This window comes from Anguilla rostrata, chromosome 4, assembly GCF_018555375.3.
Source record: "Anguilla rostrata isolate EN2019 chromosome 4, ASM1855537v3, whole genome shotgun sequence".
Classification (NCBI taxonomy): domain Eukaryota; kingdom Metazoa; phylum Chordata; class Actinopteri; order Anguilliformes; family Anguillidae; genus Anguilla; species Anguilla rostrata.
Genome location: NC_057936.1, coordinates 48,614,197 through 48,758,375, shown reverse-complemented (window position 1 = coordinate 48,758,375; position 144,179 = coordinate 48,614,197). Strand labels below are relative to the sequence as shown.

Genomic DNA, 144,179 nt, shown 5'->3' with positions numbered 1-144,179 from the left:
AAGAATGGTGTCAGCCATGCCCAGAAAGCCCAGTTTTGTGTGTTTTAATAAGATGCCATGGACAAAGTGACACAGCTGTTTGCTACCATATCTGAGCTATTTAAATGCCGGCACCCGTTATGATCATAGACTCAAAACAATCAAAGTGAGTGGTTTGCCTCTTATCAGGCATAGCAGAAGCTAACCTGTGCGGTCTCTCTTTGCTTTGCCTGTCTTCAAACTGTTCCTGCCATCAAACATGAATGCCGTCAAACGCAATGTCAGGTCGACACGGCGTCTCCATCAGGTCAAAGAGGAATGACAGAAATATGAGTTCCAGTTCGGCAAACCGCCTTCGTCCAGTGGAGGGGGGCTGGTGGGGTGGGCCAAGAGGGGACTGTGGGGATGGTGCGGAGGAGGCACGAGCAGTACTTTTAGAAAAGGGCGGTGTTCCACCCCACATCAGGACAGGATCTCTGCAATAACGCTGTCATCATCTATTTTACTGCTGATGACTTTAAATAGTTTTCCCCCTCATCTCGTGTGTGCATGTGTGCAGGCTCGCTGGGTGGGTGGGAGAGAGAAAAGCGTGCTTTTGAAGGAGAAGCCATAAAGTCTGGAGTTGCGGCCAGATTTCCTCTACAAGGTGAGGCGCAGTGTAGACTCATACGAGGGCGGGGGACACCCCCCCCTACACCCCCCAGCCTGGGGAGCCCACGGCTGGGTGGGAGCCAGGGAACCAGACGCCAGGCGTTGGGGCTCTCAGCGTAGGGAGAGGTCACTGGGCTTGCTTATACAATGGCATTATCTCAGTTCCAGCCACGGCTACTGCAACGCTGAGCACTTCCTGTCCTTGGCTTAGCAGCACAAACTGTCCGCCTTCCAAGTGAGTTCTGACACACTTGCGAGCAGTTGGTCGCCAGACTAGCTATATAAAAGTCTGCGGAGCTGCTTTCTTGGGAATTGCACAATGCAACCCCCGACTCCTTTGTGTTGAGTTCTGGGGCTGCTGTGTTAGTTTTAATTAGTCACGGGGAAGCCGTATATGTGTTAGCACTTCATTCAAATCCCGAGAGGCCCAGTACAGTTGAATGCCTGAACTTGGTTAAAAGCGTGGAAGGGCAAAGGTTTATCGTTAAAGGCTTTGAATTGGGAGACGATAGATACGTTTTTTGGGAGGTTGTCAGTTCCTCCATTTTTTTAAAATTGTCGGATTATGTCATTGTACCACATTTTTGAAATGTGTTTTACAAATAAAGGTTGCTAAATGAAAAGGTTATATCCAATATTTACAGACGTTTCTAGGTGTCCCTAGTTTCAAAACTTAACTTATAAGTAACAGCAGTGACTTTTTCCTTTAATCCAAGAGCTATAAACCTAGGTTTACAATGGTGAATGACAATTTCTTAAGTTGCTTTGTTTGTCAAGATTTTTTATTGTGTCGATTGATGACTCTTTCTCACCTGTCAGAGGATGAGGAAAGTGAATGTTTAAACAGGTGGTTGGATATAAAAGCACAGACACCACATCCACACTTCAGTCACCTGTGCTGTAATTTCACACTTTAACTTGTAAAAAAAAAAAAAAAATCAGCCACCTGAGATATATTGTCACTTTCTAATTGAAAGAATAGAATTAATTAACAGACCAACCTGAAACATTATCTGTAAGACTGAAGAAATTTCCTGAAGGTGCATTTAAACCTTATGCTTTATCTAATGGATTTTTCTTCTTGATATCATATATATACTATATATATATGTGTGTGTGTTCAAAGAGAAAAATCCTTTGCAAGTAGGTTTAAAGGCCACTTTATTAGGTATACCTACTCATTTAACACAAACAGGCAGTTCCACAGCAGTAAATTATGAGGCTGTAATTCAATATATGATACATGCAGACATGGTGAAGAGGTTTAGTTGCTGTTCAACTAAACATTAGAATGGGTAAAAAAAAAGTATGATTGTTGGGTCCAGACATGGTGGTTTCAGTATCTCAGAAGCAGCTGCCCTCCTGGGATTTCCATGCACTACCGTCTCTAGTGTTTACAGAAAATGGCGTGATAAACAACAACAACAACAACAAAACATTCAATGAGCAGCAGTTCTGTGGGCAAAATCATCTTGTTAATTTGAGATGTCAGAGGAGAATGGGCAGACAGAAAGGCCACAAAGAATAGCTTTTTACAACAGTGGTGTGCACATTGTATTGAACCTTAAAACGGACAGACTACAGCAGCAGAAGACCAAGCTGGGTTCTACTACTGTCAGCTAAAAAACAAGAAGATGAGGCTGGATGAATGAAGACTGGAAAAATGTTGCCAGGTCGGATGAATGTCAATGTCTGCCGTGAAATGCAGATGCTGGGGTTAGAATTTGGCATAAACAGCTTCAATCCATGGATCCATCGTGCCTTGTCTCAGTGGTTCACCCTGCTGGGGGTGGTTTAAAAGCGTGGGGAATATTTTCTTTGCAAACATTACGTCCCTTAATACCAATTGACCATCATTGGAATGCCATAGCATAGCTAAGCATTGCCGCTAACCATGTGCATCCCTTTATGGCCGCAGTCTACTCTTTTTCAAATGGGTACAACCAGCAAGATAATATGCTTTGTCACAAAGCATGCATCATCTCATGCTGGTTTCACGAAAATGACAATGATTTTACTTTACTCCATTGGGCTGTACTGACCCCAGATAACAATCTAACAGAGCATCTTTTGGATGAGATGGAGGTTTGCAGCCTGAATGCATTACTGAAAAAACTGCAGGAACTGGGTGATGCTATTGAGTCAGCTTGTACCAAATTCCCTAAGGAATATTTCCTGCAGCTTGTTGAACCCATCCCAGGAATTCTAGAAAGGTGTGCTTAATAAAATGGCTAATGAGTATACGTGTGCGTGCGTGCGTGCGTGCGTGCGTGTGTGTGCGTGCGTGTGTGTGTGTACGTGCGTGTGTGCGTGTGTGTGTGCGTGTGTGTATGTATGCATGCATGTTTGCGGGGTCGACACTTTGTATCATGGCTTTAGATTGTGGTGTTTTCTGCTGTTGCTAGGCAGAGGAGATTATGGGAACAGAACTGATACAGCTACAGGCCCAAAGATTCAGTTAAACCACTTCTCTCCTCACTGCTTCTTTTTTCTTTAGCCCAACCCCGAATAGAATTGATAAAGGAGGATTATATACTTGAAGCATTTAATCATCCCCATGTTTGCGGTATTCTCACCGGTCAGTCACCAGTATCGCAGAATTTGTTTTTTATTTTGTTTTGTTTTGGGTTTTTTTTGGGGGGGGGGGATGTTGCAAAGTTCTGTGGATTTCTGTAAACAAGATTATGAACTGATGTTATCAATTGTTCAATGTGATACAATCTAGTCACCTTTATCCCATCATTTTGAAAATTGAAATATAGAATAATACCATACACTATGGTTTGTGATTCTAATTTCAAACGTATTCCCCACAACAATATGTGAAGTGAAAGGTTGTGTTTCTGTGGGGGTGTGGTTGCGCATTGTCCGTTGTTTCTGTCATGTTGGCTAGTGGGAGTCTGTGACCTCAGTCAGAGGAGTCTGACCTCAGTGTCATTCTGAAAGCTCCAGAGTGGGACCGAGAACATGAATCACAGCACACCACTGAAAGCTCTTCTCGTTTCTCACCCCAACCATGTCTCATCAACAGATGCGGTTCGGATTGTTTTAGGTTCTGCACTTTGCCTTTTCATCAAATAATCTTTCTCATGGCTGTTTGTATGGTACCTCTGCTGGCGGCTGTATGTATGCCCAGCCTATGCCCACTGAGGTTTGCCACTGGTCCTCCTGAATGGGATCTTAGTGTATAAATACGTTTGCGGCTTCTGTGTTGGATGTTGAATGCAACTGAAAGGAAAATGCCTCAGTCCTGCCTTGCAGAGGAAGTTAAACCTGATTTTACTTCAGGCCACCTGTGCAGACTCAGTCCTTCACATAGTATAGTCAAATGTTGAAAAGTAAAAAAATGTTGTTAATAAATCACTGGCATCACTGAAACAGTGTGGAGGTACAGCCTCTTTTCCATGAGATTATACCGTAAAGCTACAGCGCCTTAAACAAAGCCTTTACGGGCTGAGTGTTTTAGTAGGGACTCCATTTCGAGGTGTGTGTGTGTGTGGGGGGGGGGGGGGGGGGGGGGGGGGGGGCAGAGAACGGGCTGGGACTTCCCTGGACGGGGGCCAGTGAGAAAGCGCAAGCTGTGTGTGAGCAGGGGCAGTTAGCGGGCCGCACAGGGGCAGATGAGGGAAGCGCCACAGCGTCCTGTGAGCAGACACGGTCCCAGGAGCAGGTCTGGGAACGCTCCTCCTGCCAGGAGTACACACTCCAGCCCTGAGGAAGGGGTGCATGAGGATGTGCACCTCACACAAAGAAAACACGCTCTTCTCATTGTTCCAAGGGCAGGAATGCGCTCAGGCTAGTTGCTATTTTGTCCATTTTGTCCGCAGTTGCTAGCTGCCTTCACATACCCTGAGAGTCAAATGTCATAAAACCCACATGCTGACAGGTGGGAAGTATATTTTCTTGTGATTTGACTATTACATCCCGCTGTTTGATTAAACTGATGTCAGCAACTGAGACAAATGCTAAATATCCCTTTAGTCATGCTACCGCAAGGATTTTTGGAGACTTAGGCCGAAAGGTTGTAGTTGACCCTTGGATTTGTGAACTGCAAGAGGTCAACCAACAATAACACAGAAACACAAAGGAAAATAATCAAAATGTTTCACTTTCCTGACTGCATTCACGGTGTGGTTAGTTTAGATGCATATCTTTTTCTTATGACTATGAAATGACAACTTACTAATATGAATTTTAATGGCAAACGGTTTATGTTTCCCAACATTGGAAAAGAAAAGCTATGTATTCCTTGAGGTATCCAATAGTAGAATAAGCGAATGCTTGCAACATACATATTTTTAAGAATGGCATGGATTTTCAAATGATTCAAGAGCACCTTCACTTTTCACTTGCATCTAAAATACTTTTACACGTTGTTAGATTATCAGTAAGGGAATATGACATTTCTGTTCTATTTTAGATTACATTGAATGCTTCTGCTTTTTAACAATTACTCATAAACCAAAACATTCCAACACTCAATATCTTGACAGTGTTTATTTAACCCCGTCTTTAAAGTTTCACGGTCATTTATTTCTTTCTTTCTTTATTTATTTGCTTGCTTGCTTATTTGCTTACTTACTTACTTATTTACTTGCTTACTTAATTGTTTATGTATGTAATGATTCTAAAATGGACGTTCTAATCCTGTACTGTTGACCCAAAATAAACTTTTAGGTAAGTATGATCCACCAAGTCTGTTATTCGTTTTCACTGGAAATACAGGTGAAAAGAGTAGCATTTAAATTCAGAGGTCGCCTCATACTATTCAAAGGCATTTTGGAAAATTGCTGTTTTAATTAGTAAAGATGACGACTCCTTTAATACTGATTCCCGGGATAATGCCGAAAAAGGTCTCAGAAGCCAAACAGTGATGTAGAATTAAAGTAATGAGGGACTTTTTCATGAAGTATTTTTGTAATTAATGATCATTCTCTCATCAGTTTTCTTTTGAACAAGGCCAGCGGGAGACACCTTCCCTCATAAATCCGCTTCTATAAATAGTGCAAATCTGACCGAACGCAAAAATCTTCACAGTGAGCATATTTCACCCTTAGAAAGGAAGCCCACTGCTTCCTTATTAAAATGAACAGGGAGGTCAGGTACTGGGCAAAATCTTCCTTTTAATCTCTTCACTTTTACTGCCCTGACCTTAATACTGTTCTTAAATGACGATTGCTTTGTTTTCCTTCAAGCTAATTGTGTGACATGTTTATCATTTTTATGACTTTATCCGTGAAGACAGAGTCATGTTTGACTTCCTGTGACCCTGCAGTTGTTTTAAGACTTATCACATTATTGGGGTCAGTGCAGGGCTGTTGTCTCAAATTTGTATTGTTTTCAAAGATGCATTAAACTTTCTCCAACTGATAACATAGGGGCACCAGGCTTTGAGAGGATTTAACTTTAGCCGTGGGCATGCTTTTTTCCTTTTTTTAAGTGACTTTTTTTTGCATTATTATTCATTATTTTTTCCTTTTGATGGCAACGGAAGCCTTTTATCAGTTGTTTAGCCTTCATAAACCAACACTCAGATTTTAATCAACAGTGGAAATCCAACATTGACTATCTTTAATTTTGTCAAGTGACACAATCGGGTTGACTGTCAGTGGGAAAAGTGCAATAAATTGTGTTAAAACGCCAGTATTGTTCTTTTGTAGCAGCACAGAACACAGAAACAGTACCCTCTACAACTTGACCTATGTTTGACCCTGTTCTCAGGAATGGTTTCCATGCATCTACCTTGTCATATACTTGGCGGATGAATATTAGCATGGGAAATAGGAGAGAGAGAGAGAGAGAGAGAGAGAGAGGCCACTTCCAAGACTTGTTTATTCTTGCCTCAACCTTGCCAGCAAACAAATTCTAGAAAAAAACTCTTTTGGTCCTTGTCACAGTGACCCATAATTTAAAGCATGTGGAAAGTAAAAACTCAGGCAACGAAAATCAATATTCAGATCAATGTCATAATACAGGAACAGACATCACTTTAATGAACAATGTCTGAGTTATAACCACAGAGCATTAAATGTTCTGTAATATTCTTAAATAAAGTATGTACTGAACTGCATCCACAAATGAGTTGGAACAGTTAGCTAATGTTTCAGTTTTCTTAAGATTGGTAGCATTAGTAGTCGTATGCTTTTCTCATGAAATGTTTCACATGGAGATGTCAATCGTTCATGTTCAAGTTAAATGGTAAGCCGGCACACTTGTCTGTGCCCGTACATGGGTAGAGATGGATAATGAGCCTTTTGTGTGAGAGACAGTCTGGGTGGTGATTGATTTCCCGGGTGGTCAAAGAATCTGTGCTCTTTCATGTGTGGCCTTTGGCTCGGTGAGGTGCCGAAGTTGCACGGCAGAACAAAAAGCAGATACGCTGGGCGTGAACAGCACGCTACGCCGGTGGCAGCAGCCCCCGATCAATGTCGCATGACCGCTGGGCATTTCGGCCTCTTTCAGAGCAGTGGCCCAGCATCTTCAGATCAATATGGTGGGGCGTGGGGATGAAAATGAAAACTTATCTACCATAGATAAGAAATGCTTAACATTACTATGACAAACAATTATATCTTTGAGCACCAAAGGGCATTCGAAAAAAAGAAGATGGATAAAGTCAGAGTTTTAGTTATAATTTTCTGACTATAAACTATTTGGTTTTTGGTTCACTCTTTTAGTTTAATTCAATTCAACACAATTAAAGGAGGAAGCACATTGCTTCAAGGCTGAACAGTGGGCCACATCTTCACAGTGCTTTCAAATGCAATACAACAGGGGTGCTTTGAAATGGGAATATTCTTTTTTTAAGCATTCACGCCAGAAAATTCTGAAAGATATGCAATTGCAATCATGGTTCTCCCTTGATGCTGTTGCTAAAAGTTATGGACAATGTGGACTGCGATTGGTTCAAATAGTGACAGTATTTCATTTGTTTATTGAAGCATTTTATGTTTTTGGTTGTACTCCTTTGCAAAGAAAAAAAACATGCGTCAGTTCCATGTTTCATAAAGCATTACCTTTTCTCAGTTAAAATACAGACATAAATTACTTCCGCGTGAACAAAACAACTTCCCCTTTAATGGCTTCTTGCAATTATGCAGTACATTTACAGCACACTGCTCATTTCCTATCCCAGGTTCTAACAGTTCTACAGAGCAAATTATGGCCCAAATTAACTCACAGCACAATATACCTTAAGGCCCTCTGTACATCATGAATGTTACATGAATATGAATCTCTGCGCTTTCTTTTTGAAATCTATCAACCAAGTGTCTTTATTTTAATAATTTGTGCCTTATCTGTGTATTCTTGACACTGGATAAAGCAACCTGCCTTAAACTATTTATTTTATAAAATATTTACAGGTAGGCTTGCATATCTTATTAGTCTCACATAATATGTTGGGATTTCTTACTTTCGTGAATTTTAATTTCAAACCTTTCAAAAAGGGCTCCATAGAGGAGACAGGTTTCTCCTGTTTGTTAATCTGCTGTTGCTTGTTTCTCACAGCTGTAGTTTATTAGAGGAAATATGTGGTGTGTGTATGCTTCCTCCCCCTGCAGTTCCTTGTATTATACTGCCTTATAGAAACTGATATCACCTCTTACAGGAATGGCCTGCTCTGCATGGGATATTAAGTAAATGCTGGACCACACTCCTACGGTTTTATGAACTACAATGTGAGGAAATGCTGGCATACTGCTTTACGTATCATAATCGTAATAATTGTATCTGAACAAGTTTGCCACTTAAGTCAAACTTTCCTCCAGATGTTCAAGTGTGCACTTTCATTACGTATAGCACTGGGTGAAAATATATTGTATACTCAGTGACTTTGATCAAAGCTGTTGCAGTCTGGTACTGCGGTGATACAAACTCCAAAAGTGAACTCCAATGTCAAAAGCAGTTGTGTAATAAACTTCTTGCTATTCTTCAATGTACGATTGGGGCCTGCGGTTGCTTAACTAGCCCGGAGTGACTTATTCCACTTATACAACGGTTAGCGACAATGACTATATATTAGTTACTTTTAGCCTTATTGATTTTATTTTTATTGACTTAATCAGCTGTAATGGAAATATGCTTCTGGGGCCATTTAAATATTCTTCTGGGGCCATTTGGGCATATTATTTTATCATTGTTGAGTAAAACCTGTTGATAGTTCTATTACCACCGTTGTTATGCAAAACTCTTGTTGACAGTTCTATTTGCACTCTTGTTAAGCAAAAATCTGTGGTTGCTAATTCTATAAAAACAATTATTCTATCAGGAAAAAATAGTTCCTTCTTGTTTTTATACCATATAATTAGTACCATTCTTTTGTCATTACATTATTGAAGAAAATTGTATGAAACCCTAACTGAATCTAATTTATCTACCTAGCTCTTTCTTGATTTATTAAATGGTGTGGTCCCAGAGTGTAGACATACCATCTTTCTAGGCCCTTTGAAACTGGATTACAATGCAAGCTAACTTCATGCTAGGTTCGCCGTTGCTCGTTACCAAGCCAATATTAAAATGCAGTTGGCTTTTAGATGAAAATGCTCTCACTGCATGCTTGTTATCCTGACTAGATAGCTAACTATTGAATTATATTCAAAACAGCAGTTAAACTATAAACACAATTGTTTACCAAGCTATCGTTCATATTAAAATTCAGTTGGGGTTTAGGTCAAAGTGGTCTCTCAAATTATTGGCTAACATAGTATTGCAGTAATATGCAAGGCAATTAAGTTAACATACTCTCCGGAATAAATATTTGTATAAAATTTATTTGCGGTCTCTCTCTGACGTCGTTGGCGTAACACTAACTCTTTTCAGACTGTCAGTGTTCTCGGCATACATTGCCGCCCCGGAATCTGATTCAGTTTCACACCTCTTGTAACATTGTTAACACTAGGCCAGTTTTCATGTCACCATTGTTAATCTGACTGAATATACTGTATAGCTAGAATAAATTCATAATGATTAGATTTACTAGGCAACACAAGCATGTATGACAACATATTTATTGATTTTCTTGAAGTGACAATTGTTAAATTTACAGCTGCTGCACTTCTAGCTTAAAGCAGTCCATTATCCATAGCAGCGGTCATTATACAGAAATATATGACCACTGAATGCCTGAAGTGTCCAATCAGAAACAAGAATTCAACAAAGCTGTGTAATAATCACAGACCATATAAAAATAATAAACGGCTTTGTTGAATGCTCGATTCTGATTGGTCACTTCACGTCGGGAGTCCTTCACTGGCAGTCAGAATTCCCCTATAGCTGGCCACCTTGACGGGGATTATCCCTTACATATATATATATATATATATATATACTATATATATGCATCCACTCTATTATAGGAACACCTTTTTTCTCTATGTGTATATATTCCAGAAATATTGTGAAAAAATAATGGCTGTGCATGGCATGGCTTCCTTCTCATATGTCATCACTGTGATATGTTAAACTGTTCAACTACAGCTTTATGTTTTTTTTTTTTTTTTTTACACACATTTATCAATCAGGGCCTGACAGGTAAACATGGGTCATAACTGTAGTGACCCCGGTCAGCAAAAGGGCTTCCTATTGCCTGCATAGCCAACATAATTATGAGGCAGAGACAGAAAAACATAGCCCCAGTCTTCAATATGCGGACAAAATTGCTGGTGAAAAATGTAACTTTTTTCTCTGCTGTGAGCCAAATGGCTTCATGAAATGCTGCTCATCAGGACCAAATCTGGACCTTGAACTTTGTTGTTATTGTTGACTTTGTTTGGCGAGTTCCATATTCTGGCTTTCCCCCATCCAAAACATTTCTTATCGCTTGATGCTACGGAGTGTGGAGTGTTATCAGATGGCCTTGTGCCCTTATAATAACATAGCCACTATCAGCCAGCGGCAGACCACAATCTGGCATTGCTGCCATGCAGCAACAATAAATATAACATGCAAGCAACAATCTCGAACCCAAGATGTCCCCAATCTTGGATGTCCATTATGAAACAGGGCACAGGACATGGCCATGTAATAAATCAGCCATCCAACCAGTGACAGAAATGTTACATTTACAAAGGATAGCATTGTAAGAGCTCTACCAAATGACATATAAATACATAGTCCCGTATTAAGTGAAGACTCTACGCCTAAGCATTGGTCCAATTGTATTTGCCTTCCAAAATGAATGAGCAACAGACTTCAGGCTGAGGATGCCATGTGTTATGCCATATTCCATTTCAATTAGAAGAACTGAATGGATAGTTTTTGAATATTTTTCAAAGCATTTACAGAAATGTCAATGTATAGTTTGTCATTATGGATTATGGAAACTGGATTATTCAGAAGACTATTTTGTCCTTAAGACACCTTTAATGGGACCTGAGAATGAGATTCACTCATACTGTAATATCATCATTGATGTAATAAATTATGTTAATAAAAGTAAACAGAACACAGCAACTATGTGATAAACACCTGACATTGGTGGGGTTTGTATGTGATTACTCATATTCAAGTAAAAACATTTTTTTATTTTTCACAATATACCGGCAAAATACCTTATAAGGAAGCATTCCAATGAGTAAAAACTCGCAGATGTGAAAGCAGGAAGGACGTTTCCTCAAGCAGGTATAACTGTCTCTACGCACGATTAAAAACATGTAGTACCGGTACTTTCCCTCTGAAAAGAGGGAGGAAGTGGGGTGGGGGATGTATTTCTTGTCAGTTACAGTGAACTGCAAGCATAGTAAAGCATAGATTTACCCTAATTTTATGTGCAGAAGAAAACAACTTCATTGAGCAAGTGCTGATGATGCCTTTGAGAGCTCTGAGTTTCCTTCTTTAAAATAGGTGCAAAAAAAGTGAAAAAAGTATATTTCCTGACTTTTGAAAATGTATTGTTCCCCCCGGGTTGAGAAATAAGAACCATATTGTTTTTGATAAATAAGTCCATTAACTCATGCAGGTGACAGTTGCGTTTGAATATAGGTGCCTGTGTCCGAGCCAAACACTTCCATTTAAGGAGTTGGTGGCGAATTGGGAGTCGAGCTGAGACGCAGTCACGTTTTCTGCTGTGATAAGAGCAGGAGCAGGAAGCCATGAGAGGTCAGGAAGGAAGAGCTATCAGGCCTGAGAGGGGGCAGTGCAGCTGGAGGTGGAGGGAAGAGGCAAGAGAGGAAGGGGTGGCCAGGGGGGAACTGTGTTCTCGCTCACTTCTGCTTGCATCCCTTATTTTGCTTTGATTTGATTTTGTGATATTTCACATCAGCGGCCTGCCCTGGTTCTGATGGGAGACAGGTCGAGACGTTGTTTTATCCTCCAGGTAGACGTGCTTCCACATCCTGGCACTTCTCCCAAAAGTTAACAGGAGGAAGGAGGAGGAAGTGGCCCAATGTCTAAATAAGGTCTGAGAGGCCTACTTGTTTGTGATGGCAGTGGTCCAACTGACACCTGTTTCCCACAGTTAAACACAATCCTACATTATTATTCCTTTCTTTAAATCAGGCAGCTCACATTACCCACATATCTTCAATGAACTCATAGCACAGTGTCAATCAGTGTATATAGTTGACAGTGATTTGGTTGTTATTCCACAGAGTTACAGAACACAGATTAAATAAAATTGAAATGCATATGATGAACCATTAAATTGAAAGCTTCTAAATCATTTTATTGCACAGATTACTTTTAAAGTCCCCCCAACCCCCCCAGCAACCCCCTCCCCCCACCACCACCACAATGGGGATAGGCCTTCTTTTGGGAAGGTGTGAATGTGTTATGAGTACTACAATGTGTCTCATTGTATTTCCTGAATTCTCTCTATTTAATCAGTCTGTCTAATCTAAAAGGATTTCTCTATTTTGAGAATTTAATCTGGGGTTTGTGTTAATCTCTGAAATTCAGCAGTGTTGTGTGGAGGAGGGGAGACACAAGCATGGAAGCCACTCATCTCCAGCCTGTTCTTTCAATTATAAACTAAATAAATAAATAAACACAACAAATGAATAAAGCTCACATAATGCCTTTCTGGAAATGAATTTTTCACTGCTCAGGGAAAATGATGCAGTCAGATGTAGGTCAGATAGAAAGGTTTAGTTTATTTTATATCTTTGTTTCTGTTAACAGAATCATCATCATATTTGCTGTGTGTTTACAAGCATGAATTTGTGGTACAGCATTATGTTGTACCCCTGGATGTAAGTCTGGTGGCTACAATCCTTCTTTGATTTTGATGTATGAATTCAGAGTAAACAAACTAACATGTATGTTGTTGTACATCATTTTTTCATAAAAACATGACCTTTTTAGCTTCACTATTTGATATTCACCATTCTGTGTGTTTCCTCGGCACTACAAGTTAGTGAACTACACAATTTACACTTTTTAAAATACTGTTTGGCAAACAATTGCATCACTGATCTTTATTTGACTTTAAGCGGTCAGTTTTTTGCCCAATTTGTCATTCTGTTTCTTCTGTAAATCATCTTTGTGGTTATTTCTCTGTACCAAGTGCCCTACAAATAAAATGGAATTGAACTGAATTGCATTTAATTTAATTGAATCATTAAATCATGAATGCTCGTCCAATTCCATGCTATTGTGAACCTTCCTACAACATTGTTCTCCTCCTGTGATGAACCAAGCACAGGTTAAATTTCTCCTTGTGAAAGAAATTGCTGAACAACCTTACATTAGATTGTTTGTAGTCATGAAATTCAGCTCCAATCTCCAATATGGATGAATGCACGCTGCACTGAATTCATGAGGTTATGATGTCAGTGGAAAAAATTCCATCACACTTTGTGACCTCAGCAAATGCACAATGGAGGAAGGGAGGCATACAAATGCACTTCTCCATTAAAACTCCATGAGAGGATTATGTAGAGCAATGATGGCTGACCTGAATTGGCTGGTATTCATCCAGTCCAACATATGTCCTTAAAAAAGCAGTATTCTTTTCTATGGTGAAACTTTATTTATTTATTTATTTATTTTTGATTAATTGACAGTAATTGCTGCGCATAAAAAAACATTTCTGGGGAAAAAACCTGTATATTTAATTTTGAGCATAACACTAGTTTGAAACCAGATTGGCTTACAAGTCTTGGAGCTATACAGCTGTCATGCTCACAGTTTTCTGGGATTAATATGGTTTCACTTTGGGCATATGTCAACTATATGGAGCCTAACTGATTGTTTCATGTCATAGAAGTTTGTATACTGTAAAAAATAGCCTAATTCCTTTTCAAATGATTCTTTTTCTTGTTGTGACAAGGCAGAGCATAGTCTTTTTGGGGAGCATATGTTAAAAAAAGGCACCTGTGGTAAGCATATGCTTCATGTTGGTGTCTATCTGTGCACTTGCCAGTGTATGGGCTTTCTGGCTGCCTCGTTGTCTTCTTATAATACACATTTTTAGTGAAGGCTTCCCTTCTGTACTGCGTCAATATTGGTGGATTTGTAAATTTCCTCAAAACCTTATGATTATGCTCTGAAATTGTGAGCCACATATCTGGCATCAACTTTTCCCCCTAACTCTTCATCTGAAACTCATCTAACAAACAAATCAGTAATCTGTCAATAAGACTGAATTTAATGCTGCTGCCAGGACAGGAACAAGGACTTGACATGCATTTGAACTCTAGTGCCCAAATATCTGAGAGTATCAAGAGCACCCCCAACTGTTAGCTCTTAGCGACTGCAGGATTTCTCATGAGCGGTGCGCTAGGCCCAGCAATCAGCCCAGATTACACTAACACAAATTTAGCGGCCATCAGTGTTACTGTGGCTTTTTCAGTCAGTCAGTGCTGTATTCTCACCGATTTAGATCTGCATTGTGGGATTTGATACCAGTGGCTTTATTTCTTTATTTTGCTTTTCATGAAAATGAATCAATCAAGCATTACGGGGCGACATAGCTCAGGAGGTAAGACCGATTGTCTGGCAGTCGGAGGGTTGCCGGTTCAAACCCTGCCCTGGGCGTGTCAAAGTGTCCTTGAGCAAGACACCTAACCCCTAACCCCTAATCCCTAACTGCTCTGGCGAATGAGAGGCATCAATTGTAAAGCGCTTTGGATAAAAGCGCTATATAAATGCAGTCCATTTACCATCCATTTACCATTTTGAGTTTAATTATTCCTCGGCAGAAATGGCCATCTCTGTGTTTCTTTGGTGACTAGTATGTTGTATGAGGCCAGATGGCAGCACGGGTTTGCTTATTTTATTTCTTTTCATTTTATTTTATTTTCCGAAAAGGTTTTGGATTTTGTTTTGTCCAAGTAATTCCATGGTTTAGTCTTCCTTGAGAGGTTATGAGAGTTTTAAACCACCATGGTTTTGCTGTTACCCATTTACATTTAAATATTGTTCAGATACTGCTTTTGTTTTGTTTATGAATATCCTTATAATGTAAACTTTGTAAACTGAGTAAAAAATATGGATAATATCATCATTGTACATTTTTAATACTATAAAATGTAACTATAGAAATATGTTGTCTTCCTCAGCAAGTGGAAAGAAATTAAGTTATGTATAAGTTTAGAAACATGTAGAGTCTCTGCATTTGAATATGAACTGAGGATTCAGCTGAGCAAAATAAAAAAATTAACGTTCTCTTTTGATGAATCCAATGATTAAATAATAACATTTATTTCTATCAATTTGTAATTCCCATCCTGCATGCTAATTACAGTATAAACTAGAAACATTCTTCAAGGCATTGGACCATTAAACAACTAACACTAATAATTGATAATTTAAGATAATGTGATTCCCATAGAGATTTAATATTTTGCCTTATCCATTGAGTTTCCAGGGATTTTTTAATACACAGTGTATATACAAGAAGCATGAGAATATAATGAATTTATGAAAATGTTGCAATTGGTGTATTTAACTAACAAACACAAACTTTAATAAATTAAACAGAACAAAAAGAAAAGGAACAGTTCTTCTGAACTGATGCTGCAGAGCTACAGACATAAGCTTGCATATGCAATTCATTACAATTTGGCCTTACGTTGCCTGAAGTGAAGACAAGTGGATTGGGAGCAAAGCGGTAGTCATCCAAAGGATTTATGTCAGGTGGGTTTGTAGAGGGCAGGACCCCAATCCTCAGCTAAGCTGTGTGCTGCTATCAGGTGTAAGGAGCCCTCCCTGGTAGACACTAAGCAATAAATAAATATGAGCCCATTGTATTCCAGCAGAGAGACTTACAGTCCTTGCTGTCACGTGCTATGTAAACTTAAACATACAATGAGGGGCGGGCCGTTATGTCATTCCTGATCCCCCGTGGACCTCACCTCAAGATTTTTTTTTTTCCATGGGAAAGGGGGTAAGACGGAAAGGAGAGGTCGAGAATAAACCAAGACATTGCTGATGTTCCTGATTTTTTATTTTTGCAGAGCCAGTGTAAGACTTGCTTGTGTTTATTTTATCTGATTTACACACGTCTTTCTGTCACATCCTGAGTGGTCAAAAAAGGTCACAAAGTTTTATGTGAGATGTTGCTTTTACTACTTTGTTTTATTTCATAGCATGTATCGGCAATGTCAAAGCTCATTTTGAAGGTTGCCATAGGAAACCTTTGGTGTGCGGGAAATAGAATGCTTTGTTATACAAGAGAGACTGACAAGAGGAGAAATGCAATACTGTTCAAGTTATAGTCAGAAACACACATTGAACAAATCAGCTAATTGCATGAGATTGGGCAAACCTGAGTCGGTGCACGTTTTGGAATGTTTTCTGACAGGAAGACAGAAAAAAAAAAAAGCGCAGATGAAATTGAAAGTCCCTCTGAGTGGACGCCACCTCAGGGCGGACACTTTCCTCACAACCTTTTATCCACAGGAAGAAGGTGGACAGAAAGCCGTGGAATCAGAAAAATTCCTCGCCTTATAGAATGGGCCCGAGACCTTGAGTGGAGCCCACTGAGTGATCCCCAGGGTGCAGCGTGCTATTCAGACTCACCCTGCCCAGAAGCCGCTGCCCCAGCATGCCAACCCCGGGCACGGCGGGCAAGTAATTACTGATGACATACAAGGAGTATTTTTCCAGATTGGCTTTCCTGTCTTTCTGCAAAAAATAATAAACCGCAGCTGCGACCTGACAAACACTACAGGAAAAATAACAGAGGTTGCTGGCCGCTGATAGAATGTGGAGTTTATAAACAGTGGACAAATAAAAGTTGAAAGGCGTGCTGTTCCTCCAGGCTCGTTTCAGATCATGGGAAGTGGGGGCCACGTCCTGTGAGCTGGGGGACATCTACAAGGAATCAGCGGCCTCCGAGAAACTCCCCCGGCAGGATTCGGGAGGCTGCGGAAAGCCTCGCGCTGTCCCTGCAGATTTCTGTTAAATCGGACGACGCGCTGTGAGAAGCCGATGTGTGCTGCAATGTTCCGCAGTTGATAATAGTTGATGTTTGGCTGGTCATGAGCTGGGCCTGACACGGTGCACACTGAGATGTAGAGCAAGCCCTTAAATCCCAATTAAGGCAACAGCTCATTTTAGAGCAAAATCCACCAAAGTGCCGTTTTCCTCCACCAGTGTACTTTGAATGTATGAACTCTTTGTTCGGTGAGACGGCTGATGAGGAGAATTGTCATACAATGCTTCCCTCATAAGGACACTAAACTGCAGCTGATAACGGACTGCCAAGCACACAGATCTGACAGCAGGGAGGCTGAAATGGTATCAGTAGGGCTTACTTAGCTAAGTCTAGTCCCGCAGGTGTGAAAGTCCTCAGCTAAAGACAAACTAACAAGTGTCTACCGGTGAGCTGGAATGTGAGGGGACGGTGAGTCCGACGTCTCCCAGTGAGGACTTGTTTGTGGCTACTGGAAATCACATTGTATGGAAATGCAGATATCCACCTGCATTGTTCCTGTCCCAGGCTGTGACACTCTCCTGCACCTTTAGGAACACTGTTTCACGTGACTATACCTGTCAATGCAAGCATGAGATCAAAGGTTTTGATTAACATGTGAGGGGAACACTGTACTGCTACTTTGGAACCTTTATGGTTGTGAATGAAATAAAACTGACAATACACGCACACACACACACACACACTCAGAGGGTGACTGCTGCATTCTCCAGAATGATAAATATATGATTTGACTGCTTTTCCTCTGCTGACTAGGGTAGAAAAAAAAAATGAAAACAAAACTACCTGGAAATAATCCAGACAAGACAAGTCAAACAAGACCGTTTAAAAAAGAAAAAAATTGACACAAGGCACAGTTCCCAGTTCATTCACAGAGCTTTTCATAACTGCAGAGGTTCGGTCTCGAGATTGCATCATAGATGCTTTTTTCATGGAGCAGGGAAATCCTTCTGTTAAAATCATTAAGTCAGTGTCCAAGATATAATCTCCACAAGTTGGGTGGTCAACACCGAGTCACTGCGCGTCCTGCTACAGACAGGATGAGGACTGACGTTATTTCCAAAGGACATTGCGTGGGGTTAAGGGGAAAAAAACGAGAACAACACTGCATGGATGGTGATCCCTTAACCTAATATGTGCAATGCACATTACTTGGCATGTGGTTGTTAATGGCTCTCTGCTGCAATATGATTAGTGAATCATTGTGTTTACAAGCCATTCATTTTAAGTGCATCAGCTCTGCCTGGCTAGAGCAACAGTCAAGTATGCTCACAATTTACAATCTTAAAAGTTACTTTAATGGATAATAGTTCAGCATAGCAAAATGTGCTATGGTTTTCAGCCGTCAGCTACAGTTTGTGGTTCAAGTAGAGATAAAATGTTTGAATAAATTAATAAATTGAACCAAATGATATTTTGGCTCTTTTTTGAGTTGTAAACATCTTGGATTACACTCCAAATATCTATAGGAGCTCTGAAGGACTGTAGCCTGTATGAACAGACAGGTAAGGGTTTAAAATTGTGTTGAGCTTTCTTTTTTTTAACTAACATTCACAGTGTTGCTCTTTCTTGTTCCTTTGGTAAGTCCATATAATGTCATTGCATAATATTGCACATATCAAAAATAATGATAATGATCTAACAGTGCAAATTATGTAAATAATATATGCACAGACCAATGCAAGACCAATAAAACGAATACAAATATGTGTAATTTTTCCTTTTCAAAATGTATTAACAATGCTTGTGTCTCCCTTCCAAAATGTATTATTATTTTATTATTTATTTATTATTAAAGATGTGAGCTTATTTCAGTGCTTTTTCCCCCCATAAACCTAGTCAAACTGTGACTAGATGTATGCAATCAACCATGTGTGAGATTTGGAGCTCTTTTGGCTGATGAAGTATTGTATTGGCACAGCAGGCTGTGGCACCACACCCAGCCCTCTTCCATTCTATTCCGAGTCAGTGCCAGCCCCGATTCATCAGGTACCTGATCTGAGACCAGTGTGTGAGACCACAGACTGTACAAAAAATGGACCACGTCACTGTGACATCACCCATTGACTCTCTATGAGCTTAGTGAAAAGCATTGTGATGCCCGGGAAGTGCAATTTGTGAGCACCACCGTGTTGTACAAATTTTGTATGAGGTCCGGTTGTCCACTACATGCATGAGATACACTAACACAGCAGTGACACTTACAGTCGCTGATTTGTCCACAAAATTATAACAATCTTGTCCAAGTAACAATAACTTAATAAAGTGGCTTATGGGAGACATTAGACAAAGAAAAAACACCTACTGACTACATTTTCTTGTGGGAAAAAATTATTGACTCTATTTTGACCATATTGTTACCATTGACATATATTGAAATGAGTGACAGAAATACCTATACAGGAGCCAACTGCACTGGTGCTAGTGACCAGGAATTGAGCTTTAAAAGAGCAGCCTGGTTTTGGCCACTAGTGTGAGGCACCTAGGACGCAGCCTGAGCGCAGAACTACAACTCCCAGTGAGGGCTGCACTGAGGCCTGCCTTGGGCTAGTTTCCGTCCCACAGGGTATTGACAACAGCTCTACAGTCTTCAAACCTGCGAGACTCATTGATAAGACACAATGAGGCTTCCACCTCCCTGGACTGGGATCCCAAGTGATGAGGTCATGATAATCTGATCTGGTCAATTAGACCTTGATTTGAGACATCTAAGCTGAACCACTAATTAAATGCTGAAGTCTGATTTTATCAGACACAGACATTGAGTGATTCTGGAACGATGTCAGTGATTAGCAGCTTCCATTTTGCAAACCGATTGCTGGCTTCGATGTTCCTTCTCTTTCACACTTGTGCTTTGGGTTTGCTTTTTTGCTTGTGTATATCGTTTTATACTCTTCAGAGACATGACATGGATCATGATTGGTCATCACATGGGTTGAACTGAGCAACATTTGACTTTTATATTTCAAGAATAATTTTTAAAAATGAAATTCCTTCATGGAAATTATTTGTACGGAGATCACAGGATGCATAACTCATGCTGAACAGTTTAAATTATAAATCCGATGCTTGCAAGACAGCTTTATAAAACACAAGTAATTATTCTAAGTATCCAATTTGTTATTGTGAGCACATTTTGTAATATGCTCACTTGCAAATAAACTTGTATTTTATGAACATCATAACCACGTTTGCTGCTAGTGAAAATTATTTGGAAAATATTGAGGTCTGGAATTCCACAGAGGCTTTCTCTGTATTCTTTTACTTTGTAAGATTCAATAATAAAACAATTATATTATTTTAAACTTTTAATAAATAAGCTATATGTATTGATTTGCTGTATCCTGTAATTCTTAACATAGGACATTGTGTTTCATAGTGTTTGGTTAATTAAATAAATATAAACATAAACAGCTTCTACAGAAACAGAAACAGTCTAAAATAGAATGCCCACAATATTAACAAATAAGCCAATAATTATTATCATACATCACTCTCACATTCTCTCTCTCTTTCCCACTCACTCACTCTCTCCCCTAGAATGTATTAACATGCACTCATTAGCATATAAGACATCGCTTGAGCCAACTGCCACTGTGGCATGTCTCAACGTGTCTACAAGAAAGTGACAGAAAAAAATAACACCAGTACGTAATTTTGCCATGTTTCTTCCCTCGGAGGGAAACCAAGAATAATAAAACATTTGATTGAATGAGCTATCAAAAATGAATCAAATCTACTTCATTTAACTTTAGCGAGTAACTGCTTTAATTCTGAAATGAGTAGACCTTGCCCTTTTTGAGTTTCCTGTTGTCCTCTGAAAGGAAAGATGCACACAGGTGAATCAGACGTGGCTGAACATAACTGGGAGACAAAGGTTGCGTGTCACCTAATAAAAGGCACAGCCTACTTCATAGAAACAGGAAATAATCCATGGTCTAGATGCTTAAATTGAATGAAAAGTCTATGAATAGATGAAAAAATTTGAGGAATGTAAAACGTAAGCAATCAGTGACCGGTTTTTATATTTAAGCAAACTCCAGATATTGACAGATCAATATGTCACATACCATAATTAATTGATCAAAATGATAAGAGATTAAATCTCTAACCAGGAATCTGTGGCGTATTTTGCAAAGCCAATCATCAAATACCAACTATTACGCATCAGATAAAAATGTGACCCTTTTGCCATGTAATGATGAATGGAATTTCTAGAAATTCCAAGAATGTGTCAAATATTGGCTGGGCATTTGGGAATTTATTTGGGAATACTAGTTTGTAATCGCATGTTCCCACGCTGCAAACAGTTTTGGAGTTTGATGTTTTTCACGCTGTTTTTCAGAGTCAGCCATGTCTTCTTTGCACTTCCTCGCCAGCCATTGCATGTCTTTACAGTCAGGCCTCTGGCACAGATGCACAATGATCGCAGTGGAGCCCAACTGGTGAATGATGAAGAGGAGTTGCTCTTAGACGATGAGCTGGGCATAGCCCATGCTGACCCAAGCCCTTCCTCCTGGGGCAATGCTACAGTTAAGTTTATGCTACTGTGCAGGGTTACTGGACGCAGACAGAATATGCCTCACACAGCCTGGGAAAAGGCATCCGTAGGAAAGATTCTAGAAGAGTGTGTGTCTCAATCCCAGGGGGTTTGTGTCTTGGTTGAATTGTGCCATGGTAATGGATTGTTTGTTAATGAAGTTAACATTTCAGTATACACAGAATGTATCACCAATTTGTAAAGTGAATTTTAGAAAATAAATAAACTTAAGTTACCATATGAGTATAAACAAGTTTGTGAAAAACTATATGTATTGAATTCTGAATATGCCAGTGCTGACTATGGGCAGTAACCCTGCAGGGTGGCTCAAACTTGGCTGCAGAAGCATGTAATAATTACAACAGGAGGAAACACTCACTGAAGTCATTGTGGCTCTTCCTTCACAATCAGGTACTTTCCCCCTTGTTTGCTCAATAGTGCTGTTTGATGTCTAGTGCTGTTTGTGTTGATCATTTTAGCATCATTTAACTGCCATCAGTGACCTTGCAAGCCTGTAGCTGTCAGGAAATTCTTTCAATAGAATAATGTGAAAATGTTGCTAGGAGACCATCTACTGTGGATAACATTGCAGAATACATTACAGCAAAGAGGCAAGAACGAAGAGAAAAAATAAATAGAATGAGAGGCTGTTTACATGTATCCAATCAACTAAAGACTATTGGAGAAATAAGACATTCCTACAATAAAAGAATTATGAAAATCAAGACAGATAGCAAAAACTGAATACTGTATACACTTCTGTGAATGGAGAGGTCACCAACTCATCCTCTACTGAGTGAGTTCCCAGCAAACATCCATATTCCTTTCCAGGCAAGGGCTGATCACCAAGACTCTGCTCTTGGCTCGCATCCAGCCTTCATCCCCACCATTAATGAGTGCTGGCATTCTTCATTTGATGTTTCATTACACGACTTCAAATTAACGCTCCGCCTTTTAAAAATAAACACGGTGATTTAAGGAGCGATTAGCCATTCTGAATTGTGAGGGCTGCCGACTGTTAAATACGTGTTTAATTTACCTAATTTGAGCATTCATCGGTTTTTTGTGGAGCAATGGCCCTGGCTGTGTGGGCTTGATGAAATGCGACTACCGAGATGGCAAGCTCCAGAGCCAGTAATGCAGGAACATAAGGCTTCATTAAAGGAGGGACAGTTTACTGCCAGAAGAAGGCAAGCAATGTAGATGTTTCGATATTTGGCATATTTTTAGAATGTTTTGTGAGATGTTTTAAAATGAAACAGGAAGCATGGGAACTTCATGCTCAGTGCCCACCCTATTTCCCTCTCACTCAGCCAAGAGAGACAGACGGCACTGGGATTAAACAATATCTCTAAAGACACTTCTGCCAATAGGTGGGTAATTATTTCAACAACCTTTTCAAGGAGAGCATAACTGTTGAAAGCACTGATAAACATTGGAAATCATTTTAAAACTATGTTGAGTGATTCTGAACATCCCTTAATTCTTGGCACTGTCATTCATGATTAATTTGCAACCTGACAGTGGAAAAAAAACTAACCTATGTATTTCTTAAAAATATAATTTATGAATTATTATTGCCTAAATGAAGATCAGAAATAGGTGTGCACGAAAATGATAGTTTATGTTCAGTAGTAAAAACAACTTTCTTCTGAATGAATTCAGTTTTATTTAGATCATCCCCAGAATGGAAAACATTATTAAAGAAAAACAACAACAAAATATAAATAAAGTCATCTTGGTAATTTTGTTTTGTTTCTGCAGTAACATATCCAAATAGTACTATATACGCTTAGAAAATGTTGTATAAATTAAATAAATACAAAGTGATATGTTTTTAAAAAATGAGACACTGAATGTTAAAACATAATTATAACTGTTAAAACCACTGTAGGGCACTTTGTTGAGAAGCAATAGAGTCCACTGCCTCAGGCCTACATGCAGCTGGTCCGAGATACTGTTCAAATTCGCTGCGGTCCAAGTCGCTGAGCAGGTCCACTTTAAACTGTTCCAAGTAGAAATCGAGACAAGATACATTTGTGCAGAGCTGACAGCTGCAGATCTTCCAGTCGCACTGCTCACCGCGTGGAGGAACGTAGGCACTTCTGGCCTGAGGGTACTGCTGGCCAGACATCTGGGGACTCTGCAAGTGGTACATTTGTGAGTCCCAAAAATAGGCTGGCATGCTTTGAACCGCATGCTGCTGGTACTGACTCTGAATCAGGTAACTCAGATTGTAGTCCCCCATGCCAAAATCTTGAGTAGCGGTGCTGGGGCAGTGCGGGGCCTCTGCTGGCAGGGCTTTGGGAACCTTCTTCAGCTGCTTCCTCCTCCGGGGCCTGTACTTGTAGTTGGGGTGGTCGATGGTGTGCTGCACTCTCAGCCTCTCTGCCTCCTGCATGTACGGCCGCTTCTCTGCCAGGGACATGGCCTTCCAGGTCTTACCTGCGGAATCACCAAGAGGACAGATACAGTATTTACAATGCTGTTGCAGATTGTGCAAGACCACATAAGGCAGAACATACACAAATGCCAGATTAGGCCAATGCGTAAATATTTTTGTGACACATAATACAACTTAATTGTAAAAGGAAGTCTTCTATTAGCCTACTACAGGCATACCCTTAGATTACAGTCCAGTAGCATCTTAAATATAGAGCCAACCAACAATATATATATATATATTTTTTAAATCATCACTATTTTCATAATTATTTATTTTATTTACTTGGATACTGTATTGAAAAGGTGGGAGGAGCGTTTATCAGGATACTTACCGAGAATTTTGCTCAAATCTGTGTTTTCTAAATCTGGGTTGAGCTGTGCCAAGCGCCTGCGTTCCTCTTTGGTCCAAATGATGAATGCATTCAAAGGCCTACGCACTCGTGGCTCAGGATCTGGTTTCGAGTCTGGGCTCGAGCAGCTGGATTCAGAGTCCATTGAGATAGGGCTGGACGGACCAGTGCAGGGTGACTTTGCGCCTGTCATAACCGCAGAACTGGATGGCGCACTTTGCCCTTCCTCACTAACAAACAACGTTTTATCGGCATTAATTTCAAAGCTTGGAAGGACCCGATCAAAGTACATGGTTCCGTGACGCAGACGACGTTTATTTCCTTCGAGATCAGTTGTACTTGGCAACCGAAGAACACTGATTTTATGCGCTACAGCGACCAATAGGAAACAAGTAGGAGTGGATTAAAGGTGTGAAAATTAAAAGTGTTTCCCCACTGGTGTGATAATTTTAATACCTCTGCTATTATCTCACATAATAATAATAATAATTTTAAAGAAAACACTCATTTAGTTATAATGTTCTTAAAATTTAGAAATCGTGTTTCCTCTTTGCTTTTAGTCTTTGAACGACAATAGCATTAAATTATGAAATCATGTAGCCAATTTGTCAAATCTGTCGCCTATCACTGGTGTACACTGAAGCGGTACAACGGATACAAAATGCGCTGTAAATGGTCAGTTATTTAATTCGTTCATACTTACGTAGGCCTATTGTCGTTGTCTCCAATACATACTGTATATACAGGCCTATAAACTCGCTCCATCTTATCACTTTCCCATTCCAAAATAATAAAATTTAAAAAATCAATAAACAAGAAGGTTCTGGCGTCTCCAGACATCAAAGATTCTCGCGGAACAGGTTATTCATTATTACAATCTCGGGCTCACACATCGGGTGATCTTTTACTCAATCAGATACCCTGCATCCTAAAAGTACATTTTACAGGAGGTCTCACAAACATGATCAAGGGACAAGTGACTGCGGAGGACGCGCAAATATTTGCTTAATAAAAAATAGGTATCTGGCCTAACCTTTAGATAAGGTTCCGTGATGAACTTACTTTTAAGAGGTGAAAGGGTGTGTTTGAAAACATTTTGCAGAGCCGCTCTAAAATAAAATGTCCACGATACTAAGGAGTATGGCAATCGTTTTTATCACCTCTTTTCTCTCTCTCTCTCTCTCTCTCTCTCTCTCTCTCATTTTTAACAAAACAAGCCTTTACATAGTCATGTTTCCAGTGCAGCGTAAGGTTTTTTGGAGTGATAAGATTCAAGCAGGAAGCTCGGAAAGGTCAGGAAGGAAATACTATTGGACTTAAGAGGTACCAGAGAGAATAAACTGAGCTGTACAACTTTGACAAGTGTGTATTGCCATAAACATGTTTTCGTTTAGCAATCGTATTTATAAATAAACCATATTTGCTCACTTGTATGGGTCTATCTAGGCATGCGAAGATAACCACTACGAGACAACACTTTCTTTTTTATTTAAACATATTGTTAATGGGGGCGCAGGCCCAATTATTTTCACCACATGAAAAGAATCAGATGAAAAAAAACCACTTCGAATTTCCTAAATTTCCCTGTGGGCTTAGTCTTGCAAGTTATAATATAGTCTAAAATAACTAAAATGCAACGATGTTATCGGATAATGTTAAACGTGTTTACATAATTAACTACTTTCAACTCGATTGCTGCATAATTCAATTGCATTAGACCTCTTTCTTAACATCTAAAATTTTGCATTAGAATTTGGCCAACACATGGACATAGCCTATTGAAATTAGGTTTCACTAAGGTAAAAAATATTTATTGAACTATTATTATCTCTGCGCAGACAAGGCCAATGACATGATATCGACCCATTCGATTTCTACTCCATTAACAAATAGGTTAGCCTGTCAGTTCACCCCGCATTTTTGTTTTACGAAAGAACAAACCCCGATGTTAAGATATAGCCTAGTCAAATCGTTAGTGCTGTGATTGCATTAGCCTATAATCTGATAGGCTATTTTTTTCCCCAGTGAACGAAGATGTGTAAACCGGTCCTATCAGAATCCACAACTTAGTGAAGCTGGTGCATATTGGCCTGCACCTGCTCTGTGCTTTGCCAGACGACTGCTGTCAGGCATGTCCCCTGACCGTCATTATTCAGAAAAAGCATTCTGTGGACCTTGTTGACACCTTCATCAAACAGAGAGATCCACTCTTACTTTAATTTAATAGCTCGGTGTATGTATCATTCATCAAAGCGGACATTCCGTCTTAATGTCTACGAAACGAAATTGGTGACTTTAAACATAAAAAAACACGTCCCTATCAATTTGATTTTATGTATATGTTTAGAATGAATCGATACTATTTAAATGTGTTTATTTTGGTCAGCTTGTGATGCAGGAGTGAGATACTCGATCTGAAATATCTTATGGCATCAAACATCGCATAAAAAAATGACTAAAGGTTTCTTTGATGGTCAATTTGGCCAATTAACTAAACACAACTAGGTCAATTTAGTTCCGTAAACCGATAGTCTGAATAACGCGTGCCTCTTCAGGCCAATTGTTTTAGATGTGTTTTGAGAATACACATAAAATCATTTGTGTGTGAATAGGCCCACGTTTTAAATTCTCAAAAGAAATGTAAAATCTTCATAGGCCTAGCAGCCTTCAATCAAATGTAAATGTGATCTTAAAAAAATCAAAGGCGGCGAGCTTCTGAGTACTACATACAGCGTGCATTTTGGTTTATTTCAATATAAATACGTTAGATAAACACTTTAAAATAATATTTTTAAATAACACACTCAAAATGTAAATACATAACTAGACGTTATAACGTTTCGTTTATTTATGAATATACTTATAGCCAAAGCAATAGGTATAATCCAATATATACACATCTAAAAATGTTAGATTTCTACAGATAATGAAAAAAATTAAAATAGTTGTATAATGGGAAGGTGTTGGGACATGAAGTCAACAATAATTTGAGAAATTGAAAGATACAAACAATAACGCAAGCATAAATTAAAGATAAGTATAAAGAAAATAAAGTAGGCTACGTTGAAAAATATTGCTCTGGATGTTCACGACTTGTCAGAATTAAGGGTGGAATCCACATCCTTCCATTAAACAACACACAGCGCTAGCAGTCATGTTAAAGGCGTTAATGGGGTTAATCAATTAGCTTGAACGACCCAGCATGAATACAATAATGTTAGTTTCGGTTGGCATGTTAATGCAAAGAGGTTTTGGATACCCGATTAAAACTATGCAGAGCATTCGTAAACTTTTGTTGAAGGTCAGTATACAAAAAAAGGGAAAATTCGTTATGTATTTATATATATATATATATAATTTGCTTGCACAGCCTACTTGAAACTCGATAACGAAAATGTGCAAGTAGTCTACATGTTCGCCGATAGAGAATTCTGTAGTCTGAGCATCATTTAATATGTACCTATAAAATATCTGAAGAATTGATAATATTTGAACGACTATAACATTTATTCGATTACTTTATGTATTTTCTTATTTACAAACACTCAAAAGGCACATTTACTCGCCTCGCTCAATGGAGCCGGCGCAGTAGCCGTTCCAAGGCGCGAGTGCATATCGATGAAAGAGTCGAAGTCCAAACAAGGATTATGCACCTTTTTGAATGGCCACTATGTCTTCTAAATAGGGATTGTTCTCAGAACCATTCAGCTCACAATGTACCATTGTACTGGACAGAACATATATTGGACGATCTTCTCCCTCTGCACTTTCATTGCTCATCAGTCTGCTTCAACTGCTGTCACAGAAGAGCTTCTCAGAGCAGAGACTTACTTTTGTTAGCCTCAAGAAGGATACCATACAGGGATGGTCACACTGGATTATTTCTTTCTGGATTGATTTTTTGGAAGTACCCTTCTGTTTATCATTTGAAAAAATACTGGCAACCATTCCCTGGATTACTAGTGGAGCTGTGCCTGAAGACCAGTCACCTGTTTTTTGTTTAGGCCGAGGTTTAAAACGTCTCTACAAGGAATCAGCTGGGAGGATTTCCCTCGAAAAACTGTCATTTACACTTCTGTATATCCAGCCAACAACCATAATTTCTTCTGGTGAATTTTCCTGTCTGACATAAACACATCCAAAACAGGCGTTCAAAATGAAGAGATGCAACTCATTACAACTCTTTTTCTTCTGCTTTGATGCTGTAATGTGGGATTGGAACAGTGAAAAGATAAGGGGTGATTGATCAAGATGATCAAATGTAAGAAGCCTTTATATTCAAACTTCCAACATTCCTTTTTTATATTTAAAGAGTGAGTGGCTTGTTTTAACACAGTGGTTCGTCAATTTAAGTACCACCTGCAATCTAAAGTGCTGTATTGTTCTCCTTAAATGTAACAACCGGAGGATGTGTCCTCCTCAAGGTATTTCAGAGGGAATTGTGTGTGCTCAGCGTAAGGTTGGGGTCTGGGTTCTCAATCGGTATTGTATTGCCACAGCAGGTTCTGGTACCCTTAAATCTCCATTCTATTCGCTTGGCTCTCCCCACCTTGCTTAATCAGGTGACTGACCAAATTATGGACTCAGCTCAAGCCTCACCCCTGGCCCACAGGACCCTGTGAATGGGACTACACTTCCCTGTACCTACTCTGCATGTGGGCTCCCCAGGTTTAGGTGGCAGCTAAGCAGATTACAAGCCCCCAGCCTGGTGTGGCTCTTGTTAATGTGAACTCATTAGTGGGACACAATGAGGTCCCCTCCTCCTTGCGCAGATAACGCACAGGCTTAACTCAAACACATTCTGAATGCACTCACCACGGGCAGAAAGAGTACGGAGGACTATTTGTGATGCTCATTTTCTTTCTCATTTAAACCAATTACATTTTATTGTACAATTCAATTGTGAGAGATTTCAAAGTGAATGAATGAATGAATGAAAGAATAAAGCCTGAACCTCAGCTCTTTGATGATATTTTTGAACCTCTAAAATTCATTAATTAGCCTTACTTTTCAGTTTACTCTTTGTATCAAGCACATGAATTGCTCAAAAAATGAAGTGTGTTAAACCTTTGATTTCAAAGGGAAGGCATAAATACTTTAGTAAGCAATTGCATTCTTTGCAAATGAAGGATTGTATTCTGGTCCACTTTTGTGATAAGGCTACACTCTGTTGCACTTTTGAGGTTTTTTGGCTCTCTGTGTTTGGAAGGTTGGGTCTCAGGGCCTGATGAAGTATTGTATTGGCACAGCAGGCTGTGGCACCACACCCAGCCCTCTTCCATTCTATTCCGAGTCAGTGCCAGCCCTGATTCATCAGGTATCTGATCTGAGACCAGTGTGTGAGACACCCAGGACCCAGGATCCCAGAACTACAGCTCCCAGTGAGAGCTGGACTGAGCCAAGCTTCTGGCTCCAGCCTCTTCCAGACAAAAGTCTGCTCTGCTGTAATTAACTAATGATTAACTGGAATCAGTCTGTAGCTTTCAAACCCGTGAGACACAATGATATCTTCCTACATCTGTCTAAGATGAGCCTCAATAATCTGATCTGGTCTAGTTCAATGCTGACAAGTGAATATTAAATTAGTTAGTGTGAACTGATTAGACACAGACATAACAGTTTAGAAATCAGTCAATGATAAAATATTCTTTACAACTTGATATCCTTTAAATGTGACAGAGTCAATCAGACTCAAACTTTACAACAATATATATATATATATATTTAGGCATTTCAGTATGTTTCTGTTTTCATGCTGGCTAATTAACCCCAAGTGAGGGGTTTCATTTATCCATAAGAAATATTAATTCTTTGTTCTCAGTGATTCTCCTGAAAACATTTAAATGGTGGTCCTTTCTCATCTTTGTGCCAATAGTTCAAGACCTTATCCAGATACAAAAGCGTTTCTGCTTCTTTGAAGATAAGGACACCCACCCTCCCATAAACAATAATTGTGTAGTTTCTTTCCTGTGGCTTGATTTATTTAAAGCATTATGCTGAAAGGTTTCAAACTAGTTATCCTGCCAAGTCCTGCCATGTATATATCTACTACTAGTTTTCAGTTTATTATTGTCTACTTGAAATGTAGGAAAATAGGAACACACTCAACCTTAAGAGGTAGCTTCCCAAACTAAAAGTCCCCACAGATAGACAATCATATATGGTAAAAAAAAAAAAAAAGTATTTCTCATGCAGTCAAACAGTATGTACATTAAACTAACCATTTTTTAAATTCAAAATGAATGGCAATCTATTATTAATGTAATAACCAAGTATCTATTCTTTCAACATTATGAGTTGTTCAAATATGAAAATGTTGAACTGGTATTTTATGAAATCATACAATAATGAATTTAGTGTTTGTGTGTGTGTGTGTGTGTGTGTGTGAGAGAGAGAGAGAGAGAGAGAGAGACACACATGATTTGAAACTTTAAAATAATGTATTTATTGTAAAAAGACAAAGGGAACTACAGTTCAATTAAAATGCAAAAAAATAAATAAATAAAAATAATTAGCTATTTTGGCCAAATTACTAAATCCAAGAGAATCTATAGTTGATTAGGTATGGTTCCATAAGTAATGTATGCCAACAATAAGCAACATTGTATTGTCATTGGCTTACTAGTTAAGTTAAAAAAAATAAAGTTTTCCGTTTAGTGGCATTGTGCTTGCTAGCATGTGCAAGGTTTTTTTTTTTTTTTTTTTTTTTTTTTAAATCACTGCATCACATCACATTCAGGAAGAGTGTGGCAGTGGGAACTACGTGTAAAACTCAGTTTACACAATGCTCATAGCCAAGCACACTCACAAACATATGCTTCCTTTGATAAAGGCCTTTATACCAGCTGAAATTCTATGGTCACGTCTCTTGAGACAATATCAGCATTAAATACCACTCTATTTATAGACAGCATGCTAAGTTTAAGTGTACTTGACAAAACAAATATGAAAGTGGATGATGAAAAAATTAAATCGGGACTTAATTCATGGCAGAACTTTAACAGAAAATTGTAGCATGGACAAGACCTCAGTATTGTACATACATTGTCATGAAAAAGTATTAGCCCCTTTTGCGATTTCCTCAATAATTGCATTTGTCACTATGAATGGTTTCAGACCTTTAATCAGAAGGTAATATTACACAAAGGGAACCCGAGTAAACACAAAACACATTTTAAATGATTTATTTTATTTAATTAAAAAGTTATCAAACACCCATATCACCCATGTGAAAAATTGATTGTCTCCTTAAACTTAACTGGTTGCACCACCTTTAGCACCATTAGCTTCCGCAAAAACTTTATAATAATTTGATCAGTCTTTCAATTTGCTGTGGAGAAATTTCAACCCACTCTTCTTTGTAGAACTGTTTTAACGCAGACAAACTGGTAGGTTTTCAAGCATGAAGTGCTCGTTTCAGGTCCTCATCATCTCAATTGGCTCTGGTCAGGACTTTGACTAGGCCACTCCAAAACTTAAATTTTGTTTATTTTTAGCCATTCACAATGGGACTTCTTTTGTGTTATGGATCATGGTCTTCGTGCATAACCCAATTACGCTTCAGAGCACAGACAGATGCCTGGAAATTCTCCTTAAGAATTTTCTGGTACAGAGCAGAATTCATGGTTCAGAAATGTAGAGTTGTCCATCTCTCGAGGCAGCAAAGCCAATCCAAAAAGTTCCCCTTTTGACTCATCTGTTCATGGACCATTATCCCATAATGCTTGGGATCATCCAGTTTTTTTTTTTTTTTTTGCAAATATGAAAAGGCATTGATGTTTATCTTGGTTAGCGGAGGTTTCCACCTTGCTACTCTCCCATGAATCCCATTTTTTCCCAGTCTCTTTCTTATTGTGGAATCATTAACACTTACCTTACCTGAGGCCAAAGAGGCCAGTAGTTCTTTGGATGTCATTCTGTGATATTTTGTGACTTCCTGGATCAGTTCTTGCTGCGCCCATGGAGAAATTTTGGCAGGCTGGCTACTCCAGGGAAGATTTGCCACTATTCAAAGTGTTTTCCATTTGGAGATAATGGCCCTCACTGTGGTCTGGTGGAGTCCCAGAGGCTTAGACATGGCCTTGTAACCCATTCCAGACTAATATATTTCAATTGTTTTTCCCCATCAGTTCTGGAACTTCTTGCGATCATGGCATAGTGTGCTTGTAGAAACTGTGAAACCTCTTCACTCCGATGGTAAGTTTCAATACGAGTGAAGTTTAGATTCAAAACAGCTGGCCGCAATCAAGCCTGGCTGTGTTCAATCAGGTGAATCTCATTATCAATTAAATTTAGGTAATTGTTGGACTAACTGAAACTATTACTTTTTCACATGGGTGTTTGATAACTTTTTTCATTAATAAATTGAATAATTTTTTTAAATGTGTTTTGTGTTTACTCAGTTTTCCTATGTCTAATACTATATTTTGTCTAACAACCTGAAACCAGTGTGACATATGCGATAATAGAGGAAATCAGGAAGGGGGCAAACACTTTTTCACAGCACTATAATAAAGTAAAAGAGGTTTAATGTGATCAGTGTAATTTAAATATTTCTTGCACTAATTCGATACGTTACATGGTTGGCACAATGAGCCAGTGTGGATCTAAACAAGTTTTCACACACTTTACAGTTAAACAGAAAGAACTGATCAATTGAACCAGGTAGGTAAGGTCTAGTTTTAAAACACAGAACCAACATTTAGCACATTATAAATCACGGGGGACTTACATTGACATGCATTAGTAACTGTTTAATGTTTAATTTAGGATGAATAAACCATCCATGATTCCTCAGTTGAAGACAAAACATTCATAATGGCCTGGTCACTAATGGTAAGTGCTAATTGGACTGGGCACAAATATGCTATATTCAGTGTTAAATGTTTGGAATGTAGGCCTGGAGCAGTGATGTCCAATATGCAGTCAGTGACCATTTTTTCCCCCCTGAAGACAACACGATCCATGCCTTTGAGAGGGGCCAGGAAGAGATTTCCACACTCGAGTACCATCCCTGCATTCTTTTTTAAATACATATTAAAAATTTTGCTCCATGGAAAGCACCTGGAATTGTATCTGAGCTCAACAGCATCGAGGGGCATGCCATTGAGCGCGTGTCTACGCGATTGTGTTCTGGGGGGCTCTGCGATAGCTAAGAGCCCTAACCAGGATACAGCTGCCTATGACTAATTTCATATTCCCCCTTTCAGCCAAGGAACTCCATTTAACATGTAATACACATCACTGGGCATCTGTTTCCTGTTTTGATTCATAGAGTTATCTTATTTTCCTTGTTTCCCTTTCACCTGGATAGCTCAACGTTCCTTCTATCAAACGGTCCACTTCTCGCTTTAAGTGACTAGCCTGGGCTCCCTTGCTAATTTGCTGAAGTACTTTCATCTGCAACTGAGGGGTAAAATGTGGCAAAGAGAAACCATCATATTAAAATCATTAATGAAGCTCATGTTGCTCCAGTTCCTTAATCAGCACGGTACTTCAGAGTGTACTATTTAGCTCCTTTTGCCACTTCCTGTGACTAACATCTGTCTGTAAGTGTGCAGCAAATGAAGCGGCAAAAAACACGTCCCAACATATGGAGTATTTTACTGCAACATTTCTTTTTTTACATTTGCCTTACAAAAAAAATTGCAATCATAATCAGGACAATATTTTATGCATTACGTGACTTTTTTCAGTTCATTTATTTTCAAGAATTATAATATCTGAGCAGTTTTTCATCTGTTGGTTTTAAAATCTTTTTCTCCGCCATGTTGACCACCCAGCCAGGAGCAAGGCCAAAGAAAATCTGCCGTGGGTCCTTCCTCATCGCCAACATTTGGTACATCTCGTCTTTGGAAATGTCTGGTAAAACATAACCATACTTCTGGGCTAGTTCTTGCCTGGCTTGCTGCACCTGGTCTGGGTCTGCCAGGTAACCTCGGTTTTTAGCATCAGTGTAGAACAGAATCATGTCTTCCCCGGGAAGCATTCGCTTTGGGATGGGCTGACCCCTCTGGAAGAATGGGACAGGCTTGCAGAGGATCCCTGCAGTGGTGTTGGTGGAGGGGGATATAACACACCATGTAACTCATTACTACTAGACACCTCACCTTAACAGTGCTTAACTTACAACTTAACCTGTGACAATTTCTAATATTTTAAAAAATGCATACTCTTAAAGTGCACACAGGCACATGCGAAAATTTTCATTATGCAAGTATAAAAACCAAATAAGAGACTCACCGAGAGTTATTGGATCATAGAAACTAGTTGTAATGACACCACCGTTTCTCTCTACGGCAGCTATTACACCCTCAGAGGCCATCTGAACCTCAATGTTGACCTTTGCAGAAAAGATATCAGCGCCCTGAAACAAAAGATCAGTTGAGAAATGTTGGTGTATATGTTTACAAAGCCAAAATATTTGCCCCAATACCAGACAATCAATTTCCAGCACAAGACAACATTACAGCCAGTCCCACAGAATTAAAAACCTGTCTGAAAATCTATGAAATACTGCCATCTACTGGACAAAATAACTCCATTACAAATCCATTTGTTAAAAGCTACATTCTGAAAGACAAGGAGGCATTAATTGGCCACTGCTCTTCTTACCTCTTCCACTAGTTGTACTCCATAGTCTCTCTTCAGAGGCTGCACCGTCACCCCTCTGCCATTCACCAACTGGGTAAGATCAATTGGCTGAGTGGGGTCCACTCTGCCAAGATCTATTAAATACTGAAGTCTTTTGAGACTTAAAGGCTGATACTGCAACCGCCGACTTGGGGGAACAAAGCAAAAAGCATGGAAAAAGGTCAGTTAATTTTCTGCAGAATCTTTGAATCGTTTCCCCCCTGTTTGAGCCTTGCCCCCACACAGACTTACCTGTGACCTTCATTATATCCATATTTTGGAATCACCAAGTAAAAAGGGGTCTGTCCTCCCTCAAACCCCAACCGAGGACGATTACCTCGCTGCCTCTCTCCTTTATGACCTCGTCCACTTTTACATCCTCCATGGAGACCTCTACCTCGCCTCCTCTCCTAAAAGAAATGTCATATGCATCAACATTATTAATCGCCTGCACAGTGAACACAAAGGATGGCCTACGTTCACAGAACTTGACACAAAGTTAAATACAGAGAGGAGACAGACTTCAATAGAGGTGGCAGTTACCTACAGTAAACGGCAGATTTTTATTCAAAATGCGTAGCTAATTTAATGTAAAACGAATTTAGAGTTACAGTAGGCCATCATTGACTTAGCAGGGGAGGTAAGACATGCAATCTATCAATCAAAAGAGCGTTATAACATATCGTAAATCCAGGTTCTATATCGCTTGGACATAAGTGATCCACATTGCGCTAGCCTGTTACCATATAACTGGCTGCAGGCACAGCTCAACATGATGCGCAGCAAACGATTTCAAGTCTTCATAGGTAATTAGCGACCATGGTTGTTCTACCCTGTTGGTATTAGCAAAAATGTTGGTAGCTGTCTCTAGCTAGCTAGCTAACAACAGGTACACAATTTCCGCACGTTGGCTAACGGCTGTCAAGCTAAATCCCCTTGTTAAACAAGCATAGCAAGACGACTGTTACACTTACAGCTTTCTTGGATCCAGGGTTTGGTCTGAGGTTTGCTAGTGTTATCTTTGGCAAGGTTTTTAAAATGTCCAATGCTTTCCCCCCAGGAATCTTCGAGACAGGCATAGTTAAATTGGTAGCAAGCTGTCTTTACTACTCGAGAAACCAAGGACATCAATTTAGTTAGTTTACGACAATCACATGGTACACATTTCTTTACGGCTAAAATGGAGATCCTCCTAATGAACTGTGGATCATCCATCCAAAAAGACCTTTCCTGCTTAGGATATAGAGTTCCGGTTGAGTTTGAAACACTCCAGGATAATAGTTTTTGAATAACAGATATTTCATTAGCCTGACAATGGAGTTCCGGTTAGTGAATGTCTGATAATCAGGGAACACGTCTTACCGCATGTGTTGTGTTGTGTAGCGTCAAAAATTAAAAGTGCTTATTTCAATATAAGTAATGCGTTGGCTAAAAACTTTCTGTTACCAGTTGCCAATTTACTGTGACAATAATTACTACAGCGCCATGTGGGAAAGCTCGTGGTTTTTTTCTGTTGCTAACGTAATTTTAAGAAAATGTCAAGCAACTTAGCAAGCACTCCAGCTATTTAATACTGTGCAGACAACAGTGCATTATGTAGACCTACTGTAGCTTAAACGTCACTACGAAGCACTGCTCATCTGTGGGCTTCCGTTTCAGATCAGGCTTGTGCTAACTTTAACATAATAACGTTAAAAAAATGACAATACTGGTAAGTGTGTCTGCTCTCTTCTGCTGCACTGCCGCAGGGTCCCACGTGATTGCACTGCCGCGGTGTGACTGATGTCATTCAACACCAAATCATAAAATGTAGGTTAACAGTTACAGGACTCCCATTGGGGCATTGACATTACGAATGTGTGCAATGATGCCCTCCAGGTATCATTCAAGGTCTAATACGGGCTGCTTACCTAATTAAGGATGACAGGTAGCCTCCCAACTAGCTACAACTAGACAACTACAGCGCCCGAGAATGTTAGTTTGACAGGCACATGTACCAATTAAACTCCGGCATTTCTGCGGAGGGAAAGCTGAAAGCCAATTGAAATAATGTGGGGTGGGATTTCCTAAACGGTGCCTGCGAAATTCCCGCTATCCATTTAGCCAGTTTACTCATTTTCTTGTAACTTGTTAGTGCTTTAAGAGTGGGCTGTGCATATATCAGCTTACTAACGATACCAAGAAATTCTGGCCATAACCTTGACGCAGCTAGAAGCAGTAGTAGTAGCTGTCTATATGCATTATTTTAATGTTGTAATCAATATAACATTATTAACATTGCTTTCCGATATATAGCCAGAACATAAGTCTGAAAGTGACCGTTCTGAAAGAATCGGTGGTTAGCTAACTAGATAGCTAATATTTCCAATTCTCTTGTTGGATGTCAGCTGCCTATCCGTTGTATGTGCGGTAATAATATGTCAGCGCCGCTTCCTGCCATTGTACCAGCCGCACGGAAAGCAACTGCAGCGGTAAGTTGAATGTGATGAGCCCGATTGTGGAGGTTAGCTCTGCAGTAGCTAGCTAGCCATCTGTAGCTTACACCATGTCGCGATGAAGACACGGCACAATGCAAGCTTTACTCATTGTTTCCTTGTGTTCAAATCATTTCTAGATTATATGAATCGTTTGGCTGGCCCGCTTTGCAAATCCGTCGAATAATAATGTTGACGCTACCGTATTTTACCAAACACGTGACGATTATGTCAGGGATGGATAATGTTAGCGAATAAGCTAAAGACAGTAGCTTGCTACAACTTACAAGATCAGCTAGTATTCATCGAGCTGCAGCATTCATACAGCAGTTGCGTGTTATTAGCCAACGTTATTGCAGACATACTACGGGAAGCGCTTTCGGATACCACGATATATTACAAAAGAAAAGATACATTTTGGTGTAACATTGTAGCCAGTGTACTGAAATAATATTGTAGCTAGCCAATATACTAAATGAAGCTTGGTTTTTCTGGATTTCTGTATTAAGTTACGTTACAGTATCAATGATGTTGTCGACAGCGGATAACCAGATGTGATAACCATTGTTGACACTGACTGTATCGGCTTCGTAATGTTCAGTTTGTTAGCAACTTATAATTTATATTCAGATAATCGTAGATTTCCGCGTTTATCACAGCATGATAACCTCAGTCTGACAAGACGGATTGAAATAAACCTTTACTGACTTGTTTTTCAACCGTTGGACAGGTAATATTTCTTCATGGACTGGGAGATACTGGGTAGGTACTGTATAGTGCTAGCATCACTGGCTTTTATCCCTTTTCTATTTGCATTTATTTTTATTTAAATGTACATACGCGCAAACACATACACACAACACGCAGAGAACAATAAAATAACTACCATATAACAATTTAAAAAATATATATCGCGTATGGATTTTTAAGTTAGCCAAAATTATTCTGAATATAAGCAATAAACACCTTCAATTAAATGCATAATGTAGCCATATAAGACGCTTTTTAAGTTATGTTTTATTTGAACTTTTCCCACCTAGACACAGCTGGGCAGAGGCCCTGGCTGGGATCAGAACCCCTCATGTCAAGTACATCTGTCCTCATGCGTAAGTATACCTGACCTCACCACACTTATTTTGTTCCTTTTTGAGTAGAAACCCCGACTTCTTAAGTCTGAATAATTTTCATTTGCACTACCACTCATGTAAATCTGGTGAATACACTTACGTTCCCATACATGGAAGCCCCTCTGGATAAGAGTGTCTGCTAAATAAATCTTATTTAATGGTTTTTGTACATGACTGACCATTGGACATGCAGAATAGTTGATTTTAATTTAACCAATTGCCGTAGTATACAAGCAGTTTACTTGGTGTCCTGATTCTTGTTTGTGAACATTTATCCAATTTATCCTTCTAGGCCAATTATGCCGGTTACCCTCAACATGAACATGGCAATGCCATCTTGGTAAGGCGATAAACATCATTTCAGCTCCTATTGGAATGTTTGCATTATCTTACTTTCCTCTTATAAAATGTATTTTTGTAGTGTTACATGCAAAATACATTTTAATATTGCATACTATGCTTTTAAGATTATGTTGTAAATAAATTGAGGAATATTGATTTTGTTGGACCATTGCTAATGCAAAAAAATATTATTGATCTCCCCCATCCTGACCAAGTCAAGAAAGGAGAAATATTACCTAATGACAGTGACTTTAAAAAAATACAATACATAAATAAATGAATCTCCAGTAACATGAACTTCCCATTGGCGATTGCGTTGACTTATGCATATTGATCTCAGCTCAAGAAATATGTAAGCGATATGGAGCCAGCTCATATCCCCACAGTCTTATGTTTTAGAGGACGAAAAACAAGGTTGAAATGGAAAGGAGAGTTGCTTAAAAAATCCAAATAGCCACATGCCTCCTTGCATAAGTAAATGTCTCATTTCCCCTATTTTATGTTCAAGGTTTGATATAATTGGCCTAAGTCCAGATGCAGAAGAAGATGAATCTGGTATAAAACAGGCTGCTGAAAACAGTGAGTTTACGCGACAGCTGAGAAATACCTACTGCAGTTAACTAAATGTAAACTGTACCGCACACAGCGTTTCAGTATTTCAGTTACGCATGCACAGATATTGTACTGAGTAAAAATCCTTATTTAAAAGTGCATTTCATTTTTATTTATCATCATATTGGCATGTAATGTTTGATATAATTTCATATAAACTTGTTTCTTTTCTCAGTCCAAGCACTGATAGACCAAGAAGTAAAGAATGGAATACCTTCTCACAGAATTGTTCTGGGTGGATTTTCACAGGTATCAGGGCTTGTTTACTGAATGTGACATGCAAGCTCATGCATTGCCTTCCAGGAAGAAAGGACTGAAAATAGTCCTGATGTCAGCTAGATGTCGTGACTTACAGTCTTGCATAAAACAAGTGCTTTGATCACAAATGTATTGCAACCTTAGGGTTTTATTTATTATTATTATTATATGTTTTTTGCAAAGAACCTATATTTTGGTTTTACTTATTTGTGTATATTTGTAAATATATACACACACACACACACACACACACACACACACACATACTCACACACACAAATTTGATGGTCACATTCTGAAGCTTCACTTGAGGGAATTGAGAAGTAATAAGCATATCTGAAACACAAAGGAACAGAATTTTGTTATGTCTGGTGTGAGTCAGTTTGTCTGTTAGAGCTTAGATGTAATAGACTGATTATTTCTAGTGAGTAGACAGCAAGACCAGGTTAAAACCTAGCATATGGCTGGACCTAACACCCGTGATCCGGCCGACCAGTGGTGTGACTTCATAACTCGGTCGACCAATGGTGTAACTTCATCACTCACTCAGTCAGTCACAGGCATTCACGCTTGTAGGGCTGGCCCCGCTGTTGCTGTCCCTCCAAAAATAACCAGGAGTCCTTCTGCTGAGAATGAAGCACATTTTTTCATAACATTAATAGGCTTGTTTGCAAGCTGACAGACAATGGGTCATTGACACATTGAGAAGAGATGCCGACAAAACAGATACTGAAAATATTTTTTTCTCTCTCTCTCTTCCAAACACTTTTATTTTTTCATTGATTATGTATCAGCCCGATTGGAATTAAAGGTGTGATTGGCTGTTGATACGACAGCCAATCAGAAGCACAGCCATGCAGCTTCCATGTGATGGTTAGATGCTTCACATGAGCATATGGAAGCTACTTGGCCTAGTTGCTGATTGGCTGTCATATCAATACCAAATAGAGAGGAGCAGTGATGTTTTTTTCTGGAACCATTTCACATGGCCTCTGAAGTGAGGAAAAACGAGAAAAAGAAAGCCAATAAGCTGCCTGGCAGCCAGCAATTAATATTATTGTCCTTAAAATCTAATTACGTTGTCACAGTTTATTGCTCAGCCCTAGTATTTATGGCGTGGCTAATTTGTTTTCAGTTGCTGTCCCTCTAATTAATTGATAAAACCAAGAAGAGTGAATGGTTTAACTGACAAAATTATTTTCTACTATTCATAATTGCATGGTTGCAGGGAGGGGCGTTGTCTCTGTACACTGCCCTAACAACTCAGCAGAAGCTGGCAGGTGTGGTGGCACTCAGCTGCTGGCTTCCACTCCGGAGTTCATTCCCTCAGGTACAACACCTGCCAATCACAATCCCCTAAATTTGCATGCATGACTAATGAGTTGTAACTTTCCTGAAGCAGTATGAAATCAGAGCAGTTTCTTTAGTCATATTTTTGGTGAAAGGGGTTGTGAGTATTCTTGCCATTTGTACAGCAGCCTGAATATGCACCCTGATTTTTGTCAACGTGTTTTGCGTGGAGCCTTTCGATAGCAGTTGAGATCAATATGTCAAGCAGGAAGTTTACCTTTTTAATGATGGTTTCATTTATCTCCATTGGCTTTCAAAATGTTCTGCTTAAAGAGAAATATGTTTAATTTAAACTATTGTTATAGATTTACTAAACGCTATCTACTTTTGTGATTTTTCCCACTTGCAGGCTGCCGCCAACAGCTCTAATAAAGACATACAGATCCTGCAATGCCATGGAGAAGCTGACCCCCTGGTACCCTTGGTGTTTGGCTGCCTAACTGTGGAAAAGTTGAAAAGCATTGTAAATCCAGCAAATGTCAACTTCAAGACCTATCCCAGAATGCCACACAGTTCCTGCCCTCAGGTCAGTATGGAAGATTGGAGCACCCTCAAAACAGTAAAAAGTGATGACTCAAATTCTTGGCATAAGAGGTTTCACACATTGCTGACTTAAAATTTTTTTTTAATATTACCTTTGTGGCAGAGTTAATTTATTTCTCCCTGGAAATTGAGGGATAAATCTCACTCCATTTGTTGAAAAAAAAGGTTGTCAGCTGCTGATCCCAACTAAGCAGCATGCAGTCACAGAAAACAAAGTTGAAGTATTCTGTTTTGTTTTTGCAGCTAGTCTTGTTTCTACATATAATTATTGTGCTGTAATCTTTCCCACAGGAAATGATGGATATCAAACAATTTATTGAAAAGCAGCTACCTCCAATCAATTAACTTCACAACAGTGGCCTTTTGACCCTTCACCAGCACCAGCTCTAACTGAACCAGATCCTTCAGAAGCTCTTAGATTCTCTAGATTGCCAATTGCATTGGTCAACACCTGCTGTATTATATGTACTATATTTTGCCTGTCATACAGACACAAAATACAGAACTGGGGCTTAGGAAAGGCTGCAAGAGGAGATACCATTCCATGGTCTTTTAAGCTACGGGAGAGCTGCAAGGAATCTTCAGTATTTCAATGGCTAGTGTTGTGTTGCAACTGTTGTGGATGTAACTATTAGTTATTTAAAAAGCCATTTCTTCCAGGTAATAAATGCATTTGATTATCTAATACTTTTTAAAATATTATGCTTAATTTATGTGGATTTACAGTAAACTACCAAAATGAATTGTCTGGAGATCGTAATGTTATTGTAAATGGTTGATGAATAATGCAAATTAAACAGATTGCAGCATATTGTCAATTTGTTCATGTACATTTAGTAAAGAGTTTATGAATGTTATTGCATGTGGGTGATTACAGGTCACATGTGTCTTGACACAACAACGAACCACACAAGTGTGATGTTTTTTTGTGTACCTGAATCAGTCGGCCTGCCTTTGTTGATCTCCAGGTCGTGTGTGAAGGGTGATATTTGTCATGATGCACTGGTACAATTAAGCTGTCTAACGTAAACAAGCAAGACTGTGCATGAGGAAAAGGCATAAGAAAAGCATGCAATCCCCATTGCGTTTACCAAAGTTGCTATTGTGTTCATTTACTTATAAGTAAACGATCGAGTTAAATGAATTATCGCGATAAAACATTGAATAGACAATACAATCATGAATACAGACGATGCCGTGCGCATCTGACAGCGTAAACAATACAATTAAAAAGGCTATTTAAAACACTTAGCAATTAAAACAATAATATAGGTTACAGTATGAATTATATGGGGCATGCATCATGAAATATGCGTACAAAATTACATTTGTTCACAAAACGACATACGAATTCATTATTTTACGATTACCACGACAAGCAATTCGCGCCGGCCAAGCGGAGACTGGACATCGATTATATTTCCCTCCCACTGATCGCGCTGATGTACTTACAGGACGGAATGATGGCGTCAAACTTTGAGGCAATAAGTGACCATATTTTGGCGTATAAAACACCACAAACTTGTTGCACGCTTTGGTAGTTCGTTCGCTAATCGGAAATGTTTTTTTTGTTTTGCATATTATTTACGTATTATATAATATTTTGTGTTATTAATTTGAGCAAAATCAAATGGGTGGTGTATATTTCAAAGAAAGCAATAGTGCGCATGTGCAGACGGCCTCACAGTAACTTCACAGTTCTTGAGAAACTAGGACGCTCGTACCTGATTGTGGTAAGGTGGATCGGGTATTCCCTCCTCTTGGTGATTAGTCTGGTCTGCTTTGTTTGTGGTTGCGCTTGCTCAGCCAGCCGATGTGTTGTGCGTTTATACAGAGGTGGTTTTAAAACAAACTGATATTTATATTTTATAATTAGAGTGAAATATTGGTTAAAAAATTGAAATGGGCAAGAAAGAGGAAGAAGAAATTATTCGGATCGCGAAGAAAATGGATAAAATGGCGCAGAAAAAAAATGGGGTGAGATGTAGTTTGACATGGCTAAGCAAGCTGTGTTTGCATGATTTGGGCTCCGCTTTTGGGTCCCATTCATCGAATGAGATGCCTTTCCACCATATGGAGGAGACATAACAGGACATGACAGTTGTTATCTAGTTAACTTCTCAGAATTCCCACTGCTGTATTTGTTTCCGAGCGTGACTGAAAGCCGTTTGTAGTAACGCTTGTTGGCTACACCACAACGGCACTCACTACAGGGCACCTATGTGATGCTCGTGTGTTGTTGGGCACTGTTGCTAACCTTCGCTAGCTAGCTAGCCATCTAGCAAAGAAAGTAAACATAGCTCCCTTGTTTGACAAGGCACGTTTGTGATGTTGTGTGAATCGTTGATTCCTTTATACATTTTTAACGTAAGGTTGTAGCTTTGCATTGTTTATCATTGGTCTGTTGACCAGTTAGTAATACTTGGTTAAAATCAATAGAATGAGGGCCTGGCCGATCCCCGTGTTTTTTAGCGCAGATGAAGCCGACATCACTAGACGTGTGACGTTGTAGCTAACTTGCTAGGCTGCCTACTTTGGCGACGTGCACTTTCTGTGATCTGGGGCATTACTTTGCTAACGTGGCGATGGCATTAGAATGGGCTTTTGAGTAAACGAAAGCGTTGGACGTTCCTAGGTTGCGAATGACTTACAAAGTAAGAGTTCACAACGTAGCAACTAGTTTTTGCTCTCTGCATTAGTATTATTATGGACGACAATAATAATAATTCGAATATCTCATCGTACAGTGTTATAGTGTTGTATTGGTTAACTGGCCATGTAGTGAACACATGCCCTCATATTGTTGTAGGTAACCTTATGTTGACAATCTTTCTTAACTCCTGTCACTGTGTTTGTAGTCGGGCGCACTGGACCTGTTGAAAGAGCTGAAGAACATTCCCATGACGCTGGAATTGCTACAGGTCAGCAGTCCTCTACCTTTTCACCTGCCTTTCAGTGTTATTGAGAAAAGGCATTCAAATTGATATGTATATATATATATATATATATATATGTATGTGTGTGTGTGTGTGTGTGTGTGTGTGTGTGTATGCATACACACATATATATATATAATTCATATTTGTTTTCAGTCTACCAGAATTGGGATGTCAGTGAATGCCATTCGCAAGCAGAGTACGGACGAGGAGGTGACATCCCTAGCAAAGTCTCTCATAAAATCGTGGAAAAAGCTCCTGGGTAAGCAAAATTAGTACTCAGAATCAGCTGTTTATCTTTACCGACCAGACTGAGATACAAACTGATGTTCCAAAAACACTAAGGAGATTTGGCTAATGGATTTAAAAAAAATAAAAACTTTTTTTTTAGATTTGCTGCCAACACAGTAGATTGAAAGAGAAAAGAATAAGACTACTATTTTATTTGACTTGCTGTCTCTAGCCTGACAGAACTTCCCCCACTACGTCACTGAACTGGACTTAATTGACATAATTATATTTTCAATAAGAATAAAGTGTAATTTAGTTGAAGGGCTTTTCTTTTTTTTATTATATTTCATTTGTTTATTACAGGGTTCTACACTAACATTGTTTCCAAGGAGCACATGTGCTTCTAAGTAGAAAAATTTCTGTATTACATGATTTTCTAAATATAGCGATCGTATTTTATCGCACTTGATTCAGCTTTTATGTTCCGTCTTACTGCATTTCTTTTTTCATACAGAAGTTGTCTTTGCGTTGAAGAATCCCCTTTGAGCTAAAGTATACTATTGGTACAGAACACATCCCCTGCAAATGGTGAGGTAGTGAGTCTCCTGGAAAAATAAGAGGTCTTCCTCTTTGTGATTTCTGAGCTGACCAGTGCTCTTTCTTCTTTATGATGTTCCAAACTGTTGATATTGGTTAGCCTAAGGTTTGGCTTACGTCTCTGACTGTTATTTTCTTATTTCTTAGCCTCATAATGGCTTCCTTGACTTTGATTGGCACAACTCTGGTCCTCATGTTGACAAGTGCCAATAACCAACTCCAAAGGCAATCAGACGGCTAAAATCAAAAGGGTAGATGTTAAATCCTCTCTTATACCTGCACTAAGGAAACAAATGAACACACCTGACTAATCAAAAAGCATGTACCGCCATTTGTCCCAAACATTTTGATGTCCTGGGACATCAAAACATATAAATAGTCCTGTAATTTCTACATGATAAAATCAAAATGTATTTAAAAAATACCCTTAAATAAAAGCCGAGAATGTACATTTTAACCACACGTGAATTGTTTATGATTCAAAAATTATGAAGTACAAAGCCAAATCAAGAAAAAAATGTTTTTGTCCCAAACACGGAGCTCATTGTGTGTATGTGTGTATGTTTGTGTGTGTGTGTGTGTGTGTGTGTGTGGTAATGAGTCTCAAGGGCTTAGTCAGGGGCATATGAATTAAATGCATATGGTCTAGTCTGTTGTACATCATTGCACTGACAATGCTTCTTGGCCTCAGCTCAAATTTTTTAGCTGGTAGGTAGCTATTGACCCATCATTCCAGCAGAGGGCACCTTTGTCATGATATGCTGGAGGATAACTACTACACTCAATGTGACACTGGGTCTTTGTAAATGTGTCAGACTTTAAATAACCTCTTGCTGCTATAGTTGCATGTGGGTTATTGTATATATTTGTGCATACATGGTTAAGTATATGTAATTTAAGTCAAAAGAGATGTCAGTGTTTTGTAAATATATCATTGTTGTTTTTGATATTGTTTCTGGTCATATGCTAATGTTTCTGGTGTGTTGTTCTTTCTCTGTTTCACTACGGTGACAGATGAGCCTGGAGGTGGAGACAAAGCCTTAGAGGAGAAGAAAAAAGAACCCACAACTCCAACCGTCTCCTCTTCACAAAACAGCCCTGAGCCACGCGAGGAGAGGTGGGCCAATCAGCACTAACCATTATTACTACTGTTGGATCCCACTCAGTCCCACCTCACTTCCTGGATTGGACAGACTCGCTGTTGAGGCTCATTACGTGAACTGTGTCTTTGCACTGAAAATTCATTCACAACGGTGAGCCTTAAAAGGCACAAAGAAAGCTGGGTTTTCCCTGTTGTAATGTTTGAAATAGAACCTCCAGCTGTCATATAATTTGCAATTCTAATTGTGGCATGAAAGTGCCTTTTTAGTTTTCAACAAACAGTACATTTTTTAAAATTAACTTGAGAAACCCCATATAAAAAAGTGTCTTGCTTGTGTATGTAGATATATGTGGAACAGTCAATGGTAAGGTCAATTACACTTAGAAGGCTGTTGTGAATAAATGTCAGTGAAGTCCAACCAGACACCCTCCCATGGTTTTTGGGTTCTTAAAAAGCTAGCCGAGGTGCTTTGCTATCCCAGAGATTTGACTCTAATCCTTTGCCCCTTAGCAGCTCCAGTAGCAACTCAAGCAGCAAGAGTGAAAGCAGTGACATCACGGCCAACACGCTGATCACCACCTTCCCACGAGCGCCCAACACATCAGACTCTGTCAGGAACAAATGCAGGGAGATGCTCTCCAGTGCCTTGCAAGCAGGGAGTAAGTTGTTGGAGGCAAGCGTATCTGAAATATTTACTGTAGCCGGTGTTTCATTTTGATGATTTTGTTCTTATTTATGGTGAGTGCAGTTTATAAATGTTTTTGTCTGTCTTCCTTTCAGATGACTACATTGCTATTGGTGCTGACTGTGATGAACTTGGGGCTCAAATTGAGGAATATATCCTTTTAGATTTTAAGTCATGTTTGAAAGAGGAATTGCACAGCAATAACTGATGTAACTGAAATGCCATGTCAGGTGAAATCTATTCGTAAATGCAGAACCTAGCAATACAGGTACACACTGTATTCCACTCTTGGTGAGGTTATCACAGATCATATGAAGAAGCCCAACACTGGATATGTAAGTATAACATGTGGAAAGCTCCCATGCTTTCCTTCAAGCAGTGTATTCTTGTCTGATCCTTGATCAGTTTGATTGGTATATTTGTTTTATGCTATGGTGGTGAGGTGAAGTGATTCATTGATGTTAGAGGTTTTTAACTAGAGGTAGTGTAGCATTTGGGTCTTGTGTAGGTGATGAGTTCTTTTTGTTTGCACTACTACATGCTTTAAGAGTTTTAACTATATTTCTGTAGTTACTGGTTGATTATTAACCTATTGAATGCACTTACACTTATCCAGAATGTTTTAAAATACAAAGTATTTGTTAAGTAGATGTACTGTGTTGTAATTGTCAAGTTTGTGTTAAGATGCCACATTGTTGTGCTGTCCACTTGGCCCGAAAATACTCCCTTAACCAGTCAGCACGCGTCTTCCAGGAGTTCAAAAACACTGACATGAAGTACAAAAACAGAGTCCGCAGCCGGATTGCCAACTTGAAAGACCTAAAGAACCCCAGCCTCAGGAGGAACGTGCTGTGTGGCAACGTGCCCCCTGACAGAATGGCCAGGATGACGGCAGAGGTCAGAGTTCATTCGGTTCATCAGAAGGATGGATGCTGTCGCAGCCCTGTCACCTAATCCCTTTCCCTTCTCTTTTCCTCCGCACAGGAAATGGCCAGCGACGAGCTCAAGGAGATGCGCAAAAACCTGACCAAAGAGGCCATTCGCGAGCACCAGATGGCCCGAACAGGGGGCACAGAGACTGACCTGTTCACATGTGGGAAATGCAAAAAGAAGAACTGTACATACACCCAGGTATGGGAGAATATAACGAAGAAGGAGAAACAGCAAAAACTTCTAGCAGGAGAAGAGTTCTCAAATCACCATTTATTGCAGAAAGCAGAAATGTGTGTAGTAAATAGGAAAATAAATTAAGAATTTCTTTTTTAAAGTGGTCATAAATGACAAATGAGAACACTTTTTACTTATCTTTGCAATTATTTTAGTGAATTAATTTTTTCCTTGTGTCACAAGCAGTTCATATATGTATGCTGTTGTAATTTTGCTAAGGGTTAGAATGAACCAGGATTTCTGATCACTTTCCACAGGTTCAGACTCGAAGCGCTGATGAACCAATGACCACATTTGTCCTCTGTAATGAATGCGGAAACCGATGGAAGGTAGGCCTCTAACCTGCATGACTTTGGGTATCGTTGTTATGAACTTTGGTCCGTTCAGTTAAGCTGAACAGAAACAACAAGCTGATGTAAATCTGCTGTTCAGTGTTTGCATTCTTGATCTGTCCTTCCATAATATGTAAAAAGACCGCATTGTATAAAATGGTTGTTTGCATACTTAGGTGTTGAACATTATTGCTGGTTCTTTGTTTTCATAGTTTTGCTAGTTGGAGGAAGAATCATTGATGCAGAATGCAGCAAGGAAGACTGCTGGACCAGGATTTCATTTTGTACCTGTATTTGAAAAGGAAACTGTTTGGACCTTCACATGTAGTGAAACCTGCCACACAGATAGCCACAAATGAAAACACCACTGTTTTTATTGGATCCATATTACTCGATGAATAAATTCCTGTATTTTAACTATTCATTAGGTACAGCTGTCAAACTACGATTGATGTTAATGTGTTTTATTTTCTTTTGTCATTTTTTTATATGTAGTTTGACATTAAACTTTGATCAGTAAGTACTGTTTTGCTCTGATTAATCCTTTTAAATATTATCTTCAGTTTTTTTAGATTTGGTTAACTCGCAGTTAAAAGTTCCAAATGGAGGCACATCATGTTCTTTTCTAAAAATCCTTCCTGTTTATAGCGTACTTTTGTGGTCTGCAGAAGTTGGAAGTCCTTGTCTAATGTGTGACATTCTCAGTAGTAAATTGTTTATCTCATTAGCAGGAATTGCTCATAGCACTACATGTCACAGCATTCTGTGTTGCTTACAGATAGGGCAGCTTTAGTGAGAACTGAGAGCTCATCTTCAGTCAGTGTTTTTCTAGTTGTTGATGGGCACACCATAAGCATCTCTTCTCCAAGTATGTCACCAGGGTGTCACCAAAATAGATGGGGAAAATGCTTCCTTCAGTTCTCCAAAGTCTCATTGTAGCTGACATAACCAAATTAGCTTGTGTGATTTAATCACAGAAATAAAATGTTAATTACAGCACATGAATTGTAGTCATTCAATAACCATCACTTTATTGGGTAAAATTCTGGAGGCCAATGTTTTTACCATTTAATCAGATATGCTCTTGCTTTTGAATTCTAGGAATGGGAAATGGATTTGAATGCTAATGAGTGCAGCATTTTATATCTAGGGCAGTGTATATGGAGGGCACTGAAGCATTGTAAAATGAAGAAAATGCAGGCATGGGTATTATTCCACATTAGGTGTTTTGAGTGTAAACTTTAAAACAGTGAGCTGGGTCCACTTCTGATGGTGCTCTGCACTTTTTGGTGACTTGAACCATTTGCTTCATGTTCCATTTGTGGTACCAATATGATTTTCTGGCATTGTATGAGAGGAAATCGGTTATTTTTTTAATGGCAGAGGCTTTATGCACAGTAGCAAAAAGCTAATGGTGCGATGTTCCGTCCAGCTATAAACCACAGGGCAGCCAGTCTAAATGAGATGGTCAGAGGGTTGTGAATTTTAATCTTATGCATTATTAATGTAGCCTTGAAGCTAACAATGGAATGGTGAATGCAGCATCTCTCCTTTGTAATGTTTCCAGGTGCAACCACTTCAGTGTTGAATAAGAGGCCCTTCCCATTACCTTTGGTCACAAACATTGCAGACAGGCACCAATTGGCACTAAGTTCTGCTCTTACTTATCTCAGATTTCTCCCATGAAACAGTATCGATTTGTTATACAGTATCTTGACATTTATGTCCAGAATTCAAGGTAAAATATGATTCTGCCTGGCTTTTTACATTGTCTTCTGTCCTTCATCACTTATTTTATTTAGATCCTAAGATTCTAAAGTTAATCATTCAAAACAAATTAAACTTGCTTACATGAAAATACACACAAGCAAAGCCACCATTTCCTACTTTGTATAGAGGAACCCAGATGGAAAACAAATGTGTTCTGTTTCTGCACTACACTTGGCCACATATGTACAGAGATGAATGCCATGCACAGGTGTTAACCTAAAGGCTCAGCAGTCCTCAAGAGTTCAACTGTCTTTCTGTATGATGTGTGGCTCTGTAATGCCAGGGTCTATTTCTAATCCCACTGATCTCAATTAATTTCAATTTGATAAACATGGGACAAAAGAACGTTCGATAAAATTGTGCTTTATTATATTTTAAAAGAATTGGAATGCCCCCATTTTGTCAATTCAGTGGTAAAATCTAAACATAAACACATACAAGTCATCAAAAATGTCTCTCTTTGTAAACTCTGGTTTTAAAAGAAAATTACAATAACAGAAGCAAAAAAACATTTATAGGCAGTATAACTCCCAAACCACAGGTTTAGGTTACTAGGTTATTTGAGGTTGATCCACTTGATTTTTTCCATCTGCTCAAATTGCACATATCAAGTACATATAGACAAGTGACAGCACCACCCTTTTTACTTCCAAAATTGGCAAAAAAAATAGTTATTTTTCATGTGGCAAAAGGTTCAAAAGTTAGGATAGAACTTGGTCAACATAGATGTCACATACTGAATGTCAAGGCACTTCCCCAATTGTAGCTCTTGTCTTTGAGAACATGGCATGAACTGCAGGCAACAACAAAAACTATTGCAAAAGCTTTAAATAAAGCTTTATGGAAACAGAGCAGGGTCTTTGATGTCACTAGCAGGAAGTGATCTGAGATTATGTCTATTTTACATGAAGAAATGTATGGCCTATTCTTTATTTTAATTTTTATGAAATGTCTATATTCTTAGAAATGATCATGACTCACCTTCATAAGGAATCCTCATTTTTGTTTAACTGCATTAAAGTTTTTCCAGTGCCATAAAAACATAAATATGGACCTGAAAGTACAGAGGTCACAGTGATTTATAACTGAACCCTTATTATTTGACTAACACATATTTCTCAACTAAGCAAGCAGTATATTACAAAAATGTGAACAGAGCTAATGGAAAAAAAAAAGTAATTTTGTTCATTTAAAATACAGAATAAATAATGTGTAATTTTACAAAGTCTTGCTATTTTAATACATGTAATTGTATGCATATATAGTACAATTTACAAATAATCCTATTCCATTTGAGGCACACAATTACAAATAGTAAAACCACAATATGTACACCTAGAATTACTGTTAAGAACAAAAAAGGGAGCACAAACTCCAAAAGACAGTCTTCAATCCATTATGACAGTGAGGTTAAATGTTTACAGTAGTCTTATGTTACCATACCATAATGAACTCCCTTTTTAAAATATTAGAAAAAAATGTATGGTTGCCAGGTAATTTTGGTGGGTACCTTCAGCCTATGAAACATGCTGAAGAGGGTGCAAACATTAGAAAGTAAAATGAGTAAAACCCTTAATGATGACTTAAAACACATCTTTCCCTCTTAGTAGAAGAGATATGTCACCTTGGCAAGCTTTGATTCTCATACGCAGTTCACAGAAACAGGCAGGCAGGTATATGCCAAAAATTCCCTTTTCTATATTTTATAAGACAAAAACTATATATATATTTATATATATTTAAGTTGAGGAAATAACTTACCAGAAATATACTATGACTTCAACTTTCACAAATATAGTCCATAACATGCTTTTCCTTAAAGACAATAATATAAAATGGTAATAGGACAAAAAATAATAATTATAAAAAATAGAAATAAAATGTCAAAACGCATTTCATATCCTTTGGACTGTCTTGCTTTGTTGATGTGGTAGCGAGCTCACGGCACTGAGCCCTAAGCTGATTTGAGATGATAAAGTCCAGAGTAAAGGAAGCCAGGCTCAGGCCCATTGTAGATCACTACAGCTGTAAAATCCCTGCAAGGCGCACAAAAGCCCTCTTCCAATAGTCTACTCTAAATAATTTACAAACAAAAATAAAATAGTAACGACAATGAAAAATGACAGAGCCTATGATTCCACAGACTGCTCCGATAAGAGCTGAAGCAGACTCGTGTAGGCTGAAGAGTTCATGTAGCGAGGATATGAGTCTCTTTGCATTAGCGTGTAGATCTGGAGCTGTGCATCATCAAAGGTATGGGAGGTTGGCTCCAGCATGTTTCTGTTGATCACTTCTCGAACCCGGGAGTCCAAACTCACCTGGACAGAAAATAAAAGACAGAATTACACACATGGAGAAGAGAAATAGGTCACACTACTGCAGTGGTAGTACTACTGTAGGTTAACAATGCTCCATAAAATTGAATTGACCCATTGGGCCCTCATTAGACTCAACGCAAATGTTCACTGCCAGTAGACACAATATTTTATGACGCAATTAAAATCAAACACGTATATTAATATAAAAACACTATATAAATTTCTTCATATGAAAAAAGTTTAACTTTTGTCTCTCAACAAGGTCGAGGTCTTAAATCCAAAAACTTGCAAAGTGGTGATTAATATCTTTTTCTGTTCAGTCTCTTGCAACTGCAAAATAATTTTACCTGACAATGGGGGAAATTACGCAGTGTAAAATGTAAGTACACATACCTCTTTAGGTGAAAGGATTGACACGTAGTCTTCATATATTAGTCGCACTTTTTCCTCTACAACACTTTTGTTTGTCTCCTTTTTGAGGTCTTCGCAGGCTAACCAAAACAGCATGTTTTCTTCGCTGAACTCTGTCCGTAGAAACTCCCGGAAGGCGTTCCTCCCAGCTGGGCTGTTCATAAGTTTGTCAAAAGATTGTCCCCAGGCACGAACCTCTTCCACAGTGGGCTTCAGGCTTCAGGAGGCAAGAACAAAAAAGGTAATGTTTGGAAACAGCAGGGACCCATTCCCAAAACTTTTTGAAAGTTAGATACTGTGTTAGATTTTGAGGCACTCTAAGACTCTTTTGACTCTGAGAGAATGAAGAAAATTGAAAGCAAATGACATCTCTGTGTAATAGAAAAAGTAAATAATTTACTAATCATATGCATATGCCTGTAGACAACCAATGACAAGGGAAGGATTGAGCACTTCCTGTCATTCAAGCCTCTACCCTACACACTTGGTGCAATGCAGTTTGGTCAACTGCCCTTGAAGCCCCCTCTCATCATTTGCACGAGCTCTGGCATGAATGGCCTATTGCTTTGATTACAGCGAGGATCAGAGGCTGCTGTGACTGACCTTTCCTCACAGTTTGTGGTCCCCTCTATCTTGGCGTCGCAGGAGGTCCGCCGGGCACTCTCAGCCCCCTCGTCATTCCTAACAGTGAGACTGTAAGGTTAAAAAAAAAGATGATCATCCGATCCAAGAAGAGACAGAGCAGGACAGGGATATCCAGCAAAGAATAGCTCCTTTCAAGCCCTCAGAGTATCTGATACCTCCAGAGCTTGCAGTCAGAATCTGACTGAGCGTGATGATTTTTTTCTCATCCATCAGAAGAGTGCTCTAGCACATGTGCACCGCGTTTGTGCAGCAAAAATACATGCATCACTCCCACACAGCAGCACACCGCATACATATTTCATTAGAGAACAGGGAAAACCTGTAAAGCTCCTGCTGGTATGTCCCCAAAATAGGAAAATACACGCTTACACACTTCGGTTAGCTAGCTCTTTTATGTCAAACTGAAAATTTTCATCCTCTGTTGCATCAAAATTGCAGTCTATCTGTACACAGAATGTTAAGGCATAGTACAGCTTAGTGCCAGCTTTATCAACATGTCACCAGTGTATTTCATCCAAGCTTTCACAAACAACTCTTTTAAGAAAAGAGAATCTAGGGTATATTTATGTAAACCCCATTGGAGGAGCTGGACGTAAGCACTAGCATCCTCCAGTCCTCTAGGGTCTGCTGTGCCATAATTAAGCACCACAGTGTTCCGCCAGGTATAGAAGTCACTTGGCTGTAATGTAATTAAAACCCGGTGAGACTTCAAACCTATCTGTAGTCATGTTTTTAGCCGTGAAATATTTGCAGGATTCAACTGAGTAAAAAACAAGATTCTATACCTAATTGGAACTGCGCTACCAAATTGTACCTGATCTACTGTGTTTATTTCTGCCAGCTAGACCAAGACATTTAGCTCCAGAATCTTCCATTGAAAGCAGTTGTCATCACTGACCAAAGGCTAATGTTCCAAACACTAATGGACTCTAAGGAAGATATTCTGTACGGAGGAAAATGCAAGTAGCAATGTTCAGAGAAGCACTGAAAAAACTAGAACAAGAAATGTCAGACCACATCCTAATGATCCCATGAAAGGTTTTGGTAACAACTGTACATGTTGACATGGACGCTTTGAGTAGCACTTTGAGCTGCTTAGTCCCACACTGCAGTATCAGCTATTTTGAGCGTCTTGCTGGCATTGATATTACAATGCTTCTGTGTAAAAGAAGCCTGGACCAGCATAGCCTAACAATCACTATTTCACAATTTCAATAAAAAATGTAAATAATATGAAATAATAGAGTAAAATTCAGTATTGCGAATTTACAAGGTCACAATACCCCTACAAATATATACAAATACCCTGAATTTCACCCCAGCCTCATTTTCAATACATAAATCCAGTAAGGCATACAAGCACATCATTGCATAAAGTAGATGATAGGTGTCCCAGTAGAGCCGACTCTGGGATGTTCTGCTTGAGCTTCGCCAAACATTTGATTACAGACCCGTCAGAGGTTTTTTTTTTTACCCATCACAGGGTTTTCTGTGCGGGCCTGGGGCAAGGTGTGGACTCACAGTAATGACTGTCTGCAGAACCCCCGCCCCCTCCCCATTTACATACATACCAGGAGCAGCTGCAGCAGCAGCACCAGCAGAAGCAGCAGGCGTTGGAGCCCCTGTTCCCCGCGCCGTGCGGCGCCTGGACGGCGCTCGCCGTTTCCTGCTGCACCGACATCTGTCGCTTGCGCATCTCCATCCGCTCTGATCCCATGAGCTGCGGGAGGGAACACGCCAATGGCCTGAGCGCGAGAGACACTCTCATATATATACAGCGCATAAGTCACATGCATCAACTGCGCTGCGCGCACACCGCTTGAGATCAACACACGTGCTTTTTACAGGGGATACAGTCTGCGCCAGTGTCTCACAAACAAGTGTAAGCGTCGCTATTTGTTATAACAGTGTTATTCCCCTATCACTGTAAAAAAAGTGGAGTACAAATAAAGATTCATTTTTTAATGATAAGGCAAAAGAAAAAGGCCATCTGGGTCACAGATACATAAGACAAAGAAGCATGTAAAAGAAAAGTAGTAATAAAATTTTTAGTGACCATGTACATGGCAGTTTTGGTGCATTATTTAACAACCATTAATTAAATCTGAATGAGCCGGACAGGAATTTCATTTTGAGCATGTGTAAGCCTGTGGGGAAACGGGCATAATCGAATAAACTGACATACTACTTAATAAACCACTTGATAAACGTTTATATAGATAATCATAACTGATAATAGTAGTACTAGTACTGTTATTTGCTCTTTTCATTGTGAATACATATTTCTTATCTCATTTGTAAAAAAAGAACAGGTGCCTAGTTTACAACACAAATTAGGTTAATTGTTTCTGTATTCGAACACCGCTGGAAGCAGAGAAGCTCACCAACTCACAAACACCAGCAGGTGCCATGATAATCAGGGACACACAATCCCATCGAGCCATCTACCTGATCTGTAAACTGTAATTCCTCAAATATAATTTATAATTTCTGAACCACAATTATAATACTATAAATTATTTTTGAACCTATAGGCAAGTGGCTCCTTCCCCATTTTTAATTATTTTTTTCAATACATATGGTCAAAAGAGGGAAAAGCAGTACATAGCATATTAATGATGGAAATTTAATTTGAATGGATTGATTATATGCTCAATGAGGTGCAAATGGTTTGCTGTTTTTATGTGAAGAAAAAAAAAACATTTATTACACACGTGTTCTGCTCCAAACAGCTTCCACTGGTGATTCAGAACAGATGCAGCCATTTTAAGTTATCAATGCCTTCCTTCTGGCACATGATACCTACAGTAAATGTACTGGTGCTTTTATGTCTGGCAACTGCGTTATGAATCATACATACTATACTACCCACTCATGTTATAAATGAACATGATTCAGTGCACTCATTTGCTTAAAGTCTTATATCTCATTTCATTTTTTAATGTTGGTATATGGCACATTCTCACTTCGATTAAGCTGCTACTAGAATACAAAAAGTTGCAGTACTAAAGATTTCCTCTAAATTGATCCTACAAGCCAAGTTCTCCATTTTAACCTTCATGATAACAATATCAAACTTATTTTTACCTTCATGGGCTTTTCAGCCAACCCCATAATGTCACTGCGTGTTCTGCTAGGACCCTTGAATTGCATCAAACCCTCACACCAAATGAGTTTATATGATTGACACACCTGCAAAGAGTCAACTTCTCTGCACTCACTCAGCTTGTTGAGCAAGCATTCTTTGAACTTTGTTTTTACTTTGTCTGAACTGGATTTATTGTAACTTGCTGCTCCTCATTACTCACTTAAAAGTCTAAGTCTATGTTCATGTCTAACCCCATCATTAATAGCCATTGTTACACAGATGTACTTTATTCTTCATGATCATGTTTGAAACCTTCTTCTTGACCCTTAAAGCTTTGCCTAGTCAAACCTCTTCCATAATCCTCTATGCTCTGACATATCTTGCTCACAAGATAGGGGCCTTTTATCTTTTCCGAAAGCATAGCCAAAGAAAACAACCCAACGATGGATCATTCAGGTATTAGGCAGTCCAGTTATGGAATACTTTAACAAAAACCATCTGAGAGCGAAAGTCTATGATCTATAAATTATGGTGCTATGTGAAACCATTCAGAAGTTATATGCCTTTTTGTGAGAAGCCACACCCACTGCAACACTCACCCAGGGCAATCAGTGTAAAAAGTTAATAAGGTCTTCCCAGCCTCATGATCAGTCTTTCCCCAACGTTTTGTGGTATTATGTGAATCCACTGGGACGTTACTTGCTTTTTTTTTTTTTGAGAAGCCACACCCACTGCCATACCCTTCAACTAACTGACATGAAAAGTTAGTCCTTCCTTGTCCCGATCAACCTTCCACAAAGTGATATGGCATTACGTGAATCTGTAAGTTATATGCCTTTTTATGAAAAGCCACACCGATTGCCATGTCTCATTCTGGTCAATTGGTGTGAAATGTCAATCAGTTCTTCCTGGCCCCATTACCAAGCTTTCCACAAAGTTTCATGCAAATCCATTCATAACTTTTGCAGATATCCTGATAAAAGTCAAGACAGATGGATCGAATGGGGGTGAAAACCATGTCAACTTAATTGGCAGAGGTAATTGTATCAGTTTAGCCATGCCTGCCTCCTTACTGCTCGCTGAAAGAGTGGTGGAAACCATACCAGAACGCAGAAACTCCAAAACAAATGTTTTTTAATGCTTTTGCATCTTGTGTAATTCACGTGCTGTATATGATATAAGATGTGCTTTAAAATATGTTGGATAAACTAACATTTATTGTACATCCCCTACCAATAAAGGTGTGTTATACTCAAACAAACACAACTACAACAATAGAAATGTTGACGGAATGAACAATATTAAGGATCACGCAATACAATTTCTTCAGCAAATTTTTACATCCATTATTTTTAATTAAATAAATTTCCATTCCCCAGCGAATGTATAATTTCCATTCCCCAGTGAATGAAAATGAGAGAAAATTAGAGACAGGAAAAAAAGAAATAAAATTGTGGCCATGGTGGAATCCTCTGAGATTAATTAGCTGTACAAACCTCCACCTGCTTACTCACATGTAGCACAACTCAAGGGGTAAACAAAGGCTAGGAGCCATCCTGGGGGAAAGACACAGTACTCACTAGTAACACTGCATAGGCGTGAAACTAATTATTAGAGGGAACTATTTTGGTGAAGTAGAGATCTCCCACATTACATTACATTCCACTTGCTAGTGCGGTACTGCATATCCATTTCAGCAGGGGTTACATATTATTGTGCCATACCATAACTCTGTTGCAGTCCTGTTACGTGAATTCATTTTTTTGTGTTACCAGCTTTCCTGCAATTATGTACTAAGACCAAAATTACTTACTTTCCTTCATCACTGCTCTGTGTCTCTTTGAAGAACGTGCCTGAAGCTATTTATCGATACAAATGTCTTAATGTTCATTTGTGATGTTTCTAAAAGCCACTCTATGTTGTAATAAATCTCCCAGAATAACTAAATTAGATTCCACTTCTCCTTTCACACTATGCCTATGTATGTTATATCGTAGATTTACCTTTTTTTCCCGACATAAAACCTATTCCTCCTGTTCTCATGAAGAAACTGTTAATGTCTCTCTTAATCCGAAGATGTGTTCCAATTGCAAAAAGAGGTTATATATAATGTGGAACTACCGATATCTGGAACTGCAGGGTTTTTTGTACATTCACTGTATTACTAAACATACACCTTTAAATTATTACTAGTATAATGTAGCTTTCAAAATACATTCAGAGTCCACTTTATTAGGGACACCTATCAAGTACCAGATAGGACCCCATTTTGCCTCCAGAACAGCGTGAATTATTTGCTGCATGGATTCAACGAGATGCTGGAAACATTCCACAAGGAATTTTGGTCCATGCTGAATTAATAGCATTATGCAGTTCCCGTAGATTTTTTGGCTACACATTCATGTTACCCCTCCTTCTATCTCATCCAAAATGTGCTCTGTTGGATCAAGATCTGGGGACGATGCAGGCCATTGGAATAAACTGAAGTCACTTTCATGTTTGTAGAACATGCCTAAAACGTGTGCTTTGTGATACAGCACATTATTCTGCTGGAAGTATCCGTTTGAAAAAAGGACAGACTGTACCATAAAGAGATGCACATCGTCGGCAATAATGTTAAGGTACAGTATGCTGTGACATTGAAATGATGCTCAATTGATGTTATGGGTCCGAATGCATGCCAGGAAAACACTCCCCACACCATCACACCACCACCAGTCTGCACTGTTGACACAAGGCAGGACGGATCCATGCATTCATGCAGTTTATGCCAAATTCTGACCCTACCATCTGCATGTCACAGCTGAAATCAAGATTCATCAGACCAGGCAATGTTTTTTCAATCTTCAATCATTTAGTGATTGTGTGTCCACTGATTTTCCTATTCTTAGCTGACAGGAGTGGAACCCTCCATGCTTTTCTGCTGCTGTAGCCCATCGGGTTTAAGGTTTGATGTGTTGTGCGTTCTCAGATGCCCTTCTGCACAGCACTGTTGTAAACTGCTGTTATTTGAGCATTTGTGGCCTTCTTGTTACTGTAGCTTGAAAGAGTCTGCCCATTCTCCTCTGACCTCTCTCATTAACAAGGCGTTTTTGCCCACAGAACTGCCACTCACTGGATGTTTTTTGTTTCTTCTTTTTTCTGGATGTTTAGCACACCATTCTCTGTAAACTCTAGAGACTGCAGTGTGTTTCTGTTTCTGAGATGCTGGAACCACCACGTCTGGCACCAACAGTCATACTATGGTCAAAGTCACTTAGCTTACACATTTTACCCATTCTAATGTTCGGTCGAACAACAACAAAACATCTTCACCGTGTCTGCATCGTTTATATATTGAGTTGCAGCCGCAAGATTACTGTTTGGGAGAGCAGACTACTTGTGTTAAAAAGCTAATTTTGTGTAACTACTGAAGGCGGCCACTGTATATATTCACAATAATATTTCTAATTTGTCTTATTTTTCTGTGTGGCAGATTAATTTTATGTGATTATCCCATGTGTAATTGTGTAAAAACGATGTAAGATATAGGCTAGGCCTTGGTCACAAGGTCAATAAGCTTTGTATGTCTGTGCGTTCTGACATTTTCTGATATGCTACAGTTGGTTGATATGGCTAATTCTATCAGGGATTTGACCATTACAGCAAGACAGATTATTTCACATAAAGCACATTGAGTGTTTGATTTATAAAAGGCCATCAACTACCTCCTGGAAGGCACTTATTTGGCCTTTGATCTGCAGACTTGTCTGTAAAACAGTTCTTGTGGCTCTGTGCACCAGGGTATTATCCAGCATAGTCAATGATCGTACATCCTGCCAGGCAGGAGGGGCCTGACAATTGCACTGCTAAAGAAGAGATTAATGAACTGGTGGAGAGAGGTCAGTGAATCCTAAAACAGCAGTTGGAATTGCTAACACAAGTTATCTCTTGAGGGCTTTAATACTCATGTGAATGTCAAAATAAAACAGGTGTTTTTTTATGCAAGCATTTCAAATCATTCAGCTTTTATATATGATCTCAGAAAATAAAGCTGAACTGGCTAGACTGACGTTCGTGCTGACTAGCTTGCAGTGTCTACATTTTAATCCCTCTTACAGTTAGCTAGCTATTGGATAATGTTAGCGATCTAGCTTGTTGTCTTTAAAATGTCGATCAGATTTGTTTGTAATTAAGTGCTTTGTGAGCTTGTTTCACTTGGGATTCAAGTAATATTTCCACTGTGTGTATGAGATACTGAGAGAAAAAGAGGGAGAGAGGGAGATAGCGAGAGATTCTCTCTAAAGCAAAAAAATAATCATAGGTCCCATCATGGCTTATCAGTTTGCCTTTGTGGAATGTACTAGTGAAAGGAAAGCCTCAGACATTGCAAACTGTGGGAAAAGGTAGCCTAATGTAGTAATGCAATAAAACTTACACTTTATAAAGTGGTGTTCAAAGAAATATTTGGACAGCAACTGAATATTTGTTGTTATAGCTTTGTACTCCAGCACATTCGATTTGAAATGAAATAATGAATAATATGAGATTAAGGTTTAGACTGTCAGCTTTAATTTAGGGTATGTACATCCATATGAGGTGATCCGTGGTGGAACAGCCCTTTTTAAACACTTCCCCCCCAATGAATGGGAAGAAAAAGTAATTGAACAAATGAACACAATCTGAATAAAGTAATCGTATTTAGTACTTGGTTGCAAATCCTTTGCATTTGATTACGACCTGAAGTCTGTGAACCACAGACTTCACCAGACACTTTGTTTTCCCTGCCAGGCCTGAACTGCAGCCATCTTCAGTTACTGTAGGTTTCTGGGGTGTTTTGCCTTCAGTCTTGTCTTCAGAAAGTGAAATGCATGTTCAGTTTAATTCAGGGTGGGTGATTGACTTAGCCAGTTAAACACAATCCACTTTTTGGCCCTGAAAAACTCCTTGTTTGCTTTAGCAGTATGTTTGGGGTTATTGTCCTGCTGCAAGAAGAAATTCCATCCAGTGAATTTTGAGGCATTTGGTTGGATCTGAGCAGATACATGCCCAAGCCATAACACTACCTCCACCATGTTTCACAGATGAGGGGAGTGCTTTGGATCATGAGCAGTTCCCTTCTTTCACCAAACTTTCCTCCTTCCATCACTTTAGTACCGGTTAAGGCTGTTCTCATCTGTTCATATGAATTTGTTCCCAACTATGAAGTTTTCTATGCACTTTAAAAAAAAACTCTAACCTGGGTGCTCTGTTTCTCAGGCCTACCAGCAGTTTGTATCTTGCGGTGATCCCTCTGAGGTTATGCTGGTGTTGTCTTCTCTTTATGGTAGTGTTTGACACATCTATAGTATGCCTACAACCTGGAGAGTGCTCTTGATCTATTAGACAGTTTAAAAATGGATTTGCTTCACAAATTCTTCGGTCATCTACGACAGTGGTCTACCCGATAATTTGCTATTGCTAAGCTCACCATTGTTCCTATCAATTTATCAAACTGTTGATTTTGACATATCCAATGTTTTGGCTATGTATTTTATTGATTTATTCTGATTTTGCAATCTCATGATGGATGACCTGCTTTACTGGCAATGACCCTTATTTAGTTCTCACATTGAGAGATAATAGCAACAGCCTCCAAATGCAAATTCCACACTGTGAATCAACTCTAGACCTTTTGTTAGCTTTCTTTGTGATGCAAAGACAAACAGCTGGCCAAAAACATCTGAGCAACCATTTGTCCAATTGCTTTTGTTCTGGTAAAACAGGGGACTGTGCATAAAAACGGCTGTATTTCCTTCAAGGATCACCTGACATAGATGTAAATACTCTCAAATTAAATCTGACAGTTCACATGTTATCTTCATATGTATTGTTTTATTTCAAATCCAATGGGCTGAGCCACAGACAGTGTCACTATCCGAAATACTTGCACACACACGCATATATATATATATATATATATATATATATATTATTTTTTCACAGCCTAAGCCTACAGGAGATGTCAAATATTATGATATTCAAAAATAATACTTGGTATATCCACATATCTCTACAACGATAATGGTCTGTGCAGTATTAAAATGAACACAGCCAACATGTTCTATACAAAACCCGTATTCTTTGTCATCAGTTTCACTACACATGACATCAAACTTGCCCATACCGGTTGGCAACAGAAGCAAAAAGACAGTTACAGTAGCTCCTGATTTCACTGTGGGGGACGACAGTGGAAGTAAAGGCGTTGCTCATGAATCAAAACGCGAGCATCAATGTATCGCATCAAATTGTGGTATACATTAGTCAGTGCCTGAATAAAAGCTTATCCTAGAAATATCTGAAAACTAAATGAGCAGTCGTCGAACACAATGCTTAAACGCCAAAACATATTCCAGAAAAGGCTGCCTATCTATTTATATCTAGCAAAGCAGATGTGTCACAAAATGATTCGGTTCATTCATGTCGCTACAATCTTAGAATTTTAGCTACACTAGCCAAACATTTTGCAAAACAATCCAATAAAAGCAGCCGAATATTGGACATGCAACATTTTCAATGCCCTCCACTTAGCACGAAACCGAGCCATTAAACGAATAGCACTGCCATCAAATCATTAGAAAGTAATCCATGAAGAGGTGCTAGCTAGCAACAATACAGATCCATCGTCCAGGGCAACCCACTGAAAATATATTATTTGCCTTGTGCTCGATCACATTTACAATAAACACTTATGCTTAATAATATTGTCATTATTTCATGCCACTTCACGTTAGCATATCCTTCTAAGATGCATCCCGGGATACTCACAATTTCACCATGTATGCCAGTTCGACGTAAATCTTTGCCTTGATTACATCCGTTGGCACTAGGGTTTTCAGAGACCGGCTGCTAAGTATCCATGCGCATGCGTCTCGGGCTCCCCCATTAAGGACAGCACTAGTACCACTACTACTACTAGGAGTATTACCAGTAGTATAGATATTTTAGTGCTTAATTAGTTGTAATCAGTACCATGTTGAGACCTTTTGGGGGTTAGATCAAAGTGAGACAAGCACACACAAATCTATAAAAACACCAAGTTATTGTGCAGAATATATTTCACCAAAATGACTTGAATGGAAATTAACGACAGCCACACTAATAATGAAAATATTAATTTTTGATCAAATCAAAGGGGTACATCAAGCAGGTCCCTCTTCTGCTCGTGCCTGCTTGTAATGATGTTACACTAGTAGTCATCAGGACTCACAGACAGATATACAGTGCAGTGCATAAGTATTTGGACAGTGGCACAATATTTGGTCATGTTCCCCAGCATATTGGATTTGAAATGAAACAATGAACATGATGTTACAGTGCAGACCGCCAGCTTTAAATTACATGTAGGAATTACAGCCGTTTTTATATATAGTCACTCAATTTTAGGGGATCAAAAGTAATTAGACAAATGAACATAATAATGAAATAAAGTCCAACTATTTAGTCCTTGGTTACAAATCCTTTGCCTGGATGATGACTGCCTGAAGCCTGTGACCCATTCACATCACCAAATGCTCAGTATCTTCCCTGTCAATGCTCTGCCAGCCCTGTACTGCTGCAGCCACACTTTCTATTCTTCTATTACTTGTCATCCACTACAGTGATCTTCTGTGGTCTACCAGGTCGCTTGCTATAGCTGGGCTCACCAGTGTGATTTTGTTTTCAAAAAATGTATCAGGTGGTTGAATTTGACATACCCAATGTTTTGGCGGTGTCTCTAATCAATTTATCCAGATTTTTCAACCGCAGGATGGCCGACGGACAATGACACTTATTTGGTCCTCATGTTGAGAGACAACTGCAACAGACTCCAAAAGCAAATTCCACACCTAGAGCAAACTCTAGACCTTTTTTTTTTTTTTGCTTCATTATGCTGGACTGACAATACAAAGGCACACAGCTAGTAAAGAAATGTCTGAGCAGTGATTTTGTTAATCTGTCCAATTACTTTTGCACCCCTAAAATGGTGGAATTACACAGTAAAATGTTCAGTGTTAATTTGACTCTAACAGACTGCATTTTGTCCCACTCTAGTTCAAATGTACTCTGAGTTGAATTAACACTCGATATTTTACTGTGTATGTATAAGAAGGACTGTAATTCCAACACGGATCATCCCATATGGATGATAAATAGTAGTAGGCTCTAGGTCATTGGATCTTATATTTTGGGCAGTCAGGCAGAATGTATCAATTTATTCAATTTATTATTAATGATCAAATCGACGTTCGACTAATGGACACAAAGGTCATTATTATTATTATTATTATTATTATTATTATTATTATTATTATTGTCTAATGATCATGATTTCAGGCATCAATTGAAGTGCGCATATAAAAAAGGAATCGAACACACACTATAACACACAGTGTGTATTGTCAGTTATGAGCTGACTGAGCATTTTTCCCATGCACCAATAACCCTGTTATACCACTCAATTCATTAGTTTTTATGGATATGCATGGACATGGGTAATATGAATTTTAAATTGAGTACTTTATGTAGTAAATTAAATGCATCCAAAGAGTAAAATCTGTCAGCATAAAGCTTAATTATGTTTGCCTGACAACAGCCAGAGTGAAAATAGTGGATGAGAAGAAAGGACACTAAAACATTTTTACTATTTCCTGCAAGGGTAATGGATAGCCTGTCAGAATGTGAATAAAGGGCCACTGAAAAACCAGACCCCACTAGATGGCAGTAAATAACTACATATTTCAGGATGCCTTTTTAATGTTCCGGTTTATTTATTGTCATGATTCGTTTAAGTTCTGTGGGTACTTTCCATTTATGATATTGAATTCAAACTGAGTTTTCTATTATTCAGTGTCTGAAGTTACATCCAGACATCCTCTCAGAATGCCAGACAAAAGATATATTCATTCTGCCGTCTTTGGCCTTGCATTTACCAATTGTGAGGCTCTTTTTTTAACTCCATTGACCTCTGGACTCATTTCCAGATGGGTTTGAGTGAAATAGAATCCTTGTGTGCGAGTCCTTACTGAAATCCCAGACAGCCACATCATACAAACATCAACACTGCACCAATGAGACTGGAGGAAACTTTTGTGGAGGTCTGCAAAGGAGTGGGCAAAGAATCACAAAGTTGTTCTGGGATGGAAAATGATTTTGCCATCACAAACTGATATTGATTGAAGGTTGCAAAAAAGAGGAATTTATTTTATTGCATTTTAAAAACCAATTTCACATGGGAAGAATTAAGCTGTTCAGCTATTTCAGAATGTACTGACAGAGAGGAATTTACTAAATTTACTAATTAACTAAACAGATAACCCATAAAGAGCCATGCAGGACTATTGAATCTATCCACCGTGTGGTTAATCCTTAACTTTCACAAATGTATTCAACCAAGTACATTATCTTTATGAATACACTTGTCAGAGTCTCAAATCAGAACTGATTCTCAAAGTAAACACACACACACACACACACACACCCGCACACACACACACACACACACACACACACACACACACACATCCAGTTTTGATTGAATACTGAAATTCATCTCATAAGATTCCCAGTTAAAGTGACATCTACGTTAGCATAAACACAAATAATTCTCCCCACAGTCTTACTGAGATTCAAGTGCAATGTTTTCTTAATGCAAAAAACGACGGCAAATGCATTAAAACAAAAAGGTCAAATAATGGTGAATACTGTAATACGCACCAGTTGTTGGAGAGACATAACTAAAACAGTCATTCAGCATTTAGGATTTCTGAGGAAGCCAATCAAGGTAAGTGAGACAGCTCCATATTGCCTGAAAAGGTTACAAGCTACTCCACATTGATTGTAATTTTGCATTCAGCGTCTCTTCCATAATTACATGTGAAGACGCTTTTTAGCACTCTGGAGTGCAATGATTTTTTTATCAGCTGTACACCAGAGACCAGACTAAAATCGCTGCTTCAAACAATAGATTTCCTATTCAGTGCTGTCCTTGGTTGATGAGATTTAAATGGAGGCCGTAACACAATTTTCTCAGTAATAACAATGGCTAGTACAGCGGCTTTTCAGTGAGTCGAATGATATGGTTCTAACAGACCTTAAAGTCAATGCAGAAGTGTCATTCTAAGGACATGATGAATCACTGTAGATTCAACATTAAAATTTCAGGTTTTAATCTCAAACACTGAAACACTTTCTGCCCATATATTTTAATGATCGTTGATCTGAACACAAAACTGCGTTTGTAAATTTTGCTGGGTTAGAAATTGCACTAATTTGGCATGTCAAGAGTTGAGCTTAGCAAGAGTTGAAAATGAGCTTTTGGTTGGTGCTTTGCTGCATCATATATCTATATTATACATTTTGTCAAGCTTTTCTGTTTATATCATGGGTTCATTTCATGCATTCAAACGTGTCATGAAACCTCTAATTCCATTATGAAGTCTTTGTTTTTTTCTACTGTTTTCTTCATTGACTTACAGCAGTGCTCTACTGAGCTTGGTGTAGAAAAGAAGGATTCAGACTGTTTTGGCATTGCATTCCCTTCAGTCTGTTATTACTCATTTCTATTTGATAAATTTGATTAATCAATTTGATACGATTTGAGTAATTTGATTAATTTCACTGGGAGGCTTGCGTATTTGAAAAAAGTTTTAAAAAAATGAAAATATTTAAGTAGATTATTAGTTTACAGATTGACACCTTCCAAGACCAGAGTATAATGTTTTGAACAGAATTGCAATGGATTGCATAATTACTATGTTTTTTTTTTTTTAAATCTGAGACACTAGTAACCAAAATAGGAATATGAAGATATGTTTTTCTCTAGCTATCTCACATTTGATCTGAATACACATGGAGATATAGCGTTGAAAGGAAATTGTGTGTTTGACAGTGAATAAACTCAAGAAAGTGTCTTGAATCAAGTAAGGCCAAGCATGTTTAGTAGCCAGCTCTTTTTATTATTAAGTAACCTCTAATATATGATGACCTTTCAAAAAAATCCATGACATTTGTCCATTCCACTTTTTACATAATTTATTTAAATTCAAATTCTCCCACTTGGTTTAAGATATGTTCGCTCTACATCTAAAGAATTTCTGTATTGCACTCCGAACCTCCTGTAGGGAATGGAAAACATTACACCAACAGCCTAAATATTACATTATAAATACTTGTTTTTATTTAAATGAAATTTATGTACATTTCGGGAGCATGTTCTCTATTACGCAACATTTGAAAGTAAATATTTAATCCCAAACTCTACAAAAACTGCCACTCCATGTGTGTGATTTGACCAAAGACAAGATGAACAAGTGAGCTGAATGACATCAATGAAGACCCTGAGGCATCCTCTTAAAATCTTCTACTTCAACTGCACAATGCAAACATTCTTGTGTTTCCTGGCAACAGTTTCATGCACTTGCAAAAAATAATGTTTCAATTATAGAAATATGAGGAAAGGAGGGAGAGAGACCTTCTGCAAATAAGGCCATTTCGTGAAAGTAAAAACATTAAGCGCTACATTTGCAGGGTAAAATAAAACCTGGCCAATCTGCCAAATACATCTGTAACAGGATTTGTGAGAGTCAGATGTTTATAACCAAATATATATTGACCTTTATATCACATGTAAAATGCATTCCTTTTGTGAGGTTTCAATTACACCTGGAATCATTTCCATTTTATTCAATCATCTCATGTATTGGTTTATTTTATAGGAACAAATGTAATTTAACTTTGATGCATTGTTCAATGCAACTATCACATGCATCACATCAAAACACTACAAAGGGTAGTTATGACAAAGTGCCAAGATAGATAGATGAAAGGAAGAGAGAAATAAGACACATAGTATTAAAGGCTAGTCTATATCAATAATCTAAATTTGCACATTCATGTCAGTGTTAAAGCATGTGTACCTCATGAAGGAATCTCCATAGGTTGATGACATTATGAGCTACTCATTTGAAGTACCCTGAGCAAGGGCATCTAGGACGTTGAATCCAAGAGAAGTAGACTGGTCTGAAAGGAACTGGGGCCTCAAGACATTACCTTTCGTATTTGTATTATGCTATAGTTCAGAATTGCATACCGTGTCATGTAAGTCCATCTTACATTATCTATACCCACTTTTCCTAAGCAGGGTCAAGGGGGGGATGGAGGGGCTGGATGCAAACTCCACACAGGAAGGCCCAGGCCGGATTTGGACCCACAAGCTTCTTGCTGCGAGGCGACATTGCTATGCACTGCATGCTCCATGAAGTATTACCATTTTATTAATCTGTGTCAGTTTACACCCTTGCATACAGTCTGCATATGCTTAGTATGTGCATGCTCTCCCGTATTATTGTTTACTATTACTTATTTTTCTGTCTGCGGCATGTGCTAAAAGTATAAAGTGTTGGTTTATTGCTCCTAACCCTTTTAATCTTTAAAAAAAAAAAAAAAATTATAATGAATTGCATGAACATTTGTATAAATTAAACATGTTATAAAAATACTTTTCACAAGCAAAGTTGGGGTAAGCTGTGAACTGTAAAGTTTAATCCCCTCCAACACATGAAGGAGGCTCTGCTGTACTTTTCATTTGTAGGAAAAAGCGCAGGAGATAAGAAAATTCAGCTCTGACCTTGGTCATAGCTTGATTTTTTTCTTCACAAGATTCCCTCTCTTCTTTCATTCTAAAGGCCATCTATTGTCTGAAAACCTTCAGCATTGTGCTTAAACTGCAATAGCTGCCTCTCTGTTCAGTGATAACTGAGAGCGAGTTCTTCAAATGGAAACCACGGTCATTGTACCTAACTGAGGAAAAGCAAGGCATGCTCTGCCAGCTCTTCAAACTTAGCAGCGACTTTGATCGAAGATGCTAGTTAATACCAGAGCAGCATTTCGTTAAACAAACATGAATCCTTCAGTTGTGTGAACTGAAAGAGCATACAATACAGTCTGTGCTACAAATTTGCAGTGCATCTATCAACACTTGTAAGGTTGTAATGTCCATGCAATGCATCTTCAGGTACCTACAATGGCACATACTTTTTTCAGAAAATAAAATATTGTAATTTTACATGTAGTAAATTCACTGTTATAAAAAAAGCAAACTACAGATTTCTTTCTTCAGCAATATTTAATTATCAGGAGTGCACAATTTTGTGGTATGAATAGCAAGTCCCTTAATAGCAAGAGGTCTGCAAATTCTATGTTATGCTATCTGACTGTTACAGCAGTGTGGTACGATGCATGCATAGCTCAACATGAATAACAATACATAACCAGTTGTTCTCAAATTAAGTACTTATGTCTATACATTCATATACAGAATGTTTGCTTTGTATTGCATTCCTATGTACTATTCGAGAAAATGTACTGCATTTACAATTTCGTGATTTGGCGGAAACCTTCAGCTAATGCAGCTTACCAAAAAGTACATGCAATGTGGCAAACAAACACCACTAAAGCAACAACTAAAGACCATGCAAAGTTACAATTAAAGACTAAGATCCAAATATGTACTTTGTGCAAACAATTGACAGTAACTTCGATATATTTAACACAAACATAATTAGAGGTAGTTTTGAATACACAAAAGTACACACACTTGCAAACACCCTCATGAACAATTACACCCATACCCTACATTCAAAGAAGGAAACATGTAAACCCAATCAAAATCATAATAAAATAAATCAAGCTGACCATCTTCTTTATTTCTATTCTCTCAATTTCATGGTACAATAGTTTCCACCAAATCTGATTTAACTCTGAAGCTGAAGTTGCAAATATGACACAAGAAAAATGATAAATGAAAGCAATCAAAAAATGCTGCAGACAGCCAACATCTATCCCTTTCTGTTTGGTGTGTATTGCACTATAATATACACACAACCAATATTAAAATGAAGTACTGTCACTCTTTCTGATCTAAGCACATAGCCTATCTGGAATGAATTGACAGGTGGTTATCACCATGTAAAACTGATTTTCTATTTAATGGGCCAACGGAGACCATTGCATGCTAATAAAATCTGTGCTGTATGAAAAGCCACAAACTCTATGTTGTATGAAAAGCTGCACAAGGGGCTGGGGGTGTTTTATTTAAAAAGCCAATCAGAGCACACATTTTGTTCTCTCACCATCAACCACGATACATCCTGCTCATGTACAATGATTTATGTTTGTGAATTGTCATTTTGATCAGAAAAAAATATTTTATTGGCAACTGTAAAAATCACACTGCCTGTAACTCATAATAAAAATGCACTCTGAATAGCAAAACAAAATAGAATTTCTTCTAACTAAATACATTAATCCAGTAAAGGTTTAACTTACAGTAATTGTACAATGTATTACTATGGCACACTATCCACATAGTGTCTGTTTTTCTGTTATGTGTCTTAACATGTTTATTAATTAGGTGGTAAAGTAAGTAGCACTTTAACACAAGGAACATATAAAACATTGTGGTCCAACGTGTTGTCATTGCAGGAAATATACCTCTATAAACCAAATTCAATAACGTATTCCCAAAATGGCTGTTTTATTGATGATTCCTGATGAGTTTGTGTTAATATGGGGACAAACATATGACAATGTGTCTATTAATTTCTGTTTCTGCCCAAGAACAAAAGCAAAAAAAAAAAGAAATAAAAAGTTTTCTCTCTGATGGTAGAACAATAATTTGTACTTCATTCTAGCATACAAGGTAAGATTGTGGCCCTTCTTTTACTCAAAATTGTTATAACTTTGCTGTGAATACATAAGAATTATTGATTAGTTTATTCTGAAAATGCACAAATGTTTTAGTGTGTTTGGTCTAGAATAGTAGTTCTCAAACACAGGCTCCCTGTGTATGCTGGTTTTCATTACAACCAACTGCAATCCCAAAAATTTAACAAGCTGTTAATTTTTCTTAGTTAGGTACTTTTCATGTTTAGACAATTATTTACCCTCTAAAACCACATTATGTCAGACATAATTTAGTTACACATGCTATGGAGAATTAAATTCCCATGGTCATGTGTCTGTTGTGCTACTATATCTTGCAAATAATTGCATAAAAATAAGTTAATTACTCTTAACTGATCGCATAAAAGACTGAGGTAAATAAATAGGCTGCTAATTGGTGAAAGTGTGGACACCTGACCAATGAAACTAACTATCTGGAAGATAACGAAGAATTCAAAGACAAAGCAAATCATAATACGCCAAACTTGCACTGTGTTAATAGGTTAAAACATTAAGAAATTAATCACCTGTTCACATAATTAGAACCTATTATTAACCCATTCATCTCTCAAATGTTTCGTATGTAAAGGCGAGGTAGCCTGGGTAGAAGGCTTGTACGAATTCGCAGGTTATTCCGGGTAGCACTGCCGGTACCTTGAGAGTATTTACCAATTCTTCTATATATCGAAAAATGATCAAATGATGTAAATAGTGATAAGCGCTGTAATGCCTGTAATGTAATTGCTTGCAATACAGTACAATGTGAACCTGGGAATGTTATTATTCACGGCGTACATAGCTATTTATGGCATAATGTGGCTCCCTTTAAAACATGAAACACAACAATTTGTTAAAATTCTGGGATTGCGGTTGGAACAAAGAGTAGCGTAGCTACACAGGGGCCACCCAGGACCGGTCTTGAGAATCACTGGTCTCCAGCCAGGCATGTTAAACTTCTGAGCGGGTCGGTTAAAATGGTAGAAGAGGTGATGTTCGATGTTATGGGAAGGGTTGTCATCGAAAAAAATGACCTCGATAAACGATAACAAGCGCGGATCCGCTGTGACCGCACACGCGCATGCATTCATGTGTGCATGCATCCACGCACACACCCTCATACAAACACGTGACCTCTCCTCCTTTCCACAAAATCTTGTGCAAATCTGTGAATCCATTCGGGAGTTATGCGCAGAGGTTATGCACCTTTTTGTGATAGGCCACGGTCCCTCTTGGTCAATCGGCCTTGAAAGTAGCCTACTCAGCCGCTACGGGGTGGGACACTTTTTGTGGACCAACCGACCGACCGACAGACAGAGCTATAGAGCTGCGGTCGCAGCTAATAAAGTAATAAATATGTAGGATTAAAAAATGACCCCAGTCGGTTTATGTAGGCTGCATGCAATGTTAGGTGAGGGTTAATTTCACATTCAGTCAGAACCAGCCACTATAATTATGTGTTACAGACCCCAGGCGAAAGTGAAAGACTGGTTTAGTTACCACATATCTATGTCCACATATCTTACGCGACACGTCCCTTCCTTGATTTTCCATCAATTATTCCCTGAATGAACACGCTGAAAAGGTAAAATAAAATGTATACGGAAAATAATGCAAAAAGGCTACATTTTCACCCGAATGCCACCACAGAAATCAACAACTGGGAATGCAGGTTGTGTCACGAAAAACTGCGAAGATTATGTGAATTGTGTCAACGCCAAGCATTTTAGCTAGTTCACGTCTCGGTTCAGACTTAAACTACACGTTAGGCCAATAAATGGGACGTCAGAGATTTTGTACTTCCTGTCCAGAACTGATTAAACACGAGTTACATCGTCTCCTTGTAGTCCTGTGTGAACGAGACTATTTACAGCAGTGACTGCACGGAGATGATTTTACCATCGTCTACACCACGTGACACGTTAATCACATGACACGGGTTGTCTGGTGTCAGAGAGTCAGCTGAGATCCGTAAGGTAAGAGGAGCGTTATATTCAGTTATTTCTCATTATATATTTCGCCGTCTATGTAATTCATGTCATTGAGTGGTTTAGTTCAGGATTTGCTGAGAATATTTAACTGCTTACGATATTTGAGCGTTTGAATATTCTGTATATGATACAATAAGGTAACTTTGATATCAGCTGGTCCCCATGCTAGCTGCTTAGCAAGCTGAACTATAGCCAGCTAGTTGGAATCACTGCAGACAGTACACAAGCACAGGTTGTACGTGAGGAATTGACATTATTTGAATACAGTGTGCTTTTGGTAGTTACATGCTGTATAGCTGTTTTTTAAATTATTATTATTATTTACAAGGATGCAAATGCACGTACATGTCCTGCGGTCTAGCTAGCAGGTCTGATGCGTATGGCTGGTATAGCAAGCTACGAAGCTACGTTGCTAGTTTTACTTCTCAAAATTTCTCAGTTACATTTGGAAGGTATCCAGCTACTTTTACATGTCGTTTAAGACCACTCGTCTGCTCAGCATCGTGTAACGTAACATACACTGACAAAATGTATCACTGACCAACCACAAAGAATCCCCCCAACCTCTAGTTGTCACATATTGGGTATTATTATATTGGATTATCCGAGAATTGTGTACAGATCACCAACAATTGAATTATGTTCAACAGCATAATTGCGTTATATTGACGGCGTGCATGGTGAGACTAAGAACAGCCTGTAAAAGAAACGTTAAAGCCGTGATTGTTTTTACAGAAGTGAACCTTTAACTTTAAATTACGCATGTGGCATGCTCATAGTGCCATTTAGTGTCGTAGTATCCAGTAAATTGCAGGGGAATAAGCATTAGCAATCTTACACTTGTTATTTTAACAAAATCAAAATGTTTTCTTAAGGTCATATGTTTGGTATTTTATGTACACTTTGTTCAGAGCTGCAATGCTTAGCATTTTAAGTGGCCTATACCAACATACCTAATGATGCAAAAAAACCCATAAGGCTGTATGAATCATATTTTTATACAGTATTGATGAGCTAATACTTGGCCACCAGTAGCCATAAGTATATTTCCACACAGTAACTGGGTTGAATTATTTTGAAATACATTACAATATATCCACTACTAGTGTTTATAATATAACATATATATTTGTAATATACAAAATGTAACTTTACATTTTACATGTGGTAAAATGATGTGTCTTTGGTTAAGCCTGTTTAATTGCACAAATAATACTATGTCTGATATGACTGAGCTGAACACTGAGAGTGCATCCTCTTATAACAGGGCTTCCCCCTGGAAAATATTTAGTGGAGGGGGAAGTGCCTCAGATGGTATGCAGCAGCAGCATGAAATGGTGAGCCATGACATTCATAAGCAAAGAAGATCTTGAAAAACAAATTTTGGTGATCTATTATGTTAAATGCCTAACATGGCCAAATTCAGATGGCATTAATGTGTGGCTTACAACATTCACAAGAGTGAATATCGATGCTGTTTCCTGGACAATTATAATCGCATTATTGTTATTGCTCGTTATCCGGGTGAATGGTTCTCGTGTGCCCCAACCACGGTGCTTCTTCATCCTAGCTCCCCTGTGGTGGAACAAATTCCCCATTCCTCTGTGAAGTCACTGCCCATTTTCCATGGTGGTCTGAAGACACATCTCTTCAGACTGTACCTTGACTAACTCTAACACTACTCGCCTGCAAGGTTACTCCCTATCTTGGATCACTGTCTTATATCACTTGTATCCTTGCATCTTGATCTTCTAGCACTTTCATGTTACACTTGTGTCTCCATCTAGCACATTTCTGTTGCACTTGTTCTATCATCTAGATGTTGTAGTTCTTTGTAATATGTCTTGTAATCATGCCTCAATTCTAGTTTTCCTAGCCATAACTTTCCTGATATAGCTAGCCTATGCTTACTGTGTGAATTTGATGTTCATGCTATGGATTACTGATACTTAATGAGAATTGTATCTTATTGGACCTGTGTTCTGCAGTTGTTCCAGTGATTTTCATTATGCACTTATTGTACATCACTTTGGATAGAAGTGTCTGCCAAATAAATAGTGATTATTGGAAATTTAGAACAAAAAACTGAGTCATTGTGCCATCTCTTCTCTCCAAGATCCTTCTAATATTCAGAATGGGTCTGTAACTTTGAGACTCATTTGAACCTACATTTTACTTTTAAAGTCTATTTTACCTTATATGTTAAGCTTTATTATGACAGTGCTGAATGTTTCTGAGATGTCGATGTAGCACATTCTCAGAAAGAGAAGCATCTGCTGTGTTTGAAAGAGATCTGCATGATGCGGGGAGCAGCAAGTTTTTCCTTCATAGGATTCAGACTTCATACTTCAGGCTGTATCTAGGAGAAGAGACTTGCTAAAAGACTTGTTGTCTGTTTCGATCCCTCTCTCTATTTTTTTCTGTGCTTTCCCCATTTTGCCTCCAGTTTTGAATGCCCACTCGTATACAGTCATTCTCACATTTTAATTTCTGCAGCTTATGCGGGAGAGTGTACACATGCACACATTCCTCTGAAGAATGTGACATTGCCAGCTGATTCTTTTTGCACTATGGCCCATCAGCCAAGCTTACACAGATGTGCGTTGGAGGAACATGTGCAGCTTTAACAAGCAGACCGCAGGTGTCCTGTAAACCAGCAGGGGTCGCTAGAGAGTGATGAGATGTGAATCCTGGCCGAATTACCCCTCTCTAACCGTGGGGCAATGCTACCGCCAGTTATGCATCACTGCAGGTCTAGTGACCACAATCAGCACTAGCACAGTCAGAATTTGATCCCAGATCATGGGGCCCACCCATGCACTAGAGCAGTGCTTAAGATGAGCCACCCAGCAACCCCTGACATGCTGTTCTCTTGGGTCTATACTTTCCCTCAATGGGCCTCATTCACGAAACATGCGTGCAGTCACATTTCATCATAAACTGTGTGTAAGAAAGTTTCCAAGAACATTTAGGCATTCATAATTTTTTTCTTATCTGTATTTGTTCATGGCTGTTTCCTTATGTAAATCCCATGAATGAGATTGCGCGTAACATTTACAAACAGCCAGCATTCATCATCTCAAACACCTGGGATATGCACAAAACAAAGGTCCGCGCATGTGTTATTAATCTCATAGTTTTTTCATAGGAACGAAAGTAAGAATAATTTTGTGAATGAGGTTCAACGAATCCACTCTGTTCCCTAACGTTTGCATTTATAATTGCATTGTAATTCACTCTAGATAAAGGTGCCGGCTGAATGCTATTAATGTAATGTAAAGATTGTCCTGGTTTGTGATGGTTAGTAGTGGTGTTATCTGGAATATACGGTCTATGTGTTATATCTTCAGGTCTAACTGCATGTAGCCTAGGCCAAGCCTATATGATTTCTCATTTCATCATTTAAAAAAAAAAAAACGTAGTATTGGAATGGGTTATTATAAATTATTTGCAAGGGTATTGACCAGTCGATCTGGGTTATTATAATATTTGTTATTTTTTAGTCATGAAAGTTAGGTTTGTCTTTGTTTCCTTTAAAGACCCTGTGCATCCTCACTTTTCTTACATTTAAATTGTTCCTTTAGTTACTAAATTACAATATATATATATATATATATATTGTAATTTAGTATATATATATATATATATATATATATATTCTACTTATTAGACTTTGAAAAGATAAAAAAACCTCCTTTGATGTAAAAGCTGAATTTCTTAATATAGCAGACTCAAGACTGGCTGGTCGTGTCAGTTCTGTCCTAATTATTTATGCATTCACTTTTGATTCACAGCCCGGGCCGCTCACTCCCACTGATCTGGATCAGCGCTCACTCCACGTAACGTCAATTGTTAGCTAACATTAGCTAGTTATCATACGACCGTAATAATGGATAACGAGTACAGCAATAACAACATTAGAAATATTGAGCCATATATATATGAGCCCATCGCTTACAGCCTACAATACAGGGCCCTAACGTTATAGGATAACCTACGTTAGCACATAGGCTAACACTATCTATTGGTTTTTTTTGCAGCAGTAACGTTATAACAGTCTGGAGAATAAAGTAACGTTACACTCGCCAGCTAACGTTAGCTGTATTTACACAAGATAAGTACAGCTCATTGCTATGTTAGCAAAATTATCGATAGCCAGACGGCAAGTAAATTGGGGAGATGAGGTTAACGGTAACATTATAGTTTGTAGGCTTGATTCGATTAGCTAATAGCAGAACGTCATCTAGCCCAAATGGATGCTTACCGGAACCGGTCCGTTTAACTGGTAAGCGTCCGTTGGGGCTAAGCATTGTCGACAGCGGACTAAAGTGAGGTTAGGACGGCTAACATTATGATTTGTAACATAATATATCTCAATGTTAAGTAACTTTAACATTAACTGATCATATTAAGCAAAGGCTTAATTAGATGATCGATAGCATCAAAGCTATCTAGGATTTCCTGGTTGGGTTAGTTAGCTACGTTGCGTTTCATGCACATTGAGCTAGGTAGCATACGTAAAACGCCTAAAGTAAAAAAGACAAACAGACCTTATCCTGATCTTGATTGATAGTTGGCACAGCATCTGGCTTTAGAAATGTTGTCTTGGCAAAACCCACCCTCTTCTGTTCATAATTGTAGAATGAATCAGGGGTAAAATGTGTACTGCACAATTTTGTAACCTTTGATATTTCTAACTGTGTACCGTTTTATGTATAATCGATCCAGACCTTTCGGAGACTTGGATCTTTTGGCAAGGCGTGAAAAGATGCATTCCTATCTCTGCAATCTTTAATCACACAATAAGGCATTGTTGAACTGGATAGTTAATGTTAGCAGCAGACCCACGCAATATGTATTTGAGAATTTGGTCATGGCTTTGAACTTGGGAGCGCACACTACATAAATATTCATACTGGGTGAGTGTTTTGGCCACCGCACATTGGTCAATGCAAATTAGAAATATTTGTGACGTCACAAATTTGGTCTCAAAACCACCAATACCAAATTCTCCACCAGGCGGCAATGTTGAGCATTGTGTAGTTTTTAGGGGAAAAAATCTAATTCATTACATACATGTATGAAATACTTTTAAAATCAATGTGTAAGTAAGTTTTTGGTGTTTGGTCATAATATAAGCATTTTAAAATCATGATTTTGACTGCACAGGGTCTTTAATTAATGTCAGAACATTCAGATGACCTTGAGCATGCAAGCTTTTCTATGTTATTATTATATATATATATATATATATATATATATATATATATAATGCCATCTTTCCACGTTAACAACCCGCATTGTTCTATTTCCACAAAGGTGTCTGAATGACTCCTTCCATTTGTGATGCTTTCTTTTATTTCTTGTGGTACAGTGGGCCTCTGCAGATTGATGCTCACAGCTCAATAGCATCTTATCTAACACATCAAATGTATTCTTTTCTTTTCTTCTGTGCTTGCCTGTTACAGCACCTTTCCTGTTATAGCGTCTTTCATGACCATCTCTCTGTGGTTATTTTTGTTGCGGTACTACAAACTAGAGTTCCCAAAAAACCCGCTAAGAACACTGCATTGTTGAGAAGTTATAGTTTATCATTGCCCTTAGGAGATCCACTTTTTGTGGTTTTAGCCTGTAAAATTCAATGGCTTCATTCAGTTCTGGTAAATGGGAAGAAAAAGAAGATTTACTGTAAGTTTTATTTCAGAGTGAAAGAATAATTGTTGTAGCTACTAAGCATCTGACTAACTGTGAGATGTGCAACATAAAGGCAATTTATAATGTTAGCTGGTAGGCCTATGCGTCCAACAATAATAATTATTGGTATTAGCAAAAGGCATATTTAGCCCTTGGCCTAATGGCTGTATTTTGTCAGAATGAAATAGAGCTATGATGGGCTTGGGAATTTTATTCTGCTGTCGCTCTGTAGGCTTCTCCACATTCCAGTATTACTCTTCTGAGTTGGTCATTAAACTACCTAGTACTCCAGGATTACTTAGGAAATCACTTCACATTTAAAATTTGTGTGTTCCATTCTGCAGCACTGATTTAATATAGGCTAGTTTGTGTGAAAGTAATCATGTTTTCATTTCATTGTTCGGGACTTGAATCCGTTTCATTTTCATGTTTAACCATTTGCCATTGCTCCGTGCCGTGTTTTATGAGCTACATGTTTTATTGCTGAAATAAATTTGAAATGGCACGCTTGTTCAGTGGTCTAATATGTCACAAACTATTTTCTTATTTATAAAATAAAAAATAAAAAAGCATCCCGATTTTTATCCAGTGCAGAGAAAGCTGATCAAAATGGACATCCGAGGAGCTGTGGATGCTGCGGTCCCCACCAACATCATTGCTGCCAAAGCGGCCGAGGTTCGAGCCAACAAGGTCAACTGGCAGTCCTACCTTCAGTGAGTAGCCTGAAGCCCAGTCTGTCCCAGTGTAGCTTTGAGACTGGTGGGGGTTAAAGGGAATGACAGGTGATCTATCACTGAGGCTTTTGTCATGGATGAATGGGGTAATGACAGCTTGTCATCTTTTAACATGAAAACCTGCAAAAAAAAAAAACCCAACGTTGATATTGTGTGTGAAATGTCCCCCCTTAAACATATTGTGCACGATAGTGTTTTATTTTCAGTTATTCTTTTTTAAACAATTACATAAATTAAAATTTTATGGGTTTGACTATTTTTATGTTTGTTTATTGCGTTGGCCTCCTTCCAAAGTTGTGCTTATTTTGCATATGCTGTCCGTTGCGGTTTGAGTGGAACACAATCTGAATATGGGCCTGGCTTTGTGGTCTGTATAAATAGGCAATTTGAATGCAGGACCCATGTATAGTTATAGATTACTTGTACTCAACCAGGATGAATGTGTAGTACAATTAATTGGAATTGATTCTTTTTTTTGTGGAAAATCTGGTGGCATCTGCTAAATATGGAACACTGGAGACCGACGAAGGGACTCAAATTAGTGACTCCTCATTTCTGTGTGTGATGTTGCTGCTGAGCTTAAGTTTAATGCAATGAATTGTGAATGAATAGACAGTAAACTGTTCTCTTTTTTATGTGATTCATGCCCCTGAGGTTTTGAAGCTCGTGAATAATTTAAAATTACTGTTTAAATGGCAGCGGGGCACACCAAGAAATACGCCGAGCGTTGGCCGACACATAGCTCTCGCACACGTCGTCCTGTTATAGGCGTATATTATTCTACGACGTTCTCTGTCATGAAAGTGCATTTCTTATCTGAGTGTGGATGTTATGCTCTGAAGGATGTCTTGTCTTCTTTGCCTGGCACTTCCATGGGCTTTTGTTTGTGACTCACTGGCTTGTGTGTGTGTGTGTGTGTCTGCACCAGCCTTTAAATATACAGGATGAGAGTCTCGTGGCTCTGTGTCTCCCTGTTTCCTCACTGGAATGGCTCTCTGAGTAGCTTGTGCTTAAGCTATTAAGGTGCCTGTCATCTCCATTTTACAGCTGGCTGCACACGGCTGTCAAAGTTCCTTATGATTGGTGTGCTTGCTCTCTGTATTAACTTGCTGACCCTTACTGAGCACAGATGTTAAACTTAAAAAAAAAAAAGTCTTGACAGTGATTAGTTTGCAGGCCATTAATTTGTCTGTTTTCTGTACCATTTTCCCTGTTAATTACATAGAGTACTACAGTTAAACCTCTGAAGCAGACAAGTATTCTTCAATCATTTATTTAATGATTTACTGAATGAATTCGGCTAAGTGAAGTTTCTATAATGTAATACAGGTTCTAGTGGATGGCTTACTGATGTTGTGCTAGATAAAGAGGTATACAATTCAATTTCAGAGATTTAAATAGGTGATTATAATGCTTTGCTTGTTTGTGAGGGTAGGTGTTGCCAATTGAAGCTTTTATACCTGGAGGGAACAATGTTAGAAATGGCAGTGTCACTGCTTATGTCCACTCTGACATTATGAGAGCAAGGTAAACTCAGCGTAATCACATGCTGACATTCAATCTGAAGCCAAGGTTTTATTCCTTCGGCAAACTTTAAATTTCATTGGCTCATTTATGACACAGGAGGTCTTTAAACGCATTTCCTAAGCCACTGCCTGCTAAAAAAAATGCCCATTCTGTATGTCCATGACGTGTGTGTTTAAACCTGCCTGGAAACATACATAGTAGAACACATGTTTTGTGATCGGCATAACTCATTTCATTGTTAATGTATTCCAGTTCTTGATTTGGTTGTTTTGTCTTGTCATAAACAATTACATATTTTAGTCTATGCTACATTTGGACGGATGATTAAATTTGGTATTTTAAACAGGCCATTGTGTGCAGTACTACCATTGTGTAGCCCGTGGTTTACGGTGTCATTTCTTTAAAATATCTTTCAGAGGGCAGATGATTTCTGCAGAGGACTGTGAATTTATCAAGAAATTTGAGATGTCTCATTCTGAGGCCAAGCAAGCTATCCTGACCACTGAAGGGCATCAGGTAAATCCTCGCCAAATTTTCGTGAAAGTGATTCTGAAAAGGCAGGGCCCTCCATTGAGTATTGTTTGAAGTGTACACTATTAACTCTGAAATGCCTATACTAATTCTTAGCCTAACTGTTGCATCTCAAACCATATTCACTGAGGGCCTGGTCCTGACTGGTGGAACATTATTAAGTGTTTTTTTGGCACTCCCCGCTATGAAAATCGTTTTCGATTTGGATGCATTTCAGATACATGCATCCTCACTTACGCTGAGAAACACTGTCACTTAACTCCAAAATGGTTGGTCCATGCTGAGTTGCACAGAATGCAGTTAAATGAATTGGTAGAATGAATTAGTTCCCTATGCGGTGGATAGGTTTGACCTATTCATCACACTTTTGTTTTGTACTAGATTATAAAACTAGGTAAAACTAGGCAAAAACCTATGCTAGGTCACACCATATCTTTTGTTCATTGTGATTATGCAGTATTATCTTAGGCATTAAGACATATTCATGATAGCCTTAAGAGACTTGCTTGTCCTCCCACTGTTTGACAGGACTGTTGCATTGTTTGTGAGAAGTGAACCAATGAGATAAGTGCTTCTTTGTTCTAGTGTGCGAAAACCTTCCTCAACCTCATGGCGCACATCTCTAAGGAGCAGACTGTGCAATATATCCTGACACTGATTGATGACACCTTGCAGGTAACATTGCTCATTCTTGTATATCACAAGCTCTCCTGGTAAACAAATAGTTTAGTTTATGCTTTGCATTTCAATATATTTACTGCATATTTACATTTTGCTTGCTCATGCTGTGTATTGTCACCACCCTTTCAGAAATTTTACATAGTGAAGTGGAGCTATTTTGCATAGAATGTAAACTATAAAGCTGCATTTTATGAGACTGAGAATGTTGGCAACTAGAGGCAAATGGGAAGCAACCTTGACGTATAAACCAGAGTGCATCTCGGAACAGTTCCTGAAGTATGTGGAAATTGCTTTATGATAAACACAAAGAAAGTTTGGGAGTATGATGGAGCAATCTTGACTGGCCATAAAGCAAGCAGCCTGGCAACAGTTGGCACCAGTGTGACACCGTTTTCCAGAAGAATTATTGCTGTGGATGGATGCGTTTATCTTGCTAAATGCCGCATCAGTTTTGCTGATGGCCGATGATGGTGGTCCATGTGGACCACTGACAGTATTTCTTGCTCAAGTAAAAGTTGAAAAACGAATTTGACCTCTCATATATTCACCGCTTCATGAGCCTGTCACTGGAGCCGATTAAAATGTAGACGGGGAATGGCTCTTAGCTCTGTTATAACTCTTCCTCTCCCTTGGTGACCGGTAATTAATACACTTCTGTGCTTTTTCTTTCTCTCTCTCTCTGGCTTGCTGTCTTTACATTTCATCTCTCCAACAGTCTTGTGTTTGTCCAGAACACTCTGCATCCCTCGTCTAATTTGTTACTGCTTCTCATTTAGTTAGGTGCTCTTTTGTGCTCTGAGCGTTTCAGGGTAGAAAAGTTGTCTTGATTGCATTGAAAATGGAATAATTAGATTTTTTCTAATAGGATTGGCTATGGGTTTTTTAATGTTTATTTCAGCAAATGAATAATGAATACAGTGCTGTTGAGCCGTGTTGGAAACCATTTGGAAAGTTAGATGACTATATATTTCTCCTTTTTTGCATTATTCTTTTTTCTTTACATCAGTATGAGATTTTGGAAGTACAGCTTTGCATCACACTATGAGTCTGCTTGTAAAACAACCAAAAGAATATTGCAACAGACTGATCTGAGCTTTCAGTTCCTCAAACTGTTTCATTCTGAACCACTCAGGAGAATCACCAGCGAGTGAACATCTTTTTCGATTATGCCAAGAAAATGAAGAACACTGCCTGGTCGTACTTCCTCCCCATGTTGAACCGCCAGGATCTGTTCACCGTCCACATGGTGAGTAGCCATAACGGAGAGGCCTGGCCTTTGGTTCTGTCACAACACACATAGCTGGGGTGACTCCTCTGTAGTCTGCTGCTGGTTGTAACACTCAGACACCTAAGCTTATTTTCCCTCTTGCTTTTTGACTCATTATGTTAATCTACCATTAAATTTACCATCAAGCCTTTTTCAGAACACTTTCAGCAACACAAATAAACCATCCAACAGTCATTTCATTATATTGTGTGAACTGCAATGAAAGGCCCAAAACAGAAGAAAAAAACATAAGTGAAATTATTGTATTTCATTACCCACAGCCAACACACAATTTGTTCTTATTTACAAGACTATTTTATTTATGTTTAGGCATGAAAAAGCAATACAAAACATCACACAAAACATATTATATATTTGTATAATTTGAAGCAAGCCAAATCACAAACAGAACTGTGCCAGGCATCAATAAACAATAAATATCGTTCAGGAATAATAATGATGATGATGATGATGATGAAAGTGTTTTCTGTATGTGTTCTACAATATCTCACTCCGTTCCCTTCGATTGGTCAGAAACGCAGAAAGCAATCTACGTGTACCAATGGGATGTGGTTTTCAAATGCAGCTTTCCGATTGGTTCTACGCTGTTCTCCATCAAAAGTTACTGACTAATGCGACAAAGTGACCGATGGCTCAGTGGGAATCTTGGCTTTTAAATGCATTTTGCCCAGTAAGAAATGTTTGTTTTATTGCTGTGTGATTAAGAGGACTGCTTCCCGTGGTTGGGGCACCATGCTCGGTGTCAGAGGATTAATGATGTCATTGACACCACATTTTCTGCCAGCTTGTTTTTCAACTTCTGCCTCCGGTGGCTCTTTGCAATTGATAAATACTGAGATCCTCAAAGCAGGATTTGTGCTCAAATGCAAAAAGCTATTAATACTTTTGTGATTTAAAAATGAAAAAGATAATATAACTTTGTGTCTGTTCGGCACCGCTGCCATGTTGCCACTTAAATAATTGATTGGAATAACTGTGCTTGAGGAATCCCTACAAATTTTTGTTATAATGTAATTGCAGTTATTATGAGCCTTAAGGAGCTGCCTGGCTGAACCAGTTCCCCAGTATTCTGTAGAGGCTGGCGGGTGACACTTCATTTGCCTGAGGAGGTGCACTTTTCACCTGTCTGAAACAGCTTGTTACGGTGGGCGGGAGTCGACTGAGGAGGCATGTAAATGTCTGGGCCTGAAAATTGGGATGGCAGAGATCCGGGCGGGCTGCCTTATTACCACCTCTCATTAGATTACTCCCCCCCCGCCCCCTCAGTGAGGGCATGAAGTGTGTTCCCTGGGAAAGGTGGCATTGCAGGCTGAAGGTGCAGAGGAAGGTCACAGTAGACGCTCACAATAGTTGGAGTACATGGTTGCTGGAAGAAAAATTAGCATTTAGATGAATATTCGGCTTTTGCTTTTTGTGTGTGTGTTTGTGCGTGCGAGCGTGCATGCATTGCGTGTGTGTGTGTGCATGCGTGGGTTCTTTGCAATATGAAAAAAGAACTGGGAAAACTTATTGGAATGAGATCAGGGTTTTGACATTGTGATATTGATTTGTCTACTCCACACTGTTAGAAAAGCTTTTAATTTGATAAACTTTTGATGAATTGATAAACTTATGTTATTCTTTGTCTCACCTAGAGATTACATACTTCTGCAGACTCACTATGATCACTCAGATGGTCACTAATAGCACGTGTAAAGCTGTGAATGTTCATTTCTCCATTTGGCACTAAATTAAGCTGTTTAATAGAAGTCTGTACAGGTCTCAACTGCCAACAGATAAATACATCCATAACTTGCAGCTTTTCAAAATGGGCTAGCTGAAGGTTATTTAGTATGAACCAGCCTCTGATGTTAATTTTGTGGGTCTTTTGGAAGTGTCTGTAATAGCTTCAAAGGTAGCAAGTTGTTGTGTTGTTTAGTCTTTTCACTATATAAATTGGGGGGTGGGGGTACTTGAAACATGATTTGGTTCTTCTGTTTGATGAAATAACTGGAGTCACAAACAGCCAGTTGTGCAGTGGGCATATAGAGACAGCTGAACCTGTGAAGGTTTCAGTCGTGATTTGTCAGGCTTCTGAGGGCCAGAGCGCTGGCAGAAGCTTCTGCTGCATTCTCTTTGGAACACCTCACTGAGACCCGAGCGTTCGACCGCTGACTTCTGTTTCTATAGGCCAGAGTCGGCCTCTTGTCTGCTTCTGTTGAACTGTTAAACATGTCTAAAATTAGCTGTGTTACAAGAACTCTGGCACAGTACAAGGGACGGTGCCACTTGAGTTAAAATGTGTTGTCCCTGACAGACAGACAAAGAAATAAAGTATGGCCAATTGAAATTGCATTGAAACATGTATGTGTTTGGCTGTACTGTTATTGTTTACTTCTGATATTTGTCAGCTTTTATGAAATGTTTAATACAGGATATTCATATTGGTAATCAGTCAAGAAAGTTTTTTATGGCTTCCTAGCTGCTGAAGAGGGCATAATGAGTACAGGATATGTCCCAATTGTGAATTGACTTTAACAAGTCAAGTGTGCTTACAAAGGAAAATAAATTTATAAACACAAAGTGAAAAATATGTCACATCTTCCAGTGGGGGGCAGCACACTTAGGCATTCCTATATTCTGTTGCCCCAATTTTCCATGAGTCATGTCCAAGAAATGACAGTTGGACATAGCTGTTGTTGCATATACTTCTGCAAAGGGATGAGATGGAGGAAACATACATTATGATGCAAAACATTTCGCTGCATTTCCTAGATTTATAGCATGTACAATATGGCTGTCTTATCTTAAATCTAGAGAAATGTTTAAATGTAATGCTATTTATCTAGATAAATGTTCTATAATCATTTCCTGTCAAAACTGAAGCCAGTGACACAGCACAGTAATAATTACAATAAATCCATTAAAATTTTATTTAGGTTACTTTTGTATGGAGTGTTACTTGACACATTTGGATTTTTGTATATGAAATGCTATGCTGCATTGAGGAAGATATTTTTTATTATGAAATGGAAACAGGATTTAAGCTGAACTGTGTTTCCCTCAACACAGTTGTCCTGGTAATATACTGTCACATTGTTTTTAATCTATGTGGTCAAAATGTCACTACCATTTTCACAAAATGAAGTGGATCTGAAGATGACAGAAGCTTGTAAAAACACTGTTATGCTAGGGAGTATGGAAGAATGGCATGTCCTTGGAGTATGTTCTTCCTGTATTTGTATCAGAGCTGTACAGCGATTCAGTTTTTTGTTCATTTCTGTGTCATTGCTATTGCGGTGTAGAGAAATATTGATTAAATAATTTGAAAACATGTTTTCTTATAATGAAAAAACCAATAGAAAGCTTGGTACATGTAAAAGGTTTCAAAAATCAAATTTTATATTTTCTTTGTCACCTTTTAGGAGCTAATAGAAATTTGAACCAAACTTCTTTTCTGTGAGCTAATAAATAATGGATGGGAAGAATTTTGTGAATTTTGGATCAGTGTAGCTGGGGCTCAGGTGGCCTGGGTAGGTCACAATTTCTCTTAGAATACAGAGTGAATGTATTTCAGTAAAATACTGCATGTGTTCTGTAGTGGTCTGATCAATCTTAAGTTTGTTTGGGAATGCTAAATCGTCACAATGCATTTTTGTGGTGTTTTTTCACTCTGCCCAAGAACCAGTTCCTGTCGGTGAAATACGGTGATATAAACTTACAGACTCACAAAAGTCACAATACACAGATTACACAGATTGTGAACCCAAGATGTTTGTATTGAATGCCAAAAATGTGTTATGTGAACCTGTGCATGTGCTAGATTCCATTTTTCATATATACATTTTGTTGTTTCGGTTTTGTAAGTTTTTTGAACAAATTCTTGCAGTAGCCGTGTTTCCTGCCTTGGGAGACAAGCAGTTTATTGAAACTACAAACAGTATGTCCATAGACATTGGTGATAAAGAGTTTTTTGTAATTTGACAAATGCAATATTTTCAGTAGCTGTTCTGACAAAAATGCTCTGTCTTTACTGAAATAAAAGGCTACACATAGAGCTTTGTGCTTTGAACTTTGGATGTCTTTATTCATTACTTTAAACAGCTGTTCAGTGTGAGCAGCCACAGCCGTTTTGTGTCTAGTCAAAGTCTTTAGTTCTTCAGGTCTGCTGGTCCCTCAAAAGCTTTTCATTCTCAGTTCAATCCATCTGTTTTTAATGACTTCCCTTGTCCAGCAGCAGTGTTAACGGTGTGTCCAGTGGCTTAACTGTAGGCTAACCAACATGGTGACAGCCGATCCTGTTGCTTACTGACACCTCCATATGCTTTCTAATACAAACGGAAAATGAATTGATTCACAGAACCGATGCAAACCTGCATTATGCATCTGCCACAGTTATAATGATACACATGGCTGATATTGATTAGAAGTATATGTGTAAGTTTTGTGATAATATTTAAAAACTGCTGTGAACTCGAAAAAAGGAAAATCACCATAAGCATAATCACCATTAGTGATCTCTCTGAAGGCATTGGAGAGAGTATCCTAAGTGTTCAGTTCTGTGTGAAAAGATTCCCTTTTAGGCAACGCTGAAATGGCCGCATTAAAAGTCAGGGGAGTCGCTTGGTGAGAGGTGAGGTTGATTAGCCTTTTGGCCTGCGGCTAATGGACGTGTTCTCTACTCTAGGCCGCCCGGATTATCGCCAAACTCGCAGCCTGGGGTCGGGAGCTCATGGAAGGCAGCGACCTGAACTACTACTTTAATTGGATCAAAACTCAGCTCAGCTCACAGGTATATATTTTTACAGCTTCCATTTACACAGTCTGCTCCTAAGCAGTGTTCTCTCTGATAGCACATCAATTAGCACATCACGTTATGCTTTTTTTTTTTTTTAAACTTAGCAAATGTCTGCATCACAACATCACATCCAACCTCAGAATAGAATTGAAACTGGTCTGATGAAGTCTGGGTAACTACCCATGTGTTGCTGGACTCTAATGAGAAAAAAAAAAGATTCATGAGTAAGCACTGGACTGCAGTGAATAAAAGAGCAAGCTATGTAGAGGCTGTTTGTGTTATTCTCACCACTGACATTGCCTTACATCGTACTTGAATTTTGAGCCTTTCCTGTACCCAATAAATATTTTTTCTTTTTTAATCAGAGTCAAAGTAGTCCACAAGTGCCGCGGTCTGTTGAGTGCTGTGTTCTTCCTGTCTTGTAGTTCACATAGCCTTATCTGACCCAGTGACTGCTAAACCACCTAATGGTTCAGCTTTCGCTTCTATTCGTCTTTCTGTCTTCTCTTTTAAATCCCTTTTCCTTTTCTGTCGATGATCTCGCTGTGCCCTCTACTTTTTAATTGCATGTATGGCATGAATGCTCATATATGTTTATGCTCATACATACATCACTTTGCTCCTTTTCAATCACAATGCACACTGTAAGTTAAAAGGTCTTGCTCAAGAAGCAAGCATATTTTGATTTTTACTGCTTTAATTTTATTTTTAATTGATAATTTTTTATCTGCTAAATTCACAAACGAAGCTATTCCATTGCCCTCTAGACTCATTCTCTCTGCGTAATTATAAAGTAAGCAAATAGAAATATTTTCTCATAAAAACCAAATTTGTTACACTTTTCTTCCATAGGTTGATGTGCTGATCTACTTCAATTATTTGGTGCAATTTGTTTTGGCATGATTCGTTCACTGTTAAACAGGAGTCTGGGGACGCAGGAGCAAGTAAACGCAGGACCAAGTAAATGCCGGACCAAAAAGTGAACATTTCAGAAAGGGGGAACGTTTCGTTTTGGAGACTGTGTGACATTTGCCATTAAACTGATCATACTAATCATTTCCTCCACAGGCATCGCGGTGTGATTGCATTGCAGCAAATGGTCTGAGTAGGACCACGTACCAGAGCAATACATCCGCAATACAACAGCAGTGCTTAGAGGGGCTCATACCACCAGTAAATACAGAGGGGGTAGTACAGGTTACATTTCTCCCAATCCTTACCTTTTCCATCTGTCGTTAGAAACAGCATCCTGCAGGGGCAGAAACAGGAGCAGTGTCTCCCAGCGATGTAAGTACTTAATCTGCCCAAGTCTCCTGAAATTTATACTGCAATGAAACCCTTTCTAGTGAAAACCCTTTTCACGCCTTCTGCGTATAACATCCAGCTGCACTTATTCTCTTCCTTTCTCTTTAATATCCCTGCTGCTGTGAGGAGGCTCTGGAGCAAATTAACTGGGTATTTTGTAGGTTCTGGGAAAACGTCTCTCGAGTCATGAAATGATAATCCGCAATGAACACAACACGTAGTTGTCCGTCAGAACGTCCTGTCAAATGGATTTAGGCTTGTGTGTTAGTATTCTGCGCGGACATGTTATCAGTATCACTTCAAAGGCGCTGATAACAGACTGATAATGCTTTTCCTTCCATTTTTTACACTGTGTCTGCGGCTTCAGTGGCACCTCCTCCAGTGAATGTTTCCAGATTGATAGGGTCTAACCAACCATCGGTGAAGTGTCTGGGTAGAACTAGAGGGCACTGAAAAGAAAATGGCAAATTGCTCTTAGTTTACAAACCTACATCTTTTTTTATTATACACATTATAACACATGTTTAACAAGCAGGGTTTTGGGATACTGTACATGGCTTATATAATTTTATAAGGTTGATTTATATAGTATGTGCTAATAGCTATAACATGCATATTGATGCAGATTAATGTATGCATCTGTAACATTTAATTTTATAGCCAGCCCCTGTTTGGTATTCTAACAAGCTAAATGTTGGAAATCATTAGCCAACCTCATTAGCCAACCGAACAACATTCAGTACTTCATAATTATGTTTTAAATGATTATCAATTACAGAGTTATTGCTATTAATCACGAGGTTGCTCACAAATGTCAAAGGCAAAGGCTGCAAAGTTATTATTGTGATATTTTCCCACGGCACTGCAGGACTGCCGCCGTGGGCTATGCGCGGCAAATTGTACTCACTCACTCACTCACTCATTCACTCACTCATTCAGCCACTCACCACACTCACTCACTCACTCACTCACTCACTCACGGACAACCTTTGTAGGCACATGCGCAGGAAGTGCGCTGTGGGTCTGGACGTTTTCGTGCTTATTAAACAGTTTTTTTTTTTTCTTTGTGAATCTAGAGAATTGAAAATATGAAATGGAAAGAACAAGCTAATTTAGCTGGTGCTCTAATTCATTTGCATGGTCTCTGGCATGTATCTTATTACTCTCTACCCTAAGAGTCAATGATGGATTATCTGTCAGCTTGTGGTTAAATGAGAAACATAAATATCAATTGAGGAATACAGATGTCTTCATGAATCAAGGAAATGGGAATCTAGTAAAAAAGGGAAACGGCTATAAAATTGTTTAAACAGTCGAATAGGGAAAATCAATGTCATACTTTTATATTAGTTTGTCTTTTCCTTTCAATGTGTCCTTTTAAATACATTTAAGTATCTGCACTTGTCTTCATACATACAATTGACTCTGCAACTAACAAGAAATTTGGAATAAATATGCGCTGGTTGAAATATGCGGTACGTTGCTACGGGTAAATTGTATATGTCTATATTCAACGTATTAGTAGCTTTAATCTTGGATATCGGCAACAACAAAAAAAATCTTTAAATCATGTATAATTTAGTTGATAATGTCCATTTTATAATGGTCAGTAGCAGCTGTTTATTTTGTTAATTAAGCATGTTATTGATAGGTATTTTTAGCCGTCCACCTGTTTTTCACATCAGATTATGAATGGCAATTAATAGAGTAAAAGGTAGCACCAGTGGCCTGCCTGTTTTCTAAAAAATTGCAAATCGTTGGCATTTGCTCCCTATGCAACAACACCTTTGTAACGTCTTTCTGAATAGTGAACAGCAGGCAAACAGGACTTTCTCTACAAGCCACAGAACACATTGTCAGAATATGGCAAGTTAATTATCAAGCAGCAATAATTAGTGCCATTTTGACAAGCAGTAAAGGAATTTTCCCTTTATTCTGTCCTTCCCAATAACCTCTGTCCTGATCTTTTCCTTTTTGCCTTTTTCTTCCCTGAAGGCCAGTAGCACATTAATACTATTTCATCATTTATTTAACACTCTGTTGCTCAGCTAACATCAAGAAATGCACTGTGTATTTTGTGCACATTTTGCACTCTTAATCCATTTGGTTGTTGTGCTATGAATAGCCTCTCAAACTTTGCTGAATACAACCCTCTTTTATTTGATAAGCAACGCTTAAACCATACGTTCACTAAAATAGGCATGGTTGGCCTAATCATTTCTGTCTTAATTCTTTAGCATCCCTACTTGAATAATGGGCTTTTGCTTTGTGCTTTATTTAAACACTTTTATTTAAAAACATCACTGTCTGTTTCTTTTGATATTCTTCCTTTATCTTTAAAGAATGCAAAATAGCCACTTATAAATAAATGAGGATATTTATAATATTCCCAGGGCAGGCAGAGTACTACACTTTGTTTTTAAGCTCTGCTTAATACGGCTAAGATATGCTTAATATGGTTAATAATTTAAGCTATGCTTAATATGGCTAAGATATGCTTAATATGGCTAAGAATTTAAGCTATGCTTAATATGGCTGAGATAAATAATACATTGGGCTTGAATTTTAAATGTCCAAGGTATTTTAAATGCCTTTGTCCAGCCATTGGAAAGTTTCACAACTGTTCCTTCTGATTCACCTGCATAGGGTGATTTAAACACTGTTTATCCATCCCTCTAGTCATTACACTGTGAATGTGTGCGGTGTCTAGTCTACTTCCTTTTATTTAGGAGAAAGTATTCTAAAACAAGGCCACTCACAACTGAAAGGGTCCTCAAAGGTTTGATTTAATTAAAAACCCGAAGCAAAATTATATTCTTTTATAAAATATCATAATAGCAATAAAATAACAAATCAGTGATGAATGAATTGTGGTTAGACAACAATGGAATATATGGACATTTACTGTACACAACCCTCTGTTCAAGGCCTATAAATATATAAACTCTTTATAAGCATCTATAGCTATCTACTTCAGATTTTTTGAGGAAAAATACAACAAGGTTATCTTTTAAAATTCTTATTGGTTTCTCTTCCATGCCTATCTAATTAGGATTTTTCTGCCTGAATACTGTTTCTCCACATCCTTTCTTCTTTTGTTTCCTTTTGTCCTTTTGTTTAATGCATATCCTCTTGGAAGATGAACCTTGAGGCAGAAATTCGTCATTAAGCTAAATTTATTTTTCCTGGGGAGATGAGGCATCTTCAGTGTTTTCCCCTCTGTAAATGCACTCATTTCAGTTCTGCTTTCCCTTTCAGAGCTCCCAGTATGTTCAGTGTGTGGCTGGCTGCTTGCAGTTGATGCTCAGGGTTAATGAGTATCGATTTGCCTGGGTAGAAGCTGATGGTGTCAACTGGTAAGGCAGGTTTTTTTTTCTTTTTCTTGGCTTCTTTTTACTTTTTTTTTACAGTAAAAATGTCACTTGGGGAGAAAGCTAAGCGATGTGGTATATATAGCAACATATAATCGAATCTATAAATGTTTCTATGGAAACAAAATCAAAGTATTGCAATGGCCAGCTCAGGCTGCAGGCTTGAACCCTGTCAAAAACCTGTGACAGTCCAAAAATGAAAATTTCGTGGGTCTTGAAAGTTTCGGCATGAAGGGATGTTTCAAAATTCCCTCGGGTGTGTTTACCGACCTTATAAAACATCATAAGAAAAAGGTCTGTGCTGTTGTCATTGCAAGGGGAGGCTAGGCTAGTGTTTATGACAGGGTGGCGCTAATGGTGAAACCTGTTTCTTTTGGAAACAGCATGCTGTATAAATTTAAAAAAATGTTTTATTTAGATTGAGACAATTGAATTATTAATACAATACAGTATTTGCCACATGGGAAGATTAGAATATATCTCGTTAATGGGGGTTGTAATGGTTTTCTTCAGCCTTTTGGTACATCTTTATCAGTGATACCAATAAGTCTGGACTGATCTTGTGTGCATGCGTGCGACTAGCGTGAAGCAAAGGCAAGGCTCTCCTCTTGTTTTCTCAGCATCACCGCAGTGCTGAGCAGCAAGTGCGGCTTCCAGCTGCAGTACCAGATGATCTTCTGCGTCTGGCTGCTGGCCTTCAGCCCCCAGATGTGCGAGCACCTGCGCCGCTACAACGTGGTCCCCGCGCTGTCCGACATCCTGCAGGAGTCCGTCAAAGAGAAGGTCACCCGGATCATCCTGGCCGCGTTCAGGGTGGGTCCGGGCGCCGGCGCGTCTCCCCCCCGAGGGGATCGGTATCCTAGGCCACGGCGAGGCGGCGCTGCCGGGGATTACCCGAACTGATGAGACCGCAGACCAACACGTGCATACTAATGCTGCGTTTGATCCTGCACTGTCATGCAGTGCACATGCACACACATGCGGGGGAGTATGGTTATGGAATTTAACTGTAATGTGGTGTAATATAGTATAGTGTAATATAATATTATAGTATATAATGCAATGCTGACAGTATAGATGTAAAATTTAATTAAAAGGACCATGCATAATGCAAACTATTTAACATTCACCAAAGCAAAGTTAAAATCCTGCAGGCTTCTGAAGGGGGCCAGTCGTAAAACATAATTTCACTAAGTATTCTATTCAGAGTGGGTGTAGGATCCTTTGGCAGTGTGGGATGCATTAGGGGGTTGTGCACCAAGAGGGGCCTGGCATTTTTATTATTTCCTCTTGGCCCGGTGTGGTCACTTTCCCCAGAGCTGCGTAATGCGATGCATGAATTATGTCCTGCATGGCAGCATGAGGCGGCTACTCTGTTGCAGTGTTCGCTCTGACGTACGTCATCTGCACGGCAGTAAATCGCTCCCGTTGAAAGGAAAACAATAGCGCTTAAACCCCGGGGGGTCGGTGGACCTGATTGGCTTACAGTAGAGGAATGCAAAAGAGAACGCGTAAATTAAAGTGTGGTCATATCTGGGAGGGTCGTGGGCGATGATTTGTGATTGGGCTTTGGTTCGCAAGCTTCCAGCCACATTCTGCCCACTTTTCATTTTCATGGGAGCTAATCTGAATACTCTGCTGCAGAGTGGCTGTGTGTAAACATTTCACTGGATGTTATTATGCTTGATATTGGATTGCTGCATTTTCAAACGTAAGCGTGGTGCATCACTCCAAGCTTGCGTTTTCCATTTAGATAACACTCCCTGTCTTACCCCTTTAATATCTTCCCGGTTTTTATGAGTATAGGTTTAATTAACAAATGAATCAAAAACATCAGACAGTATTACTACACACTGGCTACAAAGGAAATTTTATCACCTCTTTCACTGTACATTACAGATTTGTATACAAGTCTTTTAATGAGTTTGCCATATTCATTGATGTGCGAGTCTGGGACTTCTTAAGGATCCCAATTAATAGAGGTCATTTTGTCTGTGCCATTTAAAATGATAGTCTGTTCTCCCTGGAAAGCGCAGAATCTGCCATGCGTGCTTCTCCCCTTTGTAAGTACAGAGCGCTCGCACGCTGGTATTGACTTTCTGTTTACCTAATGGCCCAAGTCGCTCTCGATAGGAACACCAACTGCCTTGTCTCGGCATCTTTTGTTGCAGCCCCACAGAAGGTTAGCTGGCTGGCGGCTGTGGTGGTGCCTGAAGATTTCACAGAGCCTTATTTTAATGATTTATGGCTAAAAGGGGGTATTTAGAGACTGCTGGGCATGGCGCTGGCCATCTGTAATGATAATTCATTGCTTCCTCCACATCTTTTGCAACTGTAGCCCACATTTCTCCTCATCACATTAGGCTACCGCTAATTTACACATTTAGCAGAAAGCTCCCTGAAAGTAAGGGCTGGTTCTAAGTCATAATTGTGGTGCGAGGGGAGAGTTTCTTCCATTAGAACGGAACAACTGGTGCACAGAATACAGAATCAGCTCTGCATTATTTTCATTTATCATCATTGCTGTATTTTGTGGCTTCACGTCTGTGCTCATCAAGAGAAGCAACAGTAGAGAGAAGTAGGCTATGTCCTCTCTCAATTGCTTAATTGCATGAGAAGTTTTATGGGGTGGAATACTGTGGAACAGCTCTTTAAAAGCTGCTAGAAAGCAGTGGAGTGGTTTAAAGACTTTGCAGTATCTCAACATTTTAAAATGTCTCAAACATCTTAAAAGGCTATAGTTCATAAGCTGTGTCCCACAATATTTGACATGCTTTAAAAGTTCTGTCATTTTTCACACAGCCCACGAGAAGAGTATCCCGAAAGTCGAAAATGCAGCTTAAATGTCAGATATCTTCTGTGGTATTGTAATATCTACAGTATACCCCTGCTGGCCAAAATCTGCACTCGTACCCTAAGGATTTGATTCTGAACCGAGCGCTTGTGCCTTAAGTGTGCATCTCAGGTGGACGGGTTTCTAGGGAAGTCACATTTCTCCTTTTCGGTCAATATAGGTACTGTCACACTGTAGCCAAAGCCAAGAATAAGACAATCTCCCTATTTAAGAAACTTCCAGACTAATGGACTGCGACTTGCCAGTGTGCGTTGTTGGAGGCATGCAGCTCGAAGTGCTTAAAAGCTCATTGCTCACAAGTCTCACCCTGCCCACTGTTTTCTCAGTCACTATCTTCTGGAAATGCTTCAGGTCACACACAGCTTGTTACGGCTAAGATGAAAACAGGATTTTCCTAACGGCTCTCTACCTCTCTGTTTCTTTGCCGCAGGCATTTTTCACCGTTTTGACAATGTATTTATAATGCATGAAAGATATGTTGCATTGTATGTGCGTATATGCCGTTTATACACACATGCATACATATGCATGCTTGTGTGTAAGATGCTGGACCGATAGTCCATATGCATTATTCATTGTGCTGAACATCACTGCATTTGTTGATTCAAAGCAAACTCCTATCAGCTACTGTGGACTATTCCTTATGATCTGTGCTATCTGAAAAGCTCTAGGATTCAGTGGGACAGGTTTAAGCGCATATATAAAATGATATGCTTCTCAAAACAAAAAATAAAACTCCCATGGGGTAATACCCACCCCAAGGACCACATGCGCCACATGTGACTGCTCACTTTCGTAAGCGTGTTCCATCTGAGCTTTCCTGCCACGTCTGCGTACTCGCACTCATCTAGCAAAAACATATAGTTAATAATAATAATAATAATAATGATGATGATAACAGCAGCAGCTGTAATATAGTTATTGTTGTTGGTGTTCATCAGTCTTTTAGTGCAGGGCCATCCAGGCGTGGCAGTTCAGTGCATGTAACGAGAGCCGTGCTGAGCTGGGCTGAACAGGGATGAGAAGCAGCGTGGAGAGGTGTCTTAAAGTGTACAATGAGCGCAGTTGGCTGGTATAGAGTCACACAAGCAGATACGTACTAATGAAAAAACCTTTCATGATTGCAGTCAAGTGCCTCTATATCTATAGAGTTCATACCTTCTCAGCAAAACGTGATATATTGCCTTGCCTTCCACTGCCTTTATTTCTGTGTTATCAAAGGGCATAAAGATTTATCTGATGATGGATGATCTTTCAGAGAAGCAAAATAATGCTGGAAAGAATTCAGAGGAAAGTGCTGTATTTTCGCAAGTGGCAAAACACTGGCAAAACACGAATGGCTTTCAGATTGCGTATGTGTGCCATTCAGGGTTTATTGTTTTAATTAATAGGGCCTTGATTTTTACTTGATTGCCATATGATCAACAGAACGGTGGTATTGAAAGCTTAGATGTAGAATTTGTGTTTTGACAAGTCCAGCTGTAATCAACTCTTGGTGACAACACATATGGCCATACATGTAATATGGCTGGCGACTGGCATGCTATGTTATTAGAATCGCAGTTGTATATACCAGTAGAATGGAGGGGGCGTATACTTATTGATTGATGCTTATCTGTGCTGCCCAGGAAGCTTGCATTAATGAGCTGTACACTGTGGTCTGTGCAGAGGATATGGTGGAGGTAACCCTTCCTCTCAACGAGCGCCCTTGCAGGGACCATTTAAAATCACAAATACCTGCTTGGACAAATAAAACCTTTTGAATTGACTTACACTTTATTACAGAACGTGTTTTGCAGTGAACAATTCTGTTGTTTTATTGAATTAAATTCTAATGTCAGTTGATCACTTGTGAGTCTGTTTACAGTTTGGACAGTTTGGGATATTATAGTGTATAATGTTGTAGTGAGCTCCAGAGGTTTCAGCAATAATAAAGTCTTTGCTTAGAATCTTCATTCTTGCTATTTAATATATTTTTGATGATTGATTCTTCATGAATAACAATGTGTCTCTATCTGTGAAGAAATATACTTAGAAATTAACATCACAGTAGAGATTAGTGATTAATCACTTCCATTTTTTGGCTTTTGTTTAAATCTAGCACAATAGCTTTAACCTTTCTTTGATGTTTTTTTTTGGATTAATTAAGGGTCTTATGTAATTTTGATGTGAACGGCAAAGGGAATTGCTGTTGCTTTTATCCCTTGAAATACAAGCCTGCACATACAGTCTTTCACAGCATGTGGGGTGATGTGTGCTGAAAGTAATTGTTCTGTCGAAAAGTCTGAAATTTCACGATCAGAGATTGAGTCAGAGGGAAGCTTTGTGATCTTGGGCGTGATGCTAGTGCTGGGACCACGAGGCAATCTGATTGCTTACTGTTATTCTAGAGGATAAAGGAAGATTTTTTATGTAATCCTTTTGACAACCTGTTTTGTGAATCGGAGGTCACGGGCAAGGGGAAGGTGGACAGGAGGCCGGAGGAGAGACGCAGTATCGCGGCGCCTTAAGCAGCCTTGTAAGGGGATTTGAAGTGGCCCCCCCTGGCTTCATTAGTTTTGATCTCGGGAACTATGTTTACCAGGCTGAACCCCTGAGGTTGAAGCCGTGGGATGTGGGTGGATGTGAACCTGCAATCTCAGCCCGCAGTGTAATCTCGAGTTCATGACTCATTCCTGCTTGTTGAGATGGGAGCAGATGAAGGAAGGGGGAAGTGTGTCAGAACACCAGCAGTCTCTAGCCTGTGATTTAAAGTCCAAATTAAGGACTCTCTCCATTTGCATTGCCTCTAGCACAGGCAGCGATGCTAAAATATCTTCAGTTGATGGAGGAGAGACATTTATGCGAGAAGGCACGGGCAGCATGCTCTTACTCATGCTTTCCAGCCCCAAGAAGCAGATGGCATTAGCTTCCATCAACTGTTGATCTTACAGGCATTAAAGTACTAGAAAGAAAGTTTCTCTGTGTTTGGTAAGTCTTCAATAGCTGTGTTTACCAGACTAATGCAGTCACATGCTTGGGATTGTGATGGCAGAAGAATTGGTCTATGAAGGTATATTAAGGACTGTGGCCTGTGTCTGTCCTATTGGTGAATGTGCAGAAATATGTGCAACGGTAAAAATATTAGTCATTTGTTATTTTGCTTGTGCTGGGCCAGTGGTTCCTAAACTGGAGTCGCCTGATGTAAGGATGGATTCACTTTAACTTTTTGTAACAAAGTAAAAAAAAAAAAAAAAAAAAATGTAAATAATTTTAAAATTTTTTGTCTCTTTGAAATATGTTGATGTAGGCAACTGCATGTCGAACATCAAAATAACCCAACTGCAATAAAGCAATGAGGCGTGAGAGCCCGTGGTACATTGCCAGTATTGTCAAGGGTTAAACGCCACTGTTAGGCATGAGGCATGTGCATGGATGGGGGTGTTAGTGTCACGCAAATTTGTGAACATTCATTCAGGCTCGCATCCAAGAAAAGTTTGGGAGCCCCTGTCTTATGCTTTTTTTTTTTTTACACTGATATTTTCTCATCTCCGAGGGCAGCATAAGTCCAGAGTTTTATGAATGCAATATAGTTTATCGTTTAATCTTCTGAAAATGTTTCTACAGAGAATTAACAAAAATGAGCATGTATGAATTCTTTTATCTTCTTACATAAGGAAAAGAAGAAAGAGTACCATAATACCTTCAGCACTGAAGATCAGCAATCTGAAGAGGAGCTTTGATGTGACACCAGTATAATCGAAACTGACTAATTCTGAATTCAAATCTGGGTGCATGCAACAATGGCAAAATATATTAGTCAAATCAAATGTGAAATGTCATTTATTTTCAGTATGTGTCAGCTGCCAAGGACATGCAGGAGGTCATGCCAAAGAGGAAACTTTGCAGGGAAAGGCCATGGGGTACATCAGTACATTGTATCTTGTTGAATGAGTGGGTAATCCTTTAAAGTCTGCTGTTGAATATTCCATCATTCAGAATGACTGTGATTGCATAGAAGAGCTGGATTAAGCTATCAGACACTGTGAATAAGAGGTCATTTTACAGGTAAACGGTGACTCTATTAAATATGGATCACAATTTACAAAGGAAGAAAATGCAGCCGCTAATAGTGAAGTTTTTCACAAGAATCGAATTATATTTGTAAAGATTCCTCTTATGTTATTCAACCGGCTCATCATATTAAATTACTTATGAAACAGGGCCTTTATGGTGTTTCTCTCCCATCGCTGCTTGCCTGCTTGGTTGTAGTGCAGCACTGCAACAGTGTCTGTTTGGTCATCACGGTGCATTCAGGCTACGTCAATGGCTGGGCGATGTCTCGGCTCAATATGCCCATAAGGCTGCCCCACAGTGCTGACTTCAGAGCAGAGCCCTGATGGATTGTTTTCTCTCATTATCCACATCCACCCCACTATATCCTCCCACGTACACAGTGCCTGCACCTGTGCAGTCTCGTCCTGCTTTCAGCTGCGGCCGTTATTTTCCACGTAGCCGGCAGATTTGCGGTATGTCAGGCTAAAGGTGCCACTTCTGTCCACATGAAAGCAGTGAAGTGTCGATATCTCAGCATTGTTATACGGAATCTAGTAGGGATTGTGACATTCCAGCTTTTTGTCTCTCTCACATTCAGACACATCTGATATTCTGTTTTGAAGTTTTGATTTGATGCCCATAAAGAAGCAGTATTTCTAGCTTTTTTAGAAGGCATTGAACAATAAGAAGTGAATTTCCAAATTCATGTAAGAATGGTGTTTTTGTTGTTTTGGTGAAACGCCATGCTCAGATATTTGGCAAAAGGAATTAAGATAACTTACGCTGAAATCTTTGAATGCAAGAATTCATCTTTGGGTTGACTTTCAAATTGTTGTAATATGTTTAAGCGTTTATATGGATGTTGGCTTAATTTAGTGCTATACTGATGTTGCACTTACTGTATACTTGCTGGTCTGGGAATCTTCTTAGCCAGGTCCAGTATTTTTTCCCACATAATTGGATGGGCTTGTGCTCTCTTTCATTTTAATTTGCTCTGGATGTGATTTGTAATGTACAGATGATTATCTTAATGTTAGACCAGCAGAAAATAACTAATATTACTTGAAATTAATTTAATAAACCATCACCAAAATAATTTCACAGGCAAGTAATTGGTCCCGTGCCTCCCACTGACGACCTGCAGGACGGTAATTTTGTTGTTGGGAGACCCTGATGATGGAATTCTATTTGAGAATTCATGACACCTGGTGATGAGGGGTCATCTCTTTACTGAGATGTCTCTATCCTCAACTGATAGTTTCTGTCTGAATGCCTAAACCTGTTTGTTGATCCGATGACTTTCTCTGATAGAAAGAATTCTCTCCAAATTAAGTAGTGCTTCTTCAGAACTTCAATCCCAGCATGCCCCAAAATCATTCCTTCCCCAGGAGGGAGCTCAGCAGGCTTCACTTAATGTCTCCAGGGTAATTACTTCACAAAATAGAAAATAGAAATCCCAAAGCCATAATAATTACAGGCACTCAAGTGAGTTATTACTGTATGCTTGACGTATTAGTGGCACACAAAGCGACTTTCACCTCCTGTCAAATGGACAGAGACTGCAGAATGGACTGTCTTTGAATGGCTATAAAATCACCTGTTGGAACATCATGTGTGTGTTATATCAGAAATCACTGTTGGATTTGGGTGGCTGAAGTGACTCCTCTCGTTTTTCTATAGTGTGTTCCATTTGGGAATTATACTAGTATTCCCTAAAACATGAATATTCCACAAACATTGTTTACCTGTGCGAATACACTTCACTGCTTTCCTGACTGTGCAGCAGTTAGTGTACCAGCATTACAGCATGTCCATCACTGTAATTTTGCATACAGCTTTGCGTTCAAATTCACTCTGTTTGACTCAGCAACCACTGAAGTGCAGTTTGTGAATATATGACACTTATCATCATAACAACATGGCAGGTATAATGTAGACAATTAATTGGGTAGACACTGGTCTACTCTAGATTTAATGAGTGAGACCATTAGCAAATATAATTTGCGAATTAATGATTTTTGCTGAATGGGTGAGCAGAATTATGCAAAATGATTGCCTTTGTTTTGTCAGTTTGTTGCTCGCAGACTATGTAATCAAGTTAACTGATCAACGATAACTGTATTCTGCCACCTTTATTTTACAGATGTTAAATATTTTATTTTACAGGTGTCTGAAATTATATATGTGTTCATGTCATTTATAATTACTTATTTACTACTTGCTTCTTGGGAATTCAAGTGTTGTTAAATAGGGTGCTTGTTTTCATTTGCCTTCTGTGCATAGAAAGTGTCTCTTTGATGTCTAAAAATGTATTTTCTTTGTCTGCTGAAGATTGCATCTTTTGACAATGTATTACATTGCATAACCTGCCCCTTTGATTTTGTTCTTTGAACCGTTTTCTTTCTCGTTTGAAGCAGGTGTTAGTTTGATTTGCTCTTGTCCAATATGTAATTGCATGGCTGCAGAGGTTGAATAATTTATTTCCTTACCGTTATGGCACAGGTGCACTCTATTTATTTTTATTTTTTATTTTTTTGGTAATTTTATTGTTGCCTTTTCAGAATCTTCTGGAAAAGTCAGCTGAAAGGGAGACCCGGCAGGAGTACGCCCTGGCCATGATCCAGTGCAAAGTCCTGAAGCAGCTGGAGAACCTGGAGCAGCAGAAGTATGATGATGAGGACATCACTGAAGACATCAAGTTCCTCCTGGAGAAGCTGGGAGAAAGTGTGCAGGACCTCAGGTGGGAATGAATTTTGTGTTGGGTCAGCTGTGCTTCTGGATTGAATTGGACAGTTTGAGATATCCATTCAGCATCAAGTTTTCGTTCAGCATCACCTTTGACACTGAGCCCTATACAATCATTTTTACTTTTCAGTTAAATTCGGTATGGGTGCATAAAAGGTGTAGATGGTATGCAAATCAAGATGGTAATAATAATTGGTGTCTTGATCAGGCGTCAATGGAAGGCTCTGCATTTCTGTGATGTGGGGAAATGACCTCCTTTAGCTGCAAATCCTGATGTTGTAACCCATGAATTTAGTTCCTGTTGGCATCAGTGGACTCACATTGTGCTCTATCGCAGTGTAAATCAGAAAATAACTGATCCTGACAGAAACCAACTGATCCTGACCGTTGATGTCATGAAACGACCACATCTTGGATACGACACCCCGAAACAACAAATGGCCAAACCTTTAGTGCCTTGTTGGCCATGCTTTCAGTAGCTAACGATAGCATATATCAACCTCTTATGACTATTGCTTGCTCTGATAATTGTCTGTTTGGTGTGAAAAGCTGTATGGTACAATGATTCCCTTGTGTGAATGGTTTCATCGAACCACTGCAGCATGTTGAATGTTTGTATTGTCCCTAGTATGGCTGGTATGAAGGACTAGAGAGTCATGATGACAGTAAACAAAAATCTATATTTACCATCTTTATGTTTATACAGACCATTAGACTCCTCTTTATTCTTTCTGAAAACTGTATTGTTTGCTGTTGTCAAAATATTGTATTTGTATTTATGATTTGTCTTTCATTATCCCTTTATATTGTTCAAACAAAATATTTTATCTTCCAAAGCATTGCACACCAATTTTCTTGTACTGAAAAAAGTGAGCCCTCCAGTCATGAACATAAAACTCAGTCTTGCGCATGTATTGCTGAGACGGTCGGTCTCTGATAAATAACTGCAATAGACTGTGCTCTATGTGGCGTTCACTGACAGATGCAATTAAATGTTCAATCAGTTGTAAATTTTTAATTCCACAAGTCTCCTGAAGTCATTGAAATGGCTTCCTCTGCTTATCAGGAAAATGGCAAAGTTAAAAAAAAAAAAAAAAAAAGAAGTTACTTACATTTGGGATTACTGGTAATGCATTGTGACAGCATACTGACATACATTACAGTGAGGTCCACCAAAAGGGGAAAGCACACTTTTGAAAGCTGTCCATTCACCTCACAACAGCTGAAAAATGGTGCATTTCAAAACCATGTTTCTTTTCTCTGTTTGTGGTGTATTGAGGGTTTACAAAATCAATGCTTTTGTGGATGACTTTCAATGCAGGCTGCTTCTCTGAGGGGACCGATTTGTTTGAAATGAATGAAATTATTTTATTTTGCTTAGAGTGGCTTCTGAAGCCTCTGTCTGGGCACTCTAGGGAGCCTACTTGTTTTTTGTTTGCTTTATTTTATGTTATTTTGCTTTGGTCTCCTTATGTCCTATAGTTTTCATGCAGATTGATCTTAAAAGATTATGACCTTTTAAACTGATGAATGAATTTTATTTTATTTTTTTCAGTTCCTTTGATGAGTACAGCTCAGAGCTGAAGTCAGGCCGCCTGGAATGGAGTCCTGTGCACAAATCAGAAAAATTCTGGCGTGAAAATGCTGTTCGGCTGAATGAGAAGAACTACGAACTTCTCAAGTAAGGAGATTGCCTGCCCATTTTCATCATTCTTGATAAAGTAGAGAATTGTTGTTCCTTCAGGAGGCTTATAGCTTACCTGTAAACAAGTTTTAAATTATGCTGACTTTGCTGCTGTGAGTATTTCTTGATTCTGTATTTCAAACTGGCATCTATAAGAAGACGGACAAGATAAGTGTAGATATTTTCGGTTGTTGTGTAAATCACAAGACTTTTGTCCTGTGTTATGAAGCTCCCAACAGTAAGTGCAGCGTTGCATTCAAACAGGAACGTGCTGACTGGGACCGTGTTAACTAAAATATTTATAACGGTCCCCTGATCACTAGTGAATCCCGTCCGTGCTTGACCCCATTTTCCTGCGTTCTGCTATATTCCGAGTTGCTCTGCGTATCGTTCTGTCCATCAGGAACACAGGAATCATCAAGGGCTTCACTCCCTGTTTTAAGTTCTGTATTTCTGCTGGTCAGGCTGATACCATGGGTACTTGAACCCCGGGTTAATGCTTCTCTCAGGGATGCTTGTGATCGTTTGCAGTAGTATTTTTACATCTATAGAAGATGTGGTCCTCACTCCTTTGCTGAGCTTTCAGGGGCACAGTCTTTGATTTGCTCTGGCTGTGGGTCCTTTGTCATGTAATGAAAAGTTGCCATATTGTCAACGGAGGGTGTCATCCACACAGGGTAGGAACTTCAATGATATGCCATTTCTGCAAATTGAGCCTTTTTGACTACATGCATACTTGCGTGCATACACACATATTTGAGGTGTTACTGTCTTAAGTGGTGAATAGCTTTCATTGCTTGGACTAAACGAGAATCGTACCGAACAAAATTCAGGAACGTTTTTTTTTTTTTTCATGAATTTCATATTAAAGTGTATAGTTGTTGTTCAAAAGAGACATTAATGTTGATTGAAGAAAAACAGCACTGAGTTTTTTTCTTTTTTTCAAAGTCTTGTGAGAAATGTGTTCTTCGGAGAATAGGCATGTGAAAATTAAACGATATTCTTTTTTGGGGGGGGGAGTATCTTAAAGTGCAAATTATATTCAAGCACTTACTATTACTCAAGAAACGAAATCCTATTAATGTACCAGGGATGTAATTACTGAAATGGAAAAAAAAAGAACCAATGCTCTAGGTTTCCTTTCAGGTCACGTAGTAGAGGCAGAAACTCTTAAGACCAGGCTTGACTGGGCTGGATACGGTGTCAGATACTGTCTAGTCTGTAGGTAATCAGAGCACTAGGAACAATTTAGGCAGGAAAGCGGTGAGCATTGTTGGGCTGAATGGCCTGTTGTTGTCGTTGTGTTGTGTTATGTTGCATGTATTGCGGAAATGTATTAACTAACTCTGAAGCTGGCTTGATTGAGGCATTCCACAGAACAAAACAATCCATTGGTGTATCTATCTGTCTTTTCTATCTACATGTCATAATACGTGTGATATGTACATAAAAGATAAATTTTACATACAGCACAGTTTTTTTGTTGCATTGTTGTCATTTTTACTATTGCATTTTTAACAATGTAAAATGAATAATTAATTAATTATTAGTATTGTGCTCAGTGGCATGCTGCTGTGAATTGCATAGGGAATGAGATGATTGGCTTGTTTTGTTTCTCCGTCAGGATCCTGACCCGGCTCCTGGAAGTTTCTGATGACCCGCAGGTGATTGCGGTTGCAGCCCATGATGTTGGAGAATATGTGCGACACTATCCTCGAGGAAAACGGTAGGCAAGCAGGTCCCTCAGTATGTGCTGCTTTCCATTAGAACTGCTTTCAGTGAAGTTAAGCACTGAGTGCTCACGTCCGATGTCACGCTGCACCACAAACAAGCATGTGTCTTAGCTGTCACCAGAACATCGAACATTAGCATAAAAGCATTTCTTATTTTAGTTCATAACATAAAACAGTCTGAAAATTATTCAGGTATTCTGTGTCAATCATTTTGTGGGGTTCTCTACATTTATGTGCTTCTCGGTCCTTCATTGAAAATTAATGCAGTCAGCAAGAGTAAACCTCTTTTCAGATTAGTCCCCTGCTTAAAAAGTCTGAAAAATAATTAGAATTCAGTGCCCTGCAGTCTGCAATCTTGTACAATACACGATATGCTACTATCAAAAACAGTGTCTTCCACTTTAGGGTCTTACTGTGTTCAGATGGCTAGTATCAATTGTCATTTGTCTACGGACTGCTATTGTTATAGTGTGAACTGTGGATCTGTTGTTTTCTTCTGTCTGTGAAAATGGCAGCTGAAAGGAGACCGCAGGCTCTGACCGGTGTCCTGGAACGTCTCGCACACACCTTAAAAAAAGCGAGAAGCACCATCCATTTGAACAAAAAAAAATGAGTTGCATTCATTAAAAAAAACGAATATTACTTCTGCGGATGAGCAATTACGGCAGCCTTTTTACGTGATCACAGTGTTAAACTTGGGTAAGGAGGAGATGTTCGGAGTGTGCTATCTGCCCGTGATAATAAGTGAGAAGGGAGGGAAAGCCCATCTGTGAACTGAAAGCCGCAGGTGGGCGAAGAAGGCCACGGAGAGCAGCATGTATGACTGGTTTGCTTTGTGTGAAAAGCCAGCGGGATTATAATGACTGTGGTTGTGAGGACAGCACTAGTCAAGCTTGCAAGTGCTTTTGAATTTGATATCGACACAGAACACGTCGTTTAGCTGTAACAAGAAAGTTTCTGAACCAAATATGTGTTATCTTTAATGACTAAAATGGACTGGGGCATTACACTACATAAGCATTTTGCTCACTGCACTGGTTGTTTTGAATTGTTATTTAGTTTTCATATATATAACTAATAGTTGTGAACACATCTCAACACATGCCTGGGTTGAACATAACCATACTCAGCACCAGTCTGTGTTGAACACATCCATGCTCAACACAAGCCTGGGTTGAGCACAGCCATACTCAGCACAAGCCTGGGTTGGACACATCCATATTAACACAAGCCTGTGTTGAACACGTCCATACTCAAAGCTATCCTGGGTTGAGCACAGCCATACTCAACACAAGCCTGGGTTGAGCACAGCCATACTCAGCACAAGCCTGGGTTGAACACATCCATATTAACACAAGCCTGTGTTGAACACGTCCATACTCAAAGCAAGCCTGGGTTGAGCACAGCCATACTCAGCACAAGCCTGGGTTGGACACATCATACTCAACACAAGTCTGCTCATTTAGAAAGAGAAACAAAACCTGCACACAAGTTTCACGGCATTTGCCCGAACAGCTGCCCGTCAGTGCGAGCCTGTTCACTCACAGAAAAAGCACATGAGAATCACTACTTTCGGTCGGCTAGCCCAGCTGCTCACCAACGCAAACCTGTTCATTCCACGAGAAAAAACCCATAACTTGCCCTATGATTTCTAATATAGCCATTCATCAATGCATCCATGCTCATTGTGAGGAAAATAGCATGTCTATCATTGCGTTTCGTAGCACAGCGTCTCACTGATGCAAACTCGCTCATAGGGCTCGCCACTACACTACAGTGGTTGCTAAGGGTATGCTACAGCAGTGTTGTTTTCATAAATTCAAGTTTGCCCTCATTTTGTGCAAATGGCGCTAATGTTTGGAGGCTGAATATCTAGAAGTGTTTAATATAACTGTCTGCTTAAACTGTTTATGTGTATTTTTTCAGTCTCCTGGTGGTTTGCATGAAAATTTTCTGTATTGAAAGAAATGTAGATGTTCAGTGAACTGGTGTATTTCACATGTTTTTTAAAGCTTTTTAGATTACCATCTATAGCATGAAACAGTTGTTACACTGGTGCTATCCTATTTCTGTGCTACCTGTGCTTCTCTTTGCTTTGCCATCACAGCTTTAACAGCCTGTAATTATACACTGCTTTAATTTAGCTATTCCTTCATATATTTCCTTTGTTCAAAAGAAAATTCAAGCCTGGTAACTGTGTTATTGTGACACACGGTAGAGCATATGAACTATGCTGAAGGATATGCAGTAAGGATTATTGACTGATGACTAAATTATTATTATTTTGTTTTTACAATTTTGCAGCAAATAGAACGACTCACTCTAGATATGCAAATATTACAGCATAATTATGTAATTTTATATTAAATTTTAACAATAGTGCAGTTACAATAGAATTACAATCAACAGTATTAAGTTACAATATATGGTTAGAGTGTGTGTTCATAGGCACTGTATATTGTGGTGAGGTATTAATTTTATTTGCATGTCACAGTATTTGTGTCATTTTGAAAGCAGAATTGTCTTCTGTTGTCTTGTCTTTGACAAAGACAGACAATTAACAGACAATACCCCCCATGTAAAATATTGATGCAAGACATACCAGGATGTAACTGAATATGCAGTTTTCACCTTTCACACTGAGATGGCATTAGGATAGTCAAAGGCGGTTCTATAATTAAGTGATAATCTTGAAAGCATCCACAATAAAGGCAATCAAAAAGAGTGTGTGCTTATTAACCTTTATCAATGCATGTGAGATGTTTTTTAATGAGTGCAACTGACATCACAGATATGGGGCCATAGCCCAGAAAGCACTCCAAACTTACACAGCATGCATCGACTTAAAACATTATATATATATATATATATATATATATGTGTGTGTGTATGTGTGTGTGTGTGCGCGCATATACATGTATATATGCATATATATTCACAGTGCACGCAATATTGTTTGGGACAAAGACATTTATTTGGCCGGAGAAATGACAGAACTTTCTGATTGGTCAGATTTGTTCAATTGCTTCCTTAGTGCAGGTATAAGAGAGTTTTCAGTATCTACCTTTTTGATTGTTGCCTTCTGATTGCCTTTGGAGTCTGTTATTGGCATTTGTTAACACGAGGACCAAAGTTATGCCAATGAAAGTCAAGGAGCTATGATGAGACTGAGAAATAGGCCAAACCTTAGGCTAACCAAAATCAACTGTTTGGAACATCATTAAGAAGAAAGAGACCCCGGTGGGCTCAGAAATCATGAATGGCCTGGTAAGCCAAGGAAGACCTCTATGGTGAATACAATGAATTTGGAGGCGTTTGGTTGAACTTGAGCGGATAAGATGCTTCAGTACACTTCAGAATTAATTCTGCTGCTATTATCAACAGTTACATCAGCAGTGAAGACAAGTGAGCCAGTATCTGTGGCAGCCATACGTGCCCAAACCATAACACCTGACACCACCATGTTTCACAGATGAGGGGAGGTGCTTTGGATCTTGAGCAATTCCTGTTGGCCTTTATACTTTGCTCACTTTCCATCACTCTGATACAAGTGAATCCTGGTCTAATTTATCAACAAAACCTTTTTGAAAAACACTCTTTTATGTGCTTCTTAACAAACTGTAATCTAGCCATCCTGTTTTTGTGGCAAACTACAGATGACCAGCCAGGCAGTATAACCAGTTATATTTCTGTTCCACAGCTGCATACAATTGGCGTAACACCCACAAGAGATATGCATGGTTGAAAGTAATTCACGAGAGCATGAAAGCGTTGTCAATATGCAGATCCACCACAGGGCCGTTATTGATAACCTACACAGGATTGCCTGTGAATGTTGGAATTCTCAAATGATTGTGGCAACGGCCAGTTAAACTCAGCTGGCCTTTATATGATTCATGGGCTTTTGGGTAAAGGAGGGTTAGTTGTTCACAGCCTACGAATTGCTGCCTTTGGGATTTTATGTACATCATCGGTCGGAATCCATATTGAAATGCAGGCGTATATGCTCATGGAAAAGTGCTTCGCGGAACTGAAGAGTACTGAAATTGTTCCTGATAGAAATGCATGCAGTGCGCAGGCATGATTTAAGAAATGAAAATATACTTAATACCAGTTTAAAGGATAAGGCGTAGTGGGTACCAATTTAGTCTTTGTATGCTGTATTCTACCAGGAATAACAGTATTTAAGGGTTATGTTCAATTGTATCATTATTTCCAATAAAACAAATCTTGGAATGATGAGTAGTTCACCATTAGAATTTAAGGTTTTACAAGCAAAGATTTTTTGAGATAGACCACAAACTCTGCTCTGCTTCTCTGATGTAGTGAAGGCACAGGTCATATTACTGTGAGCACAGCACAACGCTTTCTGTGTCTCTGTAGAAAGAACGATGCCTGTGAGGTTGAGCTTCTGAGCATCCTCGCAATAATTCGAATTATTTGACTTTAAAAGGGTTCGCTTCACTTTGTTACCACAGTGCTTTTAAATATGATCTTTAAATCATGTCTAACTGAACACATTCAGTCCCTGTAATCTTGTCAGGGTGAAAGTGCATGGTGGAGTCTTCTTACTTGGGAGAGAAAAAATAAATAAATGGAAAAATGTTTTTTTCCATCCAGTGTAATGGACTTGTTGTTATGGTGACAGATATAAAAGGAGTGTGGCCAGTGATGCATTTGAACTCATCTTGGAGAGATATTCATATTAAGTTTTATAAGTGGGTTTAAAGGGAGTCTTTGGTTGTGTTTAAAGAATAGGTTTCAAGGATACATTTTTAACGGGTCTGTCATTAAATGCCTGTTGCCACTTCCTGTGTTTAACTATCATTGGCATATTCATTTCAGCCTAAGACGATAGATGATAATATATTGGGGGAATCATCAGATGAACAGTCATTACCCTGTGTAAATGTATAATGCAAATGACCTCCATAATTATGATATTGTGTCAAGTTTACTATTGTGGATCTGCTGTTTTCTGGAGGTACTGTTAAAATGATGTTATATGCAAAATACACATCAGATATCAACAGCCATTTATTTAAATGTTAATAATATGCTGAAAAACTTTGTTCCTTAATGAGATGGGGACTTTTTGGCGGATGATGTGGCTGTCAAGGAGGAATGAACACTTTCACAGTTACTTAAAATTCATGTTTATTACATCTAAGTGGGGAAGCAAAATTAAGAGAACTGGAGTTTTTTTTTCTTTTTGGAGTTTGGATCAAAAATGTGATTTTTTTTTTGAAGGAATCAATTGAGATTATATTTTTTATGGAGTGATGTCACTGTGCACATTTGGCATTGATGCATGTGTAATTAGTATATGCATATGAATTACTGGGATGAACATGAAAAGAAAACAGGAAGAGGATTTTCTAAAATAAGTCTTAAGTGTTCTTTTGAATTTAAAAAAGCATGTATGAAGCACAAGACTCACATTTGAGACCTCTGAAAAGCAGGACTTAACTCTTTCTGTTTCTTAACTCCAATCTAATCAAACTCCAGTCCAATCAAAGAAGCTGACATTGTCTGAACTGGGAATATATTCTTTCAGTCAAACTTTTACAGTGCATGGAAAGAATGATAAAGTGAAAGCCCTTTTTCAATAATGTGGCATAACTTTGTGCAGGTAGCACAGTGATCTAATTTTGCTGGCTGATTTAACTCAGGTTCTGGGTTGACTGCTTTTTTTGTTTGTTTTGTTTTGTTTTTTTGTCATGCTCACCCATTTTAGCCATTTATTGTTAGCTGATGCTGGTCTACATGCAGCCAAGCGGTGGGCGGAGTTAACAATCAACACTGCCGTTGACTCATGCCTCTCTGTAGTGGAACAGAGGTATGCATTAACACCCTTGTGGTAAAAGTTCTGCAGAAACAGTGTGATGCTGTGACTGCCACAAAGATAGAAGCACATTATTTCTCTCTTTTTAGCTCAGCCAGTCATTGAAAGAATAAGCTGTATGTAAGACTATGATTTATGTATTTCTGTGTTTTTCAAGGTGTTACTTATATATAATCACAATACACAGTGCCCTCCAAACTGTTTGGCACCCTTAATAAAGATGAAAAGAAATGTCATATTTACCAAGGGTGCCAGTAATTTTAGAGGGCAATGTAGATGGGAAGAAGAGAATAATATTGTAAACCCAAAACAAGATACTAAAATTGCACAAGCACAATAACCACAGTGGAATAATTTTTGGTAGTAGTTTAAAAAACATGCTTATTTGTATTCTTTAGACACCGCATGAAGCATGCACAGTGGCCCCATGTGTCAAAAGTACATAAAAACAGCCCAGTGATGTGCCCTTTATCATACAGGCTTCTTATTGAATAGGCAGTACATTTACAAGAAGCTAAACCTTTGGTGGGTTTCCTTTATGGAAACCTGACCTACTGTTACTGAGAGATTTCAAAGGTTGCTTTCATCTGCCTAAACGGTGAGTAGTTTAGCAAGCGTAGTCCATTTAGAAGTTGACGGATAATTATCTGGCTTCAGTGCTAATTATCTTACTGGAATCTTGCATGAGCTTACTGTATTACCCAGGGAATCCATCAAAAGATATATTAGTGTCATATTAAGTGAAATTACTTGTATATCATAAATGTCCATTCGGGCCACAGTGCACCAGTTCAGCATTACAATACTTGATTTGTTCTGTCCCACAAGACCATCAAATGTGTCTTTAAGGATGTTTTCCTCTCTGACTTCTGTATGTTTTATGGTGATTTTCCATTTACAATTATATAGCATCTTGTATCAATTCCTTGGTTTGGCACACTAATTTGTTGCCTATAATGTGAAGTAAATGTCTATTTTGTATAATGATCCCTTCATTTAAAATGTTGTCCTATCCTACCTATAAATGTGGTTATCAGAATATGCACTGTAAGAACAAAGCTTAGATATAGTTTGCCTTGTTGATTGTTACTTTTTCCATAAATTGATTGCATAATTTCCTGCTTTGCATATGTTGTCTTAGTAAATCGGTTAATGACATCATGCTGCAGTCACATTGACCCCAAATTTTCAGTTCGTTCCTTGGTAAAAATTTTCCATTGGTGCCAATGCCCTCCTAATATGAAGCAGCAAATAAAGACCATAACCATGCTGTTATCTTGAGTGAGTTTTAAGACGTCAATAGCATCAGGAGGATAGGGCTTTTTCCACACCATTGGAAACTTGATTAAAGTGTCTCTGATTACAGAGGAAGGCTTATTGGGTTCATTCATTCATCCATCCATCCATTGTCTTGGTCAGGGTTGTGGGTGTGCTGGAGCCTATCCCAGCGTGCATTGGGCGAGAGGCAGGAATGCATCCAGGGCCGATCGCCAATCTATTGCAGGGCGCTCAGTGGGCCTATGGCCTTGTTTTATCTCTGCCTACATCTGCATGAATCAAACAGATACAGTAAGCCAGCCAGTCAGCCTGAGGCTGCTGCCAGAGACCCGACTAGCACTACCTATTCAGGGCACACTAAAATCCATACAATCAATAGGGGAAATTTGTGGTGTGTACAACTAAAGTTAGAGTACAGAGTAGTGGTTAAAGGCACACTATGCAAGATTTTTTGTTTTAGCCCTGCTATGGTCCTGTGCTTACAATCAAAGAAGTTTTCTCCTCCATCTTCAACTCCCATCCACTCATCCCGAGTACCCCACCTAATGTAGCTAGCTGGATAGCTAGAGGTAATGCTGGTACCTTGAAATGAGCGACCATGAATGACAATAAGAAGGCATATTCAATTATAGCTTAATTTCATTATATTGAGCTTAATAGCTTAATTAATTTCATTATGGTGAACATAATAGTGGTTTTATTGTTGGGGCTTTTATTTAGAGTTCCTTATTGTCATACGCTTTGTAACAGGTAGCATTACTTACAGGTCCAACAGAAAACAAGCCAATTCCGCATTGCTTTTCATCCTCTTGACAAACTTTAGCTGATGTTACCAGGGAAACATGATTTCAAAATGAACTGTAGTTCTTGAATGAGTCCTGTCGACTTGTCTTTTTACTTTGCTGTATCTGAGCTTAATTTGCTAGCGAGTAACAAAAACTCTGAAATCTGATCCCAAACTGCAGGCTGTGTAGCCACACCTACTCCTCACCACACAAACAAGAGCGCCACAGCCAGAAACATCCCAAACTCATTTTAGAATAACAAATACAGGCAAAGGTGCACAGATTCAGTGAAAGTACATAAAGATAGAGATTGCCAGTCCATTATAGATATGCCTTGGCATGGTCATTTTATAATATTTTGAAGGTATAATCCTGTATAGTATGCCTTTAAGGAACCGGGCTTCTTTTAATGTCCCCGTTTGCTTAATCGCCCTGACTGAGCATGCTCAATGTGATTTTCATGCATTGCTTCAGTAACTGTGCAGCTGTTTTAAATGATTAACCTAATGTGAGCAGTGTAAACTCTGTAAGTCATCCCAGATAAACTAATCTATCGCCCAGCTGAAATAATAAATTATTGCATACCTTTTGTCTTAAGCATGGGCATATTTTTCAGGATTAGTGAGAATTTTTTTGAGTAGCAAATGGAGAATGGGATGAGCTGTCATGATTTTACGTTAACTATAGCTTGCTTCTGGTTTTTGGAATATTCGTGTATATTTTGCACAAGGTAAGTGTGGAAAAATGCAGTGTTTTGAATTAGACAGGTCATATTTTTCAGATGAAAGCTGTATGTGTAATTAGATATGACCATTTACCAATCGGCACAATGCTGTGACAGTTTTCAGTTACAGTGTGGCCAGAAGGGGAGAAGGTATTCTCTGGGTTATATATATTCTCTGCCTTCTCTTTGCCATCTTGTCACAGTGCAGTCCTTCCTACAGGGAATTTAAGCCTGAAATTGCCTCACTTTATTCATCTTAATATGTGATCTTGGAAGACTGCCCCCATCTTTAATCTTCTATCCAGCAGGGCCTGAGATGGGGTTTTTCCAGGTTTCTGTCAGCTTCAGAATGATGGACAGTATAATTGTATGCTTACTGAATGCAGAAATCACAAGAAATCAGTTCCTCTACAATGCGAACGGGGCCGTTTGAATCGCCCATGACCCAGGCCTGGTAAATTGGTGTGATAGTCATGTTTAAGTGTTTTGTTACGAGGGCTGCTGTTGACAGAGGTTCATTACAATTTTCTGGGAACAAGCTGTTAGTGGGGGTCACATTCCCATGTCTTTTTTCTTTCTAGACCATCACTGATGTACATTATTTGTGAACAATTGGTTTCAAAAAGCATTGTTGGACATTATTCATTCAGTATGTTCATACTTCAACATATTTTTACTACAGGAAAATGGTGGTTAAAAGAAAATTAAATGGCCAAAGAATCTGGAACATTAATCATTGTTGGACGAAAGATTTAAGTAATTCTACCTTTTTAATCAAGTCCGATGTTGATGCACACACTAATATAGACCTTCAATTAACCAGGTCTGTATTAGAGTGCAATATCATTCCTCAACATTATTTTCATGTTTGTTTTGACCTCTTTTTTGATGTCAACATTTTGCATTGATTTCCTGCTTTTTGTATTCGTAGCCATGATGGTAATATCATTGGCAGATAATATTCAGTCCAGATCCTGGGGTCTGTCCAATTATTCAGGTGTTCCCAGTACTGATCTTAAACTATCCCAGACTTCTTTCCTCACCCTTAACTGCATATTCACATTTTTCCTCTGCACATTTTTCAAAATGATCCCAGATAAGTGTACTCTACCTTCAAGGTCACTATTGTTTTTGTCACTAGTTTGACCGCACAATGCAGTTTTAATGTCTTTGGCACCACCTTTGAATCCCAATATTCAAGCCGAATGCATTTCCACCAAATTCTCAGCTGTGTGTGCATTCGTTCTGTCTTTTTATTTAACCTTTTCTACCTAAATTCAGCCATCCTCAACTTCTTTATAGCACCTGTGATCTCTCGTTGTGTTGTTTGGCTTGTACTATATTTCTCATTAACTGTATCACAGTGTAAGCTTGCCACTGAGCACACTGGTTCTGGCTGCTTCTGGATTCCTTGGCTCCCTCCATGTTAACAATGTTATTAACCCAGGTGTGTCTTTCGGTGCTTTCACTGTTTTCTTCCTGGAGTTGCTCATCTTCTCTAATTAGGCTTTCAAGGCAGTAGGGGTGAAACCATATTTTTAATGTATGATTGTATGTCAAAATGCAGATTTGCTGCATGCAAAGGGTTCATGAAAGCTTTGTATCGAGGAACAACAATCTGCAGTTCACTTCATTCTTAAAATAGCAAAAACAATCATGCTCATGAAGTGTAAAAAGCACAGGTTTTGTACCGGTCTCTGCCTACTGCATGATTTAGAAAGATTCAAAATAGTATAGAAAGTGAGAGGAAGGGTGGGAATATCAAACAGGTGATTAATTCCACAAATCCAATTTGCAAAGGTGGTTGTAACTCCTGTTACAACTACCATTAAAACTTTAAATTGCCATGAAAACCTCTTTCTTTACCATTATCTTCACCTCTTCTGCCTCAAAATCTGTAAAATAATGCTCTTGCTTTAAGGCTGCAAGCCTGCTTATTGCCGCTTGTGGCTATATTTTCACCATCACTTGTCTGTTTCTTTTCAGCTTGGCTACTGTCATAGTGAGGTCGTCGGGCCATTCCCCCATCTCTTTTGTTTTTATCACCATGCTCATTTCTCCTGCTCTATTATCCTGATTGAGCTTGTGCTAGACTGTTGATTTGGTTTGATTCCTTTCATCTTTGTTTGTTAAATTGGAATGCTATTCTTGAGTTTCTTCTTGGAAAATAGATCTTATCACAGTCCTGAAAGCCAGGGCATGTGAAGTGACAAAGTTGAGGTTGATTCTCCACCGCCCACTCACCCCCCATTGTCTTTAGCCTTACACTTATAGAAAGAATAAAATATTCAGATCTTGTTTCCATCTGAACAGCCTCTGTGAATTTGCCATTGTTTTCTTCAGCATTTCGGAACATTATAATGTTGGCACTCTTTATACATGTGACAATGTGTGTAATCACAATAATAAGTATACTAAAGTTATATACTAAAGTATACTAGAGTTCTCTCTGAGGTATTTGATCAAAATGTTGTTAATTTAATATTTGGATTTCCACACTAAAATTCTATGCCCATCTGTAATTGCCATGATTTGGATAAAACAGGTTTTATTCACTTTTTATACAGTTGATTGTTATTGCTTCTCAGTTGCCAAACATAAATGCATAAAATCATGCAGACTCTGATTTGACTTATGTTTGCCCTGCATATTAAACATGGTGTGCTTGTTTGAACTGAGGAAGGATGACTTGTAAATAATTAAAAAATCTTGACATTTAAAACCAGACAGCATTAATATTTCTGTATGCCATTCACTCAAAATAAACCCAGTGCTGTTTTTATATGTTGTTGACTTATGGACAGTTACTTTTTATAAATCAGAAAATGAAATCATAAATCAATTGAATGCATATGGCTCCATCCAATCGATGCATCCTAATTTTACACAATTATATATATATAATCATTCATTCATCATTTCAAATTATAGAGTTTTATCTTTTAATATGGTCTTCCTTTCTACCTAAATCAGTTGGAAAGAGACCAATTTAGTCTGTGAAGTGTTAGCACTAACAGCTTAAGGATTCTACAGTGTTGTCTCATGCCATTTCTCCACCTCATGTAATCATAAATTGGTAGAGCTACCCATAAGTCTGCCTATGAGTAATGCTGGTAAGCCTACTTAAGGATCAACAGAATTGTTAAAGCAAAATATACACTACATGGCCAAAAGTTTGTGGACATTCTAAAATTATGGACATTAATATGGCGTTGGTCCCCCCTTTGCTGCTATAACAGCCTCCACTCCTCTGGGAAGGCTTTCCACTAGATTTTCAGATTGGCTGTGGGGATTCACTTCCATTCAGCCACAAGAGCATTAGTGAGGTTGGGCACTGATGTTGGGCGATAAGGTCTGGTTCATTGTCGGCATTCCAGTTCATCCCAAAGCTGTTTGATGGGGTTGAGGTCAGGGCCCTGTGCAGACCAGTCATAGTGAGTGTTGCAACCGAGGACAGAGGATTTTTAAATGCTACATGCTTCAGCACTCGGCGGTCCCATTCTGTGAGCTTATGTGGCCTACAGCTTCACGGCTGAGCTGATGTTGCTCCTAGGCATTTCCACTTCACAATAATAGCACTTACAGTTGACCGGGGCAGCTGTAGCAGGGTAGAAATTTGACACTGAATTGTTGGAAAGATGGCATCCTATGACAGTGCCAGATTGACAGTCATTAGGCTCTTCAGTAAGACCTATTCTACAGCCAATGTTTGTCTTTGGAGATTTCATGGCTGTATGCTTGATTTTATGCACCTGTTAACAATGGGTGTGGCTGAAGTAGCTGAACACACTAGATAGAAGGGGTGCCCACAAACTTTTGCCAATGTTGTGTATTACTACATGACCTCTGAGTTAATTTTTTGTGCAAAACCTTTCACCAAAAGTTTATGTTTTGATGACTGGAAAGAAGGTTGCAGAAATGTTTCATTTCTTGCTATAATGCTTGATGACTAGTTTTCTTACCTTGCAATAATTATTTATTTGTACCTACTTGTAACAAATTGGCTTCTTAGCTCACTAGCTAGCCATTTACTCCAGCTTCCTTTGGCAATGTAGTGTAGCAGTTAAGGGACATATTCATGATTTATATATATATATTTGAGGGATGACCAGACAGGAGTAAAACCTATGGAAATGTCAGAGTTGATCTGACAGTTCAAAAGAGGAGAACCTCTGAATCTGTTTTCCTAATGAATTTGCCATTCCTAAATAGTTATGCTGCTCCACCTGATTAAGGTGAAGTTGAAAGTAAAACTCAATTTGGTTACTGATAAGACCGCATATGTCGATTGAAGGTGCTAAATTCATATTTTATATTTAGCCATCACCATCACAGTGCATGTCCCTCTGCATTAACCACAACTTAGATAATGACCTAATTAAAATGTCACCCAGAAGAGTTGGTTAGTCACTCACAATCTACTGAGTTAATTAGGTGCCGGTAGCCTGTGAACGTGTCAGCAAACAGTGAATGCTGCAAACTGAAGGGCGCAGCCGTTAACGAGGCTGATGAATGTCGCCAGGGAGCCGCACCCTGTTGTTGTCCGGCAGAGGCTGGGAGAGCGAGGCGGTAGATCGAGGCGCGGGCGTAAATCCATGCGTATTGACCCAGGGAGAAGATGAACAGCTTTGATTATCTGACTTTGCTGTGGTCAAGGTGGACGGAGTAGGGCAGGAACGCGTTACCACCAGTGCAGATGAATGCGTCTTCGATCCCATTGATTGCCATGGATTCATGATTGGGTATTGCGTAGTTTGTGTTCCTCTGTCTCATTTTATTCATCCCCTACATGTTTGTAGAATCCCCACGGCTGTTTTCATATATTGATACCTGGATTACCAGTGAGTTAGCATACTCCTCTTGGCCTCTTGACAAGTACATTCCAAATGTTGTGTCACATGGAGAAAGTGTAGAAACAAATTTAACAAGCGCCTATATCAGCCTTACCAGTGATGCTGATTGGCTCAGCGTGTGCCCTTTCCGCATTCAAAGCTGTTGATCACTTTGAATTGCTGATGTCGCGCAAGATTGATAGTGGGTCTTTCCCATTCTGAAAGAGCGTGGTATCGCATTCCAGCCAGGTAATAAAACTAGCCCTGAAGACAGTGTAGAAAGACTGTTATTTTCTTTGTGAATGGGGGAAAAAAGTGAAAAATTTCAATGGTTCAGAAATGCATATAATGAGTGCATGTTCTTCACCACTGTGTTCTATGAGGTCATTATGAAACTGCCTGTTTAACTTCTTATTTACTGTAAATGTATGTCTATATAAGTGTTGACCTACTGAGACAAAAAACTGAAAATGATTTGGAAATTGTAGGGATATTATATGGTCCCAGACACTGACATGACACCCATATGTAAAAAATAAACCCATACATTTTGTTGCTGTCCCCTGCAAAATGGATTTTCTTATAATGTAGTGTCTCTGTCTCCTCTCCCACAAAAAGTCTGTTTTCAGAAAGATGGTGCTGATGTACCCCTTGATATCCAGCAAGGGTACAGACCAGATGTTTATTATTTGCTCATCCTTTCCCCCGGAGTATCGGCTTCGGTGAAGAAGTCTGTGGAAAGCCGGCGGGGGCTGGGGCATGCAGTATGTCAAAGGGAGTCGCATTAAGGCCGAGGCATGCGGCGTCTAGGGGCCACTGAAACGGAGTGAAAAAGACAATGTGTCACATTCACTGTCTCTGCTTAACTAAAAACCCAATCAATCCATCTGGCTATTTACGTTTCTTTGGGGGGGGGGGTGGGGCCGTCTGGAAGATTTGTTTGTATCCAGTAAATGGCGCTTGCAAAGTGAATACTCGTCAGTGTTCCTCTTGTCCTCCAGAAGAATTAGTGCTTTTCTCCTGAGCTCAACTCGGTGGGGAGATGTAAGGGAGCTGGGACATGAAAATTTGATGGGAAAGGTTGATATCATCTCTGAGATGTCCTGCTGCTCCATCTGTGCTCAGCTCTTTGTTTTAAAGATTGTCATTGCTTGGAAATCCCGGCTGCTGTTTCTGCTTCTCCCATGGGTCACTTAAGACAGGAATTATGCTTCATATATTAAAACTTCACTTTCTTTGTTGAGGGTGGATATCTGTTATTAAATATAGAGGGGAATTATCTGTGGAGGGGGGGGTCTTGTTTGTTTTTTGGCATTGGCACTATACATTTGCATATTAAAAGATATAACTAGGTTGCATCTCTAATGTTCATTGATCCTTTGCATTTGTAAATTTGATTGTTAACCAAAAAAAAAAGTCTTGCTTTGTGTGTGCATATTAAGATTTTAGTGCAGTAATTAGCATCGGTAAAAGGGGAATTACTCTATCAAATATGAAATGCTCTCAACAAAGCGAGCACCTCTTGTCATAATCGCTCAGTTCTACAAAAGCATAATTTCAGCGGCAGTAAATAACTCTTAAAGTTTTGCCGTGGCTCTGGCTCCAGTGTGCTTAATTCTGAATGAAAGCCAAGCGTGTGCATATCTATAGATCCTGATTAACATGCTAATGGAGGTCTCTTCCTTCTCCCGTTAATTGGTCCGCAGAGTGATCGAGCAGCTGGGCGGGAAGCAGCTGGTGATGAACCACATGCACCACGAGGACCAGCAGGTCCGCTACAACGCCCTGCTGGCCGTGCAGAAGCTGATGGTGCACAACTGGTAGGTCCCTCCTGCACCGCCCGCCCTCTTAGAATATTAGCATCTGCCTTTTCTGTCCAGAAAGGGGGCTTATCAAATACTAACTTTCTGCACAGCTGTCCTAAACTCTGGTCTCTTAGAGTCACGGGGTCTTTTTATCTTAGCCAACAAAATGTGGGCTCTGCATGAGCAATACCTACTCAGACTAATGGTTATGACTGCACAGCTGTTCCTGTGTTATTTAGAGCACAGCATGATGGTAAATGAGAGCCACAGGTTTACTGATATACTGCAGTTTTTCATGAATGACATACGGTCATGTAGATTGAGTAATAATTCTTCAAAATAGAGGCTATAATTGTGCGGGTGAATTTTGTGTACCAAAATTGGAATGAGCAGTTGACCTGCTCTCTCCACTCATTGAGTAATGCAGCCGAAATGCATGCACCCATCCCATATAACTGGCTGCAGATCAGTGACTTTTGCATTACAGGTCCCGCAGTACTACAGGAGAGCTAGTGCCAATCTAAGGATAGATGTGTGTAGTACTTTGCTGGGTGAAGTATTCACTGTATCCCTGACTGTATAAAGTCAGCTCTGTCCTTTGCTGCAGACTCGCAGTCATAGCTGGCTAGTAAAAGTCAGATAAACTTTTGACATCTAGGCTGTAGCAACCAACCTGCGCTCATGGAAAACACCTTTTACAACTGAACCACTCTGTTGCCCCTTCTCTGCGACGTTAAGGGAGAAATGTGAACAGGAGTCTATCTCAGTGGAGCTTGTGTTTGGTGTATTGAATACAACACGCAAAAACAAGTCGCTCTGGATAAGAGCGTCTGCTAAATGCCTGTAATGTAACAAGAAAGAAAAGTAAGATAACAAAAGACCTTATATGAATTTTTACAGGACAATGTGATCCTTTAAAGACTGTACAAGACATTGAGATTGAGAAATCTGTCATTTTCTGTTGTCGAACAAATGCTAGCTGACACTTCTCTGCAGGCTTGAAAATAGGTAAGGAAGTATCATCTCTGGAATCTATTACAGTATGTGTATGGGTAATTGTGACTTTGGAAAGCACAACATGGAATGGGAGCCCGGATCCTGGCACGGGAGTTTCCACACATAATCAGTCACTGCGACTGCTCGAGGCACTAAGGGTCAGAGCGCTAATGGGGCGTATCGGAGTGACGAATGAGCGGCCACAGCTACGGCGCCTCCCTCTGGTGGAAGATCAGGTGGCCTTCAGTGGACAGCGAGGAGTGTGCGTGCATGCGTGCCTGCTTTATGTGTCTGGTTGGTCTGCACCAACCTGCTGTTTAACAGCAGCAGTGGCATCGACATCCCAGAAATGGAACACACACATCTGCAGACATTTGTCGTGTCAGTGCTATTACCTCTGTGCTGACAGAAGCAATTTTTATATACCAGAGTCAGTGTAGCAATATAATGTGGCGAACATTTGGCTCAACCGTATAACTGGATTCATATGTTTAAAAAAAAAAAAGAAAAAAAAACCTTGAAAAAACTGTTCAATCTTATTCTCATCAACTGTATGTCCAATTGATGTCATGTTTTGACATTGCACCTTTGGGTCCTTGTTAAACTGTAAAATGAAGGTTTGTGTTTTAAAAAACAAGCCTACCATGAGCAGATTCACACAGTAAAGTGTCCAGTGTTCATTGAACTCCGACAGAGTACATGAGTCCAATGAACATTTTACTGTGCATAGATATTTATTTTAATTTATAATTCTAAATATTGGTCTCATGCCAATATCAAAGTTTTCTCTTGATTTTTCACAAAAAACATTTTATAAAGCACCCTACATGCATACACATTCTATTAATAGCATATTTGTGCCATTAATCTTGACTGTTTTCCACCTTATGTGCTGCATATAAACAGGCAGATATTTCATTTATTTATTTTTTTGAAAGCTGTTTGTTTTGTATTCTGCTCCTATTGTTTAAGCCCTGCTGAAAAGCCTCAAAGTATTACTGGAAAGCTAAGTGTTTATAGAACTCCGTTGTAGTTGTAATCTTGTTTACTGCTTTTAAAGACACATCTTCCCTTTCTGAATTATTAGTGGATGAGAAATCATAAAAATACCCAGAATACAAAAATGTTGCTTTTTTGGCTTGGAATTGATTTAACTTTATTGGGAAAGCAGTAAAACATTTTAGTAGTTTGCCCTAGTTGATTTATGCAATATCTGAGAAGCTCACCTATCCCTCATAATGGCTACAGTTAGAGCAGGTATCCTGTGAGTTATTTTGTTTACAATTTTCTGTTGCCAAGCTTGCTGCACTTTTGTTGGTATCAAAATGAGTTCCTCAGGGAGCTGATAATTGGAAAAAAGTAGGGTTGGGTAGTCTGTGTTTGATATATTGACTGTTTGTTCAAAGATTGTATGTGAATATTCGCTTCTCACTGTCAAATAAACAACCTCTTACCGTACACAGAGAGGGAACCATCTTCACTTAAACAAAACCAAAGGGTTTAGTCTGGAACAACCATGTTTTGATGAGCTTGAATTTCAAATGAAAACTTTTATGGGAAAACAACAATTTGAGTGATACAGTACAGTGCATATCCAGGGGTTTCATTTACATCCCCCAGCCCACCCAGTGGAAGTTTCTTGTTGGCATCATGTACATGCAGTTAGAATCTGATGTTTTATAGCCACTTCTTTTCCTGCTGTTCAGATTCCTTGTCGTATGTGACCAATAGGGGTGGTGCAGTGGGTAGCAAGTGAGTTTCTGTGTGGAGTTTGCTTGTTCAATGCATGCTGGGATATGCTCCAGCACCCCTTGTGACCCTGACCAGGATAAGTGGGTATAGATAATGAATTGATCGTTGTGACACATACCCAATGTATGTCTTTAGACTGTGTTTACATTCTGAAGTGATGCATACATGCAAATTAACAGGTAACCTACACTTGCCCTATTTATAAATAATCTAGCAGTAGACAGCATCAACCAAATGACAAACATTGTTATATTAGCATTAGGACCCAGGCAGACCCAGAAGAACTTGACTTGGAGAGTCTCCGAGCATTATTGCCAGTGCAATTGCATTGAAATTCACATGGTGAGATATGGGTTATTGGGTATGTAAACGGTGTCTTGAGATGTGTGCGCAGCTTAATAGCACATTGAAAAAGTATCAGTACTCATGCTCCTTGCAGTGAATTAAAACTTGCTCCGTGTTGGATTTTGTGCATTTTGTGCTGATGTGCACAGTGTATTCATAAGCACCTTGGATGAGCTTTACGTCTGGTCACTCTCTTAGTGAGGAAACACGTTCTTAAAATACATTTCTTTGTATGTTTTAAAATGTTGCAGTCGCATGCAAGCGTTTCTCACACTGCCATTCTACCTACTGTACTTACTTTACAGCAGTCAACTGAAGGCAAAGCAGGTGGAATCAGGCCACCACCTTGTATGGCCTATGTTGCATTTAGCATTTATAAATAAGATCACTATCTCCTGAGGAGTAGTTTGTGAGAAAAACATGTGTTCAGGGAAGCTGCATGAGGTCTATTTTTCCATGTACCCATAATTTAAAGTTTGCTTATCATCTGTTCTTTGGTGTTGTATATTGATATTGTCCATTTAACAGCGCTGTAATTCCAACACTTTTCGCCAGATGTGGATGTAAATACACTCAATTAAAGCGGACAGTGTGCCTTTTAACCTCACGCTCACTTTCATTCGCAAGTCTAACGTACGGAGCCAAAACAACAAAAATTGTGTCACTGTCCAAATACTTATGGACTGCCTTGTATAGTATTATGTCTTGCAGTGTATGGACTATTTCCTACTACAAGTCAGCTTTGATTGTAAAGAGTGAATAGCCACCCATGTGGTGAAAGAAAGAGGGAAATGGTAGCTGTGATTGCTGGTGAAAATGAAAGCTGCATTGTCTTCCTGTGAAAAAACCTCACAGACGAGTAGCTTGGAAACAGCGTGTGCCTGCATAACCTACAGAACTCAAGGCTGTTTTTCTGCTCCTTCTAAAAGCAGAAAATGGAGCAGTTAGTGTTGGTCAGTCCGGAGGGTGGTAAAAAGAGGCTGGTGCTCAACTCCAGGCGCAAAACCTTGTTTAAACTGCATCCCCATACCTGCATCTTTCCCGGGATCTAGGTAGCTTTTTGGACCGAAATGCACTTCATTTTTGTCTTTTTTTGTTTTTGTTTTTGTTTTTTTCTCATGAGCAAAAATTTGTTCAATTTGGTAACCGTGGTCGTAACCCAGTTTTGTTTTTCACTTCAGATTTGGGTACATTTCCTAATCATCTGTGATGTGTGTAAGACTACAAAGTAAATCTAATTTAATTTTGTCGTCTGATTTAACTAACTTTTGAACATGCAGGTTGGGGAAACTTTTGATTTACAATTTTTGTTCCGCTTCTGTTCTTCTCCTCCCAAAGCCATATTGCAGCCGTTAGTAATTTATGATTTCTAATTCGTTTTTATGAAAGTTTTGGGTAGTTTTTTTGGAACCTGGACATGACCATGCATTTTTAGACTTATGGAAACAGTCCATGGAAGACCACCTGGAATAACAGATTTTCTGAGCTGAAATTACTTTGCTAAGTGAGTCAGGACTCAGGATTAATGTGGTTATCGCAATGAATGCCAGAGAAGGGTTTACTTAAGGCCAGGTGCATTGTACAGGTGTGTCTGTTCATCCCTCCAACCGCACAAATTGGCAAGATGGTATTTCATTCCACATGTCCTCAATGCAGTGTGAAAGCAAAGTTTTCATAATATTAACCATCCCACTATTTTCTGGTGCATATAAACCTGGAAATGACATGAATTCCTCATTTTGCTTGATGTCTGATAAATGTCATTGTATCTGAGGATACAAACATGTATTACATATAAAGCTATATATCCAAGCAAAATAACCTCTGTTACCATAGCTGTTAACTTGCATGGTAGCCATTTAAAATGAATAGTAATGTTCTTATGGAAGTATACTGTACCTAAATCAGTATTTAATAATATCATTATCACATTGGAAATGTAATTTAACAGGTCTTCTTTTTTTCTCACTCTTCGTTTTCTTACCACATTCTCAGTGGTTACTTGCCAAACCTGTAAATTCTGAATTGATATTGGCAATATCTGTAGTGTTTAGGTTTAATACAATTGTGTATGTTTTCTATAATAAGGCAGAAATTGGCACGGCATACAGTTTATTACTGTGCCGAGCATGAGCTTCATCATAAAACATCTAGGCTTTCAGCAAGCTTGAGTGAAAATTGTTTTGCATCAGAGCTACTGTGCTACCGTTTGCAACACCTGCAATATACAAAAAACTCGTTGAAGGCTAGAGGTGGCTATCATAGCTGTATGAGACGATGTGCTGTAGCACATAGTAAACTACAATGACTGTGCCCTCACGGAGAGAACAACACATTCTCATTATTTGATAGAACTTCTCTGCTCCCTACAGTACCCTGGCTGCCACTCTTCCTTACTATATCATTTGCCTCAAGGATTTTCAAATTTATTGTTCTCCATTGGACTACCTACTCTCAAATTATATTGGCACAAATTATATTTATGATCTGGTCGGCATCAGCAAAAATCCATTTCTGTGAAAGTGCAGCAGCAAGCCCAGTTCCTCTAACGGGAACACTGTGGCCCAAGTCACTGATTTATATTTTCACTTTTAAGCCGAATGTTTATTATTCAGAGCCGTTACGCCCACCGTCTCTCTAGTTTTGAGCTCGATATCCTAATCGCTGTTAAGTTCGTGCTGCTGTTCGGTTGTTCATAGTATTGCTTTCAGAAAAGTTTCAGACAGTAACTTCTTGATGAGAAATGCATATGTTTTTTCCCCGTATTTTCTGCAGCCTATTGCATCTACAGTTTGGTTCTGAGCGAATAGCACTTCGCATCAGCAGAGGGATCTCCAGTGATATTTAACTGTTACCCGCTGTCCTGTTGACAGGGGATTATTTCCTTACTTGGGCTGTCCAATTTTTCCCTCCGTTAAAAAAAAAAATATCATGCAGCATCGGTGTGGGAAATGAAGGGATAGCATCTAGTCGTTTCTTAATAATTGATCTTTCTGTCAACATTGGAGGTAAAAAATTTTCTTCCTCGTTTCAGGCTGAGAGAAGGTCAATACACCATCTTAAAGCTGCTAAGGCTTTTCATCCATGCCTGAACTTTCCATTACGGTTTGAGCACGGATTACTTTAGCAGTGTGATTCTGTCATTCACCATTTCATCTGATATGGACATGGTGCTAATGAGAGGTTTTAAAGTGCTGTGCTACCCCTTCCCTACTTTTTTTACGGTTCGAATGTGTGTTCGTTCTGGTTGAATTAGTTTCACATTTAAACGTGACATGCTTCATGTAGAAACTCTGTATTCATTTTTTTCTTTTAAATCTGAAGATATTGTGGTTGGTGATACATAGAGCTTTTAGCTTTTGGAACATATACTGTAATTGCAGTGCATAATGAGTCTCCTCAGTTATGTGCTTTTTCAGTTGATACCCCACTACGTTAGGCACCTTTCAGTTTCAGTACGCATATTGTAAATACCAATCCCTTCATGGCAGCTTCGGCAAATTGTGCAACATTAATGGGATTTTCATGCATGACTTGTGAATTGTTCTCTGAGCAAAAAGATAACGGATGTAGGCCGGCAAGAAATTAAATATCAATGACTCTCCCGTGTTTATATTGCTGAATAATGAATCAAATGAAATCAGCCGCAGAACAGTACACGTGCTGGGTTACTGCTATTGGCAGTTTCGCTTTTACAGCCGGCCTTGTTAATGTACCCTCCAGTATTTATTAGCAGGTTGAAAGGGGCTTGTAATGATGAATGTTGACTCACACTGATACAAAAGTAACTGCTTATTTATGATATCGATTCATATTGATATCCAAAAAAGCCTTATTGCCTATGGAAATAGTGTCTCTTTAACACTCAGTGGCAGTGTTATAAAACTCAAAAGAGGGAAAAAAAAACAGTTGCAGTGTTTCTTATATTAATGAACATTCATTTCAAAGATCTCCTGAATTGAAAATAATGACCTTTTCCTTGTATGGGGTCTATTGATATTTCATAATGAGTGCATGCCAGGGGTTGGGATGTAGAGGAGCGCATGCGCTGTCCTCAGATGAACTATGATGTTGTCCTCAGTTTGTAAAGCAGCTGAAGTCTGGAACTGTGGTTTTATTTGCTCCTGTTGACATGTCCTCCCTCCTCTTGCTGCACAGTGAGGCTAATCACTGCTTTTTGGTTCGCTGAATTTGCCGAGCACAGACGGTGGTGGATCTCGGCAACCTGCCACGGTTCAAAAGGTGGCGCCGTGGATTCATCCAAGGGATGAATTGCTGACCTATCTGTTGGCCCTGTAACATTACCTCAACAGCACTTCACACAACAACGCGCTTGTGTGTATGCGTGCCTGTCTGTACACGTGCGTGCATGGGTGGGTGTGTCTGTGCATGCATGGGTTCTGCAATTACTGATTGAAGTATGAAAAATTATCACGCAATCAGGAATGTTTCCAGATAACTCAAGTGGAGATGCAAAATTTTCATTTAGCTCTTCAGGCTATCTGCATTATGTTGCAAACTGGCACTCAGGCCATTAATTGCAAGGGAGTAGGGAGGAACATTGCTAAAAGGCTTCCAGATCATGTCTTTCATGACGCACATGATCCACTCTACGTACGACTGCTATGTACACACAAATCAAATTACCATTTGAAAGCAGTACTAGTTAGGATTCTGTGTGGCTAAAAGCTTTCCATGCGTAAGTTTGCAATCGATTGCTTAATGGACAAATTATTTTTACTGTACATTCGAAAATACTCTCCTAGATTTGAGGAAACAAATAACCAAGAACATGCCTAGTATGGACGAACAAAAATAACAAAATTAAAAACTATTAATGGCATAGCATTCATGATCTGTCATGAATATGGCTCAATTTCAATTTCAGGGTAAATATAGTTTTGATACTTTTAAACATAAGATGACAAGGTAGCACTGGAGTTTTACGTTGTTCTGAGGCTCGTCAGCATGTCACATGTCACCCGTCACACAATCACATCCGCTGCTTTTGTACAGTAGCTACTAGCTAACGTATTCGGTTTCACCTGATTTTACTCAATGTCTTTGCTTTCATGGTCTGTATGCCTTAATGTCAAATTCAGAGGAAAAATTTAGTCTAAATTTAGTCTTAGTTATTTCTCTAAACTCCCCTACGCTAATGCTTATAGCCTAGTGGCAAGAGATAGCCAGAGATTTGAGACTGGGTAATATAGCTGAAAGTGCTAGTTCAGTTTATTTACTCTTTCTTGTGGATGCTTTGTCAGTTTGCTCCAGTTAGCTGTGTAACAGAGGTTGCCCCTAGTGTTCAGCTATCTGGAGGAAGTAGCTCATTGCATGAATGTTTTGCTCCAAAATCCATATCACGGCAGATCGGTTGGACTCTCTCACATACTCCCTGTGGAAGCTGTAGAGAGTTATTTATTTGCTGTTTTGTCTGTCCGTGACATTGCAACTCTTTTTTGGGGTCGGTGAGAGAATAGTTCATCGTGAAATCTTTCCGCACTTGCCTACGCCAGCATCTGTCTCTGTGCTTGATTGCTATGTCTGAATGTAAAAGGGAAGCCCCCTCATTATTATATGGACAAAGAAGTAAGGAAATGAGTAAATATAGAAATAAATGAATAAAAAATAAATGAATCAAGAAATAAATACATTTGGAAATTAATAAATACAGAAATAAATATATACAGAAATACCCATTTATGTCAGATTTTATCAATTAATTTATCTCTGTGTACTCATTTTTTTTTTGTTTACATTTTTCTTGCGTTTATATTTAATAATCTGTTTATTTATTTTTGTCCTCCATAATCTAATACTTGGCCTCTTTCAATAAAAAACTTGTTTCCCCAAACCTTTGAACATTGTAGAACATTATAATTTGTCTACCCACACATTCAAGTCCCTCAGTACTAGAGTTAGTAGTAGTAGTATGGTTAGTATTGTTTGTGGTATTCATAGTAGTAGTAAGTATTGCTCTGGTTGTATGTCACATCTAAACACCCTTATTATGCATGCCTTAAAACGCTGGAGAACAGAGTAAATTGGATTTAGTGACAAAGTGTCAAATGACTGTAAGGTAATCTATCAGCGCAGATGCTAATCTGGGCATGCGAGTGAGCGAAGGGATGGCTGTGTGGCCATAAAGAGCAGGATGGATAATGCAGTGGTAAGCAACTGTATGGGGGGGGGGGGTTGAGAGAGGGAGGGCGAGCAGAGCTCTGCATCAGCTGAAGCAGACGCAGGCAATAAGAAGGAAGGCCGGCCTGGACAGAACCGCATTGCTCAAGGCCAAAGACCGAACAGGGAACTAAGAATGGCGTGTTAGAAAAGTGTCATTTACTGCATTTTTTTTTCCAATGAGAGGTGTCTGAAACGTACACCGAGATCTAGGAGGAAGTGTGAAGGTCAGGAAAAGGGAAATTGGAGAAATAACAGTGCATCGTGCACATGGAAAATGTAGACGAAGCTGCAGGGAACTAACGGGAGGTCTCAAAGCCCAAGCAAGCTCTGTGAGCTGTGAGCTGGTGGTGAGGTCGGAGGAACATTCTAGAAATCTGACAGGTGTAGCAGTTGAGGGCAGAAGAGCAGCAGAGAGGGGGTACTGTGCTAGCAGGTTCTTGAATCAGCAAGAGCAGGTGGAAGAATTGAGTGAGCTGAGTATCAAAAGCAGAAGAGAGAGAGATCAAAGTTTAATACAGGGAGGGGAGTGTTTTTCTCCAATCAAGAAGAAAGCTTGGCCTGTAGGGAATTGCCAGAAATGCTGGGAAAGGGCAATGAAGCTCAGTATGTGGTGGCTGATGCCTTCAGGGCTGTCAGTGAGGGAGGTACGGAGACAGGGTGGTAGATTATAAGCTCAAGTAGATTATGTTTCATATTGCAGGAAATGGCATTTTCCATTTTGAATTGAGTCCGCATTGTGTGTATATGATTACTACACAGGAGATGCCTCAAGCAAACACCTTCGAGGGACAGTAGTGTATAAAAGAGTGCGTGTTTGCGCATGCATGAATAGTGGATTTTCTTTCCCACATCACATTTACAATGTTTTCTTTTCCAACGCAGGGAGTACCTTGGCAAGCAGCTGCAGTCATCAGAGCAGCCCCCAGCCGTTGCTGCCAGGAGCTGAGCTTCGTGTTTGCGGACAGAAGGAACCTGCAGTCTGAGTCACCCTATGCCAATTGCATTTTCCCCTAGAATTAATATGTAGATCCTGAGGCTTAGTCACTTGTTGTCTGATGGTAGAACCTGCTCGGTTATCCGATCCTCAATCGTCATTTGTCCCTAAATGTCAGTGATAGTTGCTGTGCACATATTTATGTCTTTAATGACTGAAAAAGTAGGCATTCCAATAAAATTATTCCACTAACTTATTCCTAATGAGTGGCTCATTCTTTTCATCAAGTGTGTCTTGGTATATGTGCTCCAGATATAAATACACTTTTTGTTGTTAGCTTGCTCCTGTCAAGACCCCGGGTTCCGTTCTACGGTTTTCTGAAAGTGTTGCTTCCCAGCACTTGGTGAGAACTGTTATGCAAAGAAATTGTTGTCAGTGACAAGCTCACTGCAGAGTTATGAGCAACCGTCTTGGATGAGCTATGGTTCTTTATATTTGTAAATGGTCTCGGGGTTTATTGGTTGGTTTTATTGTCGCTGTTTTGTTTATGGTAGCATAACCCACAAAGAATATTCGCAGTAATTCCACACTGCGCTGAAATTAATGAGCACACTACAGCCACAGCGCTAAGGGTACTTCACAAATGTTTCAGCCGTCATCTGGCGTATGTTTATTTATTTATTTATTTTTATTATGTGGGAGCACAAATATGTAGATATCTGCCAATGCCAAGCTGTTGTAAACAATTTGTTTATCAGCATTAGCAACCGTGATGTTAAAGCCACATTCAAACCAACCTGATCACGCATCGTACTACTTGATAGTAAAAGCAGAGAACCTGAACAATTATCCGGGTAGATATTCACAACGCAGGTCACAGTGTGCGAAGGTGCTCTTATGGTAATGGTGAGAATAAAGAAAAAGTTTTCTCTGACAAAATGCTTGAAGGAGAGTATTTCATTAAGAACCACTTACTGCACGAATGCTGAGAATGACCTTTAAAACCTGTCTTTATAATGCAATCACAACACTTTCAATTAAATTGCATGTCCTGCAATTAGATGTTCACATTCCTTCATTTCCAAATTTGAGAAACAAACGGTGCCCTCCAGAATTACTGACACCTTCAATTAATATTGAAAAAATGCTGAGTAACATGCACTTTATTGTTTATCAAATGTTTTCTATGGTAAGTGTTATTAAATAGTTTTGTGTTGCCGTTGCTCAGAGGAAAAAAATATTTTAACAAAATCATTTTTATTCTGAAAATATGTGTCACAATTATTGGCACCCCTGCATTAACTACTTTGTGCACTTTCCCTTTGCCAAGATAACAGCACTGAGTCTGAAAGTACAGCCCCACCACCATATTTCACAATGGGGGTTAGGTTCTTTTCTCCATGGCCATGCTTCTTTTTACGCCAATTCCACCTGGGGTGTTTGTTGACAAAAAGTTCTATTTTTGTCGCAGCTGACCATAGAACCTGATTCCTATCAAAAGTTACTATGATGTTTGGGGGTGTCTTGGTGGCATACCCTGTAGAGCACTGTCCACACACTCTTTACGAGCTGCAATACTGGGGGTTTGAATCCAGCTGTGTGGCCCTTGTCAAATGTCTCTTCCCGTCTCTCTACGCTGCTGTATTTAAACAAATTTTTAAATACCCTGAAAAAATTGTATTATTATTAGTACTATTATTATTTTATTTTATTTCTTTTTTAAGTTTCAAGGATGTTTATCTGACTCTAGGCACTTTCGTGTGAGGCTTGATGACAGCAGAGGCTTTCTTCTGGCAAGTCTTCCAAATAGCGTGTTGGCATGGAGGCGGTGTTTAATTGTCTTTGGTGATCCCAGCATGCAATCAGCTTCTACAATTCTCCAACTGTGATCACTGGAGAAGCTTTTGCCTCTCAAACCATCCTCCTCGCTGTGCGTGGGGGTAGAATGCTCTTGCATCCTATTGCAGGCAGGTTATTCATAGCTCCAGTTGTCTGAAACTTCTTAATTATTGCCCCAATAGTGGATATTGTTATTTTCTGTCATTTTCATAACCATTTCCTCAATTATGAAGGTAAAAAATCTTTTGTCTCACATAATATTTATACCACAGTGGAAATGGAACTCATGGATATCCACTTAAAGACTCAGTTGTGCTCTTGTCACCCACTTGGTTCAATTCCTTTTTGGTCATAATCTTTTCTTCAACAGTTGTTATTTTATTTTTTAATCAATATGCACCATTGTAGTCCAAGGCAGAACTGGTTGTTTTGGTAGAAAAGTTTCTCTGCCATTCTTGTTTTGTGTTCAGGGGACCAACTAGCTAGCAATAGCTCCATCTCTGTGGTATCTCTGTTCTGACAGTGCTGAACATGATTTACTGGCATAAAGCTGTCCTGATTGGTTTCCTTGCAGAGAGCTGTCCTGATTGGTTGTTAAGATTCAGGCGCTATGAAAATAAAATTAGAGTGGAAGATTTCAGAGCCTGGCGCAGGGGGGGGGGGGTTATCAATTATTGATATCTGTTGGTATGTGAAGGAAACCAAACATGAAAAAAGTGTTCTAAAAACTTACATACTGCCAGTTTAAGGTGATGTGCATCATGCTTTGACAGCAGACTATGTGTTTGTGAGCACTTCATAGGGAAGGAGAATGTGCATCTCAGAATTCTCCCTTTAAGATGCAGTACTGCACAGGTCATTATGTGGCAGGAGGTAATCACATAAGTATTTCAACAACTTGCAATTTCTGCCTTGTCTTTTCAGCATTGTCAGATGTGGACAGGGTGAAAAATAAACAAACAGAGGTAGGCAAATTGGCAGCCATTGATCAGCTCCTGGCTGGACCTGATGCTCAAGCGCACTGTCTCAAACTAGAATTATTCAAAATTTGCATTTCCGAACGTTTTACTTAATTGGCTAAATAATATAAATTCAAGAGTGCATGCCAGGAAATGTTTAATTGATAAATTAAATATATTACTATCACAGTACATGCACAAGTATGTATGACTGAACTTTAAATAGATGTTGTGCATTTTCACATCTGTTTCTTTTTTAACAAAAACAAATGCCATTGCTGTAAACTTAAATTTGGTGCTGACCGTTCTCAAAGGCTGTAAGCCTCAAATGCTCAAAGAACAATTTAAAATCAAAGTATGTGTCTTCGTACACTGTCATTACTCACTACTTACTACACCTTACTACAACAAAGTATTAGCTTGTGTTTATTTTGGAGTGTTGTTTTGTAATTTGTCAGTAATGAGTAATACATTTTATGATCTCCAAACCCAACTTAGCCTTGAAAAGATTTTGTGATAAATTCCTTCAGTTTCACCTTTGGTCCTCATCTGGCCAATATTAATAGCTTGTCAGATGTTTTGTCAGTTTTGAGATAATTTCCTTTCAAATATCCTAATTTAAATTTCCTCAATGACAATAAGGAGAGACAGTAAAAAGAACAAAATACTAGTTGATTGACGGTTACCACACCAAATCGTAAATCATTTGGACAGATAGACAGAAAATAATCTCACCCTTAGATGTAGGACCATGCATTAAGTCATGGGTGTGAGTTTATACTTCAAGTTAATCTTCATGTAATGTCTTCCACACCATGCTGTATTCACCCAAATTGTATTATTTTTAATTGATACTGTACTAAAACCCAGTACATATTACAGTACATAAGATCGTTGATTCTGTTTTCCCATTCGAAGCACACACAGTATTGCTTTGAATAGGTGATTGATTAAGTTGTTTAATATGCAAATAAATGCAGTAACATAATCAATTGTAATGTCTAGGCAATTTAGATCAATGCCTATTATGGAGTTATAAATCATAAATTAATGCCATAATTTATTGAAAAAAATCAAACTTTTAAATCAATGTTATTATTACAAGTTATTCATTTGTATTTAATGACTATTGTATATGTAGATGGATGATCCCAATTATTTACTGATTCTCTGTAATAGAGGGCATTTATAATTGTCTCATTTTCTCCCTCCCTGTAATTTGTTTTATTTCGTTTTTTCGTTAGATTATTTGTGATTCAGTTTGTTTTTTTGAAAGGTTTCCTTTCACATTTCTGTCATTGATTTTATGATTACTGTGTTCTCTTTGTGTTCTCTCCTGCATAATCTTATGCCTTTCGCCGGAATGTATCTCATTATTTCACTAGGATTCAAATATCACTTGTATTTAATTATCCGTAACCGAATCCTCTGCATTGTGCTCCTTTTTTATTCAATTGTGAAAGGCCACTACTGGTCCAGGTGCTGATCATTCTACTGTTACTACTACATCCACTGATCTGCCCCCTGCCAGTGTCTCCTCTCCAAAGTTCTCATCCTTCATAGTGTCGGATAAAATATCCTTCTTCCGGGCGAAGGATTCTACGGCACAGCTGTTGATCTATACAAACTATACTCTGCCTTCTTCCCCCTCCTCAGCCCTTCCCACCCCTTCCTTTCTCAGTGCAGATGCCTGTGTGGTATTCTGCAAGGACAGTAGCTGTTGACTTCTGTAGGATCTTTGAGTACCCAGCTGCCGTAATTCCTTATACCACCTCCTGCACCTGATCTCTCAGCATTCTCCCCAGATGAACCCATGCTCTCCTCTTGGTGCCATCTCAGGAATCAAACACTTTGTTCTGTATATCCTGCCCCTTTTGATTCAATTTTTCCTAAGAACAGGCCAATATGAGAATAGACTCTCGACTGTAAATATTCTGCATAAAACAACCAGATGATGAAGATAATGTATATGGCCGTGAAAAATTCTCACAAATTATGTACTTTGGTGTTCTTATGGTGAATGTAGCACCCCTAAAATAGTGCTTCAGTTTACAGGAAAAACCTCAGAGCAGATGAGGTAAACCTTTTTGTGTTTGGCGTTAAACCAGTCAGTCATTTACAGTATGTGATTCACGTACCTCCCCTCCTCCTCACCATCTGTTCCTGCCAGTCATATCATCTCTCCTACCCACACTTGGGTATATTCAGTTTTTACAGTACATACAGTCAGAATTATTCTGTAATCCCACAAGTAGATTTTATTAGATTAATAACCAACCAATTACTAGCCATGAGAAGAGAAGCAGTGTTCATTTTAATATTAATTTGATATTTGATACTTGAATCTGTTTTTCATATATTGTATATACATTAGTCATATCTACAATAGAACACTACTACTACTAATAATAACAACAATAACAATAATAATAATAATTGTTGTTGTTATTATTATTAAACACGCTGCTGTATTATCTTTTATATTTGCATGTGAATAATCTCACTTCCCCATACACAAAGGGAGCCATTTCCAATTGGCCTCACCCCCACTTCCTCCAGAATTGCACTGTCAATTTTGCCCTGGTGACATTTACATTGTGTGTTCTGCACTCTGGGGAGGTAATGGCATGAGGCGTTTCTTTTACAAACCACAAAGTAATCCCTGCTCGTAAACATCAGTTCATCATTTCGTGCCTATTGTACTGACTGCCCACAGCTGCTATCAATCCAAGCCAACTGTCTGATACATCACCATGAAAAATTTAACCTGTGAGTACTCTATTCTGATCACTTCAGGCGAAAGAAAGAGAAATTGCTTTGTGCTTGTAGCGCAAGCCCCATTTTCAGATGGCCTCAGGCTGCCAACTATTGATCCAGAAGGCCCTTCTCTCAATTAACTTCCCTCAAGAGTCATAATCACCTTTCCATTAGCCATTCCTGCTTGTTATTCAAAGTGACTTCAACATGGATGTCATTTATGCCCAAATGATAATAAATCAAGGGCATGACATAACATAACATATAACATAATCACTAGATCGAGCCATTCAGCCCAACAATGCTTGTCATTTTGCTACCACTAAAGGGTACCTAGTGCTCATAGTTTACCAACAAACTAGATATTATCTAGCACTGTATCAAGCCTGGTCTTGAAAACCCTCTGAGTTTCTGCCTCTACTATGACTTGGCAAGCTATTCCACACATTGACTACTCTGTGTGTAAAAATCATTTCTAATGTCTATGCGGAATTTACCTTGTAGGTACTCGCTCTACTAGCAGAACTCAACCTGAAGAATGTGTTGTACTTCACTTTGTTAATCCCTTTTATGAATACTAAGACTGAAGATTAAGCATCTTAAGTCTTTCCTCATAACTTTTATCTTTTATATCAGGAACCATTTTAGTTGCTTTTCTTTTCCAGAGCCTCCATATCTTGTAGTACGGCCCCCAGAACACAATACTCTGTGTGATCTGGTAATGGTTTTGTATATAAGTATAACTTCCTTGGATTTATGCTCAATACTTTTGGCTAGATATATCCCAGCATCCTGTTGGCCTTTTTTTTTTTACTGCTACAGCACAGTGCCTAGATCCTAAAAGGCTTTGATCAACTATTACTCCAAATACTATTTCAAATTGAGTACATTGTTATTTTGTTCCTCCCATAAAGTAATCCTGCCTTAGGTTTTTATTTCCCACATGTAGAACTTTACATTTAGCTACACCAAATTTAATTTCCCAGGTTTCCATCCATTTCCAGATTCTGTTTAAATCTTCTTAGATTACTAATATAACCTCCCAGTTTTGTATAATCTGCAGATTTAACTAATGTAATTTCAATATTCCTGTCCAGGTAGTTTATGTAAATGAGAAAGAGCAGTGGTCCCAAAACTTGTCCTTGTGGGACTCTATTTCCCATAGTGCCCTGCACAGTTAAGATCCCTCCTACTACTACTCTCTGTGTTTTGCCCTGTAGCTAGTTCGAAACCCACTCTGAAATTCCTCCTGTTATTCCTACTGTCTTCATTTTGATAATGAGTCTCTCGTGTAGTATCTTATCAAATGTTTTTTTGGAAATCTAAATCTTTAATATCATAAGCCATGCTATAATCAAAACACTTGCTAGCTGTCTCAAAGTATGCCAAAAGTTTTGTCAGGCATGACCTTCCCTTGTGAAAACCATTTGGGCGATCTTTTAGGATGTTGTTATTTTGAATAAATTATTCCAACTTGTCTTTAATGATAGCTTCCAGGTATTTTACATGTGATTAAAGTTTAAGCTGACAGGCAAAGTTTCTCCCTGAATGAGTATGGCATGTGGTTTAAAGATTACCTCCAATCTGGTAATTATTTCCAGTGTTCTGTTAATTAAAACTTTGTAACTCCACATGATTTATTCTATTCATGCAACTGGCTCCCAAAATTAAGACTACATTTAAAAGGGTGTGGTGAAATTTCTACCAAAGTTCTGTTTCAGAAGGAAAAAACAGAATTGTTCACATTGTGTTTCATCATAATAGGACCCATTATGAATAATGTAGATTTACTGAATATGCACTTTAAATGCAAGGTTAAAACTTGATGATGAGCATTCAAAGGCATCAGGCCTGGAGAGAATGCAGGGTTCTTGGAATCCCAAGTTTTGTGTATTGTGCAGGTTCCATTGAGAATTTTTCCTTTTTTTGGAGCACTTTTCTCATTTTAAATAGCATTGATGCTCCCTTAACATTATGCTCCTTTCCATTGTTTCATAAAAAGGAATTATTGTTATTTCTGTCATTAATACTGCACAGAAACGTACATGAATGGCAGGTAGGAAACTATGCATCATGGGAAAACATCTGGTTTAGATGTTGCCTGAGGGAGACGAGTGTCAAAGGCAAAATTTGTTTCCTACTGTACAGAGGGCTTGTACTATTCTGGATTGTTCTGTTGTTTTTCATTATGCTTTGACATGCGTTTCACTGACTGTAACCATTACTGCACAAATAAAGGCAACTATAGTATTATAACATATGGTGTGTACTCCTGTCAAGTACTCATGTAGGTCGTAATATACTACACGGGGCGACATAGCTCAGGAGGTAAGACCGATTGTCTGGCAGTCGGAGGGTTGCCGGTTCAAACCCCGCCCTGGGCATGTCGAAGTGTCCTTGAGCAAGACACCTAACCCCTAACTGCTCTGGCGAATGAGAGGCATCAATTGTAAAGCGCTTTGGATAAAAGCGCTATATAAATGCAGTCCATTTACCATTTACCATTACAACACGTAATATAAGACAATGCTTTTTTGTGTAACTGTTATTTATAAGCTAATTATTTAATCAGTTGTTTTATTTAATCAATGATGAGAACTGGCATTAACAATATCAATGTCATAAATGTAACGTCAGAAAAATGGAACACAATGTCTGCAGGAAAGAACAAAACTAGCATCTATAAAGAGTCTTAACACACTGATGAAAATATAGTAATTATAGGACGTGGACTGGCGTTGTTAGCCTGGTGACTAATTCAGTGTGTTGAAGCACTTTCATATTTGAATATAACCTTTGAAAGACAACTGCAAGGCTGATCATTGAATTCTAAAATGTTACAGGGCATCACATTCTAAAATATGAACGTGCACTGTTCCTGATATGAAGCGATACCACTTTTTTCAATAACATTTTAGGTGTAATTAGTACATCTAGCATGTTATGTGTAATTAGTACATCTACAAACATTGATTGTGTATTCGGAAGCTTTTTTGCATGGATGAAATCACGCACTGTATATTGTACAGTGCAGTGTCATCCCCATCTTAAGAATCTCCCTCACACTGACAATCATGATTATATTGCTTCAAAAGGACAGATGATCCACATAAGAATCTTTCTTCAGCTTCCATGCAAAAATGATGAAAGGATTAAAGGAATTTTATTTTTATTTTATTGTTTTAGATTTTAAAATACAGTTTACCTCCGTCAAATCTGAAGCTGAATGATTACTCTTCCTCATTCAAGTTAGCTGTTCATCAACAAGTACATCCTTCATCATTGGACTGGTTTCACCTGTATCTAGAATATATACCTTGAAATGATTAGGTATGTACTCAGAAGTTCAATCGAGAGCTGAGAAACTGTATAAGCTGCCTAAGGTTTATTAGATTTCCTCCTGAAGTAATGCTACAGGAATGCAAATGCTCCCTTTAAATGACTGGAGGGCATTCCATTAATGTTTGTTGTAGCTCCATAAAATTACGCACACCTTTGACAATCCTTTGTTTCAAATTGGAGGATGAGAAAATGACTGAGCTAGTCTTGCTTTTGAGTGGGATCAGGTATTATCCACACTGAAAGGGTTTTGCAACTGATTGCTGGAGGAAAGAAACAAGCAAAAAAAAAAATCTGGATATTGTGTGCTCTTCAAATAAGAGATAACCATGACCCGTTTTCCTTCTTCCTCTTTTTTTTGTTGATGAAAGCAGAGAGATCTACAGAGAAAGATGGGATCACAGTAGCATCACAAAATGTTTGTTAATTTGTGTATAATCTGTATGTGTGTGTGTGAGAGAGAAAGATCTAACCCCTTTTATTGTTGCATTGTACACAAAAATACAGGACTTTACTGGGGAAAACATTGTCCTACTTACAGTGCCTTCGGAAAGTATTCAGACCCCTTCACTTTTTTTACATTTTGTTACGTTACAGCCTTATTATAAAATGGATTAAATTCATTTTTATTCTCATAAATTTACACACAATACCCCATAATGACAAAGCAAAAACAGGTTGAGACTTTATTGCAAATTTATTAAAAATAAAAAACTGGAATCACATTTACATAAGTATTCAGACTCTACTCTTTGCTGAGGCACCTTTGGCAGCGATTACAGCCTCAGCTTGGCACACCTGCATTTGGGGTATTTCTCCCATTCTTCTCTGCAGATCCTCTCAAGCTCTGTCAGGTTGGATGAGGAGCATTGCTGCGCAGCTATTTTCAGGTCTCTCCAGAGATGTTCGATCGGGTTCAAGTTGAGGCTCTGGCTGGGCCACTCAAGGACATTCACAGACTTGTCCTGAAGCCACTCCTGCGTTGTCTTAGCTGTGTGCTTAGCGTCGTTGTCCTGTTGGAAGATGAACCTTCGCCCCAGTCTGAGGTCCTGAGCACTCTGGCGCAGGTTTTCATCAAGGATCTCTGTACTTTGCTCCATTCACCTTTCCCTCAATACTGACTAGTCTCCCAGTTTCTGCCGCTGAAAATCATCCCCACAGCATGATGCTGCCACCACCAGGCTTCACCGTAGGGATGGCATTGGCCAGGTGATGAGCAGTGCCTGGTTTCCTTCAGATGTGACGCTTGGCATTGTGGCCAAAGAGTTCGATCTTGGTTTCATCAAACCAGAGAATCTTGTTTCTCATTGTCAGAGAGTCCTTCGGGTACCTTTTGGCAAACTTCAAGCGGGCTGTCATGTGCCTTTTACTGAGGAGTGGCTGCCGTCTGGCCACTCTACCATAAAGGCCTGATTGGTGGAGTGCTGCAGAGACGGTTGTTCTTCTGGAAATTTCTCCCATCTCTATAGAGGAATTCTGGAGCTCTGTCAGATTGGCTATTGAGCACTTGGTCACCACCCTGACCAAGGCCTTCCTCCCCCGATTACTCAGCCAACTCTAGAAAAAGTCCAGTTAGTTCCAAACTTCTTCCATTTAAGAGTGGTGGAGGCCATTGTGTTCTTCGGGACCTTCAATGCTGCAGAAATCTTTTTGTACCCTCCCCCAGATATGTACATCGACACAATCCTGTCTCAGAGGTCTACAGACTATTCCTCTGACTTCATGGTTTGGTTTTTGCTCTGACATGCACTGTCAACTGTGGGACCTTATATAGACAGGTGTGTGCCTTTCCAAATCATGTCCAATCAATTGAATTTACCACAGGTGGACTCCAATCAAGTTGTAGAAAAATCTCAAGTATGATCAATCGAAACATGATGCACCTGAGCTCAATTGTGAGTGTCATAGCAAAGGGTCTGAATACTTATGTAAATGTGATATTTCAGTTTTTTATTTTTAATAAATTTCTAAAAACCTGTTTTAGTTTTGTCATTATGGGGTATTGCGTGTAGATTTATGAGAATTAAAATGAATGTAATCAATTTTAGAATAAGGCTGTAACGTAACAAATTGTGGAAAAAGTGAAGGGGTCTGAATACTTTCCGAAGGCACTGTACAATAGAACAATGGTAACCAACCCTGTTCCTGAAGATTTATCATCCTGTAGGTTTTAATTTTACCTTGAATGTCACGCACGAGACTCTAATTAGAAGCTCAACAAGATCTCTAGCTGTTGAATGAGGTGTATTTTGTTAGCGTTAGAGTGAAAATTTACAGGATGGTTGATCTCCAGAAACAGGGTTGGTTACTACTGCAATAGAAGGACAAGACCTGATTGATAGCAAAGATTTTTAATGACCGAGGAGGCTGCAGAGGTACTTGGCCAGGAGATGAGTGAGACCTGTTTCCAGGGCCGTTAACTGCAATTCCAAAAGACATCTGGAAACTATCAATCTTTTCAACAGGAAGAATGGTTGAATTAAATAATGCAGGCTAAAATGTATACCAACCCTTTTTCGTATTGTTTTCTGGTGTTCAGATTATCTGATTTTTCCCCCCACTAGTTCTTTTTGACACATCAACTGAACACACTGCATAGCTGTAAGACTAGAGTAATGGAACATCTAAAATATAACTATTCATATAGATGGGTGACAAATTAAAGAAAAACGTCAGTAGAGATACATAACATATGCAAATGTTTCCGTACAGGTGCACTGCATGACACAATTAAACAATTAACATCCAATCATGTTCTATGACATGTATAAAAATGCTGAACAGGCCCAGCTTACCTTGATTTTGGATCAAGAGGAAAAGATCTAAGTGAATTTCAAAGAGGGTTCATTATTGGGGCATGGATGGCAGAAGCTTCAGTCAAAAAAACTGATTCAATGGGAATAGAGACTAAAGTGACATTTGTATTTAGATCAATGGGAAAGACTTCAGTAAATAGGGTCAGAAATTGGGGATGAAACCATACATTCGATGATCGTGATGCTCAACCATTAGTGCGATATGTAAGGAAAAACAGAAGAGCAACTCTTCCTCAAGTGACTTAGAATGTCAAGCAGGACGTGATCAGACTGCGTCAGTAAGAGCAGTCCATCCTCAACTACGTAGATAGGGGGATATTATAGTATGGTTGCAGTGCATAGACAAATGTACATTTGAGAGT

The 144,179-nt window shown here is 38.9% G+C and overlaps 6 protein-coding genes across 15 annotated transcripts; 3 read left to right on the top strand and 3 right to left on the bottom strand.

Moving 5' to 3' along the window:
- Positions 1 to 23,231: 23,231 nt before the first annotated feature.
- On the bottom strand, positions 23,232 to 25,412 carry sox32 (SRY-box transcription factor 32). The gene is made up of 2 exons (XM_064334427.1): positions 24,323 to 25,412; positions 23,232 to 23,990 (listed from the first exon to the last, which is right to left on the bottom strand). Exons 1-2 carry the CDS (start codon positions 24,630 to 24,632, stop codon positions 23,425 to 23,427), a joined length of 876 nt encoding a protein of 291 aa, XP_064190497.1. The 5' UTR covers positions 24,633 to 25,412; the 3' UTR covers positions 23,232 to 23,424.
- Positions 25,413 to 32,851: 7,439 nt separating this feature from the next.
- Positions 32,852 to 36,152, bottom strand: mrpl15 (mitochondrial ribosomal protein L15). Its single transcript, XM_064332912.1, has 5 exons — positions 35,947 to 36,152; positions 35,225 to 35,382; positions 34,955 to 35,120; positions 34,583 to 34,706; positions 32,852 to 34,384 (listed from the first exon to the last, which is right to left on the bottom strand). Exons 1-5 carry the CDS (start codon positions 36,049 to 36,051, stop codon positions 34,047 to 34,049), a joined length of 891 nt encoding a protein of 296 aa, XP_064188982.1. The 5' UTR covers positions 36,052 to 36,152; the 3' UTR covers positions 32,852 to 34,046.
- An 875-nt stretch (positions 36,153 to 37,027) lies between these two features.
- lypla1 (lysophospholipase 1) lies at positions 37,028 to 42,492 on the top strand. The gene is made up of 9 exons (XM_064332913.1): positions 37,028 to 37,443; positions 38,177 to 38,208; positions 38,487 to 38,552; positions 38,866 to 38,913; positions 39,424 to 39,494; positions 39,703 to 39,776; positions 41,014 to 41,115; positions 41,485 to 41,661; positions 41,970 to 42,492. Exons 1-9 carry the CDS (start codon positions 37,375 to 37,377, stop codon positions 42,021 to 42,023), a joined length of 693 nt encoding a protein of 230 aa, XP_064188983.1. The 5' UTR covers positions 37,028 to 37,374; the 3' UTR covers positions 42,024 to 42,492.
- Positions 42,493 to 43,330: 838 nt separating this feature from the next.
- LOC135253526 (transcription elongation factor A protein 1-like) lies at positions 43,331 to 49,248 on the top strand. 4 transcript variants are annotated; one of them, XM_064332909.1, is made up of 10 exons: positions 43,331 to 43,411; positions 44,537 to 44,599; positions 44,771 to 44,876; positions 46,457 to 46,559; positions 47,058 to 47,203; positions 47,325 to 47,381; positions 47,972 to 48,126; positions 48,214 to 48,360; positions 48,654 to 48,725; positions 48,941 to 49,248. In XM_064332909.1, the coding sequence occupies exons 1-10, from the start codon at positions 43,346 to 43,348 to the stop codon at positions 48,947 to 48,949; spliced, it is 924 nt and encodes a 307-aa protein (XP_064188979.1). In that variant the 5' UTR covers positions 43,331 to 43,345; the 3' UTR covers positions 48,950 to 49,248. The 4 variants fall into 4 exon arrangements, with proteins under 4 accessions (XP_064188979.1, XP_064188978.1, XP_064188981.1 ...); XM_064332908.1 differs by having other exon boundaries at positions 47,055 to 47,203; XM_064332911.1 differs by lacking the exon at positions 43,331 to 43,411 and adding an exon at positions 43,435 to 43,655.
- Positions 49,249 to 50,845: 1,597 nt separating this feature from the next.
- Positions 50,846 to 63,871, bottom strand: LOC135253530 (regulator of G-protein signaling 20). Of its 2 annotated transcripts, none has more exons than XM_064332914.1 (5): positions 63,747 to 63,871; positions 55,444 to 55,592; positions 53,831 to 53,920; positions 53,210 to 53,444; positions 50,846 to 52,816 (listed from the first exon to the last, which is right to left on the bottom strand). In XM_064332914.1, exons 2-5 carry the CDS (start codon positions 55,587 to 55,589, stop codon positions 52,628 to 52,630), a joined length of 660 nt encoding a protein of 219 aa, XP_064188984.1. In that variant the 5' UTR covers positions 55,590 to 55,592; positions 63,747 to 63,871; the 3' UTR covers positions 50,846 to 52,627. The 2 variants fall into 2 exon arrangements, with proteins under 2 accessions (XP_064188984.1, XP_064188986.1); XM_064332916.1 differs by having other exon boundaries at positions 53,831 to 53,908.
- Positions 63,872 to 73,496: 9,625 nt separating this feature from the next.
- Positions 73,497 to 132,363, top strand: LOC135253525 (V-type proton ATPase subunit H). 6 transcript variants are annotated; one of them, XM_064332903.1, is made up of 15 exons: positions 73,530 to 73,654; positions 75,240 to 75,362; positions 79,953 to 80,076; positions 82,041 to 82,140; positions 82,741 to 82,830; positions 83,969 to 84,082; positions 88,791 to 88,895; positions 90,141 to 90,188; positions 93,465 to 93,562; positions 94,198 to 94,390; positions 103,028 to 103,206; positions 104,767 to 104,892; positions 106,520 to 106,621; positions 121,799 to 121,912; positions 132,056 to 132,363. In XM_064332903.1, exons 3-15 carry the CDS (start codon positions 79,973 to 79,975, stop codon positions 132,117 to 132,119), a joined length of 1,437 nt encoding a protein of 478 aa, XP_064188973.1. In that variant the 5' UTR covers positions 73,530 to 73,654; positions 75,240 to 75,362; positions 79,953 to 79,972; the 3' UTR covers positions 132,120 to 132,363. The 6 variants fall into 6 exon arrangements, with proteins under 6 accessions (XP_064188972.1, XP_064188974.1, XP_064188975.1 ...); XM_064332902.1 differs by lacking the exon at positions 75,240 to 75,362 and having other exon boundaries at positions 73,497 to 73,654; XM_064332904.1 differs by lacking the exons at positions 75,240 to 75,362; positions 90,141 to 90,188 and having other exon boundaries at positions 73,497 to 73,654.
- The last annotated feature ends 11,816 nt before the right edge of the window (positions 132,364 to 144,179 follow it).

What these genes read in the sequence shown, in the direction of transcription:
- sox32 (XM_064334427.1), bottom strand. Translation starts at nt 24,632, where the DNA reads ATGTACTTTGATCGGGTCCTTCCAAGCTTTGAAATTAATGCCGATAAA. An exon ending in AGATTTGAGCAAAATTCTCG is followed by an intron (nt 23,991 to 24,322) that starts GTAAGTATCCTG and finishes GTGATTCCGCAG; the next exon opens with GTAAGACCTGGAAGGCCATG.
- mrpl15 (XM_064332912.1), bottom strand. Translation starts at nt 36,051, where the DNA reads ATGCCTGTCTCGAAGATTCCTGGGGGGAAAGCATTGGACATTTTAAAA. An exon ending in GAGTACAACTAGTGGAAGAG is followed by an intron (nt 34,707 to 34,954) that starts GTAAGAAGAGCA and finishes CTTTTGTTTCAG; the next exon opens with GGCGCTGATATCTTTTCTGC. An exon ending in CTATGATCCAATAACTCTCG is followed by an intron (nt 34,385 to 34,582) that starts GTGAGTCTCTTA and finishes ACACCACTGCAG; the next exon opens with GGATCCTCTGCAAGCCTGTC.
- lypla1 (XM_064332913.1), top strand. Translation starts at nt 37,375, where the DNA reads ATGTGCGGTAATAATATGTCAGCGCCGCTTCCTGCCATTGTACCAGCC. An exon ending in AACATGGCAATGCCATCTTG is followed by an intron (nt 38,914 to 39,423) that starts GTAAGGCGATAA and finishes TTTATGTTCAAG; the next exon opens with GTTTGATATAATTGGCCTAA. An exon ending in TTCTGGGTGGATTTTCACAG is followed by an intron (nt 39,777 to 41,013) that starts GTATCAGGGCTT and finishes GCATGGTTGCAG; the next exon opens with GGAGGGGCGTTGTCTCTGTA.
- LOC135253526 (XM_064332910.1), top strand. Translation starts at nt 43,581, where the DNA reads ATGGGCAAGAAAGAGGAAGAAGAAATTATTCGGATCGCGAAGAAAATG. An exon ending in TGACGCTGGAATTGCTACAG is followed by an intron (nt 44,600 to 44,770) that starts GTCAGCAGTCCT and finishes ATTTGTTTTCAG; the next exon opens with TCTACCAGAATTGGGATGTC. An exon ending in ATCGTGGAAAAAGCTCCTGG is followed by an intron (nt 44,877 to 46,456) that starts GTAAGCAAAATT and finishes CTACGGTGACAG; the next exon opens with ATGAGCCTGGAGGTGGAGAC.
- LOC135253530 (XM_064332914.1), bottom strand. Translation starts at nt 55,589, where the DNA reads ATGGGATCAGAGCGGATGGAGATGCGCAAGCGACAGATGTCGGTGCAG. An exon ending in TGCTGCTGCAGCTGCTCCTG is followed by an intron (nt 53,921 to 55,443) that starts GTATGTATGTAA and finishes TTAACCTTACAG; the next exon opens with TCTCACTGTTAGGAATGACG. An exon ending in CAATCCTTTCACCTAAAGAG is followed by an intron (nt 52,817 to 53,209) that starts GTATGTGTACTT and finishes TTTTCTGTCCAG; the next exon opens with GTGAGTTTGGACTCCCGGGT.
- LOC135253525 (XM_064332902.1), top strand. Translation starts at nt 79,973, where the DNA reads ATGGACATCCGAGGAGCTGTGGATGCTGCGGTCCCCACCAACATCATT. An exon ending in TGATTGATGACACCTTGCAG is followed by an intron (nt 82,831 to 83,968) that starts GTAACATTGCTC and finishes TGAACCACTCAG; the next exon opens with GAGAATCACCAGCGAGTGAA. An exon ending in GAAAGTGTGCAGGACCTCAG is followed by an intron (nt 103,207 to 104,766) that starts GTGGGAATGAAT and finishes TATTTTTTTCAG; the next exon opens with TTCCTTTGATGAGTACAGCT.